Below are 144,179 nucleotides of genomic sequence, written 5' to 3'. Positions count from 1 at the left end.
CGTAGGCGGAGCGCGCAGCGAGACGATTGCAAGAAGTCGCGCATGTACGATTGGCGACATGGCTTGCTAACCGCAGTTCTGGTGCTCGGTAGGTAATTTCTTGGTTATTTTAGCGCATTTTAAGCGCACACAGCCACAGTAACCTACGTATTTGTACTTCCTCGATCCTCAAAGCGATCAGCTCGCTAGGCCTTTCTCGCATGACAAGCCTTGATCGGGTGACGCTGCCAGGGGAGGAACGCTCCTCCATTAGCTCACGAAAGGGGGAAATCTTCCTCCACTCCTAGGGAGAGAAACGCACTCCTCCCTCTTAAAAGGAGAATCTTTCTACCTCTTAGGGAGCAATATGTGATACATTCCTGTTTCACCCTTAAGGGAGAAACTACCACACCCTTTTTTCTTTGAGTGTTCGGTCACAGACCGGAGGACCAACCGAGTGACCGGTTGACGGGGCTGCTCAGGTTGGTTGACCCCAAAAGAGTGTGCAGGGTTCAGTCACGCCGAAAAGCGTCATGTGGCTTTCATTAAAATTTCTCTTCATTACACAAAGATTTTCATTTCGGAATTAAGTAGAAAATTTTAATGGGCCTCAGTTATTCCTTTCCCAGAGTGATATTTTCATTCGGAGCGGGATTTACACCAACCACCGGGTTTGGCTCAAATTTCTCGTGTTGCGGAACAGAATTTCACCGCGTCTGTCGTTACTTCGTTCGATAACTGAAAAAGATCACGTCAAAGAGGTTACCATCGGGGAACGAGAATTCACCCTGACCTGCATGTGGTGTAATAACTACGTTTGCGGCGCGCCGCAGGGTGCTAGCCACGCAAGCGCCCTAGTCGACCACCATAATGCCTTTCTCTTAGATATGTAAATATAAAGACTGCAAATTTTACAAGCGTGTACACCACAGCTGGAATATGTAGTTGGGCAGGAGCGGTATCGGATTTTTTTTTTTCGACGGACAACGTAAAAAGATGGGACTACAGTTACACGAAGTAACTAATCAGCTAAACTAGATTGGGCTCTATGTTATAAAACTGTTTTTCCTTGTTTTTCATATTACGAGGAGTAATACTTCGCCCAGAGGCGGAAATGTAGATAATTTGTATAAAAAACCCCAATAATTTTTAAAAAGAATGAAGCCATATTGGTTTCACCATTATCACCATTATCAGCAATTATCACCATTCAAGAAGTGACTTTGCAGTGAAGCTGTTAGCTTCTCGTTGGTCGTAAAATTTTGTGTCGTTGTTGTAAGCAAAAAAAACCCAAGCTAACACTTGAAGGCAAACGGCATATATTTTTTTGCAATCAGGCATACAGCATAGAGCTCAGTATTCGCTTTAAAAAATCACAAAAAAAGCATCGAAACCGCATGATGGATGATAAGGTGCCTTGTTATGATAAGGTTCGTTGTGCGTAAAGCCGTTTTGTTTTCTGGGACAGTATGCTTCCCGAAGCTTCATGCCAGTACCTTTTATGATTTTTCTTTGTTTAAGAAAAAAAACCTTATATCACCGTGCTTCAAGCGCAGGCGTTGGAAGGTGCAGAAAGACGGCGGTACAAATAAAGTTGTTTCGGTCGGAACGAGCGCGAGCAAAAGATCGCCGGCCGGGAAAGGAAAACAGCAGGGCGGGCAGAGTGCCGGAGAGGGGCTCTGAAAAAAAGCGACGCAGCCAGCGCCAGGAAAGGGAAACAGCAGCGCGCAAGGAGGGAAGGCCCCTCAGGGGCTGGGGCTGTTGGCGTCTCATGTCGTCGTCGTAATCGTCGTCTCATGTAGTCACGGTACTAAAACACCGGGAAACTCGTTTACGCCTCGCGCTGGAACGTAAGGCGTACTAAAAAAAACACCGCGACACTCGCTTACGCCTCGCGCTAGAGAGCCTCGTGCTTCAAAGACAAGAGAATTTTAAAGCAAAGCTCTTTACCTCTACCCCCAACGGTTTCACTTCCGTTGGCAAAAACGCCAAGGCGCCAAGAATACACTTATGCACTGCATGCTTCGTCCTCCCGAGGTTTCACGTTAGTGGAGATGGCCCGGGAGTTTTTCCGGTTCGATTGGATAATACCGTTGTCTGCTTTAAAACACCATGGTTATGTAGTACTGTCCTAGCACAATGCTCAGATAGGGGAGCCCGTCTCGCCTTTTCAGGGATCGCCGTCAAGGGAGACCATGATCGATGACCTGTCCTCATGTGATGAAATCATCATTGTAGGACATGATGAAGTAGCCGTGATTTGGAGACAAATGACAGGTAAAAACATTTGTCCGTATGTTTTCACTGATAAAATGTATTTTGACTTAAAACTATTACCCTAATAACGCGTAATGCGGCAGTATTCCTGATAATTTACAAGCTAGAGCACCACTGTATTAGTGACAACTTTGAGCGTCCGTTCTTTACTGTCCAAAGCCGTATCTATTATTTTACCATTCACCGCCAGCAGTACAGTTAAAGGCGTCTTCGTACTTGAGAACGAAATTTACGACAGACAAAGTGGCCGAAATTAGTGGCATTCGGCAGCCGGATCTGTTTTGTACGCCGCATTGTTCTTATATCGGAGTGCTGCTTGTGCCTTATCAAACCTGAGGGAAGGAGGCGAATCGGGAAAGGAGGCATGTCTAAGCGAGCGAGTCCCTCTATTCCTCGAGTGCCGCGTCCGAGCCCTCTGTCCCGCATTACGGCGCGGCGCGCAATCATGCGGGCCGAGATGACGGCGCTTCTCGAGCGCCGGTGGCCCCGGGCTCCGCCGCGGCTCGTCCCGTATGCCCAAGACGCACGGCCGGCAAAGCTCATTCCGCGGTGCGCAGCGCTTGGGCGCAAGAGAATCATCTTAACGCATGAATACCGGGACAACCACTGCCAAGCCTGCAACTCGATTGAGTCCTGCCGCGGGCCCACGCCTGGCTCTGCGCTTTTATATTCATACGTACCCGCCGTAGCTCCCATGGGTGCGGGGAGGTCCCCGCGATTTCTGCGGCGAATTTTCAAAGTACGCAGCGCCAAAGGTGCTCCGCCCGCAGCCCAACGATGGGAGTAACAGGGGGGAGAAAAAAAAAAAAAAGGAGTATCGCACAGGCAGGGCGCGCAGAAGCGCAGCGCGGCGGGAAAAGAAGGCGTCCGGGAAGAGGAGTTCCGAGTTGGCCGCCGGAAGAATGCCCGGGAGACCGGGAACAGCGAGTCGATGCTGCGGGCGTTACACCAATTTACTGCCTTTGACGGATCGAATCAGGGGCTCACGCGTGCCAATAACAGCATCGCGCTCTAAAACCGAACGACCACGGCAAGGAAACGGGATGGCAAACGGACCAGGGCGACAGAACGGCGCAGCTTCCAAGGGGTGGCGGCGGTCTTGTGCGCTGAATTCGGGACGCCCAGTTTGGAAACCGAACCTCACTCGTGGCCCCAAGACTAACCCTCTTGCAGTTCTTTTTCTTCTGACCCTTATAGCTCAACGTCCTTCTTTTTTCTTCCTTTTTCACCGTATCAGGTTCTCCTATTCGTTGTGGCCCCAGTGCGCAACGAGCCCGTTGTGCGGCACTCTCAACTTGCGCGAAATTGGTCCCAGTGTGTGTGTTATAGGGAACGCAACAAGAAAGATACGCGCATCTGGGGACATTTTCTCCCCTGTTCCGGGAGCCGTTTCTGTTGCGCCCGCTGGCCAAGAGACAGCAATGATAGGGGAAAAAAAGTCAAGGCTTCCTGTGCCTTCGTTTCATCTTAAAGCACATAAATTGCTACGCATATAAAGGAGACGGTTACAGAGAATTTCTCAAGAGCGCGTACGCCATGCGACGGAACAAAAAGCTGCGCCTCGAAATACCGCTCAAATAAAGCTTTGTTTTGATGTGTATCAAGCCTACAACAGGCTTCAGGTAAAAACAGTCAAGGCAAAAAACGATCCCGGGGTTCTTAACTCGCACTATTTTTGTAGCTCGCTTCAGAATAGGACAGCTTCGCTTTAATACAAGAAAAAAGTGAAACATGAACAGGGAGTATGGGTTTTAAAAAACGTAAACAGAAGCTTGGACAAAAGAGAGAAAGCCGGGATAATCGAGAAGGGAAACAGCGTTACCAATAAGAGACACTCAGTCGACACTTTTGAAGAGAACCCCTGGGTGTTCTGTAAAGCTTGTTGAGTGCATCAGAGTCGTATCGAAACAAAACGAGAAAAAAAACTCCACTTCACATTCGAGCGAGCCGAAAAAAAGGGCAGCTCATTGCGAGAAAACGACCTTCGCTTGCACGTTGGTTGAGCGCCTTTCGCGTACTATACCGGGAGAAGGCTGGTGCGTGGAGTCGCTTGCTCCTTAGATTGATCGACTCGCGGCACTTGGCAGGGCTTTTTCCGAGCTCTTCTGAAAGGCGCAGGGTCAGCTATCGCGCACGGGCTCATCAGCGCGCAGTGGAAACTGGTCCTGGAAACTGTTGCTTCGGCGTTACAAAGTGCGCGGTCCTCGCCGGGAAACTGCCGAGCAGAGCAGGCGGTTAAAGCAAACACTCCAAGTAGCAGTAAATTTAATCAAAATGAACTTTCACAACTTATCTAAGCTTTTCAAGTGCATGGTGCATCAGCCGTTCAATATGTCAGCTGAGACACGTGCCCATGTGTACTTAAGTCGTGTGTGTGTTCCGATGCAGCCTAATCTCCCTCCCTCCCTCCCTCCCTCCCTCCCTCCCTCCCTCCCTCCCTCCCTCCCTCCCCTCCCCCCCTCTCTCTCTCTGTCTCTCTCTCTCTCTCTCTCTCTCTCTCTCTCTCTCTCTCTCTCTCTCTCTCTCTCTCTCTCTCTCTCTCTCTCTCTCTCTCTCTCTCTCTCTCTCTTACTGAGATGTTAGTGAGACATTCGCTGTCGATTCTCCATCAGTCCTCAACAACCCTCTAACCTTTTCGCCCACAGCTCGACCACCATCCCAGTATGTATTTAGGGATTAAAAGTTTTTATTGGTTTTGATAGGCCCGAATTAGAATACAATGCTTTTCACTAGCGAAGCGAACGCTCCGCCACTGAGCTATGCCCCGCTAAACTTAAACGAGACGGTGCAGGCAAAAAAGTCCGATATATTCTTTCGGGGCAACGACATCGTGCGTAACGAGTATCAGTGAGCGTAACGAGTGGCTATGAGCGTAACGAGTATCAGCCCCAAATTAACTAATATGTGCGCTGAACATCGCCAGTTAATATTAATGTAACATTTGGTGCCGTTTGAGTGCGATATCCGGCCGGTTCATTTACTCTCACTGTGGTGACGTGGCGCTGTGATGTGTTGCGTCAACATTATGTTGCGTGCGCGTCAGATTATTCGCACATTGAGGGTGAAAAGTCAGCCAGTTTTTAAGCTCCAGACAAGTTCATTAGAGAATTTCCAATCAAGAATAAATGTTCAACTGCAAAGCCGCGTTAAAGCAATTTGCGAAGCTATTTTGACACCTGTAACCCTGGTAATGCGCCGTTAACACATGTGGGTTCGACTTGAAATAGGGGTATAGGTCCTTGCCCGTAGAACTGCAATGGCCAGTTACCGGTTCGATTTCTTCCACAGCCTCACACCGCAGTCGATTCAAGTCATTCGGAATGCGGGCCTTATGTTCAATAGTGCCCAGATCTGTTCCACATGTTCAGGTACACAATAAGTTAGACTTGCGGCCATACTGGGCGCACAGAAACCTTGATGTTTTGTAACTTCGCCCTGTATTCTTATCAGCTTGTGCTTTAGGAAGGCAACCAAAAAAGTGCGGCTGTCCTCTCCTATGACATAAGCATTCCAGTGAGGAGTGTATACCTCCTCCTACGGTATATTGGATGATAGGATTGAGGAAGCTAAGAGGAGTGTAGAATTCATTCGCGTTCGTGCAGCGCAAAATTAGAACGCTGCTACGAGGGTGCGAACCTCACGCTGGAATGGACGTCCGGGCTGGTGATAGATAGATAGATAGATAGATAGATAGATAGATAGATAGATAGATAGATAGATAGATAGATAGATAGATAGATAGATAGATAGATAGATAGATAGATAGATAGATAGATAGATAGATAGATAGATAGATAGATAGATAGGCAGGCAGGCAGGCAGGCAGGCAGGCAGGCAGGCGGGCGGGCAGGCAGGCGAGCGGGCGGGCAGGCAGGCAGGCGGGCGGGTGGACGGACGGACGGACGGACGGACGGACAGACGGACGGATGGACGGACGGACGGACGGACGGACGGACGGACGGACGGACGGACGGATGGATAAGCGGGCGGGCGGGCGGGCGGCCAGGCAGGCAGGCAGGCAGGCATGCCGGCAGGTAGGGAGAAAGAGAGAGTGAGAGAGAGAGAGGGAGAGAGTTTAATGTAAACGGCGATGTTAGGCGAGCAGTTGCGCTGACTTACTACGCGAGATGATAAGAAAAAAATAAGAAAAAAATTATATGAAATGAGAAGATGGGCAATGCGCACAAAATTGCAAGTCACATACACAAAGAATTTTTTACAATACTCTGTTCAGTCCTGTGCTCAAAAAAAAAATTACACCATCATCCCACGTGGGAACCCTGAGGGGATGCAAAGCCGTGGAGTAGTAGTGTGTTAATTGGTTGTTAGAGTTAAGACACGTGTAGTAGCGTATTAAATGTCTTCTTTATTTATCTAGTAGTGGGGAACGTTTTGCGGCTTCTCGTTCTCGAAGCGAGGAATCCGCTGTTCGACGCTGGCGTTTCGAAGCGTTGTCACGTTGCCGAACGCCATCTGGATCAGCTACTCGCCGCTGGCGTTTCAAAGCGTCTTCTCGTTCTCGAAGCGAGGAATCCGCTGCTCGACGCTGCCGTTTACGTTCGGCGTCGCGAGCTGTCCTCTGTGCAGCCTTGTCTTCGGAGGCACGAGACGAGCCGAGCGGCGAGGAGAAGCGGTGAGGAGGAGAGCGACATTATCACAGCTGGTTAGGGCTCCTGGAGGGACAGTGTTGCCGGTGTCTTCCTGAGCCGTACGAGACGAGCCGAGCGGCGAGGAGGAGAGCGGCGTTATCACAGCTGGCGTGGAGAGGGGGCGAGCAGGAGAGGTGCGGAAGCCGGACGCCAAGGGACGACGGAGGGTCTACTAAGAGATGCTTTGCATCTAAAACCCCAAAAGAGCTTTGGTTGCGTGTGCAGCCTGACTGGGACCCGGTCAATGAGCCAAAACAGCCCTCAACTCCAATCCCGCATCAGGCGGCCTGCCCAAAGATAATATCAGTATCTGCCTGTGCACGACGGGCTTTGAACACACGCATATGACATAATAGATGTCTTCACGTGTATTCATGGGGATCAAAGCGGTGGAGATACCTGCTTGATCTTGCAGAGTTAATGTCCTCTGTAAGCCACATTCAACCGCAGCCGATGTAGAACGCCTTCCTCGTGCTTGCTGAGCCCTGGTGGCATCCTGAAGGCGCACTTGGGGGGTCGATTAGGTGCAGAAGTGCGCATTGATGCCTTGCGTCAGCCCAGATCGACATCTGCGTCTTCAATGTCATCGAGAATGCGAGTGCATACACGTCGATACATACACGCACCGGAAATGCTAATCTAATGAGTTTAAAGACGGAATACTGCTTCAACACATCATTTTTAATACGGAGAAATGATATCGGACTGAGAAGAAAACGAGAATAGGGATGTGAACCAAACGGCCAGGTATGCTCATGCTTACATCCCATAATTACTACACTAAAACAACATTGTGTGCTGCTTTCTGCGGCTCACAACTTGGTAGTTGCCGGCGTCAAAATTATTAGCGTTACTACACTGGAGTAAGTAGGTGGCCTACGGAGAAAATAGGAGGGAGCGAGACTTGTTCCGTGCCCTACGTCAAGTCTACTGGTGGTATCTTCGATTTACCAGTTTTCTGTAGCCCCTGAACAATCTTCAGCCACTAGGAGAGCTCCCCTCACAGGGAAAGTGGCATGACAACAGACGGGAAAAATTCCTGATCGCACCTCGGGCAATCGGCGGGCAGTCCAAGACTGCAAACTGAGGCGAGCTCAGAGCACTTAAGGAGACCATGAAGGCACAATGCCATTTTGTTCACAAGTCTTGCGCGTGAGTGCCAGATTCCCTGAATTCTTCAATAGAAAAAAAATCTTGAACATCCCGAGACCCTATTTGGGAGAGGTCATCGCCGCCACCATTTTCTCTAGAAGCCATTATGGATAATTGGAGGCATGGCTACGAGTGTGCGCATCTTTCCCGAGACGACCTGCAGATCCCGCCACCGCTGCCTCGAGTTGATGACGAAGAGCGGCTGGAAATCTACAGTACAGAGGATGGCTTTGCATCCACCACTCGCCGCGAAGAAGACGACGGCCTCTTCGATGCATATGACGACGATTACTAGCACCGCGAAGGAAGAGAGGAAGGCTGTAGAAGGAAGGCAAGAAGCCTAGTTTGCTATCCTGCGCGTGGGCAAGGGAAAATAGGCAAAATGAGAAAGGAAAGAATGAAGAAAAGTTCGAGCAGACACGTATGCCCATTGCTGAAGCACTAACGTTCAAGTTCAATGATTGGCACTGGGGGCTTTCTGTTGATAGTTTGGTGTTTAAGTTCGTCGCCCGTAGAAAGCATAAGAGTTCCTTAGTCGCCTTCTGAGCGGATTACAGAGAAGGCCAGTGACACATAATCTTCGCCTCCGAAAATGGCCGCCGAGAGTCCATGTCCCTCAGTGCTGACGACAGCTTCTTTCTTTCAGGCGAGTAGCGTGGGCACTCGCATTAAACGGGGCGTATCGTTTCCGGCGTGCCGCACGTTTCGCAGTCTTGACTTGCTGCCATTCCTATCGAATATGAGTAAGCATTTGTGAATACCACCTCCAGCCAGAGGCGGCGAAGAGTTGCGTCAGACCGTGGAAGGCTTAGTGGAAGGGGACGTTGCAGGTGCGGGTCAAGGGCACCAATGTGGGCACATGTGAATTTTTGTGTAGACCATTCAGAGCTTCTTTTTTTTTCCTGGGCAAGTATGCGGAGGGCCCTAGCTGAATCCGTCCTAGCCAATGGAATGAGTACACTCGTCGCTGTTTGATGCGCCAACCGGGCGGCAGCGTGCGCAGTTTTGTTGCCGACAATGCCGCAGTGGCTCGGAAGCCACTACAAGGTGATATGACGCGCGTGGGAAGCACGGTCGTACACCATTCTTAGTTCTGTCAGGAGCTGTTCGTGAGGTCCCCGGCACAGGGCTGACTGGAGTGACTGAAGTGCAGGCTTCGAATCACAGAAAATAGCCCATCTGAGGCCCGAATTTAAATTTGCTCGATGGTGTGAAGAGCGCTGCGGATGGCCATAAGTTATGCAGCCGTGGAGGTTGTGAGAATTGGCTATCTGGAATTTGCTGGACAGTGACATTCGTGGTATAATAACAGCGCCGGCAGAACCAGACGATGTTACCGATTCATCGGTGTATACATGGGTTCGGTCACTATGTCTGGTGCAGGTACGTCAAAGTTAGCTGTTGCAGGGCCGGTGTTGGAAGATCACGTTTTTTCTTTACTCCTGGAATATCCAGGCACACTCGGGGCTGCATCAGACACTACAGCGGAAGGAGCCGTCGCATCGCCAGCGTATAGTTCGACGGAATGCTGGTGTTGTGGGCAGCTACCACCCTTGGGAACGACGCCCGGGGACGGGTCGCTGGTATTCCCCCGAGGTGATGATCAGGTAGGCGGGCGAAGTGCCTGATATGTGTCCTGATTATTTCAACTTCCACAAAGGTTTCCAAAGGGGGATTCCGAGCCAAGGCAATGGTCGGTGCTGTGGACGTACATCGTTGTAAGCCATGTTGTGACGCTGATTCCCCGAAAACCTGCTTTTCACCCTCGGTCATCGACTTGCCACGAACCGGCGTATTCACAGTGGCGAACTTTGCGCCTACTTGAAGTATGCGCCTTTCAGCGACCTCGTGGCTTCTCAAAGCGCCAACCGGCCAGCGGCGGTGCTAACAAAAGCAATGCTGGGCGCCCTGCACAACAAGCCTCGGCGGCGTGCCCGCGCCTCATTGTCATGCCCTCATGTGGCGTGTTGTCTTCAATAGGCCACTCGAAGAATATTGCCACCGAGGGATGCAAGGCGTCTTCGTGGTAGTGCAACATCGCCAGGACAAAAGAAGGCTGTGACCACGGCGGATTGCCACGGCGGGAGCAACCTGGCGCTCACCTGCCCCGGAGAGGAGGGGCCTCTCGTGCGTGTGCGCGTGTGTTTTGCGTGGTGGCGCTCCTATCAGTGCCATGACCTCCGTGATTGGTGCCTCCTGACGTCAGCCGGAGAAAAAGGGTGAAGGGGAAGGGACCCAACGTGCCTATTTAATCTCGCGCGCGCAGGAGCGCACTGCCCGCTCTCATACCAAGATGTAAATACTTGTATATAAAGTTTTCTTCTTCGTCAACTTGCCCGTCATGACTGCCCCGGCACTTCACCAACCTCGGCCCACATCGACCACGCTACCATGGTTCGCAATAGTGGAGTCAGCGGTGAAATTCCCAACTGTGGAGTCAGCCCCTGGCTTCCCGATAGTGGTGGCAGCGGTGGGATTCCCAACTGTGGAGACAGCCCTGGCTTCCCATTAGTGGTGGCGGCGGTGGAATTTGGCTTCCCAATAGTGGATGGCAGCTCGGCGGGATCGGCCAGCGTCAGCACCTTGGTGGGGTGAGTGCCTGAAGTTTTACCTCTCGTTTTGCCAGACCTTGCTAGCGCAGCGTCGTGCGTTCTAGGTTTTGACTTTGCTTTCTACTTCGTTGTAGCGAGTAGGCGAGGGTAAACATTCGGGGAGCAGTATCACGATGGACAAGTTCAGAGTGCGGGACCTCCTCGAAATTTGCGAGGAGTTGGGTCTTTCTGTTGGCCCCGCAAAGCGAAAAAAACAGGTCCTCGAGCTCATGGAGGCAGATGAGGTAACTCTAGAGGAGGCCCAGGAAGCTCATGAGGAGATTCAGCGGCGGGCTGAAAAAGACAGCCAGGCGCGGAGGGAGCATGAGGAAAAGGAGGCCAGGGAAGAAAAAGCTGCCGAGAGAGCGCAGGAACTCAAGATGAAGGAGTTGGAGTTTCGGATGTCCGCCGAACACTCTGCTCCATCCTTACGGGAGTCCGCGAGCCTAAGAATCCAAGACCTTCTGCAGCCGTTCACGGTTGGCGAGGACATCGCTGGTTTTCTGGTGGATTTTGAGTGCGCTTGCGAGAAGGCAGGTTTCTCTTGCGATGTTTGGCCCCAAAAACTTTTGGCGCTACTGCCGTGTTGTGTCGCCAATGTAATCGGGTGGTTGAGCAAAAAGGATGCCAAGGTGTATGACAGGGTCAAAGCAGCTCTCCTGCGGAGTGGGTACCGCCTGTCGGCAGATCCCGCAGCGCGAGCTAAACCCGCACCCGCGCAAGAAAGTAGCGAGTCGACCGCAACGGCAGATCGCGAAACGCGAACTAGATCCGTAGCCCCGCACCGAAGTAGCGAGCCGATTGCGTCGGCAGGTCGCGAAGCGCGAGCTAACCCCGTATCCGCTCAACAACGTAGTGAGTCGACCGTCTCGGCAGATCGCGAAGCGCGAGCTGAACCGGTAGCCGCGCAGGATAGTAGCGAGCTGATTGGGTCGGAAGATCGCGATGCCCCAGCTGTATGCGATGCCGCTCGAGATAGAAGCGGTTTGATCGCGTTGGGAGATCGTGAAGAGAGGGCTGAGCCCGTAGTCGCTCAGACTAGAAGCGAGCCGTTTGCGTCGACAGATCGCGAAGCGCGAGCTAACTCCGTAGCCGCGCCGGAGAGAAGCGAGTCGGCCGCATCGGCGGATCGCGAAACGCGAGCTAACTTCGCAGCCGCGTCGGAAAGTTGCGAGTCGGCGGCGTCGACAGATCGCGAAGCGCGCGCTAACTGCGTAGCTGCGCCAGAAAGTAGCGAGTCGGCCGCGTCGGCAGATCGCGAAGCGCGACCTAAGTCCGTAGGCGCGCAGAGAAGTAACGAGTCCACTGCGTCGGCGGATCGCCGAGCGCGAGCCGAACCAGTAGCCGCGCAGGTGGGCCCGGGCAGCCAGAACATGCCACACACGTTTGACTGCAAGTCGCCTGGGATCGGGGCATTGCCGCTCGAACGCGCCGCGATACCCAAAAGAAGAAAAAGGAGGCGGCCGAAAAACAGTCAGCGTAAAAAGGCAAAGAAAGTAGGCAAGCCTTTTCACTTTGCAGCGTTCAAGGCTAAGATGGCCAGAAGCAGCCGAGCTAAGCGGAAACTCAGACGTCCGAGGGAAACAAAGAGGCCGCTCCCTAGCCGTGACAAAGGCCGAGGGGCACTATGCCAGAAAGGGCAGAAGGGGGTGACTGGGTTCCGCGGGAATTCTCGGAGAGCTGGGGGGAGGACGTTTCGGGGAGACTGCGTCCCCCGCCGACGCGTTCGTCATGGTCGGGCGTCCCATTCTCCTCTGGGTTCCCTTCACTTCCGTACTTTCCGCACGCGTTGCGCTGATTTTCCCCCTCAGTGTCAAAGACCTCCCCCGTACACTGTGAGGTGTACTTTGCAAAAGATGAGCACAGGCGGTCGGCCTAAGTGGCAGCACCGTTTCGGCAGGCCACACCCGGAAATGTTTGTTTTGACGAGGGCCTAGGATGTTTTCAAGGATTCAGACGAATCCGCGTGCGCGTGCATAAACTGCGTACTTTACTGATTCTGTATTGCCAGTCAAGTGTTTATTGAGTTTTCGTAAGACAGATGAAGTTAAGCGTCTGTTTTTTTGGTTGGCAGTGTGTCAATCGTCGTGCTTTAAAGCCGTGTAGTTAGAATTTTGCTTGGCGTTGTAGAAATTGTTATTGTTTGTGATCGAACTCACGAGAAGTAAGCGTGACTTGTGTTTTGTTCGAGAAGTGGTTCATGTGCGTGATCTAACACCGCGTAGTTAGACCTTTCGTTAGACGTTAGAGGAGAAGTTATTGTTCGCCATCGAACACGGCGTGAGGTAAGCGTAACTTTTGTGTTTTTCAATTGAAGAAGTGGTTCATGTGCGTGATCTAACACCACGTAGTTAGAACTTTTGCTCGGTTTTGGAAAAGTAGTTATTGTTCGAGGTCGAACACAGCGTGAGGTAAGCGTAAGTTTTGTGTCGATCCTTGGAGAAGGGGTTAGTGTTTAACGCCACGTAAGGTAGGCGGAATCTTCGTGTCAGTGTTCATTTCGTCTCACCCTGATGGAGTGTACGAAATTGTTGTATATAAACACCGGAAGTAGTTACGTTTAGTACTACGTGTTTATGGTCAGTTTGTATATTGAGGCATTTGTACGTGCCAGTTTGGTTCTCTTGCGTATGGTGAGCCCAACGCAATTTTATGGTTCAGTATAAAGAAGGAAGCTACAGATTATTGTTGATTGACGTAGCCGAGCTCTGTGAGCTAGCTATCTGTAGGTTATCTTTCAGATAAGTGTTCATGTACCTGTGGGTTTTCATGTTATTACAAGTTTCATTTTCGTAAATGTATGTGCGAAATGTTAGGTTTTTCAAAGAGTCGTGTAAAGTCATACTTTGTTTTGCTGTACCGTCGTATCGGTCTCGTAGTTTTGACTTTTGTGCTGTAGACTGTGGCGAAAGGCATGCGTTGCCTCGGTTGCCTCGAAGTACGGTAGTTGCAGCTGAGTAGTTTTGACAAATGGTCATGGGCAAAAAGGGGAATGCCTTTAGAGCTCCTGTTGGCTTCTTCGCTCGTTTGCGTCATCTGCCTCGTAGAAGTCCTATAGCCCATTCATGATTCTTTGGTACTGTTGTAGTTGTTGTTTTAACAACACCCAAAATCGAGGTCTGATTCTGAACTTGTGCCACGAGATGAGCGCTTCGAATCGTTTCAAGGGGTGTAATGTTTTAGCAGTCAGGTTGGTTTTGTTTTGTTATCATGGTCTGGCATTTCGAGTGGTGTTCAGAGGGCGCTTTCCGCATCGAGTGTGGTTCGACAATGGTTGTCCTGCCGAGTTAGTCATTTCTGCAGGAGCCTTGTGTTCGTGCCTTCTGTGGGTTCACGGAGGAGACCAGAAGAAAGCAGCAGTTCGGAGAACTGCGCCTCAAGCCCGGGATGGACCTGCTGACCATCCGCATCAATTCAGCCGAGCCGCGATGAGCCGCTCGTCATCCTGATGCATTGTCTGGCGGCGGGGGTGCTGTTGTGACGCTGATTCCCCGAAAACCTGCTTTTCACCCTCGGTCATCGACTTGCCACGAACCGGCGTATTCACAGTGGCGAACTTTGCGCCTACTTGAAGTATGCGCCTTTCAGCGACCTCGTGGCTTCTCAAAGCGCCAACCGGCCAGCGGCGGTGCTAACAAAAGCAATGCTGGGCGCCCTGCACAACAAGCCTCGGCGGCGTGCCCGCGCCTCATTGTCATGCCCTCATGTGGCGTGTTGTCTTCAATAGGCCACTCGAAGAATATTGCCACCGAGGGATGCAAGGCGTCTTCGTGGTAGTGCAACATCGCCAGGACAAAAGAAGGCTGTGACCACGGCGGATTGCCACGGCGGGAGCAACCTGGCGCTCACCTGCCCCGGAGAGGAGGGGCCTCTCGTGCGTGTGCGCGTGTGTTTTGCGTGGTGGCGCTCCTATCAGTGCCATGACCTCCGTGATTGGTGCCTCCTGACGTCAGCCGGAGAAAAAGGGTGAAGGGGAAGGGACCCAACGTGCCTATTTAATCTCGCGCGCGCAGGAGCGCACTGCCCGCTCTCATACCAAGATGTAAATACTTGTATATAAAGTTTTCTTCTTCGTCAACTTGCCCGTCATGACTGCCCCGGCACTTCACCAACCTCGGCCCACATCGACCACGCTACCATGGTTCGCAATAGTGGAGTCAGCGGTGAAATTCCCAACTGTGGAGTCAGCCCCTGGCTTCCCGATAGTGGTGGCAGCGGTGGGATTCCCAACTGTGGAGACAGCCCTGGCTTCCCAACAGCCAAGACAGGTTCGCATGGCCTGGGTTTGTATACCCTGAAGTGACTGAGTAGTTGTGCGGCACGCTCCAGAAAGGACAGGAGCATTGTACCGCAGAGAGCCCAAGAACAATGCGTTGTAGAGCTGTAACATCGACTTCATTCCGTTCCCCACGTCTTGCCGCCGATAAGTGTGAGTACATGTACCACTGCAGAGAGCCCCTTTATAACATGTACTTGAGCGCTCCAAGAAAGGCCTCTGTCGATAACTATGCCGAGAAACTTGTGATTTCTCCCCTAAGACACCCTTTCGCATTAATATACAAAGGGTATGCATACATAGGCTTTCGTGTAAACGGAAGCACGGCGCATTTGCTGCTCTATATTTCGAACACTTGTCGGTGTGGATAGGAGATCGTCAAGTCTGCGGAATTTCGCAGTATATAGGGCGCGCACATGCCTACGAGTCACGCCATCTGCCCAAACACATATATCGCCGGCGTATATCGATACGTGAACCCTCCTTGGAAGGCAAGAAGTCAGGCCAATGAGTGTAAGGTTGAACAGTGTAGGGCTCAGGACGCCTTCTTGGGGAACACCACGGTGAGTACAGTGAGCTGATGTCGGTGCATCTGCAGTCATAACAAAGAATGACCTCTCTGTTAGGCAGTTCCGTATCCACTGGTAGAGCCGGCCACCGAGCCCCACAGCCTGCAGTACTTTGAGAATCGCATCGTGCTCCACGTTATCATAGGCCCCTTTAACGTCGAGGTACAACGCAGCGCATATAGGCTTCGCACTTTTCCGCTGCTGCACAAAAGTCACCAAATCAATAACACAGACAATGGATGAACGCCCACGACGGAATCCAGCCATGATATCAGGGTAGACATTGTAATGCTCCAGGAACCACTCAAGACCATATTGGATCCAGCATAGACTTTTGGGCTTCAGTAACGGAACGAGGCGGCTAGACTTCCATTTTTGAAGAACGGAACCATCACACTTAGGTCGTTGAAATTTTCAAACAAGGCTTGTCGGACATATGCTTCTCTGTCACTAGCACCGCGACTATGCAAATAAACAATGGTACTGAAACTTAAATATGTGTCAGGCAATGGTCACCTACAACAACAGATCCGCCATTCAAGTCTTGCGCGTGAGTGCCAGGATCCCTGAGTTATTTAATAGAAAAAAAAAACTTGCAAATTTCAAGACTTTCAAATTTTGTGCTACACGACGTTACCGGTGCTTTCGTTATCAGTCATCAGCGTGTTAACTGCACGTTAGCATTCCAGTGATACTTCCGAACGTAACTAGTGGCACTAATACAACCGCAGGGATGTTTTTTTCGGCGCTGGCCTTGGTCGGCAGCCACCAATCGCACAAACAAATGCCTGTGACGTCATGAAGACCCCGCGAGAACGTGGCAGGTGTGTCACCCCTGCTTCGTCTGTCGTCCTAAATATCTACCTTAGTTGCTGGAAGTTTGCGTTAACATTGGCACCATTGTTATTTGTAAAAAACAGTCTTACGGGTTAACCAAGCTTGTATTCTATGTTTATGGCCGCCTTAACTTGGACGGTCTGTGGATTAGGGGATGAGGCCCGGGCACAGAAGCCCTTTTATAAAACACTCGCTCCCCCGCTGACACTGTGCGAAAGGATGGCTCCAAAGAATGCGCAGCCAGAGCTACTGTTCGCTGCGGATATACAGGGCACCATTTTGCGGAGCAGACATGTTCGGCTCTTGTCGAGGCTGTCCCATCACGGCGGAAAGAAAGCCTTCCTCCATGCCATTCTATATTAATATGTGGAACTCATCGTTTCATGATGTGGCAGTATCTGGTATATAAACCATAATGTACCGTATTCGTATTCATGTATCCGCAGCATTATAATATATTTCAATATATGAGGCAATAAAACGTTACGGACAATGCCATAAAATATTCTGCACTGGCCTGCATTACTCGCTGGGATAGATGAAGCTCACCGCTGGTGCTCACTGCTAAGGGCACCAGCGAATACACCAGGCTGACCAAGCCAAGTTTATTTCGATTTGAGCTTAACAATTTCTTCTCAGAATCTGTGGGTGCCATACGGACCAAAAAGTAACTCGAATCTTACCGGTCATCAGACTGAAAATCGTCGTGTTCTGGGCAATAGCGGTTAACCACGCCATAGGGGAAAGAAATCACGTCCAAGCAATTGTGGCTCCATAATCTGGCAGCTGTCCTTCTTCATCCTTCTTGAAGCATCGAAGCTGTCCACATAAGGGATCATTCAAGAGAAGATTAGGGCGCAATGCCAGCAGTCACCTAATAGAGAGAAAAAATGGAGATCGTATTTTTTTCTCAATGAGGCGAGATAAAAATTAACGATCAATGGATGTCTTTTGGTACGATGGCTATGCATTGTGGTGCGCCCGATGAAAGTGGCGAACTCACCGACGATAAAGCCGCTAAAAGGCGGCAGCACAACAGGAACGGTGACAATTCAAACAAAAGAAATTATCTCAGCTCCAACAGCGATTGACAAAACGCTGCGGCAATTAAGGGGAAATGATCAGTCACAAAACTACTCCAACACATGCGACAAAACTGCGAGCGCCCGCGCCACCAATTACTAGTGTAGTTCTTGTTTCTATTCGACACTATCCGGCCTTTTGCGGGGGAAGCGCTATAAGGCTCTAATGTTTTAAATTTGCATATGCGCAAGATAAATATTTCTACGAAGCCTTCACTCGGACCATGCCACTTCCATGTATTTTTTTTTTCTGCGACTAGAGTGGCGCTCGGGTACCTTTTAGGTCTCTTCAGGCACGGACCGGAGTCAACCTCTGGGTTTAACTTCGGCTAGAACTCCCGGCGCTGAGCGCCTTGAACGATGCGGAAGCAAGTAGTCGTTGCGAATCACGGCCGTAGTACACCTACAAGAAATAATAAGAATAACGTGCTGCAAACACAAATGCCAATTCCGAAAGTAATGGCGCTGCTGAATCCAACGCCCGTGCTCCGCGGTCGGGCATATGGCAAGCCGGAAAAAGCTACACGGGTGACAACAAGAAAGAGAAATAGGGGCTCCTTTTCGTGTTCGGCGAAGGAAGAGCGAAAACCGAGCCATTAAAAACTAGAATCCGGAATAGGCGCGCCATTGTTTCCGAAGGGAGTTCCGAAACAGTCCTTTTCTATCAATGGCCATTTGAGATCTCCCAAGGCGGCTGTGCAGGGTAGCGAAAATCGTAACAGCCCGCTTCTTCTCGAGTCACGTCATCAGACTGTGAAGAAGGTAAAGACTATCAAACAAAGAAGGCGCTGGCGGCGTACACCCAGCCAGAGACTGCCATGCATAAAAAATGATCTTGGCACAGACGCACGCGTGATCCTAACGGCGTTTCGCGCAGCACAAACACGCAATAACCACATAAAACTGCCTTTACAGCGCTACAAGGCGCGCATAAAGCGTTTTATGAGTAAGAGGAGCGCGGGAAAGCGCATCAAATTAAAGCCGCTCAGGAAGCAAACGCAGGAGCTACCACGTGCAAACCCATTCCGCCGACAAGGGAAACACAGAGAACGAAAACACTAACACTTCTCCAACACCATAGCAGCCAACCCCACAGGACCGCCAAAAATGAAAACAGTCCGGGGAGGCAGGCACGGCGAGCTATGAAGTCGGAACGACCATTAAAACGGGGAACGCGACGCTTTGCCAAAGCGAGCCCGTAATTCCTGGTACGCGCCGGAATTGGAAATAGTGGCGCGGCTCGAGCCCGGCCAGCGGGCCGTTTAATAAGAGCGACCTGAACTGCCGCTACCTTTTATCTGCCCTTTGGCACTTTTCTTGGCCGCTTATTTCCTTCGTTTTGCCTTTTTTTTTTTTTTTTTGCCTCCTCGGCGCAACCACCGGCGTGCCTGCCCGCCCGTGCGGCCGCCGTCGGTGCTCGATCAGGGCTTTGTCGCGCCGCCGAGCGTTGCTGCTTTAATTAAAATCGATTTAGCGAGATCGACGCAATTAAACCCAAACTCTAAGCGACTACACAAGTCAACTCGCTGCTGCCTGCGTGCGTGTTTTCTCAGGCAAAATATTGCTACAGCCCAAACGGCTTACGAGTGCGCTCCGCACATTGGGCCCCGTGCAGAGGCTTCTTTCTCCCTGTTAGCGCCTACCAAGCAGAGTATGGGACTACTTTCTAAGTTTCATACAGAATTTACGTTTAGGGGTTAGCGTTGCGAAGTAACACCGAGACTACAAGACGCACCGCAGCGTAGTAGAAGGTCTCGATGAATACTACGTGGCGTTCGTCAACGCAAGGATCAGCCTTTGCACACGCGTCTCTGTGCGAGGACAACTGGTGCGGCCTCCTCGATCTGAGCGAATAAAACACCCCACCCGCGGTTCCCCGCGGCTTTTGAAATGGCGCTAATCAGACCGAGAAGCTTTTTATCCAGCACTAGTTGTGTTACTCTTACGTTCCTTGGTGTAGTTTTGCGCGGCTGCATTTAGCTATAGTCTAGTTAGCAGTGTCGTTGGCGTTCTCGCTATAGCGCTATGAAAACGTGTGAAGTTTCAATGCAGAAGATGTGTTAACCGCTGGTGCAGCCGGAGGAAAGAGACCCTCGGGATCTCGTGTTAAATCAGCTCGTTTACTATGTGTGCTCCACGGATTATGCGCGGGCACGCCGCTCGGTCCCGCTGGCAGCCTTCCCAGCAATTTCTATTTATTGTGAACTCCGCGCTCAATGTCAGCGTATTAAAGCGACGCTTTCTTGGTCTCACTGGTGGCGGTGTCCTTCCCTAAAACGGAAAGCCAACTTCCCGTAATGGAGGGCACAAGGGGAGGATGATGATGATGGAAAAAAACGCCTCCCGTTGTTGGGATCGAACCTGGGCCCGTCGCGTTATGAGGTCGACGTCCATCCGATTGCGCCATTACAAACACAGTTGAAGCAGTGTGGAGTTTAAAGCGAGGTTGAACGCTTCCCTATGGACGCCGACGATGAAGGGGGGGGGGGGGGGGGGGGGCGTTCAGATTTTTCGTGAGGGATTCATTTGCTGTAGTCTGAGTTTGGACCTTGACTCGCAGGCAGTTTGCACTTTGATCGCTGACGCTTGGACTTTGCCACTTAGGCGGTTTGCACTTTGACCTTTGATGCTTTGACTTTGGCGCTTCCCCATTTGATTTTCGCACGCAAGAATGATCCTCGTTTCAGCCATCGACGTCGTTAGACGGAGGGGATTCGAAGTTTTATGTCTACAGTATGTTGGTAATAGAGTGGTGAAGAACAGCCCGCAACATTATTTATTTTCCGCACAAATTGTACATATACTCTAAAAACTGTGACTCATCACTAGAGAAACACCATGCGCGCTGTGTGGCAAGAAAGGTCTAAGAGCGTACGTGTCAAATTTTCCCATTTTTTTAATGAATATTGAATGATTGATTATGAGGGTTAACGGGCCGAAGCTACGTCTGGGCTATGAGGAATGCCGTAGTGGAGGGCTCCGGATTCATTTTGGCCACCTGGGGGTCTTTAACGTGCGCCGAAATCTCAACACACGGGCGTTTTACTTTTTCGCCTCCGTCTGAAAAAGAGCCACCGCGGCAGGGGTAATTTTTTTATTGAATAACGTTATAGTTGGAAGGGCCCACAACACCTTTTAAGGTAGGCAGCATCACGTATCAGGTATTAGAATGAATTCTGTGGGGAGCACCCGCAGCTTTGGCAACACCCTTGGAACTGATTCCAGTTATGTGCCACGAAGAATTCTCGCAAACCTCTCGTTCAGGTGCAACCGCTATAGCTACTATTCTGACGCCTGCGTTATTCATCGGTGTGCTGGAATAAACAGCAAGGAGAAAAAGTACTAATGTTCAGGCAATTGGCTCTGCAGGAAATGTTTGTCAGGAGGATGGTTAGAAGGACATTTAACAAACAAAGGAAGCGTGAATGAGCCTGTCACGAGAAAGGATAAACTTGTATTGGCTTTGGATTCCCTAGTGGATCGCCAAAACCGTGCACATGTATACGCTGGCAAAAGGTCGTATGCGCCAATAACAAGCTTGAAAAATATTCTGAGGGGAAACCTGAGGCCAACATCTACACTTAACTTGTGCTGTGCAATGTCACAACATATGGGCTGTCTTTATATTTTTTCCACGTGTCGCGTTAAGAGTGAGAATTGGGGTCACATTCTAAGCAATTTTAGTCACCTAAATAAGCTTTTCGCGATGCTACCTTACAGCAAATCTCCTGCTATACTAAACATCTTGTTCGGTACCAAATATTTTGCTATATCACGAGGTTTTACTGCATTACATGCAACATCAAGGATGATGCTTCAAGGATTGTAACAGCACAGTGTGAGGGGAAGGACATGTATAGGGCAAGACGCTCTTTGGGTGCATCCATTGCTTCGCTTTCAAAATGGTAAACCTTCACAGCCCTGAATGGCGCAGAAGGTGCCTCTTCTGGTTAAGTATCTACCGGTTAGTAGCACGTTTCACTGGAGACATATCTGAAGTTCAAAAACCACTCGAATGAACGTTTAGGACTTCCGCGAAAGAAATTTGACATCCACCTCAATGCAGCTGTACGGCTGCATTGAGGTGGATGTGCTTTTGTGCTTTGACGTGCTTTTTGAGGTGGATGCGCCTTTGTCCTTTTTGAAATCGGCCACAGAAAGTCTAAAGAACGCGTAGACAGGACTGCAAATTATATCGACACTTCCGAACCCGTGAATGGGTTCATGGGAGTTAAATAAAATAAAATGAACGCGCAAAAACTACTTGATCAACTGGAAAATTTCGATTTTGTCGATGGCGAATGACGACCGCCAAGAAAACCCATGAAATCGGTTATAAATAAGTTTCACTGTAAAAAAAATGGCGCAGCTTGCACTAATGGTGCAAGGCTGGAGAAACAGCAGAGCTGGCCGACCTTCTCCCTTCGTCGGAGGCCCGGCTGTTGCCCCTCAAATTTATTTCCGAACTTGCCGCTTAACGTTCTCCATGACTGGCAGGCCGGGATCTTTTTGTCCGCAGCCTTTAACATCTCTGCAAAAGTGGAACGCGTTAGCACGCGCTGGAACCCGCGGCAACCGGCTTCACGAACTCGGCGTCTGTAGCAAGAACTCAGCGTCTGTGCTCCCCACTTCAGGTGCGATCACATGTGAACTGGTGAGAGAACAGCACGCGAGAGATCACGCCACGAACGCAATCGCATAGAATCCGGTTTCATGACACGATGGACCCAGGCTAGATTCCGACCACAAGAAAGTTTTTTCCTCTGGTTCGTCCCTTCTTGTTTCATGCGGCAGTGGTCTTTTAATTGCTCTCTGTTCTGCTTAATTTCTGTGGTTAGGTTATCGCTTCTTTCGTTCTGTCATTAATTGTTTTTCCAACCTCCCAAACACACGCGTGCATTTGCCTTCCCGCTTCATAATGAGGCAGCCTGGGAAGGCAAGATGGAACGGCTTTTGCACGCTATGGGCGGCTAAATTCGTTTTTAGGTTTATTTTTTTCCGCTTCGAAATTAACCAATCCATCCCAAATACTTGCGAAAATTCCTATCTAGCCTTTTATCTATGCAGGTGTTGCGCACTGCGTGCCAACACAACCTTTTTCTCTTCCCGATTGGCTGGGCATGTTATTGTTTCCCGCCGCTGCTAACCCCTTCCCCACGGGCCTTCGGGCTGGCCCAGTGGTTAGGCTGCCAGTTTCACGGCGGTAAGTTCCCGAGTTCGATTCCCGGGACTTCCCTAACCACATTTTTTACACCAAAGCTTTCTACCTCTATCAGCCAACGGTTCCTTCATGGCTTGCGGGAGAACAAACTTCCAACGCGGCTGGAGAGGGGAGGGCGGTTTTCCACTCACGGAGCAGAGTCTAGATGGCGCGGCGAATGGTTACCCAGCGTTCCCCGCGCGCTGCTCACACCGGCGGGCGCGTCGGCGGGACGACTTTGTCATCTGCTTTAGCGGTGGTTGTTTTGGACCTGTTTTGGCGCAGCTTCGCGTCTATTGCGCGCTTCCTTTGCACGGCTTGATTAATTTGTTCAACAGCACCTCCTGGTTAACCCTGACCCGACGGAATTAAGTGGTCGTACGGCAAAGACGCGTTAAGGATTGGTTTGCAGGGCGGGAAAACAAAATGTCGAAGCAACATACAGACATCTGGCCGCTAGAGAATACCTCGTGCGCACTGCTTGCCACGAACGGGACTTTCTTACTTGCGCAACGAAAGCAGGGAACTGAGAACTGTCAGAGCTCCAGCGTGATGCTGTAGAAAATTTGGGCTTTAAATTTCTGGCCCATGCGGCATGAATTTTTTGTGCTTTTTTGTTGATTTTTGCGGTCATTGTCGCTTTTAACGATGCTTGTAAATAAAGTACCACATTCCCAGCCTTTAGAGGAACACCTGTAGTCGACTTGTTTATAGCGTCTGATTGTCCATAAAGGGACACGCACACACACAAGGTGTTGCAGGGAAGACTTTAAGTAATTTTTAAAAATAGGCTATAAAAGTAAAATTCTTTTTCTTCCGCGAAGTGGTCAGAGGCCGTGGCGGACGCAATAACACGGGTTTTAAGTGCTGTTTACCGAAATAATAACTATAATTTGTTAATTACCTTTTTAATTATTATAGTTAGGTGTTTGATTGTAATGAGGAAATTGTAGAAGATCATCAGACAAACCGATAACCATCATTTTATTTGATAAATTCTGATTGCATGCAGAGCTACAGCGAGCAAAACCTCAGGTCTCCAGATGAGCGCAACGGGCTCCGTCGGGCAGCTGAGCGCCGCAAAGCCACGCCCACGCGCTCATGTCACTCAAAGCTGTACACGTCACACGCCCACCACTCTTTATCTTCGGATTTATCTTCGCACGCACACGGCAATCACGGCGGCACACTGTCCGCTCGAGCCAAAGATAAAGCGTGCACGGCGTGTGATGTGTGCAGCTCCGAGTGACATGAGCGCGTGGGCGTGGCTTTGCGGCGCTCAGCTGCCCGACGGAGCCCGTTGCGCTCATCTGGCGACCTGAGGTTCTGCTCGCTGTAGCTCTGCACGCTATCAGAAATTTCGCAAATCTAATGATGGTTATCGGTTTGTTTGATCATCCTCTACATTTTACTTATTACAATCAAGCACCTAACTAGAATCATTAAAAAGGTAATTTAGAAATTATAGTTAATTATTTCGCTAAATATAACTTGAAACCCGTTCTATTACGTCCGCCACGGCCTGTTACCACTTCGCGTAACAAAAACAATTTTACATCCGCAAGCCTATTTTTTTTAATTTCTTTGTCTTCCCTGTAACACCCTGTGTACATACGCTACATAAATAAGGGTTGGCAGTCAAGAATACCTCGGAAAGCAAATGGGAGAATGCAGTAATTCATTGAAACAGATGAAGAATTTTGAAAGATAGAAAGAAAGTGGAGAAAAAAATGCCCGCTGGGTGGGATCCGAACCCGCGACTACCAGAATACGCGTCTGGTGCGATGACCACTGCGCCGTCGGCGAGGCTGTTTCCCCTTAACTTTCTCGGGTATTTATGTGAAGGTATTTTGTTCCCTGCCCTTGGGGGTGTTAGCCAGCGCCACTCGGACTATTCGGGGTTAAAGGGACCTTCTTATTTTTATTTATTTATTTATTTATTTATTTATTTATTTATTTATTTATTTATTTATTTATTTATTTATTTATTTATTTATTTATTTTTTTATTTGTTTGTTTGTTTGTTTGTTTGTCTGTTTGTTTGTTTGTTTGTTTGTTTATTTATTTATTTATTTATTTATTTATTTATTTATTTATTTATTTATTTATTTCACATACCCTCAAGTGCTTACGCATTGTAGAGGGGAGTGGGGTACAGAAAAAAACTGAAAATGTAAGTGAACATAACTGCGGCACAAAAAAGAACACTCACACAAAAGCACGTGGGCTGACAGGTTACACTGGTAATAGAAAACTTATCAAAACAGCAGCGCTGAAAAAGCAACCCAAAAAATAGCATAAGCCATGCTAATCCGCACACGTAATATAACAGTATGAAAATTAGTCATGCCGCATCGTCGCCCAAGAAAAAAGCACATAAATTCTGACGAAAAAGAGAAAAGTCCGATATCTGCGCAATGTCGCGGGGTAGACGATTCTAGTCATATGCCGTATTTGGAAGAATTGAATAAAAGTAGGTATTCGTGCGACATTGTGTTATCGCGACTTTATGTTGGTGATCGATACGAGCAGAGCGGTACGTAGGCAGCGAGATATGATTGTTTTTAAGTGAGGCATGATTATATATCTTGAAAAAGAGACTAAGGCGAAAAACTTTCCGACGAAGCGATAGACAAGGTAAAGGCAGTGTAGATTTCATAGATGAGACACTGGCAGTGCAGTTATAATTTGATAGGATGAAACGACATGCGTTGTTTTGTATATGTTCAATGGTTTGGTGAAGATTAGCGTGACCGGGATCCCATACGGCGGCGGCATACTCAAGTTTGGTTCGAACTAACGTTTGATACAAAAGTAGTTTTAATGAAACGGGGGCTCTGCTAAAATTCCTTCGCAGGTAACCTAGCATGCGGTTCGCACTGGTTGTTATAGTCTTGATATGTGGTTTCCCCGATAATGTGGAAGTTGGGTGCACGCCAAGATAACGGTAAGACTTTACACTTTCTAAGTGAATATTGTTTAGCTTATATATTGCAGGATCCTCATTCATACGTGAGACGCACATAATTTTCATTAATCTGAATTTTGTTCCATTTTCCAATTTTCGCACCAAGACATAATGTTGTCTAAATCTTGGTGTAGATTCAACTTGTCATGGTCATTATGCCATGTTGAGCGGAAGAAAAAAAGCCGTTTGATTCCAAAAAGTTGAAAATTTGAGTGTACAGTACGTGTTCCATAATTTTACATGGTATACAGGTCAACGAAATTGGTCTATAGTTGTGTGGCGAGTGTCGATTGCCACATTTATATTGCGGGACTACTTTGCCTATTTTCCATTGGCGTGGAAAGATGCCATGGTGAAGTGATTGTTCAAATAGCTTACTTGAAAAGAGAAAGTACAATTTAGTCTGCTTCAGAAATTTAGAATTTATGTTATCAATACCGCAGGACGATGATATTTTGAGGGACTCGATTATCTTCATAATACCACAGGGCTCAATAACAACAGGAAACATAAGACGAAATTCACACTCAAAAGCATCACAAACTACAGGGACATTCGATGGCAGGCAAAATGCACGGCAGAAAACTTCATTTAACAACAAAGCGCCCTGTGCGGGCAGAACAGGCACACCAGCGTCGTTCAGCAATGAAATTATGTTGTCTTTTTTCGGGTTAACAGCATTCCAGAAGTCCTTGGGGTCATTTGACAACAAGTTTGGTAAAGTAGCAGTTATAAAATGCTTTTTAGATTCACAAACGGCCTTGTTATATTCCAGTTCCGCTTTGCGGTATATCTCCCAGCGATCGGTCGTGTTACATAGCTTTGCGGAGCGGAACAGCCGCTTCTTTTTATTGCATAGGTGCTTCAACGTGCTCCAAGGTGCTCCTGGAGCACGTTGAAACCAAGGTGCTCCCGGATTCGAGCGAATAAATTTTATAGGGACATGCGCATCCGTTAATTCGTTCACCTTGTTCTGAAAGAGGTCCGAATTCTCCTGTACACTGCGCTGTTCGAATTCTATTAAATATGCATCAAAATCACTACACATCTTTTGGTTTATTTTCTCGAAATCTGCCTTACTGTAACCGCGGATTTTTTTTATGGCGTCAACACTACGCCCGATGGTGACGTCAAGAAAAAATTGCAACACTTAGTGATCGCTCTACCCGAGCAGGTATGAAAGACTATAGTTACAAGTTCTGGGTGTGTTGATAGAATTAAATCTAATGTGTTAGAGCAGGTGCCAGTACATCGTGTGGGTTGCTTAACTACTTGAGTAAAGTTAAAACACGGGCATAAATTTAGGAAGTTTTGGCCGGCGGATGGAAACGGATCAAGCACAGGGTATAAACCGGATCAGCAGATGTTCGGAAAATTGAAATCTCCCATCAAAACAATCGGAAAAGAATTATAACGGCATACAATACTATTAATAAGGTCATGAAGATCATCAACAAGGCCACAGAAGCACCAGGAGGACGGTAACAGGCACCTAAAATAATTTTTTTGCTTTCAAATGTAGCACAGACCCGTACGCTTTCCAGGTTAGAAGTCACGCTTATATGAGTAGGCGGAATGCTCTTAGATACGGCTATCAACGTACCGCCACCGGCCCTACCTCCCCTGTCGCAGCGGTAGACTTCATATTCTTTATTTCCCTGAAAAATCTCGCTGCTGCACACTTTTGCGCTGAGCCATGTCTCAGTTAAAAAGATTTGGTTGGTGTCGCATGAACTCACAGCAGTATTAAATTGATCCTACTTGCGCATGACACTTCTTACATTACCAAACAGGACTGAAATCGGCGAAGAAAGGGGGCACTTCGCCCCACTGCCCCTGGGTAATTGTTACGTCGGAGTATTTTACAGCTGCGACCCAGAGAATCTTATCTGTTGGTTGGCACGTGCCCGAGTATTGGACGCCGGCCCTGTTCCCTTGTCGCGTTCCCTTGAGTGAAAGTACGTGGCATGGTGTTCTGAGATGCCTCCTTCACGCTATCGCTCTGCTTGTCATAAACGTACGTTGTGCTGCCTACGCTAAGCTTTGTGTATCGTAGCTTAAATTCTGGCGATTGTGGCAGTGCTTTCCCAAATGCTATTAGTTTTTTTCAAGTGTGCCTGGTACCAGGTGAAAAGTCTTCCGCAACTGATATGTTGCAGTCCTTAAGTTTTGTTTTGAGCCACCTATGACACCAAGACTGCCAGAACAGAGGACCTCGCTACGCATGTAGTGAATCAGAATGGGAAATGAGGGGCTCGTAGAATTAAGACAGAAATAAGGGTTGACAGCCAAGAATGCCTCGGAAAGCAAAGGGGAGAGTGCGGTAGGTCACTGAAACAGATGAAGAATTTTAAAAGATAGAATGGAAGTGGAGAAAAAAAATGCCCACCGGGGGTAAAAAAGAAGCTCCCCTTGACCCCGAATAGTCTGAGTGGCGCTGACTACCACCCCCAAGCGCAAGAAACAAAATACCTTCGCCGAAATACCCGAGAAAGTGGAGGGGAAGCAGCCCCGGCGGTAGCGTAGCGGTCATCGCACCAGACGCGTATTCTGGAGGTCGTGGGTTCCGATCCCACCCGACTAGCATTTTTTCTGCACTTTCTTTCTATCTTTCAAAATTCTCCCTCTGTTTCAATGACCTACCGCATTCTCCCCTTTGCTTTCCGAGGCATTCTTGACTGCCAACCCGTATTTCTGTCTTAATTCAACGAGCCCCTCATTTCCCATTCTGATTCGCCACGCATACATGCATGCATACACGCAAACACACATAAACACACTCGTGCGTGCACCCACAAACGCACGCACGCATGCACACACCCTCTCTCACACATGAATTTGACTTTGACTCTGAGTAGGTTGACACTATTGAAACGAAAAAAATGGCTCACACAGTGATTTTGTTCTAAGAGGCACTAATATTGCTCACTGTCTTCTTGTTTACAATTCACGAAATGGTTCTCCTTTCCGGCCACGGCAAACAGTCCAATAATAACGCAACCACAACGCTTACACGCCGGTAGAGTAGCTTATGGCCATATTTTTTATAAGGTACCCCTACTCGCTGTTCGTCGGCACTGCTGAGAAAGCTTGCTCGGGGAGCCGATTTTCAAAAGCAGTTGTTGCAATTTTTAGATGATTCCTCAGAACCTCAGGAAGACCAAATATTTCTTATGAATTACAAAAACAGAAGCTAGCCAGTCACAAGTTTATTTGCCGATGCCTCGATCGAGTAACGGAGCCCTGGCAACGCTGCAGGCAGCATGGACCATCACTGAACGTTTATGGTACATGGGGCACGAGGACGGCGCTCCCCGTTCTGATCGGAGTGACGCGAGTTTGCGTGATCGTGACCGCCTCCACTGAGTGTGATTGCAAACGCTGTCTCGGCAAGCTCACGCGACCTTCGTCGGCAGCGTTTGGGTCCGGTAATTCTTGCGAGAACCTGGTCCTTCACGATTCCTTCCTGCCTCCGATTCTTCAGCCCGAACCATTGGACAGGTGGCAGTGCTCACGCTATGCCGCCAGCGGTGCGGGTTTATGGACTGTTTATCATAATAACTGAAGGAATACAAAATAACTAATTTTCTTTGCCCATGGAACAGATCTGACCAGTAAGACTGACTCATTTGGCAAATAATAAATATCAGATAAAAAGCAGTGGTTTACCCATTTCCACAGACATCAGCAAGTTTGGGTTCTGTAAAATGTGGCCTAAAAGCATGCTATGACGCAAGAGGGAAATAGTGGGACAAATCAAGTGAGCAGGGAATGCTAGACCTACTGATATTAGAACCCAATGCAAGAATTTGAGGCCAGGGCCAGGTAACGTGGCTCGGAGAGGTTGTTTCCCTTTTGACACCTCCCTCCCGTTCTTACAGTATTATCAAGGTGTCTTCGCCTCACCTTCCACCAAACCCGAAATTTAGGTGGTTCAACGCATCAAGCGAAATTTAGGTGCCGCAATCTTCCCCCTCGAAGGTCGCCCGTTGAAAAAAGAGAAGTTAGGGGCCCTTTAATATGGTAGCGATGACGACAATGACGATGACGATAGGGATATCCCAATGTATGAACAGCTAAATATTTGCTTAGATTATTGCATATACAACACACTGCAATGAAGCTAGATAGTGAAGGTTTGCGTGTGGCTCCATTGGCCAACAGCGGGCCCTGAAACATTTTTACATGGAGACTGATGCTAACGTAATTCTTACGTATTTTTACCATTAGGGAGCTGGCTCGCTGGGCGTTGAGCGCACAAAGCCATTCAGGTTTTTCTTTAAATCTCTCTGGGCAGTTTACGCCCACGATGCCCAGTAGTCTTTCGGGCAAGTATAAGCCCCAGTGACACAGGGGACGACGTCCTCATTGCTGCGCACCACGCCCACGTACAGCTTTCTGTTATCTCCATCACCCCACCCCCTCGCGACATATGCAGGCATGGCTAGAGGATCAAACGGGGAGACCTTGGAACGCGACGCCTTCCCACGCTCCGCACCTGCAAAGTGCGAGCATATAAGCCAGAGTCTCCGTTCATCCCCGAGTGGCAAGGCAAAAAATGAAAGAGAGAGAACTCCTTAAAAGTTGAATTCTTTCAGCCTTTGCACCTTGAGCACCGCGCGCGAGAGTCTATATGAAGCCTGTGCAGCTACAAGCTTGTTTTAATTAGCGCCCGGGGCAACAAAAAAAGTTGTCATTGATTTCTGGCAGTTCCTCACTTCTTTTGGCTCTTTCTTTTTGTCTTTACCCCCTAATTTCCGCAGGGTCCCGCACTTGGCCGCCAAGGCCAGGGAATTATGAAAAGCGGGTTCCTTTTTGCTTTCATTTTGTGCCGGCGCTGCGGGGCTGCCCGGGAAACGCGCGCACTCTCACTTGCAGCCGCTGAATAGGACGGGCCAAAGGAAAAAGGGGCCCGCCGCTGTGGGGCGTCAAAACCTGTAATTAATACCTGAGGCGATTTATCGATTTTATATCCAATTCAGGCCGAGTGCGGAGTACACGGCAACAGATTGCGCTTCTTATACACACTCCTCGCACGCACACACATACTTGGTCGTTCTTCCTCGGGCTCCTCTTCTAATAGCCGCCCGCGTCTGTTCCTTGGGCAGGCGGCGTGCCGGAGTCAGACGCTGTAGGGTGTGGCTGCAGCAGCCAACATTGGCTGGGCTGCATTGTTGGCGAGGCAGAAGGAGCCCCGTCCAACATCTGAAACATTGCTCTCCATCTTGTGCCACCCCCGTAGACCAATGCCAGAGGTTTTTCTAATGTACACATTTTGAACCCCACAGATCGCGTCCAAACGAATCGAGTTGGGGGAAACGTTTTTCCTAAGATCCTACAGGTGTTCGTTTATCGTTTATACACCATCCTTGTATTATTCGGTTGAATGAATTCATTGATACATAGTGCAACTGACGCTGTTCCGAGAGGTCATCTCGCTTAATGGGGTAAGGGTAGAGTTAAGAAAAATTAGTGGAACAAGCCTAAATCAACCAAGAAAGATCGGATTTCTGGATAGGGCCAGGGCTCACTAACGCATTATCTCACGTTGTGGGGGCCACGTAGGTAGACTCATTCTTAATACATCACACCATGGATAAATGGCTAGCGATAAGGAATCGAACTGTTGGAAGGCGCTATACAGCCATCGGCGTTAACACCTTCCGCTCTGCGCGATAAAAGTTTTCATCATCATAATTAGTGGGATTAGGACGTGTGTACGTCCCGTACATGATACTCCTCCTGGTGCTACAATTACCCAGCTACTATTTTGTGACCGATTAGAAAAAAAATCCTAAACGTGTATTTAGGTGTTGTAGGGAAAATCTTTGCTGCCAGAAGCCAATGCGATAAATTTGCGGTGCTGAAAGATATCGAAGACTGAAGACACTTATGTTAGACGCTGTGAAATATCCTAAAATTTCATTTATTTCTCCTATAGTTGTCTTAAAAATATGGTGACGCACTTTTATACACAATATATATATATATATATATATATATATATATATATATATATATATATATATATATATATATATATATATATATATATATATATATATATATATATATATATATATATATATATATATATATATATATATATATATATATATATATATATATATATATATATATATAAGGTTAGTAGAGACAGAGACACACGAAAAAAAACGTAGAAAATAGAACTAAGTTTACTGACGTTTCAGGGAGAGGACTCCCTTTCTTGAGGTACTCTGAAGAAAGGGAGTCCTCTCCCTGAACCGTGAGTAAACTTATGTCTATTTTCTCCGTCTTTCGCGTGTGTCTCTGTCTCTACTAACCTTATTTTTTCGCGCTCTGTGTGAGTTTTTATCTTTCCAGACTATATATATATATATATATATATATATATGGTTTGGAAATGAGGGGCTCGTTAGGAAATACAGAAAGAAAGGCCGGCAGTCTACAACGCCAAAGAAGGCATAGGGGAGTGGTTAGATTTTTTTTACCGTTATTGACGTTACATTATTTTTTTATTAATTACGTAAGAAAGAAAGAAAGAAAAACACGCGTCCAGAGGGGGGACCGAACCCACGCCTTTCGATTAGATCTCGACTGCCTTACCAATTCGGCTATCTGGGCGACTGTGTTCTGCTTCACTTTCTGGGGTATTTATATTTACTGCAACTGTATCTGACGCTTGAGGGTGGTAGCCAGCGCCACTCAGACTACACGGGGAGAAGGGGACCTTCTTTTTCAACCCCCGGGGCGTGACGCGAACGTCTACAGCCTGTCATGAGCGGTTAACTGGCGGGAAACCCTCTTATGCTACCTTGGCATCAAGGCTGCCAGAACCGAGGCCCTCGCTAAGCTTTCACACGATAATAGGGTTTGGAAATGAGGGGCTCGTTAGGAAATACAGAAAGAAATGCCGGCAGTCTACAACGCCAAAGAAGGCATAGGGGAGTGGTTAGATTTTTTTTTACCGTTATTGACGTTACATTATTTTTTTATTAATTACGTAAGAAAGAAAGAAAGAAAAACACGCGTCCAGAGTGGGGACCGAACCCACGCCTTTCGATTAGATCTCGACTGCCTTACCAATTCGGCTATCTGGGCGACTGTGTTCTGCTTCACTTTCTGGGGTATTTATATTTACTGCAACTGTATCTGACGCTTGAGGGTGGTAGCCAGCGCCACTCAGACTACACGGGCAGAAGGGGACCTTCTTTTTCAACCCCCGGGGCGTGACGCGAACGTCTACAGCCTGTCATGAGCGGTTAACTGGCGGGAAACCCTCTTATGCTACCTTGGCATCAAGGCTGCCAGAACCGAGGCCCTCGCTAAGCTTTCACACGATAATAGGGTTTGGAAATGAGGGGCTAGTTAAGAAATACAGAAAGAAATGCCGGCAGTCTACAACGCCAAAGAAGGCATAGGGGAGTGGTTAGATTTTTTTTACCGTTATTGACGTTACATTATTTTTTTATTAATTACGTAAGAAAGAAAGAAAGAAAAACACGCGTCCAGAGTGGGGACCGAACCCACGCCTTTCGATTAGATCTCGACTGCCTTACCAATTCGGCTATCTGGGCGACTGTGTTCTGCTTCACTTTCTGGGGTATTTATATTTACTGCAACTGTATCTGACGCTTGAGGGTGGTAGCCAGCGCCACTCAGACTACACGGGGAGAAGGGGACCTTCTTTTTCAACCCCCGGGGCGTGACGCGAACGTCTACAGCCTGTCATGAGCGGTTAACTGGCGGGAAACCCTCTTATGCTACCTTGGCATCAAGGCTGCCAGAACCGAGGCCCTCGCTAAGCTTTCACACGATAATAGGGTTTGGAAATGAGGGGCTCGTTAGGAAATACAGAAAGAAATGCCGGCAGTCTACAACGCCAAAGAAGGCATAGGGGAGTGGTTAAATTTTTTTACCGTTATTGACGTAATCTCTTTCTATGACCCACCACAACCTCCCCTTTGCTTTCCGAGGTTTTCTTAACTGCCAACCCTTATTTTCTGTCTTATTTCACGGAGCCCCTCATTTCCAATTTTCTGATTCGCTGCATGCTTAGCGAGGGCCTCTGTTCTGGCAGTCTTGGTGCCAAAGGGAGCTTAAGAGGGTTCCACGCTGGTCGACCACTCTCGACATGTCGTAGACACTCGAGTCACGGCCCAGGGGTTAAAAAGAAGGTCCCCTTCACCCCGAGTTGTCCGAGTGGCGCTGGCTACCACCCCCAAGTGCAGGAAACAAAAATACCTTAACATAAATACCCGAGAAAGTGCTGGGGAAACAGCCCCGCCGGTAGCGTAGTGGTTATCGCACCAGACCGGTATTCTGGAGGTCGTGGGTTCGGATCCCACCCGGCGGGCATTTTTTCACCACTTTCTTTTCGACTCAAACTATTCTTCATCTCTTTCTATGACCCACCACAACCTCCCCTTTGCTTTCCGAGGTTTTCTTGACTGCCAACCCTTATTTTCTGTCTTATTTCACTCGACCGGTATTCTGGAGGTCGTGGGTTCGGATCCCACCCGGCGGGCATTTTTTCACCACTTTCTTTTCGACTCAAAATATTCTTCATCTCTTTCTATGACCCACCACAACCTCCCCTTTGCTTTCCGAGGTTTTCTTGACTGCCAACCCTTATTTTCTGTCTTATTTCACGGAGCCCCTCATTTCCCATTTTCTGATTCGCTACATGCTTAGCGAGGGCCTCTGTTCTGGCAGTCTTGGTGCCAAAGGGAGCTTAAGAGGGTTCCACGCTGGTCGACCACTCTCGACATGTCGTAGACACTCGAGTCACGGCCCAGGGGTTAAAAAGAAGGTCCCCTTCACCCCGAGTTGTCCGAGTGGCGCTGGCTACCACCCCCAAGTGCAGGAAACAAAAATACCTTAACATAAATACCCGAGAAAGTGCTGGGGAAACAGCCCCGCCGGTAGCGTAGTGGTTATCGCACCAGACCGGTATTCTGGAGGTCGTGGGTTCGGATCCCACCCGGCGGGCATTTTTTCACCGCTTTCTTTTCGACTCAAAATATTCTTCATCTCTTTCTATGACCCACCACAACCTCCCCTTTGCTTTCCGAGGTTTTCTTGACTGCCAACCCTTATTTTCTGTCTTATTTCACGGAGCCCCTCATTTCCCATTTTCTGATTCGCTACATGCTTAGCGAGGGCCTCTGTTCTGGCAGTCTTGGTGCCAAAGGGAGCTTAAGAGGGTTCCACGCTGGTCGACCACTCTCGACATGTCGTAAACACTCGAGTCACGGCCCAGGGGTTAAAAAGAAGGTCCCCTTCACCCCGAGTTGTCCGAGTGGCGCTGGCTACCACCCCCAAGCGCAAGAAATAAGCACCTTAACATAAATACTCCAGAAAGTGGAGGGGAAAATAGCCCCGCCGGTAGCGTAGTGGTCATCGCACCAGATGCGTAATCTGGAGGTCGTGGGTTCGGTTCCCACCCGGCGGGCATTTTTTCGCTTTGTGTTAAAGGCTCGATTTTCGGGTCGTCATTAATTCCTTTAGGGCCTCAACTGAGCCGGCGAAATCCATCAACCTTTTGCCTCGCACAGACTGGGCTAGTTCTTGCATAGCCCGTTAACTTCTTGAGTGCGCAGAGTGTGGCCTGCAGCTCAAGTGCCTTCATAGGTTGCCCTTCGCGATATTGAAGCACACGCGTGATCCGCTGTGGCCATCTGATAGCTGTAACCGCTCCCCAGAAGGTGCCTTATTTTCAGGCGGTGTCCGTGAAAGGGATGTTGTCCTAAAAGGCAGGTCTACGTATTTTGCTGCTTTTCCGGGCACCAAGGAAGAAGAGACGGGAATGACGGCGACGAAACTACGATACTGGTGGGTAGAAAGGGCAGCGCCGGGTAACCAATTCCGCTGCTAAAGCGAGCAAACGTGACCACTGAGATGGTTAGAGCTATAAGTACGGATAGCACGGTGTACGAGAGATGTGCAGGAAAATGCCGTGTTTGGGACTTCTGAAGTCGGAGCAAGGCGTGCACATCGGGCCGAGCCTCAATTTGGCCAGGGAGAGGACTGACATGCTCAGGCATCCTTAAATATCCACCAGTGGATCTTCCGTTATTATTTCTGGAAAGATCTGCATGTTGGAAACTTTTTATGTGTCCTCAGATGCCCATGCCCAAAGAACCGCATTGAGAACGCACGCGCTTTTCTTTTGGGCACACATCCTGCTCGCGGCCGGGTCGGTGACAGAAAAAACGCACCATCGATCAAACTCAGTTTGATCAGATGTGGGTTTTCTAAACTAGTACAAACTCACTACTTTAGGAAAACACCAGTAGTTTACATGCGGGGAAGGATGGCGCGACGCAAATCTGATTTACATGATCCCCTTCTTTAATGGGGTGTTTAGGAACCTCTGGGCGCTCTCGCAGCCCAAGACTCTGGGCGGCGACTATAAAGCTTCATCTCGAGTTTGGTCATATATTATACCCCACGACATGCCTTCGCTATGGACCTCATGTACAGTTAAGGGCAGAGGAGGGTGCGACTGAATGTCTAACGCCTTTAGTCTCAGTACTCTACAGGGGGTGTTAGACACCTTGTTAAAGCGCAGAAGTTTGTGTGTGTTGTGTGAGATGGCCCTGGTGGCCCATTTCGCATCCTGGGATTCTAGCGATGGGATGATGCTACGTTGCTCCTTCGGGCGTATGGCCAATTCGAGTTCGGTTCACTCGGTAGCCTTTACCGATTTCGTGGCCGTCCCCATGTGGTGTGGAATGGCCTTGCGTTTGGCGCGAGTGTAGCGAAGCCCCCACTCACCCCCCCCCCCCCCCCAAAAAAAAAAAAAAAATCTAAGCGTATCAGCAGGACCAGACGTTTGGGTCATCTTTAGTTTGAGCGTGTGCACTAACATAAAATAACAATAACCAGCGAAAGTTTTCTCACTTGAGCGGAAAGTCAGCTTTCACGATCGTCGAAAATACCGTCGATATCAACCCGGCGATGCCCGGGTCGGCCACTATACTAATGACACTATCCGGTATAACACGTGTTCAGCCATTTTTTACTCGTCATAAGTAAGTGGTTCACCGTGAAGGAAGCTGTGCACAATTAGAAGCTCCCTGCTGCTGTCAACACATGGGCTCCCACCGGAGGCGTGCGGTAATGGGGAACGGCCGGAACTCGTGTTTTATTGGAACTCTCCCGAAACCAAGATGGTGCGCTCAAACGTCTTTTTCTATATACTTACCCATGGGAAGTGTTATCTCAGTTGGTATGCTGCTACGGGGAGGCGGGGGTTGAAGAAAGTCCCAGCAGTAGGCGAGTACTATGCGAACGCGGGAAAATTGAACGGAATTCCACGTTCAGAGGGGTGGAAGGTAAACATCCCGCTGACCCCTTTATACTCATCTTAGGACACAACCTTGAAACCGGTTTTTGGACAATTGTATGGGCAGCATTTGCAAGCAAAAACGAAGTGTACATATCAACGGGCTGTATAGTTATTGAGGAATCTGGAAAAACACACAGTTATTCCGAACTACTGATTGCCCTTATCAGGTGGGCGCTATGGAAAAATCTTCTTGAGCAGTCTTTGGGTACCTGCATACGCTACTTTTACCAACGAAAAGTAGTTCAATATGTGAACTGGCATGCGATAAAAAAATAAATATCTGAAAAATTGTTTCAAAGCGTTTCACTCCCTCCCTAGTATAATTTTAAAAATCCGCAATATTAAGCTCCGGCACCATAATCACAAGGTGCTCATGAAATCTGAAGCCGTTTGAAACAGCAGTTTGGCTAGGCGTTGACATCACTTGTTAGGCCTTTTAGGTTCGAAAGACGTGTGGTTTACCAAAAAAATCGCAATTTTACCGTCGTCGCAGGGCCAAATCTTTAAAATTGGTTCTGTGGATTTCTATGAAGAAAACTGTCAGCAAAAACCAATTGGATAAATCAATTAGTGAAACCTTTTTTGGAGAATCTTTAAGAACACCCATTTTGTTCCGAAATGCAGAATCGCCCAAATATTGTTGGCTAGGGCGAAACCGTAAAACTACTTTTTAGATATTCTTAAAGGGCTACTGAAGCGCTTTTAAAACCGGTCAAAACTCTACTTTTTACAATTATTACATTCGTCAGTTTATGCCTGTAAAGTTTTTTTGTCATTTTTAGCTTGGGGACAGCGGTATTCGTCGTTAAAGTTGACCCAACGCCCCGCCCACTACTCCCTGCCGCATCGCCGGAAGAGCGAGAAACTGAGCGGCAGCGACCGGAAGTAGCGTCATATTCGGAAGACGGCCAGTGACGTGCGCCACCGCTTCGCTGTGTCCCAGTTTTCTGGGCGAAGTTCCGAATTAAGCAGGCGTGTAATCTGCACTTTATTAATCATCATTGTCTAGAGTTGCTTCCGCGTCGATTTTTAACCGTAATGCTACTGTGTGATTCCCTAAACCGACTCCTAGATATCAGAGATTTCCCACCCGAGCGCCCGTGGCAACTACATTGCCTTCACGAGTAGTCGAGGGGCCGGCCGTGTCGTCGGGTGCTCTGTACTTCAAACGCGAAGTGACGGGCTTAAACAAATACGGAGGTACCCCAAGTTCCTGATCCATTATTATAAGGGAATTAGAAAATTTGTGGGACCACAGCGCTCTGGGCTTCCCGAACTTCTTGCTCGTTTTCCCGATCAACGTTGTTGGCTGTGACGACAGCTTAGCTGATTTGCTAGATTTTAAGAAGAAATCAAGCAAGCTGAAAGCATGAAGCATTTTCTGCGCGCGGAAGCGCACTGCACACTCGCCGGTCGTGCATGCCCGTACGGCGCACGAAACGGCTCGCACCACACATGCCGCGGCAGCGACCGCTCTTCGCTGCCGTCCAGAGTCAAGGCTGTCCCGAAAAGCAAGGTAAACATGCAAGAGAGGATGATAGTGTGGTGAAAAATTGTGCTAGGGATTGTCATCCAAGGTGATTTCGAAAGAGGTGATCGAATTTGTATCGCGATGCGGAGCGCCGACCGGTCGCGGAGGCTCGTCGACGGCAGCAAACGAACCTGCCCGAGCACGAGATGCGGCGAGAGGCCGATGGATGGCATTACCCGTGCGCAAGAATGAGCACAGCACCGATCGCTAGAGTGACTATCAACGTAGGAATAAGGTTCCACATGCCAGAAAGGGGATGACAGTGTGGTGAAAAACTGTGTTAAGGATAGTCATTCGCAATTGTAGAGTTGGCAGCGATCTCCCTTGGTGCTAAGCTTAAAGTTCCCAACATCAGCAGCGATCCGTGCAACCTGAGCCGGCTGGAGCTGTTGGGGAAGGCGTTCTAAAGCTCGTCGGGGTCCAGCGTGCTGCGCTTGGGTTCCTCTACCTTTTGGGGGGCGACCAACGTTCGGCTTCCCTATTCTAAAACATGCGTATGTGCAACAATGCCACGTTCCGCTGACCGGCCGAGCAGCGACCCGGCACCAGCACCTCTGCGCGACGCGGCGACCGGCGGCGGCCGCGCTGCCTGTGCGCATTGCAGGCCGCTGCACAGAGCTTGTTGCCGCCTGTCCAAATGTAAAAACAAAGTTCCACATTCGAGGATGGGGATGATGGTGGGCTGAAAAATTGTGCTAAGAATTGTGACTAGCGCTGGTACTGAAAGCGGCGAGCCCATATCTGCGCAACTTCCCTGCACCCGAGAAACAAGTCGGCCATGAGTCGTCGGGGGAGAACCCCTTTCTAAAGCTCGCCGCGAGCGAACCTGTTGCGTTTATACTTCCCTCAGGCGCTCCTATTCTAAGAGAAGATTGTGTGAGCCCTCCATTTACCAGAGGACCTTCTGGCCTGTATCTGAACGAGAACAGAATGAGATCTTCAGGCCGAGCGGCCCCCGCAGCGCTGGCACTTCCTAATATGACGTCATCTGCCGCCAGCCAATCGCGAAAGGCAGGCAGGGCTCTCACCACGCCCGCGGGCAAGGGTCGTTTGTTTTGACGAAAAAAGATGGTTTGGGTGTATTTACAGACAAAATAAACATGTTTTTCGAATTCAGCGTCAGGAAAACCATAATGTAATGCCCCCAACAATTTTTTTTTTGAAAAGCTCTTCACCAGCCCTTTAAGGACTACACATATCAGCAAAAAGCACTTCGATATGTGAACGGGTGCGCAAGATAATCGCGAATGTACGAAAACACAATTTCCTCCTTTTCCTCGGCCAGGATTGCAATTTCCAAAACTCTCGCCCTAGTGAGCCCCTATGCCATGAGACATATGTACTCCCGAAATCTCAAGTCTTTAGGTGTAGAAGATTTGGCTAGGCGTTGATGAATCAGTGAGTGAGTGAGTGAGTGAGTGAGTGAGTGAGTGAGTGAGTGAGTGAGTGAGTGAGTGAGTGAGTGAGTGAGTGAGTGAGTGAGTCAGTCAGTCAGTCAGTCAGTCAGTCAGTCAGTCAGTCAGTCAGTCAGTCAGTCAGTCGGTCAGCCAGTGAGGCATGGTCTCTTTATAGGTATACATTGAGATATTAGCACCGTTTTTGAAAGGCTCGGAAAGTTTTGGCATTGTAATGATCATAACTATATTGATCATCAAGTTGGTGTACACTTAAAGTTTTCGTGAAGGAACTTCCCAGCCAGCCTCAACCCCTCTATCCACTGTTAGTTGAATCCAATTTCAGTTCTTCAGTTTTCTTTCCTCATCATTTCTATGTGTCTCTAGCTTCCTTTGCATCTTCCTGTGGTATTCATTCGGTAACTTGGGTGGTTCATCTGTCATCCGTCGACAACATCACAAGTGCGCCTCAAATAAACTTCTCTCTTGACTCCAGCTGTAGCATCTACCACCCACGTTTGTTCTCTAACCCATGGCGCTCGCTTCCTTACCCTTAAACACAACACGCACCATCTTTTTTCAATGATTATTTGGCTTCACCAATAATTCCTCTCGAATTGACTCGTATCCAAAATTTATGAGGAATAAGCATTCCTCACAAAATTTATGCGCCAAAAGTGAACACTGTGGGGTGCCTTGACTGTATGCCTTTTTTTTTATTTCTTTAGTGGCTAACATAAGCACGTTTTATTACCTGAGAGGCCTGCGACACCATGCCCCACTTCGCGCAAAATGTTCAGCTAATGCATTTGTCGTGATTTGATTAATATTAACCTATACTTCCCAGGCTAATCTATACTTACCCTGCGTAGCACATTCATGCTGGTACCGCAATCGAGGTATGATTAGAAATCAAAACGTCGATGTAGTAAGTCATGCGGGCAGATTTATTTACTATACGAGCCTCAATTTGATTTCTTTAAACAGTGCTTACGACTGTAGACCACCTCCTAGGAATATAATGCTCCCTCGAGCAACAGTGGGGCACCCGATCGTAGTTCTTTCTTAAATCAATATTCACTCTAAATACTACGTTGTGCCTCTGCTTCAATCGTAAATGATAAGAACGCACTACCATGTTGCGCAATGCCCACTTTTTTCGTCCGGTAAGCCTCGTCTGCTTGCCTGAGGAGATAGCGAACACTTCTGCTTCAGTGATCACGGATGTCTTTGTTGTTTCTACACACAAAGACCTTGCGATATGGTTATATTTATATGAATATGCGTGACACCTTTCCACAGAATATGATATAGGGTAGACAATAGTGTGCATTATATAAGGCGATATTAGGTTTTCGTGAAATACAGGACACCACAACTATGTTCAAAGACTTTATTTTATCTTTCTTGCAGCAATGTGGATACTTTCCTCCAGACCAATGTTACAAACAATATCTACTACATAATTCCGACAAACAACTCTCATTTTTTGCCGCAAAATATTGTTACAATAGGAACCAGACGGAACGAAAAATTCACCTTCTTTTTTGGCATTTTAAAGACAACTCCATAAAATAAACTGTTTGTTGAAGTGTGCGAACATTTGTCCGAAAAAATACACAAATCGTAGTCGGGCAAACACAGTGTATTAAACAAAAGTAAACCGGGCGAAAAAGAAATGAACGTACTTAACAACATGGTACCAGACAGCAGGAAGTCACTTCAAGTCTACAACTTTGACAAAAGACAAAAATCTTATAGTGATCTTCAATTAGGCCCGTACCGTGTTAAACAAAAAGCAGGTCGCAGAAAAATTATTAGCCGAGAGACAAATACGCTCTTCTCGACAATCGGACATATTGATACTCCAGTAAAAAAAAAAAAGATGCACATTTTTTTTGTCGGGCACATCCGCACGCAAGGAGAACCCGCAGTGGCGTAGCCAGTCACGAGAAGGGTCTAGAAATGAATTTCTTGTTGAAAAAACAGGCACATTTTTCGAAACATGCTAATCATTTTTCAGTCTTTCTGAGTTCTTACCACCCACATTCTGGGTACGATGCCTTACGGTTTACGCTCCCACAGAACATCGCTGTCCACCAACCCTTCCATACCACTCTGTCGTCCCAAACTCCAATCAATGAGTCTGAATCTAAGTACAAACCTCAATACCTGAAAACTCCAAGTTCTGGCTACGCCCCTGCTCCTGAGTACAGCCGTAAGAAACATTTTCGGTAGAGGTAGGTGACGTTCAAACCTCGGGTTAAACATTGACGTTCGATTTGCTAGTCACCCCCATCTGCCCGCCAGCGATGCCTGAGGTTGGAAAAAGTGTGAGTGACCTCAGAAACTTTACTTCCCGTTTCGAAACTCACTTGAAAACAACACTTTCAACACGCTAACACCAACTTCTTTTATTAGCACTTCATTTAATACTAGCATGGATATAGACACAGTACAGCCGAAAGCTCGAGACAGTGTTCAGCCGACGGCGTGTGTCTATATACCACGCGAAGGGTTTTCGTTGATGTCAAACCTGAAGCGAAGGTCGAAAACACTGCGACCCGGTCATTACTGTTAATTATAGACATGCACCTACAATAAAAACTATGCGAATTTAGTTTTTATACAGTGCAATGCTATACATGCAATAGTCTTTTACAGCAGAAGTACGGTTAAATATCATGCAGCGTCGAAGAGACAGGTACACTACAAGAAGATCGACCGACGCTTATAAAGACAGAAAATTCGCTGATTTGGCAGGCTTTATTGCTGCTGCTTATTGCTTAGTTTTATTTCGCGTTGTCTAAAATACATTTTGCCGAAGCAAGAAGGAAGTAGTGATTGTGAACTGCATTTGCGTCCATATACTTGTCGATGTATAGTCAGCTTTCTGTTCTCAACAAGAAAACGTGTCGCTTAGCGCAGGTTCGAAGTTACGGAAGCGAGAAAATTATTGCTCTCATATATTGAGGCAGAAGTAGTGTCAGTAGACTATTGTATTATTGCTGTAAAATACTTGCATCATTAAGTATCACTACTTTGAGCCGAACACAAGAAAGAGTTCACGTGGAGATATTAGGGTGTGGCAAATTGCTTCGTGGCATGCACTCCAAGTGATACGGATACGAACATATATTGATGCGAACAGGAAATAAAGACGAAACGATGGATAACAATTTAAGTGCAATCAAATTCGCATTAGGGGGCTTACGCGCGCTACGATGACCCTACTTTACTGAGCGCACATATTCGCACCTGCATCAGCAAGGGGCTGGCGCCAGACGTTGAACCTAATCGGTTATGTACGCAAGATACAGAGGGCAGCCGAATGCACCCGCGAGTATCGCTTTCGCGTATGAATTCTACTGCTAAGGCATTGTTTTTTTTTTATATATAGACAATGTATCGAAAAGGGGAACATGTACAGAGCAGAAAGCACTGTGAACTACAGCGCAGCAGTCTCCGTGTTCTTGCGCAGCTTTAAAAAATTCCTCAAGCTAGACTAAAGGAATGAATAACCCCTTGCCTATCCTGGAACGTTTCCTGCAAATGTGTAGGAAATTTTCTGCAGGCTTATTAAACCATCAGATTTTCAGGCGTAGTAGTTTTTTTATTATTATTATCAGGATATTTCTTCGTAATGCGGAAGTTTATTTCTTGGCCTGGGTGTAAACAAAATAGGGGTATATTTCCAGGATTTAAGCAACGTTAATTCATTCGTACGGCGTCTTGCTTGCGTAAAATACAAAGGTATGAAATAGGTCAGAGCTCTAGTATTGCTTCTGCAAAACTTCAGCGAAATAGTGTGTTGAAGAAACGAACGAGGCCGCAAAGTACCTTTTTTATCTGATTCTTCAAGCTTGTTACCACAGGCAAAATTTTTTTCTGTGCTGTTGCAATTTCCACACTGTACGCAGAAAACAAGTTTATCGCAGGAAACGATACGGATGACAACACTGATTCAATGTTTAAATGCATTATTAGCTTGCTCTTGTGTTAAGGACAAATGGAGTTCATTCAAAGCTCATGAATAATTCGACGGGTGCATAATTATTATGCTTATGGACGCGAAATCAATTATTAGTTGCTTAGGTAACTTATGATCGTATAAAGTCGGAAACGCGAAGACATTTCAGTAGTTTTATGAGCGCTTTATTGCCGAGTGTTATTTTAACTGCAATTTCTACAGCTATCCGCATACTTATACATGGCTCAAATGAGTGTTACCTTTTGAGTTTCACAAAGCTTCGAAGTGTTGTTGCTTGACCTCAACAGTACATCCATTCATCTCTAGAAAACTGCGAAGAAAGAGTTCACATAGCACAAGATTAAGCAGCCCTATGTAACACTCACAAACACGCTCTTTAACTACCGTTAAAACATGTACGCATGTAAAATATATAACAGTAAGAACAATATTAGAGATATTGCGGCGGAACGCCCTGAATAGTCAGTTCACTTTTAAGCGCGCTAGTGACTTGGCTCATGCTCCGCCCCTTGCTTCCTACGTCATTCAAGAACCCAACGCTGGTCAGTCCTTCGAACTATAATTGTTGCCTAGCCCGCATTATTTTTCCCTGCTGATGCCTGCTGACCTCCATGAATGAACCTACTTGCGAATATTTTTGGTCAACAGAGCCCTACTACGCAATACCAGTCCGGACATCAGTGAACCGGAGGAAAAACTTCCCTGTATAAGTATTGTCACGTTGGTGTAGTTGATTCTGATCTTCTCACTTTAATAATCTTTTCTCAGCTATCAAAACGGTTAAATGACACAAGCTGATAGCGGACGGGGATTTGTTTCTGCGCTCCGTTTAATTGCTTCAGTGCAACGCGTTTGTATTCAGGATAATCTGTCTGATGACGGGTTAGGACCCCATCCGTACCTGTAAAATATGGCCTTCTGTGGCCTTATGGACTGTAATGGGATTTTGTGCATATTAATTTTCGCTACCCAGTGCTCACGCACGCTTATCTTTCAAGGAGGAACGGGCTTTGAGTAGCGGTGTGGCACTTGGTAACTAAGGCCTATCCCTACGCTCCTCGGCGCTAATGGCTAAAGCGTGAGTGTGTTCCATATGCCATAAGAAAGCCACACTTCCGAGTGCTCCCCCTCACTCTGTGCCTTAGCTTCTGTTTCCCTCTCCGCTTTTAAAGGCACCTCTTCAATCCACTCACTACTTTGCCTTCCAACGTGCACACTGTCGGTCCACCAGCTACGTTACCGAACCACGGACTTCTCGAACCAACTTCGAGCGAAGGAATTTTGAATGGCGAAGTAAGCGCAGGACGTGCCAGCGGAGTCAGTTCAGCAGTACGGTATTATGAATGCACTTAAAGCTATCACTTTTGACAGCTATGTATCAGAAAGCTGTCTTAAGCGATCGCCATTAGCAAGTCGATACATGCAAACACGAAAGCACACCGGCCACGGGCACAAAACAAGCAGCACTCGCATTCCCGCGCATATTTACAAACACAGACGAATAGGAGCTCTGTACAAAGCGGAAACGAGACGGTACATTCTCACGTGCACTGAACACAATGCTATTTCGATTGTCTCTACTTTGAAGTATAAAGTAGTATTTGTATAACCATATTAACCATATGTACAGTGGCGAAGGAAGCAAAGCATTTCCTATCACTCCGCTTGCTGTCTTGGCCTCTCGAAGAACAAGCACGCGGAAAGCGGCGCCGCAGTCGCCGCACCTCCCGCGCTCCACTAACGTCTACTGCGCACGCACAAGGGTGCGCGCGCATCTGTACAGTGCATTATTGCTGGTCGAATGTGTCGATTGCTTTCTGGCAAGACGACAGTAGCTGGGAAGCTGTCTAGCGCCGTAGGATCCGGTCCGCCGGCGTGTAGAAAGAAAACTATGTCTTGCGACTTTCTATTGCTGAAGGATGCCTAGCACAGTAATACGCCTTAGGTACTCTACAAAGGGGCGTTCGAGAATGACTAGGGGAGAGCGAAGTTGGAGTACTCTTCGCGTGGCTACAAAGTCAGATGCAGCATCAGTAACACCCAAAACTAGACACCAGTCGTTGTAGAATGAAACGAGAACACGGCTCCTGGCCGGACCGAAGAAGCCGCCGTTCGTACGGGCCCCGCAAAACTCGGGACTCTCCAGTGAGGAACAGCTTGTCATCTCTTTCGGGATTGCATAGGAGACTACGTGATGTCTGTATAGAGCGCCATTAAAGCACTTCGCTTAGTAACAGTGCATGTTTTAGCGGATTATTGCTACGCGACTAGACGACAGATGGCACACTGGGTTCAAAAAGGTGCGCGAATGCTGATGCACTACTGGTCAACAGGAACTGGTTGCGTTCGCGTGCAGACATTCGTGTGTTTTTGGAGGGGCTTTACGACCGAGCTGAGCGCGCTCTCTCATTCGCTACGCCAGGACAGGGTAAGGATCGACACTATGGTAGCCCCCACCCGCTATTCATTCAATCTTACACTTCAAGTTTATGCCTACATTTTGGTTGTAAGCCTGTTTGTGTCCCCACCCGTGAACGTCGTTCTTGAAATATAGCGACCGTTAGCGGAGGGGGAAAGCGGTTACTGCAACTCATTTCGTGGTCTGCGCGCTTGTAGCCCCTATTGGTACACTCTCCATATCACACAAGCCATTTTGCCAGTGTCCATATTTCATAAAAACGTTGAGTTGCGTTTATTCCTCCACATTGATCGCATACTAAGGCGGCGTTTGTAGCGCGCGTGTAATCATCAGCTAGATGTAATAAGTTTTAGCAGCCACAACGAACGCCCTGGAGGTGGTACTCTAGTCGAATGTTTCATAATCGGCCAATATTGCCCCATTTTACACCTGGGGAGAGCGAAAATGACAATGGGTTATGAATGCAGTTCTTAACAAACACCTCGAATATATGTAAATTAAAGCGAGATTATTATGCACCGTCTCTCTGCCACACAGACAGTGGTAAACGTAAGACGCACTTACATGTTAAACAGTTATACGAGTTGCGGTTGTTATGGCTATTTTCACCCATGCGTGCAATTTTAATGGCCTCGTAATTCAGGCATTCGCGCACCTTTGGCAACCACAACACTGAGACTCTACAGAACACCACACAGTTTGCGTTGCACCAGATTCGGAGTCGTAGATAGCTGACGCAATGTAGTTCGTTTGAAACGTGGGGTCTTGGCGTATGACCAAGGTTCATTGAGCGCATTAACGACGTCAACATTACAAATGTTTATGTGACTCAAAAAATATTCGAACCTGTGTTGACGCAAGATTTTATCATGGGGTATTTGCACTTTTATACAAGAAAAATAAATGAACGAACATTCTGATAAAGCTGTAGATGGAGAGCTCAAGGCGATACACTGAAAGATATACTCACATAGGTTCACTGACTACTCACCTTTATCCTATTTATATTGCACGCTTAAGCCAATTCTCGCATACCGTGTTGCCGACGAAGCGGCTACAGGCTGGCGGCAATTAAGAACGCCTACATGGACTAAACGGGCTCAGTAAACACGAGAAACGTGCCCGAATGGGCGGAACCAGGAGAGGAGAGGAGCACGACGGTAGCTATCAGTTTCGCCGCGACAGAAGTGCAGCCGAAGAGGACGCTCACACTGCTACGGTATGGACGGCACAAGGGAGCACAGCGCGTTCGAAGACCGGTAAGAGGGAGGAATTAACTACTAGGCGACAACGTCGTTGTTCCATGTCAACCACGCCCTGGTTCCCCCATTCGCCGAGTCTTGCGGGGGGAAGCGATCGCTCGTCAGCGAAGGACAGCGTGGAAATTTCAGAGCAGCGTGTCCTAACTCCTCTTAAACTCTGAGAAAGGGGAACACTAAAGCAGCATAGGATTTCTTTCACGCCCGAAAATGGAACGGTGTAAGCGCCACCCACACAACTTTTACTCCGTTCGATGGATATGCGGAACTGCATGCTTTTCTACCTGCTCGCCCACACTTTCTTCAGCACGACGGCGGCTTTGCGCGCCATTTCGTAGATTCATACTTCCTCCACGAGTAACAAAACGATTCCCACTGAGCACGAGGCTTAGCGTCTAGCCCGGCGTAGTGAAGTCACGTGATTATTCTCTACATACAAAAAAAAATTTCTGCGCATGTTTTTCGTTCTGACTAGCACCAGTAGCGCACCGGCTCTTTTCAATGGCTCTTGTCGATCATTTATTGAAGCTCAAACACCGCTAGTTGATCTGAATATGACTAGCGAAAGATTAATATCTCCTCTAGGTCTGCGAGTATTCAAACCTCCCGAGGCGACAGAGTTAGAGCGAACTAAAATGTCTCCTTGTGGAAACGAGTGCACCTTTTGAATGTTACTCATGATAGATCTCACTGGGTTTCTAGTCCTATGAGTGGATCTAACTAGGACCCTATGTACAAATGTATACATGACTGCGACGCCTCACGAAACGAGAATTATGCTTGTGCTCCGGACTAGTTCGTACTCAGGAGTAGCATGTTTCCCGTGTGCACCGCCAACGGAGGGCCTGAAAGTCGGTAGACTCAGTTCCCTGATTAGCAATTTGTTGCAGTTGAATTACTTCGGGCTCGAGTTTGCTTGCCTCAAACTGGGCTTTATCGCTACCCTGCCCAATATTTTAAGAAACGCGTGCTTTGTTCTTACAGACCGATAGCGTTACTAGATGTCGCGGCTCTTCCCAATGGATCGAGTTTATTACTTTTAAAACGGAATACAATTAACTTTAGACCGTGAGGTGCTCCCTGCCAGATTATTTTTTTTTTTTTAGATTTTAGCTAGCAAAAACTATAAGGCTGCACTGCCTAGCAATGCAAATGCTTCGAATGCAACAACGTTTGCCAAATTCCGGAATTAGTGCTCTGTAAAGGAGCAACGGTACATGGTACACCCTTCGTCAAAATTTTCTCGGCCAATCCTAAGTCTTTTGTACCACACATAATTCAAAGAATAAGCTTTATCTTTAAATGTTACAAAATTATTTCATGGCAGTATTAAAGAAAGGTGTTTTCTCTAGCTTCCCAGCAAAAAACGTTTAAGCCCCGCTCGGGACGTAGGCTTGTACATTGAATTTCTTGCGGCCTGTGCACTTTCTGGTTGGCCTAGAAAATTTTGACAAAGACTGTAGATTTTGTTCCTCACAGACATCTTCATCACGTGCGGTATCAACGTGATTCCCTCCTGATAATCAGCTTCAAAGTTCTTCGGTTTCGAAACCTCGGCTTCAGATTTACGGCTTCGAACATCAAAACATGGGTGTGGGGTTATCGTATAATAGGCTAATGGATTTAAAAGCTAAACTGCTACGCAACGAATAGGCGCCAGGCGTGGCCCGGGTTATTCAGAAGTTTAACGCTTTGCTTGACCTTCACAAACACTTCAATAATACAACAATTTCCTGGAAAATATGCAAGAGGAAACACTAGGCCGGCGTGGCTAGTTAAGGTCGCATTTTCTTTTTCCATGACAAAAGAAAGAAATCAAGTCGCACTGTCAATTCTCTCTAGTAGGGATAAATAATTACAGTTATTTCCCGTAAGACGCGCCAATATCTTACCCGTAATGTACAGACACGTGTAAGGCGTTTAGCATGAGCTGAATGTACAACCGCGTGGTCCGGTTCTTTTCAGGGATTGGGGTTTCCCAGTTACCTGCTAGGGGTAACTGCAGATTGCCGCTTCATCGTTTATTGTTCAAGAGTGGTCCGCTCTCAGCGTAAGACACCACGTACTACCATTTCACATTATGTACAATCGCTTTCTCTCTCTCTCTTTCTGTCTCCGTGCTCTCTAGGCTGAGCATGGAGAGCAAACGCGGAAGCAAGGACGCCACGCTGTCATGGCATTCCAAGTTGCTTGTTCTTTGTGTATTCAAAATAGACTTGAGGAGCACGTCCCCGTCTCGTGCTTGTATCGTGTATCAAAGCGGGGCAACTACTCACTGGTCAGTGTCGCTGCTGAGGAAAGCAAAAGCGGTCCCTTGCGGGCGAAGTACGCCTAGGGTACCAGTTTACTGCTGATCTTACACTTCGAAAATGCGGGAAACTTTGCTGAACAGTATGGCGGAGGTTACGCGGAGCCGGCGAAGGAGTAACAGGATGTACGCAGTGCCGATTAACGCAGCTACTTCCTGCATTGCACGCGAAGTGTGTGAAGCCAGAGGGCCCTGAGGGGAGTCTACAGGTCTACAGGGGGAGGGAAACGACACCCAACTAACGTAAAGAAATCAAAGTGTCCGCTTTACGGCTCAGCGGGCTAGTACGGTACGGACGGATAGTGCATTAAAAAAACTACGCCATGCTGCCTCCATCGATTGTCGCTGAACACCTGTGCGGAAACATGTGGGTAGACATACGGGCGTCTTCCGACCCACACCCCCCCCCCTCCCCCCCCAAAAAAAATGCTCCTGGCTATCACGCGACGTATTACGTGGAATTGGGTTTGGGATATCTGACTGCCTAGTGTGGTTTGCAAGTAAAAGCTTCATTTTGACTCGGGCAATATTGACTCACAGATGTAAAGCTAACACGAAAGGCCACTTGAACGATAAAGTTGAAACGAAGAGGTGACAACTGAGAAAGCCGCAGCGAATGATTTCCTGGAAGCAATCAACGTCCCGCTAGTGCGCCTGACGGCTGTGGGTTGTAGAAAAGAAACAAACAATCAATACGGAAACCTAACCACCATTCTAGGTTATTGGGTAGCATCTTGGTTCGTATAGCCGCATTACCTAGTGCGCTGGCGCAGTTCAGGCTTTCAGTATTGTATTAACGCTGTGAGTTTCTGATCCCCTACAGTATTTCATCAAAATATAACCTTTTCTTTGCATTTTACGCCTATTCTAATGAATGTAGTCTTCAGGTGGCGCTAGAAAACGAAGCTGTATAAGCCGGGAAGTCCTAGACGCTATAAAAGCTACCGCAGCTCGCGCAAGATAAGATTTCCTCACGCCCACAGAAATTTCTCTACGTAGCAAATGAAGGATTCACTGTGTACACGTTTGCATAGCAGCAAAAGTGAATGAAATGCCTGAGCACGTCTAACCAGTTTACAGGAGAAACGCCAGGTATTTGTCGTTGTTTTGTGAACGAGTAGTTGTTAGTCACAAAGACACGTCTAATTCGCGAGCATGCATTGCGGGTTTGGGTCTCGAGATGTACTAACGACCCTGTTCAAGAATGAACGCTTTGTGTGAGCTTAACTCTGACAAAAATGTTGCAGTGGCTTAGAGCGCACTTTGCATGTCCTTTAACCGCAAGTGCCCATTTGTTTGACATTTTCCCAGGTGTTAGCGAATGCACAAAGGAGGCCAAAAGAGTGAATTTCTTGCCTGCCCAATATTTTTTACGTCAGTGTGGCTGCGCTTTCACGCGCAGATGCGTGAGCGCTGCTGCCTCAGTTTCACGTGATTGCCTTTTGTTTTCGCTTTGTTTCTAGCGTTAGTTTCCCGATGGGCGGCCAGTGGAACAGAAAGCAGCGGGGTCGGCAAAAGCCCCACGGACGTCACGGGCGAGGGGTAACCAAGGAGGCGAGCGCACCCGGGGCGGCGGGCCTAGGCAGCCAGGCCCAGAGCCGCCAGGGCGGGTCCCAGGTGGTGTTCGGCCGGGGGTAGCGACAGCGCCGGAGAAGGCGGCGAGGGCGTGGTGCCGTCCTTGAAGCAGGCCGACTCGAGGTGCTTGTTGAGGTAGGACTTGAGCGCGAACGACTTGTGGCACCGGGTGCAGGTGAAGTGCTTGAGACCCGAGTGGGTCTGCATGTGGGCGCGCAGGTTGGAGCGGTCGGCGAACGCCTTGCCGCAGTGGGCGCAGCCGAACGGCTTCTCTCCCGTGTGCGAGCGCATGTGGCCCTGCAGCAGCCAGGGCCGGGAGAAGGCCTTGCCGCACACGGGGCACTTGTGGCTCAGGTTGTGCGTCAGCACGTGCATGGCCAGCGCCGGCATGGACACGTACACCTTGGCGCACGTGGGGCACTTCTTCGCAAGCTGCGAGTCCGGGCTGCGGTGCGTCTGCTTGTGGCGCGACAGGTTGGACGAGGTCGCGTAGTGCTTGCCGCACTCGCCGCACGTGTACCGGGGCCGGTCCTCGGTGGCCGGGCGCCGCGTGGGGCCCGACAGTGCCGGGACGGCCGAGCGGCGCCGGGACCGGCCATCGCTGATGAAGAAGGCGTCGTACGTGTAGCTCACGGTCACGGCCGAGCTCCGGGCGCCGAACGAGGTGGACGAGCAGGACGAGGCCGGGCTGCTGCTGCGCGCGCCCTCGCTCGACGGGCAGCGCGGCTCGGCTGCTGCCTGCACTGCGGACAGCGGCGCCAGTGGGCCGGCCCCGAGCGGGGCACGAGAGTAGAACTCGGGCCCACTCAGGTCCAGCACTCGCGGCTCATCGCACAGCGGGCTGTACGCAACTGTCGCCCGCTCGGGTGTCACCAGGCTCTCCGCCCCCAGGGCCAGCTGACCTGTCGTGTAGTCGTGGATGAAACCTGCAGCGGAAAAGATGACGTCACACTGCGGCAAGTCGGAGGATACCGCGGGCGTGCAGACCGTTCACCCACACCTTCGGTATCGTGATTGACTGGACGTATCGGCCTCACAGCAGCGTCTCGGCCGCAATACAAAACAGTCAGAACTTTAGTGTTTTAGTTGAGCGTACGCAGATTTGCGCGCGCACGTAGTGGCAGCGCAGCGCGGGCGGCAAAGTTCTCGTGAAGAACCAGTTTTAGTTGACCGCACCGACTGCCCTGTTCTGTGACTGCACCGACCGCACGCAGAAGTTGATGCGTGGATATACCAGTAGCGCAGGAATGCGCGCTTTGTGTGTCATGCAGCGCCACTGAACGCCAGATTGGCGAACGAAACATCTGGTTGCGTGGCCTCCGCGACCGGCTAGCGGTGGCGCGCCGGCACGCCGCCGGCAGCTGATCGCGGAGGCCACAGTGGTGTCGCCCAACGCCAGACGTAAACCTAACCAGAAGAAGCTGTAAACCAATTTGTGGGGAGATGCCGTTCCTTTGTTCCTTTCGTTCACGGGCGAGATAAACCGGAAAGAGGACGGGAGGGGCCTCGCGCACGGCCCGCAAAGCCCGCAAAACCAGCAACGCAAGAATCCCAAACTTGCGTGCGCACGCAAAGCACGCGGCTGCCGCTTACGTACTGCGCATGCGCTCTCACGCCTCCGCAAGTTCTTAGCGTGCGCAGAGCTGCTGCGTGCGCTCAACTAAGGCTGTCTTTTGTTGTTGCAAACGTGCGGAGCAAAAGCATTGGGAATAGAAGCGCAAAACGAAAATGCCAGTGTTTACGTAACTTTGGCACATGTTGAAGATCCCTGAGTGGTTTGAATCGATCCGCAGGCCCCTACTAACTTGTGACTTGTAACCAAGCCTCCCACCACGTAAACCCTGAATTGCAACCCTTGAAGAAACAACAGGATTGCTGATGTCCACGGCTTCTGTACCCTTTGTTCCTTCTGTCCAGGCCATTTTTCTCCTATATGAGATGTAATGCCTGCCTGCACTGGCTGCTTTGTTTTCCTGACAAACGCGCGCTTAGAGTCTTTCCACAAAAGTCACTGCACACCCCAGGAGCATTTGCAGCAGTTTGAACCAATGCATCTGCCCTAGGCACCAGTGAAGCACGAGCAGTTGCCACCGTTAAAATACATGCCACGGTAAGCCTGTCTGTTAAGCTATTCGCACTCTTCTATGCCACCAGCACAATACTGAAGCTTGGATAGACACCATAACAAGCGTTCAGAAGCAGTAAAAAGGAACTACTAACCAGGATTTGTCCTAGTAATAATATGGGCTAGTCCTCTTTCTTAGCCAAAAGAGAGCAACGGGGGAGTGCCATTGCTCCTTTGAGGCGCTAACTGTGGTGCCACAACCATTGATCCCCTATACGAGAGTAAATGCGAGGGGACGAACAGTTACTCTCCCAGCCGTTCATCTGTAACAGTTGAATGGTTGCTCTGTTCCGATACTCCCCGGAGGGATCTTGGAGCGGCAAAAAAAAAAAAAAAAACACCACGCTGGGCGGGAATCGAACCACTGCACCCCGCAACAAAAACCCGGCGCGCTACCCGCAAGACCAGAAGGTCGGATTTTCGTTTTTGTAGCTGTAACTTCATTTACAGATATACATACAGGGCCACATGGAATGATTGCAGAGGTTTCATGGTACAGAATAAGATAACTATGCCCACACCGAAATATAAACGCGTTCGGGGACTGGGCAAGCCAATACAAGCGCCAGCATGCTTCGCCAGGAAAGTGAAAACCAGCCGAAGGCAATGGCAGCAAAGCCGCATAGTGCTGGCGAAATTTACTTTAGAAAGATTTCCAAATCGACAATGGTGCCATTTGTTCACAGCTGAAGGGAACGGGGTAGGGGAAAGGGGGCGGTTATAGAGTTTCTGGAGAAAAGTCGTTAATGGGCAGAAGTGGCCTATTGTTCTTTCCCGCTTCCATACCTCAGATCAAGTCCCATCTTGATCCTCTGCTGCTCTACCTTACATTACATGAGAGTTCGCGAGCCCCGCGCCAGTGAGTCACGAAGCTCATAGTCTGAATTAGGCCCGTCAAGGGCGGCCACTGGCCACTGCATCTTTTGTACAAAGTGCCTCCACGCCGGCCGCTGGCGTTCAGCACATTGAACCACGTCAACTCTCGCCCTCCATAGCGAGTGGAGACCTGTAACATGGACGCAGTGACGGGGGAGCGGGCATTCCGAGGCCCCTTCCAGGAATCTCAAGTCCATCCAGGGGAGTTTCCAGTGCGTGTTAAAGGAGCACTCGAGCTCGTCCCATAAATACAACACCGTGTTGCACTCCACAAAAACATCCTTGTGGGGTCTCCCGCCTTCCACACAACAGACAGTTGGCCCCTCCAGACAGGAAGAAATCCCGCTTCTCCGATCTAGCCTTAGTAGGTAGAACCCCTGCATGCAAGCGGAAGAAGAAATCCTTCGAACCAGTAGGAATGGGAAGCTTCCGCGCACGCCGGAGGTCGTCACGACGTCACTTTTCAGGCGCCCTAGCGGTGGATAGCGATACATGAAGAGGGGGGGAAGGGGGGGTTGGAAAGATGTGTTCTACCAAGTTCCAGTAGAGCTTCATCGATTTCGCTGCGGACAGGTACTCCGAAGACGAGAGTCCCCCGCAAGAAAGACACCGCTCCAGCCACTTCTCTGTGAAAGCCCATTGCACGGGCACAATGTGTAAGCTCCGCTGTTGTGGCGATCCAAAGGGCCAAATGTAAGGAGCCTATGTTTTGGAGAGCCGCCTGGAGGAAACCGTCGTGACGATCACGGAAGAACATAAACCGCTGCACTGCCAGCTCTAGGTCCACGTTAAAAAGCCCAAGACCACCCGCTTCTGGACTCCAGAAAATGTTAGTGGCGCGAATAGGCTCGCATGCGGATCGTCAGAGAAATACCGCGAACAACCTGTGAAACTTGGCAACTGAGCCTGCGTCCATGGTCGATATCGACTCGGGCCACGTACAAGATGGCTGGGTATAACACGGCATTGCAAACATGTGTTCTTGAGAAACAGTTGATGTGCTGCGCTCTCCAGGGCTCCAACTTCCGACCAGCGGCTGCCAACTTCGACTGCCAGCGGGGGGCAATGGCTGTGTCGCAGTCCAGATTGACTCCGAGGTAGGAGGTGATGGTGTCCCACCATTGAACTCCGTAGAGTTCTGGTAGTTTGGTGAGCCATTCCAGTAGCCACGCTTCCTCTGACTTGGGAAGATTGAGCGGAGCACACAAAAAGCGACAGAATAATTGCACCAGCACAATGACATCCCTCGCGTGCTCTTTCGCCGAGCACACAAACGCAACAATATCCACGATAACCAATATCCTCCGTTCTTCGTCGCCGAGAACTAAGCCTTTGATTGACTTCGATACCATTGCTATCCTGCAAAGTGGCTTTGTATATAATGCGAAGAGAACCGGTGACATCGGGAAGTCTTGTCGGAGCCACCTTCCCACGCCGATAGGGTTCCCCACCTCCCCATCCATGATGACGCTGGTGGTGATATCGGTGCAGCAGATCTTTATCCACTCCACCATTTCGTTACCTATCCCACACCGACAGAGGTGCATCAGCAGAAAGGCGTGATCTACTTGGTCGAAGGCCTTTCTGAGATCGAGTTGAAAGATAGCAAGGGGGAGAATGCCTGACTCTGCCACCTCACAAACGGTCATCATGCGGTGTCGGTTGGTGTTGATGAAGCTACCCTTAAATCCGCATGTTTGATGTGGGCCCACCACACTGCTGAGGACCATCTCGAGCCGTCTGGAAAGGCTTCAGGCTAGGATTTTGTAGTCTGTTGATAGCAGACTGATATAGGCCTGAAGTCTCCGACACTAGGTGCCGTATCATGAAACGTTTTTTTTTTGTATAAGGACCAAATTACCGCAACGCATTGAAGGTGACAACAGTTATATGTATTTGATGTTTTCGAAAACCGACACCAAAGCAGGGTTTATCTCCTCACGGAATAGTTACTAGAATTCTGAGACGATCCCATCCGGCCCCGGTGACTTATTCTTTGGCAGTTTCTTTATCACGCGTTTGACCTCCTCGACCGTGATGGGGTTGTTTATTACGGCCTTAACGTGCTCATCGAGGACATCAAGCGGACGATCATTGAGGTTAGCGCGCAAGGAAAACACCTTCCTGTAGTACTCGCTGAAGGCAGCCGCCACCTCCCCGCTCTCACGAGCAATACCGCCAGGGTGGTTCACCTCGGAAATCGCTTTAGTGGCAGGCTGGCAGCCCTCGCTCGCTCGAAAGCACCAAAACGTTTCGACGGCTGTGCCTCGGACCCAATTCACTGCTCCCTGCTCCGCCCAAGAGCCCCCCAATAACGCTTTTCAAGCTCAGATCGGATCCCCTCTTTCACGTTACGAATGTCCTCCGAGAAGTCAGCTGCTACGAGAGCGTAGGCAGCCTACCAGTCGACTTAATTTCGCTTTTCTGTCTCTCGCCTACTGTAGCCCGATTGTGATTGCTGCATTTTTTGACCCGTTGTTTGAAACGCTCCCACGCGACTCCATCGATGGGTGCATCGTTATTGTTTCAATTTCTCTTCTTGCACGATCGACGAAGGCCGCGTTATCGAAGACCATAGTGTTCATCAGCCAACGGCTGCCGACCCTTCTCTTGATTTCGGGCTCAATTCTAATGGCACATGTCACCAATCGGTAGTCCGAGAAAGCAGCAGGAGTGAGGGCGTAGTCAATCCCTAGTAGCAGCGCATCCACCATCAAGTACACCAGGCCTAAGGGAGCCTGTGACGTGCCACGCCATCTAGTGTAGCGGGTAGTTGGCCACCCACGCTGAAGGGCCACATCGATCAGGTCACCCTCTCGAAGGACCGCTTTCAAAACACGTGCCGAAGTCCACCACTCTCTTAGCACCTGCTCTCTCGCTGGCATTTATAACGCCGCAGTTAGAGTCACCCGTTAGGACGAGTCGACCCGGAACCACCAGAATGCCCCGAATGGAAGAGAAGTCGGCACACGCCGCTTGATCATTCGGCGCATAAACACACAAAAAGCGCGTAAGCTCCCCTCCTACCAGGACGTCGACGGTGCAAAAACGCCCGTCCTTCGCCAGCTCGCAGTCGATTACAGTTAATGAATCATGTTTCCGGATTAGAATTGTACTTCCGCCCGCTCGGGTGGGTGTGAGGGTGTAAAAACACCAAAATTGGTGGCCAGAAAAACGTACAAAATTTTGAGCGCCCTCTCGAGAAGCAATTTTGGTTTCTTGTAAAAAAGCCACCTCGATCTCCTCCGCGTCCATGAAATCGTCCATCGTTTGCAGGGCAGCCCGGTGCTTGGTTTTGGAAGCGTAGGTTTGTATGCAGTCAGCCCCGAGGTGGCCGAAAGAACGGCATTTACGGCACTGAGGGGCGCTGCATTGCCTGCGAATGAGGCCTAGTTGCCTGGAGCGTGGGCAAAGGGGAGGTCGTCCCGATATGGCGATCAGGATCGGCACGCCGTCGATCTTCGCTTGGTGGGGCCCCACGCTGAGCGCATCTGCATCGCCAGGTGCCAGCTCCACGACTATGGTGCTCGTTTCGGCCTCCTCTAGGCCCGGGATCCTCCATTTTTCTCGGACTACCAGCTTCCCTTACCCGAAGCGGCCTAGTTGTTGGGCGATGAGGGCTTCCGGGACGTCATGTGGCACCCAGTGTACCTTGATCGCCTTCTCCTCCTCGTTCGGGTCAATTACGACGCACTCTCTCCCTTTGACTGTGGTTTCGGACTTAGATGCCAGGAGAGCCATGTCCTCGCCAAGCATGGTTGAATTTGAAAACCTCCAAGGCTGGCGATGCCTTTCAGTTGGATGACAGTTTACAGGCCCGCTACGGTATCTTGGATTCCATATGGTCGTGCTACCAAATCGCAGTGCAGAAAAGGCGAATTCTCCGTCACCTTTCCTGTGGGCAAGGTGGGGAGAAGCATCCTGTACTCCGACGAGCCGGGGACGGTCGCCGATGGGCCAAGGAAGGACCGGTTTGACGCGGGTGCGCCTGACGAACGCGAGGAGCTCGCTTGACCGCTTTCTCCGCCAACGAGGTAGAGGCTGGATGGTCAAATGGGCAGAACATGGGTAGTCAAGTGCAAAAAGTTTGGTGCTCTGCACTCGGAGTCATTGCGTTTCTTGCTGGCGTCGGAGTTCCTAGCGATGCAACTGCTTGGAATTCACGCTCTGTGAACTCTAGGTATTATTGCTGAGCTTCGACTGTAAGTAGGTGCTCAGAAGCATAGTTTTTTCTTGTAAAAAACAAAAGACAAATCGCCCTCGTCGTGACAGGAGGCTGAGTGGTCTAAGGACGATCCCGCTTCGGCAAAAATTAACAGGCCCTAGCCAGTTTCTGATCGCAAGCTATCCCAAATGTCTTTGGTATCATATGTGCGAGCTCATGGTCGTCTGTATCAGAGAAATAACACGGAAACAGGGCATATGCTCCTGCTTAGATGGAACGATGTTCGGCGCTGCTGACTTCTTCAACTTAGCGTTGGTAGATGGTAAATCGCGTGGAGCGTTGGCATGTATCAGTGTGGGGAGAACAGCGTGGGGATAAAATTTTTCTTGAGAAAACATTTTTCTAGCCAGTCCAATGTATTGCATCACTTACGGGTTGCATCTGTAAACGGTGGTAGAAAAGTGTCGCCCACAAAGCTACCAGTGAATTCTCTCTCGTCCCGCGCTGAGCTGCAGCGTGCGCTTCCTGCAACTCGCGAACTGGTGGTGCGACGCGATGGTAAAATTTCCCATCCTCTCCACTGGCTTTGCAGCTGCAGACGGCTGAGCGAAGTTTTTGGGTACGCATTCAAAACGACAGTTGAAAAAAGCGTGGCAAATCTGTGATCACGAAACGTGTCGATTTCCACTGCGCTGTTCGTTAAGATAGTCACATGGCCTTCTCAGCCGCGACAGGAGGCTGCATATAGGGACGACGCAGGACAAGCGAGCGCCGGGCTGAATAAGGAAACACGGTTGTTTTCACAACCAGTGGGCCCGTGTCTATGACGAAGAGTATGACAAGACAGTTTCTAAAAAGCCGGGAGAGGGGCGTGGGGACCTAGACGAATACAATAGCGAATCATGTGCAGCTTTCCCGCTCATGGCAGCCTTTCAACAGTGATTGCTCTGTAGTTTTTTAGCGAAACGTAAAGTTTTTTTTGTTTTTTTTTTTGCGCAGCTAGTATTTGGGGTGAAAACTTGATTTGTGCACAGTTTCAAGTCTTGCACGTTGCGCGACTAAGTTCCAGAGCCATGGAAACTATCCCAAACAAATGCATGGGGAGTAAGATTTGACAGCGAACTACACAAAAAAATATGCAGAATTCTGGAAAATATTTTTGAGTTTTCATCTCCACGTTGACTTACTTCTTGCTTTATGCTAAATATCACTTTCCTGAAGTGGTTTTACTAGGTTCCTGAGAGGACGGAATTTTGAGCAAGAAAGCTGGGCATGAAAAGTGCCGCTCGCAGTGCTAAATAACCAAAGGCGGTGGCGTTGATGGACCGCATGGACGGGTAGGAGACAACGCGAGGACGACGCGTGCTCTCGAGCTCTCCCGAAAAGCATGAACAGGCGTCCCATTGTAGGAATATCTGCTCGTTCTCGTGTAAGCGCGCTGGCGACGTGTAAACGTGCAGGATGGTGGCGGTTATTTGCAATAAGTAAAATAAAGGAATAAAAAGTTTGTTTTGAATCTGTGGCTTTTTTACTGCGCCCCAAAAACACTGTACATAAGGCCACGTAGCCTAGCAGCCGGTTTATTGATTTTAATATGTTAAAAACTTATTTTAGCCCCCGTTTAAGGTAGACCTCTCTGTTAAATGAATTAGAACCTGCCCAAAAATGAGAAGACTGAGAACTGGTCAATTTTACAGCAACGTTTGCAATTGACGGCGGGAAACATAAGCACATTGTGTAAAAAATGTTACGAAAAGGCTCACTAGCGTAGCATTCCCACATTCGTACACGGCATTCAGCAACGCGGAATGGCTTTTCAGTGACCATTATCAAGCGAGCTTCAAGGCACACTTCGATTCCTGGGACTGGCTAAGAAATCTGGCAATGTAAATCGTTGCTTGACACATTTGAAGGGTCTCTGGCATCAGGACAAAACTGAGCCTCAACGTCTTAGGCGAACAAGATTTCCATACTCCAAGTTATTATTGTCGTGTGGTTGTGCGATTATTAGGATCCTCCACGAACAATATATTACACCGTCTAAACCGGTCAATTTGAGACGAGAACGAAATATCCCGAGTGTGGATATACCGCATGGGAATATGTGGGTATTGGCGTGGGGCAAATGGCCCTCCAGGTATGCTAGTTAGGCATTGCTGTTTCCGTCTTTGCTCGGTCCCCCGTGTTGATAAGCCATTATGTCGTGCGTGCGTAGGTATGAATCAGGAGCACCAACGGCAGGCATTTTTGGTGTCGCTGTTTCTAACTGCGCAGAAATCTACAACCATTGTTGGTGAATTCTTCTTCCGTCTCCCGGGCATTTGAACAGTGCGTTGTGTGTGTTCTCCTCTTTGGTCCGGGGTTTTGTGCACAGTGAGTCATGAACCATTTTCAACTAGCCCGGCATTCCACTGTGCTTCAGTCCACAAGGTTGAACGCACAACTCACTATTATAACTTCTTTTCGGGGAAACATTGTAAGTGAGTTGTATATACGTACAGAAGTACTAATACGATCACATTAGTTGGTCCTTAACTGTTTTAACGCGTGTTTGGGAAAACACTTTTTATTTTCATGTCTTCAAAAACAAAGAAAACTCATGGCTGGCTAGTTACGATTCCCGCATCTGAGGAAGAGGGGCTCGATGCTCAAAACTTCCTACTGGAGAGGCATTTTGCTTTTCAGATGCGGACTCGGCCGCGAGGGCATCGCGATACTAGCGACAGACGCAAGGCGATGGACACACAGCTGACAGACACATGCACGCCGAGAAAAAGTACCGCTTATCAAAAGTGTTGCTGTCGCTGCAAAAAATAAAACTACTGCGCACTGATATCTATGCGCGGTATCGGGAAATAAGTAATAAAGGTTTCGTAAGGTCTGGCTTCCTGTCCTACTTCTTTGGTCGGTTACTTGCTTACTGCCTTGCTCAGGCCGACAGTTCGTATTCGCTGTTTATGCAGTGGATGGCTTTCTCGTGGATAGGTCAACTTCCAGTGTTTTCGCCTACGGCTTCCTGGCAGCGCAAGCAGCATTAAGCATTAAGGAGAGTTTGAAGATAATCGGCGCACCAGCATTTCCACATAAAGGGAGAAATTTCAGCTCGTGTTCGGCATATGTCTCATTATTTCTGTTGGAAGACTCCAAAGATGGCAAATGTAACTGGCATTAACCTTAGCCGTGGCATAGAACGAACACTGACTCAAGTATGACAACGCCTGCAGCTGCAGTGGGCTTCTCTTTGAGAATTTTAAACATACCTGCCCCTGCATTTTTCTGGAATGCTTACGGAACTAACGGTGCGCTAGCATATTCTGTGTTTCACAAATAAACGCACACTTTGCCTTCGGTGTTCTGAACATGTTCTCGCTGTTTGTATCCGTCCTTGTTTGTCCCTATCACTAATGCGCACCTGCGACCAACGGGAGATCACGCAGGTTAATAGAGGGAAAAAAAAAAATCTGCTCAAAATTTAAGTGGGGTTTTAAGTACGAAGAGGCACTCCCACTGCCATCGAGGACATTTATCTCTTACCAGTTTCCGCAGGCTGATCGAACCATCTGTTGTGCTATAAAAGCGGCTTTTGCGGCGCTGTCAGCTGCTGCGTACACCTGTAGAGTTCCTGCCGGGACAGCTACACAAATGGAGTTGGCAGAGCAATTTTTCGCTCTACGGACGCCCCCGCCGGTTTGAACGCGGGGAAATAATGACGACAACAGGGAGCCGTGCTTCCCCCGGGTTGAGATGAAGCTCCGGCTCGGCTCTCGCGGACGGGCGCTTTTGATGCGGTGCGGGATTAAAAGGGCTCTGGGGGCGCGCTTCAATTCTGCTTGTTATCAAGTGGAGAAGAAGGCGCCTCTTTGACGGCACCGATAGTTGCCGCAGGAAGGCGGCCAGGGATGAGCGTGCCGGGCGCTTTTGTGTTGTTGCATCCTCGGTGCGGCTGCCGTCCTGAGCGCGCGATAAAGTAGAAAGAGGCGCCTCTCCCGAGAACGGAGGCCCCCGCGGCGCCCTTTTGTCCTTGGCGTGCTCCCGCGCCTCCGGCGAAGGCGAAGTTGAAGCTTTCAGGTCGCGAAATTGGATTGGAGAAGCCCGTCGTCCCGTGGAGGCCGGCAGGTAGCCGGTGTTGCGCGCATCCTGAGTGGCTAGCGGCAGGAGCTCGGCTTACCAGCACCGCAACAGTGGCATAACGCCTACAATTTCCACCCGAAATATGCGTAAATCCGGCAAGCACCGAAGACGGAAGACAATACCATGAATGAATATTACGGAAGGCAAAATCGAAAGTAACGAGGACAGAGCGACGGGCTTTGTGTCTGTAGCCTTTTCAAACGTGAAATTCGCCGGTCTATCAGTATAGAACTGTATACCCGCCGATATTGCCTGTACACCCCCCCCCCCCTCCCCCCCGATATATCGATATTAGACATATGTCTAAGATCAAACTTCCAAAACTTTGAGAAATTTACCGAAGTACAATAGATGAATAATGTCTTCATCAAATCCCTTTTCACAGCTCCTACAAGATGTCCTAGGCCCATGAAATTATCTGATTGTTTTTTGTGTCCCAAGATTTTTCTACAGACACCTAAAGACGAAATCAGAACATCTCAAATTTCCCTCCTAACAGGGTTATAATATGAGGGCTGGTTGAAAGGTTTATTTCGAACCTCCACAGTATTTATTTGGCCATTAAAGTTATTTGCATTGAGTTTATTCGTCGAAAGATTTCTTGTACAAATATATAAAAATAAATGAAACGATTTTCAGAAACTTCCCCTCTAACAAAATTAAATGAGTATGATCTGGCTCAAACGTGTATTTTTATAGTACTTAGCATCTGTTAGGCTAGCCATGAATTGTAATCAGTTTTCGCGTCATATAATTACTCATACAAATATCTACAAAGCAATGTCGTGATTTTTAATATTTACCGCATTAACAAATTAAAGCTGTTAAGCTGTTCTTGTAAATATATCAAAATCGCTTAGACCGGTAAATTTATCTAATTTATTTCTGTGTGAATGGATACAACTTCCCGTAAGCACAGTTCAGTATTTTTAGAAATTTTATCTTTACGAAGGTAAATCAATACAACCTCACTTGAATGTGTGTACATGAACTTCTCAACATATTTTAAGACAGGCAAGTCATCGAAATATTTTTGCGTCGAAGCTTTTTCCATACCAGTGTGAATAAAAAATTTAATGGTTTATATACTTGCTTTGGAGGCAGAAAATTACTTATACCACTAACCTGAATTTTAAAATTTTAGCAATTTTCAGAAATATTCACCTTCAGCAAGGCAAAATAATTAAACGTGTTCTCACACGTGCCTCAATCGACTATGCCCTTAAATTTATCGAATTGTTTATTTTAAATAAATTCAGGGAATAACAGATTTTCCCCCTAACGAGGTTGAATGAACCCTCGTGGAGCGCGAAACTGCAACGTCTAGACTTTAAATTTTGAAAGTGCGTTTCTTTTTTACGTAGAGAATCACTCAGACACGCGTAAGCGTTACTCGTGCAATCGGCTCAGCGTGCTAAAAAAAAAAAAAAGCGGCGTCCCCAGATTCCCATGGACACAAACTGTCATCAAAAATCCAGTTTGCTGCGTGTAGCCGCAAACCTCCGAACAAAATTCCTTATTGGCTCCGAACTGAGGTATGCGCTCGCCTGAATCCTTTTTGGTTGCGAGGAAGTATCTGGCTGCGATCGGGGGCGACTACGACTGCAGATGAGTACGGCGCCCTGACAACCCCAAAAGCGTAACGTTAGCCCTAACGCTAAGGCGCGTTTATACTGCGGCGTAGCGTAGGCGCGGTTACGCTACGTCGGCGAATGCGGGGACCCCTATACTACAACGTCCTGTAACGCCGGCGCGTTCAGCAGAGCTCGGCGCACTTCGGAGGCACCGGCGCCGATATAAAACATGTCTCTCGGCCCGCCGTGCGCGCCGGTGCCGTATCCCGCGGGCACCTCGCCAGACCGCTGCAGCCTGCAGGCGCGTGCGCGGCCGCTCGCTCGCTCGCTTCGTAGCTGTTTCGTGAATTTTACTACAGTCGGCGCGCTAGTCGCAAAACCCTCTGCAAATGCGCCAGCCTGGCGACCATCTGGTTACGCATAGCTGCATAGCTATAGTGCCTGGAATATACTATTCTAGGCACTGTAGCATAGCTACGCTGCGCCGGCCGTGTTGGACTGCTGGCGGTGAGATCTTTGAGTGGCGCCCCCTGGCTCTGACGTCGGCTTAGGGATTCGCGCCGCTGTCGTCTGCTACACTCCGCTTGTGAGGGGCAACAGTGCCTGGGCTAGAAATCGCCCGCTTCGTTGCTGTAGTGCGTTAAAAAGCGTATTTCTAGCGACTCAGTTATTTTGCCAGCTTCTGACGCATCTGAATAATTTGAAGCTGTATCCCCCACAAGTTTGCAACACACGAAGAGACAGAGAACAACTTTCTTCAGAGTATCGGTCAGAAGATCGTGTGTAACTCGTCCTTTCTTGCTTATTCGCGAGGATCAGCGATCAGAGCTTCCCGATAAGTATTCAAAATGCGTAGGCTTCCCTGCAGTGTTTTTGAGATGCTCCTATGAAGACTCAACAGTCTAATACTACGTACCAAGCAGCGGCCTCTACACGCTCATCGCACAGCAGGAAATAAAGCGGCTTTCTTCTGTTTCTTTCGTTGTTGTCTTGCATCGGATTAATGTTTCTTGCTTTTTTTTTCTGCCCAACGCATTAATTTTGCTGCGCCGTCACCAACTTCTTATTAGGAGGTTTCGGGATGTTTGGGAGCCTCACAAAGGTCGTGTGGATATTTCCTTCATTTTGTATGGCATACATTCCCTTCTTCACAAATTGGCTTTCATTACGGCTGCGTGCAAGAAGGTGCATATCCGCAGCGTGCTTTGTTTATTCACATGCAAATACAATGAGAAGGTTTGTGCTACGCCACCGCGATCGCGCCCTAAACAACGTGGTCCACAGTACTCGAAGGCGGCTTTTGTGCTCCGAATTTCTATCGTAATTATATCGTTATCATAACGAACTGACTCTCAACTCGAACAATGATGACATGATTACGATGTTGAATGCATGATATACTCGCTAACTAACGTAATAAATAGTATACCTGCATATATTACAAGACTCGAAACCGAAGAAGAATTCCAAGTAGCTCTTTATTGCTTTTCAACCCTCCCAGGCGCGAAGAACAAATCCTATTCTACTCGAGATGGCGTTCTATGATTTGAAGAAAATTACTTTTGGACTGTGCCGGGTCCTGGACTGAGGACCCGGCCCACAACCAGATCGATTTAATTGTTAAACAAAGTTTTCCCCTCCTCCCCTTACTCATCCTTCTCCTCTTGAGTGCAGTTTTCCTATAACGCATATCCGAATATCGGGAAGATATGGCTGTGCAAAATGTTCCGAGATATCCCTCCAGGTCTTAACAAACATATATGTGTTACTGTAAATTTAACGAAGACGTGACTCGTTTTGCTCAATAAACCTCCATACTGGTTAGATGCCTGGTATAGAATCAGCACGCGCGTATATACACACTGGGTTATTTGGAACTCAACCTACAGTTTTTGCAGTCTATAGTGCATGTCGGCAAACTTTCATGCCTTGACAACGTAAAGTGATGTGACAAAACGCGTTCGAGCGTTCGGCAAGGTTGCAAAAATGTTTTAACTTACATATGATTACCGGGAATCGTGATGCCTTCTGCCAAAGCCGACAGCCCTGAAGGCCTAGAATTTGTTTTGGTCTTCCATTTTCGCTATTGTCAGTTATTAGCAGCTGACTGTTCCTTTTGTTCGAATGCTTACATGAGAAGCTGACGCCTAGCTCCGACTCTTCGCGCTCCGCACAAGACCGGCTTCGCAAGAAATGGGGTGGCGCCGGCAATGTTTCTCTCGTAGCGGTATCCGAAACTATACTTTAATTGGCACCATGAGCTAGTGTATGCGATTGTAAGCCTATTATTATGATAAAAAGTTACCCACATGACAATTCTGGTGCGGACAAGCATCAGACGTTGACCGAGAGCAAAGAAACAGCAGGGAGAGCGATCCTGAGTGAAGCAGACGACAAATGCGAGAATCCCTAAGCTGACGTCACGAAGGCGTGCTTCGCAGCGCCGCCTGTGTTCGCGCTCACCGCCGGCGCAGTCTCACACGCGTTATCGCCGCCGGCGAGGTCGCGCGCCCGTGCGCCGGAAAAGTTGTTTCTACGCGCCTTTACGCCTTTGTTGTAATGGGGTCTACCGGCACGCGGGGCTTCGCGTGCAATGAGTTTGACGTTTCTTGGCACGTCGGGAGGCTCATATAGGCCTAACAACCCAAACATGGTAAGAAATGAACTGAGGGAGGACTATTGCTCACATGACCCGCTCGACGTCAACTTCTACGGTGCTTACCCACAAGCATGGTGATTAAAGCACGACATCGAACGTGTAAGATGCGTGTGAATACGATATGGTGGCCAACATATTACGCCAATTTCCTACATGCATTTTGGATGTGTTGTGACATGTCCCTTAATTATCTGTATTTCATTGAGCCAATTGAATAACATGTGCACATGCTTCTAACGCATTTGTATTTAAAATCCTGTGGTTGTGTACGGTCAGAATTGTAGACTTAAATGTAAACATAAGTAGCTTTTTACGAAAGTACTTTTCCGCTTGAGTGAAAAGCAAAATTATCAAACCACATATTAAAAAAAAAAAACAGAACGTAGCGATAAAAAACAGGAAACTTGAGGTGGTTTTTTGCTTACTGTTACCCACCTTTTCAGCACCAATAGAGTGACTAATCGCATTTGAACTAAGCGACAGCCCCGATAACTTTCGGCGCCGCAAAGACGGTCCTCTAGTTAGGAAAACGCTCGGTTGAGTTGCGCGTGAGCAGAGCTTGCCACATCGAGTCGACCGGTCGGGGAGATTGCGCAAGAGGTCGCCCTTGAAAACGGTGGCTGCGGAGAAGCCTGATGGTGTCCCGAGGCAACAGCGCCCGAGAGGAGCAGAACGCAATATATGCAACCTAAGCGCGGCGAGTGGCCCGCAGTGGGTGCTCGGCGCAACGTTGTCGAAAGCCCGATTCGGCGTCGGCAACGAGAGCGGAGCCGAGTCGAGAGCACATCGGGACGACATCGGGAACAGGCCCCCACCCCCCACTTAGCGCGACCCGCTAAGTCTTCTTGTGCCGCGGCGGAGCCAGCGGCCCGCAACGAATCGACACGTTCGGCGCGGCCGCAGCGCGCTCCTGCGTTCGCGCTAACAAGGTGACCGGCAGCTAATAAGCGAAACCTGCCAACAACAGCCAAACGAGAGCGAAGCAAACGAAAAGCGAGATTGTTATTTGCTCGCTGCTTGCGGGCCCGTCTGGGCCCGCACGGCGTTCTTGGTTTTCCAACGGGGCCTAAGAGCTTTTCCAGGTCTGGTGCCTCTCCGTCCCGGCCGTTGGGGGCGTTAGCTGCGGATATCCTGGGTGCCAATTTGGGGATAAGGAAAGGCTTTCGCCCCGGGCGCGTTGGTGCCTCCTCGCTAGGCCCTCCTCGTGACGAGATTTGCTGCTGCCGGCCGCCGCCAGGGAAACCTGCTTCCGCGCTGCTGGGGAAGCGCCGCTCTTTGTCCCCCAAGAAGTGGTTATTGTTCCGCTCGCCCAGGGAGGCCCGACACGTCCCAGCTCCTTCCGGGAGGGACTCCGGGGCCAGATTACCTCTCGCCGACCACCGCCGGAATTATCGCATCCTGACGCCACTGGCCTCGCCAAGCTTGGCCGGCCAGGGACGCGAAAATTTGCTCCCCAGTCTCCGCGCGTTGCCACTTCGGAGAGCGCGGTATTTGTGCGACTATTGTTCGCGAGTCACTCACGGTTAAGAGGACAAGCACTCTTTACCATAACTACCCAGAAATCATTGCAATCATAAAAGGATATTTCTCCTTCTTTTCCTTATTTTTTTTTCAAATAAACCTAGGTACAATTGTTACTACACGCTCCGGTGAACGCGCATTTTTTCCCCTTCTTATTCCAGGAACGCGCACAGGTGACAAAATATAATAGAACACTGAATGATAGTACGTGTACTACGGTACACACAGAAATACTTGCCACGGTGGCCCCACCTGCATATGTTACAATCTCCAAGGAAGCATTGCTTTTGCAACGCTTAAAGTACACAGCACATCCCACCACTCGTGATGTCTTGGTTTGTATACCCCATCTTTCTAACTAGACACTGAATCTGAAATGGGTAAGACTTTTAGAGAGACGCTCATTAGACTAAATCGAGGGGATACTGGAGGTAATGAACGTGATGTGAAAGGGCCAGACACCATCTTGATCACGTAGCGTTGAGTTGAGCGCCTAAGTGAATAGGAATGAGAGAAGGCGAAACGAAAATACAAAACACGCTCTTTTTTAGATACTTTCAATAGCAAGGTTATATTAGCACAGACGCAAAAGAAAATGCAGAACCTGTTTTTGGGAAGTCCCTAAGTATTCTGGATTTTTCTAGATGACTAGATGCCTGCCACGAACTTTTAAAATTTGAAAGCAGAGCGCCAAGTAGATCGTTCCGTAGTCGGCAAACTAGACTCAGCGGTGCAGTCGCAGTCGAAGTCCAGCTGCCAGTTTTCAAGATGTCGACGTGTGGCCGTTGCTTTGGTTGGAGGTAGTCGCTTAGCTAAGATGTGGCGGAATCGCGTTTTTCAAAAATGGACCCTTTTCCTTCGATGCTTTCAGAGCGGGCGAGTGTAGGCGGAAGTTTCCCGTCAGCCTGGATAGCGTTGCTAACTTTGCGGAGCTGCTATGTGGAGTGGCCGTCTGACGCCCCACAGCAGCTCCTCGAGCCTTGCGCCACTAATTGTTTTCCTCAGAATGCGTCGCTGTAATCAAACATGATAGATGCGATATGCATGTTTGCCTGTAAGTCTGTAACGTAAACACGGCAGTGCTTATAAAAAAGTACAAATTCTTAATGTACACGCGAAAGAACTCATAAAGGGTTTTGTATGCGCAAGAGCACTGGATTGGCTCGCTGCTGCGTGATTTACAAAAGTGGCTCGGCTAAGGCTCGGTTGTGCTCACCAGTGAGCTTGACCTGAACTACCTGCGTATAATTTGGGTCATTTCTGCTCCCGATGCTTCGTTTCAGTGAAAACTGAATTTGGTTCGTTCAACACTAATCATTTTATCCTCTTATCTTCACCTTGCGTTGAACGTTTTGCGGGCTGTCTCAGGCTAAACAGCCATTTAACAAGTTTCAGGGTGAATAGACAAACAGACACACAAGAAGAGAAAAACAAGACATACCCAGAGAGAGAGAGAGAGAGAGAGAATAAACTTCTTTATTAGCAAAAAAAAAAAAAAATGCGGAGTGGTGTCCTCATTTCAGGACCCCATTCGTGGTGCCAGCTGCGACAGCCCTTTCAACCAACCGAAGCTGGTCTTCCGGACTGGAACTGGACAACACGCTCTCCCACTGCTCATAAGACGGACGAGAAATTCTGTCCAAGAAATTAATCCGGAGCCGTCCACTACGGCGTGCCTCATAGACCACGTGCAGCTTCGGCCATCAATTTCTTTTTATGCATCTACATTTCCTTGCCACCCACACTTTCCCATCTAAGAATTGATCGCTAAGGCATTTTTATCTCCCTGTCATGTGTAACAGCAGAGTGCCGGCTTGTGCGCATTACCAAAAGTGGAGGCGTCGGCGCTGCCTTCATTCTAGCGAATGGTATACCTTGATTCGCTTAGGATTGGTTTATTGCGCAATAAATTCAACCAGCAATCTACCCGTACACTTTCCTCCCAATAAAATAATTAAGCCTGCTGTCAACTCCTTACCTTAAGGATTCGCTTCCTTTCTTGCGACAACTGAGAGAGAACATGGACGCCATGACTCGATACATCGCGTAACAAAGAGGCCCGGTGAAGTAACGAGTGAGAGCGACTATTTATATATAGCTGGTCACAATATTCACCTGCTTGTTCCTCTGCCGACAAATACCAACAGAAAATTCAAGCACTCGAGTGACAACACCTGCTGCAAGTACGAGAAGATGAGAGAAGCAAAGGGAATCCCGGGAGGACAACGAGAAGCGGAGTCCACGCCGCGGTCGTGCGAACGGAAATCGAAGCGAATCAGAGGCATCTGAAACATCCGCAATCTCGCGCCGGGGCGTGAGGTGGGAGCCTTAATCCATGGATCAACATGTCTACGTGCTTCATACCCAACGATATGCGTGCGTTGATGCGTATACGCCCGCCTTCTCTCTCAAGCGAGCCGACACTCGTATAGGTGTTGTCGGTATACCCTCCGAATACACCGTGTAGGCGTTTCAGAGCCTCGAAACAGCTTTTAGCATTTTTTTTTTTCATCAGCACCAGAAGCTTGCTTAATTGCCTGAAAAAAGGGCGATTTTAGAGAAATTGGCCGGAGGAAAAACTCCCGCAACACATCGCTGCAGCGAATTTTTCAAATCCAAACGAGTACAAATCCAAACTCAACGGAGCTAATGAACTTGAGCTTCTTAGCGGTATCGTGCCCCGGTGCTCAAGTGCAGCTATATATAACCTAATGTTTTTTTTTTTGTATAGATGGTAAAAATCTAACTTCGACACCTTTTATTGGTAACAAGATTACTTATGAACACAGCCGTCCATTTACGACGACGCACTCCGCCTGCCGAGCTTCCATTTTCTTGATCGCATCACAAAAGTAAAAGCTATTGACGGTAGTGATGGCCCTTTCACTGGTTAAAATTTCTGTCAGCCGAGCCAGATGTTATGTTTGCGAACAAGAAGAAATCCGATGGAGCCAAATTCGGAGTATACGGCTATGACCAGGACCCAGTTATAAGCAGAATTAACCCAATTTCGCCATTGCTACTGGTGGGCTGCCCTAATGAGGAAATACTTCTTTGAGCGCTAGTCTAGGCAGTATTTTTTTAAGAACGTCTTTCAAACAGTACAATAACTTTGTATCATGCTCTCCTGTTACTGTTTCGTGATTCTAGAAGCAGTCGATAAGCATTATATACTTTGTCTGAAAAAACGGTGGCCATCACCTTCCAAGCCCACAAAATGGTATTTGCTTTCTTTGCAGGATGTTGACCCGGCGCTGTCCACCACTTCGGCTGATGCGTCGAATAGGGGGTCTAGTTGTGAATCCATGAGACGTCCTTTCGCATGTGATTTTGGTCCGCAGTCAACAATCGCGATGCCCATCGCGGCCACAATTTTTCAATGCGCGTAATTCTTCATGCCGGATTATGTGTATTTCTTCAGCTGAGATTTCTATGGCAGTCTTGCGTGCTGTCATTCGGCGGTCCTGTATAACAATGCAATTATTTCTGTCTCCGACGCTAACCGGAGTGATGACCTCAACGTAATCGCCGCCTGTGCCTGTCACACCCGGCATGCCTCAAGGTTCTGTTTAGGGTTCGCTCTAGTTTTTGGTGCATGTAAACGCCATTCCTGATTTTTTTCATCTTGGATTAGTTTTTTGATGATCATGGTTACGAAATGTATTGCGACATTTAAAACTATGATGATTCTCTATTTCTTCAAAACGACTTCAAATGCCTCTCATTGTGTTACAGCAAGTGGTTATGACTATTTATTTGAAGTACATAGCTCAGACTAGAGGCAAGAAATCTGATCACCGCCAGAGCCACGAAGCAGGTCGGTATACATGTGGCAGCAATGAAACATTAATCGCTATGGAACAATATTCAGGCAGAAGTCATCTCTAATGAGCTGGCGTCTGCCTGAATAATCTCAGCTGGTAAAAAGTGAAATGTGCCAGGCCTAAGACAAATCAGCAACAAAAAAATGGCTGCGGCTTAGCTGAGCTAACCTTGGATATGCAAAGCAAAGGCTGGCTTAGTCTGGTTGAGTCTTGTTTTAGCTTAGTTAAACCTTTGATTTGGCTGTATTGCCGACCACGTATGAAATCCATTCGGTTCCGTGCAACGCTCACAGAAGAAGGCCGGGCGAACGCGGCGTTCATTCATGGCGGACGCAACGTTCCCTTCGCCGGGCGCTAGACGGGTCACGTTGCCCGAAACGACCCAGCGCCGCATACATGGGAGGCTGCGGGGGTTGTTGGCTGCCTCGGCCACAGCGGCGGTGGCGACCGCTGTCGGCGCCCGCAGGCGCCAACAGCGGGCCCGGCGAATCACACGATGCGCTTCGAGGCGTGTGTCGCCGGGGGTGTGTCTCCGGTCAAAAGATCACCATGCGCATCTGCTGCGAAATCGCCGGACGAAAGTAGTAAAGCTTTGCTTTAAAAATTACAAGAGGCCTGAAGTGGTTCCGTTCCTTCGCAAGATTTCGCATAACTTCAGAAAAGTTGCGGAGAGGTACGCCGCCCCTTTTGTCTCTTCAGCCGCGAGCAAGCTCGGTCAGCTCTGCCCTCGCTTTGCTGGTGAAAGCAGAAAGAGAGCGTGCTAAAAAAGACCTGCTAAACCCATCGTTGACAGAGAAGTTTGAATAGAGTCGGAAATTCCCCTCACCTGTAGAAAGTCCTAAGGTAAACACCTTACCTCCTCAAACCTTACCGAACACCTTACCGAATGACCACCTCAGGGAACATGGGCAAAACATAAAGACCAATGACGGTGCACATTTGGCCATGTATTGTAAGTCTTGCAATTGTAATACACGATTTTACGATGTCATAATACTGGGAAGAAACAAAAATGAGAAGGCCAGAGAACTTTTCGAAGCACATCGCATAAAATTGACGCGCGACGTGTAGAAGTGAAACGTCGCTCAACATCGAGGCGCGGGTTTTAGATATATTCCTTCGACAAAGCATGTTGGTACCCGTATGATACTGTTTCATTGGGAATGTCTGGAGTGAGTGAGTGAGTGAAAAACATTTTATTTAGCCGGTGAAGTGGCAGTGGTTCCTGATGTCTGGATATAGGTATAAATGTACGACGCTAGGGTTTTCGAATAAACAGTTGGAAGCGCCTGACTGTGTCCACTTTCTTGTGTTCTGTAAATTTGTGCTAATAACCGTTTTTAGACATCTCTGATGAGTGTAGATGTGACACTTTATTTATTCATTTATTCATATTACCTGCAGCGCCAATAAGGCATTACAGCAGGGGGGTATATGCAAATACATGAATACGATTCATCACATGGGGAAAAAAAAGAGAAAAAAAAAAGAAAACTGACATGAGAATAAGTGGTACAAATCTGCACAATAGCGCGTCAAATGTACAAGCAGTGTCACAATGAAAAATTTATATGTGCGACAGAAACGTGTGGAACAGAGCATCAGATGTACAATTAACAATACTACTTGGTAGTTTATTCCATTCCCCAATGGAATGGGGAAAGAAAGAACCCTTGTACACATCAGTACGGCAATCAATTTCACGAATTTTCCACTCATGGTCGCGTCGCTTAGATACAAAGTGCGGGGGTAGTAAGAAAATTTTAGGATCAATACCAGTCTTATTGAAATAAATACGATATAGTAGTTCAAGTTTGTGATGCAACCGACGTTTACTTAATGTTTCCCAGCCCAACTCTGCTTTAAGTGATGTAATGCTAGTGCGAAAACTATAATTTTTAGTTACAAATCGGGCGGCGCGGTTCTGGACGCGTTCTAGTAGTGCACATAAATTTTCAAATTGTGGGTCCCACACGGCGCAGGCGTACTCCGCAATGGATCTTACGTTGGTGAAATATAAAAGTTCTTTAACTTTTGGAGGAGCATCACTGAAGTTGCGTTTTAGAAAGTTGAGCATGCAGGAGGCAGAAAAGGACACGTGTTCAATCTGACGTTTCCAGGTTAGGTTAGATGAAAAATAGACGCCAAGATATTTATAATCTAGCACTGTATCAAGATGCGTACTTCCCAGAGTGCATTTTGATAAAACAGGGCTGCGACTGCGTGTGAAGGAAACGTGCTTACATTTCGCAATATTCAGTCATTTTCCATTTTGCACACCACGTTTGGATATGGTCGAGATCGCTTTGAAGATAGTCCGTGTCAATTGGGCTTTTGATACTGCGATAAACAACGCAATCGTATGCGTAAAGGCGTACTTTGCAGGACAAATTACTTACAATATCATTAATATATACAAGGAAAAGCAGGGGCCCTAAAACAGACCCCTGCGGAACACCAGAACTAACACTCACAGCCCCTGATTTACAGCAGTTTATGAGGACACATTGGGTACGATTATGCAAATAACCTGTTATCCACTGGACAACATCATGACGTAGGCCAAGAAAAGACAACTTATGGAGCAGCAACGAGTGCGGGACAGAATCAAATGCTTTTTTAAAATGCAAAAATACACAGTCTGTCTGTTCTTTCACGTCAAATGATGAGAAGAGATCATGGCTAAATTCTGTTAATTGCGTTGTGCAGGAAAAACCTGCCCGAAAGCCGTGTTGGCAGTTCGTGAAATATCTATTAGATTCCAGGTGTTTTATTATGGCGCTATATATTATATGCTCTAGGATTTTACTACAGACACTTGTGAGGGATATGGGCCTATAGTTTTCAGGATTGCTTTTCGGGCCACTTTTGTGAATGGGCGCAACGTTAGCGATTTTCCAATCCTCAGGCAGGTCACCAGAAGCGACACTATTAGCATTCTCCCGATTGTGTGACGAATTTGGGTTGAGGAATGATCAGGTGCTCAATACGTACAACGGTGCGTCTTCTGATCCATGCATCAGTAAATGTCTTTGATTAATTTGATTTATTATGAGGTTTAATGCGCCGACGCTACGCAGGCGATGAGGCGCGCCGTAGCGGAGGGCTTCGGATCAGTTTTGACCACCTGGGGATCTTTAACTTGGGTTGAAATCTCGAACATACGGGCGTTTTCCCTTTTCGCCTCCATCAGAAAAGCGACTGCCGCGGCCGGGAATTGAATTCGCGTCCTTGGGCTCAGCAGCACAGCGCCTTAGCCACTGAGCCACCGCGGCGGGTCAGTGTCTTTCTGAGTGTTTGATTTTTTTGGCGTGTATATGAACGCAGCCATCGCATCTCATCATAGTTTTAAGCGGGAGGCGCACGAGAGTGACGTAATGTATACCTCCCACCAACTAGGTTTGTGAGTCCGCGGCAAGCCTTGATGAGTTACGCGAGGAAAACCAGCATCCCGGTGTCTTTCTTTAATCGCGGCGCGCGGACACCATCGAAGTTGTCGGCCGTGCGAAACGTAATGCACACCTGTCGAAGCTATTGGGAACCAAGAAAAAGAGCCGAGGGAGCCGGAGCAGGTGGGGGAGACCTTCCTCCTCCTATTCGCAGTCCATCCCCTAAAAAAACCCAAATTAGTATCCATTCCACACTATGGAGGTAGATGGCCGGTGAAGCTGTATAAAATAGCTCACAATTACTTGGAGAATGTCCATGTATTTATTTTAATGCGGAAGCGTCAGTTGACTACGGTATAAAATACGGCGTCCAGGGCAGACAAAATGACCGACAGGTGGTACACAAAACGTCCTACTGCTCGAAGGATAAGACGCAGGGCAATGAGTGCTCCGAACGCCGACACTCATTTCTCAAGGAATCGCCTGCAAACAAAGTAGCTAATTTAGCGGAAAAGAGAATTGGTCATGTTTTGTGCTGTGCGGGATTAGAATCAGGGGCCTCCGTAATACGAGTCGAGCGCGGAACCCCTAACCACTACAGCGCAACAACTCTAGCTGAGTAAAGGTGAACCAAGCGACTGGGTTGGGGCTTTTGACTCAAAAACATGGGTTAGAGACGTGCTCTGCGTACTTCAAGAGAAATCTGAGCACGGTAATTACAAAAAGCACTAGTTAGGTGGGTAGCAAAGCACTTCCCCATGAATAGCGTAGATTTGGGGCTAACAAGGTGGGCAACTAGACGAGCCTCTGAGTCATAGTAAACGACAGAGGAAGAAAACACGCCAAAGAGAAAAGGAGGAGGAAGATAATCAAAGGACACGTGGGTAGGGGTAGACACGCGCCACTGTGCGCACCGCACCATTACTATGCACAACTTACCATTTCTAGGCAACCTGTGCCCCAGTAGTCACCAGTGAGTCAATGGCTTACTTGTTTGAATTGTTTCTGTGTCTTTGATTTCTAAGTCGGCGCTTCAATTTCTAAGACGCGCTTTTGTAGTGATAGAACCTTTGATCATGCCGAACGCGTTGTGTTCGCATGTAATAAGGAGGATTAGAAATAATTTATTCATATTCGCCTGCTGTCGCTGCCGTGTTTTGAAGCATCCGCCCGCTTTGCCATTCAAAAATTCAACTTCTCAGGAACTTAGTAAAACCATTGCAGGAAAGTGATATTTCACATAGAGCAAGTAGTTGACTTGGACATGAACACTGCAAAGATATTTTCCAAGAATCTGAATAGTTTTTTATAATTCATTGTCAAAATTTACTCTCTGTACATTTCAACGGGATAGTTTCCATGACTCTGGAGCTTTTGTCACGTGACGTGCTCAACGTGAAACTGCGCGTAAAGCAAGCTTTCGCTCCCCAATATTAGCTGCGCGAAAATATTTTGCATTCCGCTGAATATCTACACAGTAATAACCATTGAGAGAACTGCGACGAGCCGGAAAGCTGTACCTAATAAAATTTTGCGTTTCGGAATAACTGCCCGGAGAGGTGGGCATTCTTTCTTAAATTCCTTACGAAATTAGTAATATGGGAAGAGTTGACACAGGTAAGCGCATATTATTGCTGACGCCCTGCTAATTTTTAACATCGCACAGGTGGAATCTTAAGAAAATGGTCTGTTGGATTAAAGGCGGCTCTATTGAAAAGTTGAATATGGTGCGAAATGTTCGGATATGCTGAATACAAATGAGTTTGTCCGTCGCGTCGAAGTGTTTGCAGCGGTCTGACGCAAATTCGATTTCTTTTTTTAAATTCTGCGAACCAAAGAAAAATAAACAGCTTGTTCTCGTTCTTCTCACGTCGTTCTAGGCAGCTTATTCCCTCTGAAGCACGAACTGCACGCTTTAGAGAACGTTTCGAGGAATCCCGGAGCTGAGCCATCACACAGGAAATGCCGAAAATTATCGTCTCAAAATAAATCTTCAGGTGTCACGTCTGCGAAACCCCGCAGGAAATAATAAGGCCGCCTCATCTGGCATGCCGATCGCACCTGCATTTTTGACCCCCATCCGCACAGACTGCCATGCGTGCCTGGGATGTCGCCGCGCTGCCTTTTCTAAAACATATTCTGCGCTCCTCCGGCAACATAGCACGTGCATACCTGAAATATTCACATCACCGACCAACGTCGAATATTTCCATTCAAGGAGCAGCACCTGGCCACGCGCAGGATTTCCCTCCCCATCTACCAAGGGGACAACGGCTCGGCACCCTTTGCCGGGGGTTCCAAGCACTTCTCTGCCTTCTCGTAGCGCCACCGGTTACCTCAAGTACGCTCTGATTGTCCCTTTGGCCATGCGTTCCGTAAAGGATTCCCGACGTATTGGAAACATCAAAGTGAACGAAAATCATCCCGTTGCTCCGACTGAATCAGTGCTGTGTGGCTGAGGCTAATCTGAATCAGCGCGCAGCCATACAGCAGCAGGCGGAGGGGATCGCGCGCGGGCCGTCGGGACCGCCAAGACGCCTGCTCGCGAATCCGACGGCTGGGTTTCTGAAAGATTTATTCTCGAAACGTGATCTGTTTAGCTGAAGGTGCGCTTTGTTCGAGCTCCTTTTTGTTTCCAACACGTAGACGCGCGCCGAATATCTAAGGAAGGCTTCGTTCTCCCGCCGCCGCACCCGTTGCGGCGGTTTTCGTGCGCCCTGCAGGCGGCGTCTGTGCGTGCGCCTGCGTGAAGATTTTTAGCCTCCCACTGGTGTGGCGCTTTCCCTTGGCAGGTCGAAAAGGATACGCTGTCGTATAAACTGGCCCGCTTTCCGGCCGCTCTCTCGGCGCGCCCTTCGCAACACTTTCACCGGCCGGCTGTGTGTGTATACGTGGGGCTCCGGCCCGGTATGCCGCTCCTGTTTCCACGTTTTCCGACTTGATAATGCTTCTGTTTATTTCCACCCATCGTCCCGGCCTATTTTTGCCCCTCGTGGCTGATTTTGACTTTTATATCCGTGCAGCTCCTGTTACCACCCGCCTATAAAAAGAGCACCTGGCCGGACTTCTCGCTTTTATGCTCTCACTTGAAGTCGCAGAAGTGCGCAGCAAGGTTGTAAGCAACAGCAAGAGAGAATCTCGAAGAAGTTCCGCCGCGCTTGAGTATTTTTGGGCGCATTGTTTTTGTTTTTGTTTTGTTTTTTTGAAAAAATTTTTGGAACAAAGCAGTTTTTTTTTTAGTCAAAGAAAGTTGTATTTTGTCTACATGGTTCCTTCAAGTGAGGATGCACCTCAAGACATTGCTAAATACTGGAACCTGAGCTTTGATGACTGCTTTTTTTTATGATTGTTTGATGAAATTTGTATACGAAGACGTCGTAACCCACGCCCAAAGTGTCAGTTTGTGAAAGATGTGTCACGCAGTCGTGAGAATACTGAATGCTCTCTCACTGCTCGTAGCCAGTACATCCGTTGATTATTTCGTTGTAGATCCCACGGAGAGAGTAACACCAAACAAACACCGCGAGCAGACATTTGGGAGCACGTGAAACTACATCGCGTGCATCTTCAGCACTTAAATTCAAAATTTGTTCTTTTATACCGCTTAAATTGACATGGATTCGCGTTGTGTTTGTCCTTCGTTATTGTTAACTGTAATTCCACTATTAACGTAGCGTTGACCCAGCCTCCCGATAACCATCACCGAACTACGCCACCAATCGTTTCACCAGGAGATCTAACAGCGGGGCAGGAAAAGTTTTCCGTAACACGAAGCTTGTGCTCTTGTACACCATGCTAATGAGTTCGTCTTGCGTGCTTTCCTAATGTAAAGCACCACGACAGGATGTCGTCCATGCGATACATCACGATAATTATCGCGAGCGTGGGGCCCTTTCGAAAGCGCACTATTATACTGATGAAGTAGGTAGAATGAGATTAAAGTACACGCATTAGAATGGAGAAACAAATCCGCGGGAAGGGGGGTGTCTTGACGGATTCAGTGGAAAATGAAGCACATATACAAAGCGAAGCTTTGCCAGGGGTTATCTGTAAGCGTTTGATTCAAGGTTCAAGCCCCATATTTATTTCTCCGTAAAAATGCGAAATAGTTCTATCAAACAGAAATTTCAACAAACATTGCCCGGCTCTTCCAGATATTTGCCCAAGGTCCTGCATTTTTCTCTTTCGTCAGAAGTAAATCAAAGTTAAGGGGATGCCTTGAAGAAACGCTTCGACATTCTATTACTCTGTGGGCGCACATCATCAATTTAAGTTGTGACATTGGACGCAATTTCGGTTGTATTCTCCGGCAATGCTGCGTGCACCCAAAAAAGCGGTCGCCCTCTGCCTGAGCTGTCATTTTGAACTCGCGCGATGCAATGCCACGCGTGAGGCGTAGTGCTGCGACTGAGAAGCAGCAAAGGAAAAAAAAAAAAGAAAGGAAGAATCACGCACGTCGTTAAAAATCGATTTTCGCTGAGCGTATATCAGGAGGTGGGGAGAAGAGAACGGCTGCAGAAAATAAAAACAAGACCGTATCGCGCAATGATTTATGTGCATTTTCATAAATTATATTGGCAGAGGCAGAAGAAGAGGAAAAAGGAAGAGGGAAGAAAGGGAGACGTGGGGGACTGGGGGAGAGGGTAGCGAGACGGAAGGCGCCCGAATTCGAGCACACGCTGAATGTTGGCGCAGTGTGAGTGACTGGGCGGCCGGCAGCAGCCTGGCGATGTGGTGTCATGCGCGCTATGATAGCGGCGTGCATTTTTGGGGGGCGCACTTCCCGCCTGCATCCTTTGATGAAGGGGAGACTGAGCGTGCCTCACGTGCGACGGCGCTGACATAGAACGACGGCAGGCGAACGGCAAAGAAAAGACGGCAAAGACACCCAGTTTCGCGGAAAGAAAGAGATGCGGGGGTAGGGGCGACGGGGGGCGAGTTGACATTTCAGCGCTTGTGAAAATCAAATTTGGGCTTGCCGGCGATTCGCCGGGATCGTCTGCAGGGAAATGCGTCTCGTCAGGAGGAAGAAGGATGCGCGGGCTGCGCAGAAATCGTGTATAACCAGATTCTGGCGACTTTCACCGTCTCACTTTCAGAGTCGGGGGAACTGCGCCGCGTGCCTGGCTCCCCCGGGTGGTCGGGCCGCGCCACAAGACCGGCGCTTAGCGCTTAGCGCGTGCTGGGCCTCCTCGCGCAGCTAATCTGCTTGTAGTGCGCACACTCACTTGCCAAGCCAACGTCGGCCCTTTCGCCGCCTCTCCTTGCGGGGCCGTGGAAACACACCTGCGTTTTTCTCACTCGGGGCGCTCGAGAGGGGCTTATTCTGACGCGGCGTGTTTACTTCGTGCGCGGCCACGAACGTCTAGCCCTAATGAGGTGCTTCTTCGTCTTAGCGACGAAACATGTCACTTTTTTTTCTATTTTTCGCCCCTGTGCAACTTACACATGCTCACAAATATGACCAATATATATATATATGACAAATATATATATATATATATATATATATATATATATATATATATATATATATATATACACATATATATATATATATATATATATATATATATATATATATATATATATATATATATATATATATATATATATATATATATATATATATATATATATATATATATATATATATATATATCCCACTGACTCCCCGCCCCTACTGTGAGCTCTCCGAGAGTTCAACTCTTATCCCCGAATTTTCTGATGTCATCCCTCCATCGAGCTGTTTATCTTCCTTGTTTCGACTGTCATCCATTAGTAACCATTCCTTTGAATGGGCCAGCCACCTGTTGTCCGTCATCCGCATCAGCCGACCGGCTCCACCTCAATCCTTTCGCCAAATTTGAACTCGGTTGCCTTCCACCCGAGTTTGTTCTGTAATCCACTCCACTGTTTTCTGGTCCCTAAGTGTCCCCCCTATCAGTCTTCTCTCCGTGGCTCGTTGGGCTGACCTAAGTTCTCTTCAAGGTGCTTGGTGAAACTTCCAGTGTATGCCCCATTAATCGTCCCCGGCAAGGCATGTTCACACTGGTCTAAACCATTTTTTTAATGACGAAGGTAGCCCACTGTTCATTCTTTTAGAACCATTTCCGAACGCAGTCCAGCTCATACTAACTCTCTGTTCAACTTCTTCCCCATGCTTTCAATCCGCTCTCACAATTTTCGCGGGATAGTTATAATCCTCTACTTGTTCTGCCATTTTGCCTACACTGAAGCGGACATCCTCGGAATTTCTGTTAAATATCAAGTTTGGTTTTTTTATATATTGATGTTCATAACGCTACAACTGAGCTCTCTAAGAAGAGTTCTTGAAGCATGTGCTGTAGGTCCTGTCAACAGCCACTCACTAAGGCTATGCCATCCTCAAATTGCGTGTGGCTTGAATGCGCCATTTATTTGTATCCCTGACTTTGCCCACTCAAGCTTTCTAAATACTCTGTCTTGACAGGCTGTAAATATTTTCGGAGAGGTTGTGTCTTTTTGTCTAACACCCTTGCTTGCTCTTGTACAGGGCTATCGCGGCCGGTTCTTTGGATTTCTGACGGACGCCTACCGTACGCTCCGATTATTAAGCCTCGATCGCAAAGGGGGTGCGCAAAGGTTGAAATACAATTAGCCGAACTGTTGGCGCAACTTAGGGGGCGGGGGGTTGGGGAGGATTTCGAGTATGCCACGGCCCGTCGTTACGCCTAGCGAGTCACGCTTTGAGGACTAACGTCGACACCCGGTATCCTTGGTCTGACGTGCGATAACTTTGTTTGCCAGGAATGTCCCTATACTCAACGTTAAAAGCACTCAACGTTAAGCCTGAATATAGGACTAATTAGGGTGATTGCCCAAGTATTTTAGTCATAAAAACGCAGAGAGGAAGGAAGATACGTATAGAAAAAAGGGTAAAGGGTGACGATGAAGAAGTAGCAAAACTCAGCGACATAACGAAGCGAGAAGTGAACACATAGCGCAGAGTCGCAAACTCTCTAAAGAGCCCCTGCTCGCAGAGGTGTATTGTAGGACAACTCTATATATGGAGTTACAATGTGTGCTGCTTCCGCACAGTATTCCGTGATTGGCGCAGCCAAACCGCTTGTCATGTTTTTTTTAAAGCGAAAGCTTTCTTAGTGGGACAGATGGCGGCCTGTCAGAAAGCTAATGCATTTCCCCATAGACCGGTTGGTCGACCTAAAAGCTATGATAAGATCTCTGGACAGACGGCGCGTGCGTGAAACGGGTTTCCATTGTGTCAAAACGTTACTTGAAAATGGCGAAGAAGGAATGCTTCTAGATAAGACAATACAACCTTCGATCACGAAAAAGGAGTACAATAGTATCCCTTTATCTCATAAAACAGGTATCCGTATACAATTAGATCGGTCGCTGGAGCGCGAACAATTGTCGTATGGGTTCCTTCGTCGTTTGCGCTTTGAGTCTCGACAGAGCGCACTTTCAGCAAAGGTTGGACGCACTTTTGAGCGCAGGTTTGGACGCACTGTTGACTCAGTTTTGGTGCGAGAAAGCCGTCGTGCTTCTCGCAACCTTCTTTAGGAAGGTGTGGTAAATTTCTTTGCTTGTTGGTGCAATTATCTGGCTCTCTCCCGCCAGTTTTTTTAGCCTGTGTGCTGTGATTTTCATTCCTTTTCTTGCAAGAATGAATGCACCGTGTTTTTTTTAAAGGAAGTAATGCGCGTTTTTAAATGTGCGTTTTTAATGTGCGTTTCTAATGTGGGTTTAAATGTGCGTTTTTAATGAGTGTTTTTAATGTGCGTTTTTAAAGTAAGTTTAAAGGAAGTAACACTGCTGTTACAGTTATGCGCTTACGATTGGTTTAGAATGGGCCGGAGGTTTCTTTTGATCTAAAGAACCATAATGACATAGATTAACATTGTCACCAGTGCCAAGGAATGTGGTTTGCTTAAATATACCACTGGTTCGCGCACACTGTTATACCAGAAGGGTTTCTTTTTTTTTTTTTTTGCAATGGAATGGTCCTCGTTATCTGCAAATAGGCAAAAAAAAAAGGACTCCCAAAATACACTCCAGAGAACCTGCAAGTGTCTCTTATGATAAAATACGCGTATAAAAGTTCCGGCGGTCAAACAAAAGCTACGCCACACAGTAAAATGTATAATCTGATGCATACATTACATTTGGTGCGTATCCCCTTGTGTGTAATTTTGCGTACCCATGGTTAAGAAATCTCAATGAGGGGTCAGATACTTGAACTTCAGAAAAGACTTTTGCTGCGGGCGGATTGTAAACACGCCCCAAAATTTATGCAATGCGCGGAAGTACGCACAATTCAGAGAGCAAGCCGACCATCTGTAGTGTCTTAAAAGCTGTTCGTAATCTAATTACGCCGCAATCATCGCCCCTGAATCCATTACGTTTCCAGTGTGCCGAATGAGGCAGCTGCATTGAGCAGCGCTAAAACCAAATTTATCTTGTGCACGCCGAAGCAGCAGCAGCAGCGAAACTAGTGGGGCGCAATGAGACGACGGCGGACGCAAAGCGAAAACGAAAGCGGCCAGCGCATTTTGAGGGCCCTTACTTCCCGCATTTCCGCTGCCAGAGAGGAACAAAATTTGCCCAGTTCCAGGCAGACGCGAAATTATCCAAGTACAAAGAATACGACTGCGCTATAAGCGTCCCACCTTGTTCTCGCCTCGAATGAAGCAAAAGTAGAGTAGAAAGCGGCGGAGGGGTACGAGTGGGGGTGGGCTGAACGCTTGTCGTTATAATTTTATCTGTGTCGAGATTTTAATCGTGAATTATTCATCACCTGTTACCTGAACGTAATCCGCTTGGAAGCGCACACTGCCGGTGGGCCGCCGGTATAGCGGGGCTGAACATGCTCGGAATGTTCGCCTCGCAAGCGCGGCGCTTTTTAAGGGAAAACGCGTTTGAGGCCGCCGCGCTGTGGTAGCCGCGGAGATCGATTACGCTGATCATCAGAGGCGCGGCCCTTGACGATTCCGCCTCTTCTGCTCTCCCGCTAAGCGGCCGCTGTACGCGCGCTCTTTATGGATGAATGCTCAGTCGTTATCATTTTTGACCACGGCAGGCGGGGGCGGCCATGCCGGCCGTTGCTGCTGCAGCCAAGGGCAGCAAGGCAGGAACTCATTAGGGCAAAAGGGCTCTTTTTCTTCTCTCTCCCCTGGCCACCCTTTTCCCAGCCAGCGCACGGAGCCACTCAAGCGCATTCAAGTTTTTAGAGTTTGAATATAAATTGGGATCACGTATCCGGGCATCGGCTGCGAATACAACCGAACGTACGGCGACGTGTCCAGTGTTGCGCATCTCTGCGCTCAGCCCTTTGCGCTCGGCCGCCGTGAGTCGGGCGTGCGGTGCTTTAGGAGCCGTTAATGAATATTCAATGAGCTTAGTACTGTAATAAAATTGAGCGCTGCCCTTTTTTGCACGCGTTCAATTACAAGGGTGCCAACACAGGCGGGAGCACGCGATTACCCAAATTGTTCGCCCTGCACTTTCGCCTGCCGCCAGTAGGACAATTAATTTGGCCTGGCTCGCTCTGCTGCTGTGCATGTGTACGGCCTGCGAGGGAACAAAGATTTAAGGCCGCGCAATAAGCCACGCTCGTCCCACGTTAACGAGTAGCGCAGCGCTTACGACCGCTTTTTTATCATATGATGCGACGCATATGTTTGGCTCAGAGCAGAAATCTCTCTACACGCACGCACGCACGTGCGTACGTCACGTCACAACGCATTGCCGTCAGCTGCTCCTGTCTAACCGCTGTTTGCTAACGTGAACAGCGTATTGAGAAGTAGGATCACCAACCCCCCTCCTTATGACCGACAAAGACAATACACCATTTTTACCCTAGATGTATACCAGATTCCAATGTATAATGATCGTCATGTGATATCGTGTGATACATGACAGCATGCAATGTAAGTAAAAGCTCGTTAATTCAAACTTCCATAATTCGAATTTATGGTTAATTCGAACTGTATGGTCTGGTCCGGCAAGCTTTCATGGAAGTTTATATATATAAAACGCCCGTTAATTCGAATGCGAGTGGGTTCTACCACGGATAATTCAAACTACGTGACCCCACGCTGGTGGCTTAGTGCCTGGTGTACACCCACAGAAACGCAACCGCCGCATACACACGACTCTGCGTTGCCTGCGGAAGGTGGAGAAAAATGAGAAAGTAAGTAAACTTGGGTAAAATCAATTGAAACCCCTATGGCGGACGTCTTCGAAGACGTCTTTTTTGCGGGCAACGTCGGTGTGAACACGAGTGCTGTGTGGCGCGCTGACAGGTGAGGATATAATTCCTTAGGTCATAAACGCCAAACCTGCCTCTTCCGGTGACGACGAAGAGGAGGAGGACGCAGCACAAGTACGGCCGTACGCGTGGGCATCGTGGTCGGATGGAATACCCCCTGTCTCTTATTCAGTTCTGAAAAAGGCGAAGAGGAGGCCTTCCGCCAGATTCGCCCATCAGAGCAAAATATGCTGGCTGTTGCCTTTAGTACAACAGGCAGAGTGGAATCCCAGATTTCGTCAAATTTCAAGTTGTTGAGATGCCGTACAGCTTCCCAATCGCACTGTACTATTGTTATTGTTCACTTTCATTAGTTCGAACTTCCATCCCTTCGAACTGCGATACGCATCCCCTTGTGGTTCGAATTTACGAGCTTTTGCTGTATACTGCTATTCGGTCATGAGTATATTATTATGTGCCTAATCTGTACATAATTTCTGCCATGATTAAACTCTCATTCCTCACTGCAGCCATTGAGACACGGTGGGAGATTCCACGGTAATAAAGAACACGAACTTACTGTCGCCTAAAATGAAACCAGTGGAATTTCAAATATTTTTAACCTTTCAAATGACTCTAGCAATTATGTCAGACGAATATAACAATAAACTCCGTTATTTTCTCACCACTGTGCCTCACTTCCCATTGGCACCACCTCCTTCGAGATCGTTTATGCAGCTTGAACACAGTAATGTTGACACGAAATAACTTTTTTTGCTCCATTTAATGTTTTATTTCTCGTTACAGCGTTCCCTTCATATCAGTGTGTCTAACCGAAAAAATACCGGTTCGGTTACGGTTCGGGTTCAGGAGAAATCATTTTGCTCCGGTTCACTCACGGTTCGACTAAATCACAACCCGAACCGGTTCGTGAACCGGTTCGCGAACCGGGTCGCGAACCGGATCTCAAGCTTGAATCGGTTCACGAACCGGTTCGGTGGGTTAGAACATTAGCAAAGTGCAAAATTTTTCTTTCTGGTTTAAAGCGACCATGGCAACTAAATACAATTCTGGTGCATTTAAAATACTGCTTTTTTCCTGTAAAAGTTCCGCATTATTTTAGATCAGCAGTGAGCAATTAGGCCAGAAATTAGAAAAGCAAATAAAGTACTGGCGATTAACAGCTACCCTCTCGCCCAGCTCACCTAAAAACAACACGGGTCACAACTGTGCGTATGATACGCGTTCTTCCGCTTCTTTTGTTGTTGCTGTAATCGCAATCTCCTCTCTGGAATCATCCATCCCACTGAACGTTAAATAGAGTTAGGCCCGTGTACCATCGAGACCCCTCCGTACATTAGCAGGGGACACGTCTAAATACCAGTGGTGTACTTTTTTTCATCCGTTGTAGCGTAAGAAAAATAATCCTACAGCGGCCAGGTAAATGCTACCTATGAATTCTATTGTTTCTCCACCTAGGGTAATTGTTAGCAGTCACCTACTCGAGGTTGGGAGCCAACATTTTGTTAAAAGTGAGCTTTAGTAAACGCCCAGTCACTCATTATCACTCTGATCACTGGAATGCATTTTGAGATAGCTATACTGATGTGTGCGTCACTATGAGCGTCTCCGTAACGCCTGACAACCACCCCCGTTCCGTCCACTAAGCTACGGAATCTTACAACAGATTATGCGATTACGAACTGGAAGGGGATTGGACTGTCGTTGTTGTGGTTTGAGGGAAAGAAAAGGAAAGGTAGTGCAAAGGGGATATTATAGAGCTCAGCAAGGATCTCACCAGCATACAGCCCATGGCGGGGGAGGGGGAGTGGAGGCTAGATGAAGAGGGGGAGTAGGGGTAGAAACTCGTAAAGTACAAGGTGGAACTCTTTTGACGACCCCCCCCCCCCCAGAAACAGTAGCAGTAGCAGCAGATCAGGGAGTTAGACTAGTCAGTGAAGCGCATATACGAAAACAAAGCCTCTCTGATAAGACAAAACAGCAGAAAAAGCACAAAGTAGTAGCGCTCGGCACATGGAGTAATGCGAACCGGCCTGCCTTTCTGCATGCGTCATTTACTTCTTCGGGGCGTTTTTTATCTAAGTCGAAATACGTAGCACCTGCAAGGTCGTGGGATAAAGTTTCTTGCAAAAGGATGAAGTGCGTGCCATACGCTAACAGCTTTCTCTGCTATATTTATTATCCATGTCTGGATCCGTTAATAAACGCGAAGTTGTCCGCACTACGCGCCCTGCAAACTGACTATATGCACCAGGCACCACGGCGCTCGCTGCATTGGTCGTGATGACACTTTTGGATATGTTAAAGGTTGGGCAAAGGAAGGGATGTCTAGAGCAAAATGTACCTTTTGGTGTTTCGCTTATTCAATTCCTGGACGCAGCAAAAAAGAGCATAAATATTTGTGCGGGAACACGACGCGGAATAATTTAAAACCACGAGATGGGCCCATGAAAACACACTCGTCAAATAATATTGGTGCATTTTAATTTCCGAAGCTATTACGCACACCCTATATTGAGCACCGGCAGAGGAATTTAGACCACCTGGGTACCTTTACGTATGTCGAAATCTCTACACGTGGACGTTTTCGTTTTTTATTCACATCAGAAAAACGACAGCCGTGGGCGATGACCGAACCCGCATCCTTGGGGTAAGCAGTCAACGGCTCACCCACCGAGCAGCTCACTTGAGCTCACTTTTGAGCTCACTTGAGCACACTTCTCAAGTATTTACACTGTCCAGGTGGGCTACCTTTTTTAAAGAAAAGAATGCAGTGCAACACGCATGCACATTTCGGGTGTTGACCTTCACCGTTGCGCAGTGCAGCAGTCTTGCGGCTCGATTTTCATTACACAGTCGCAGGGAGGGAATGGCAAAGTCGATGCTTCGTATCGCCTGCAGGCTGCCGAGAGTGTCACATCGTTTGCTCAGCCTTGCACTCTGCTCGCCCTACCAGAGGTAGCAGTACACCTTTGCAACATTGGTGCGCGTACCTTTCCTCGTGTTGTGACGACGAAGAGAGCGTTGATAGCGTTGTGACTGATCTGAAGCGGAAAGTGCGTGAGAAGTTGCGAAGTTGATGGTGATGCAAGACAAAAGCCCCGAATGGCGTTGACCGCGCGTTATCAACACTGGATAAGGTTCAACTGTTTCGTCGTGAACCAGTAACCGTCATTTCTCTTTTCGGTTCAGCTCCAGTTCGGGTCCAGCGTGGTAAAAAAATAACGGTTCGGGTTCGGTTCAGGCAAAAATATCGGTTCGGTTCCGGTTTTCGGTTCGGTTCCGGTTCGACACCCTGCTTTATATAAGTACACTTTATTTCATTTCCCTGCGGTAGCACAATCTGTCTTCTTTTCTTTATTTCTTAAGTTGAGAATCTTTGGTATCCCACAATACCAATTATTACTTCGTTGCACAACTTACTTTTCAAAAACAAACGCGAGCGTTTGTGCGCGTGCCATTTGATAATAGTCCGGCATATTCGGCACCCACGCACTTAACGAGGCAATTTCCGGGCGGGAAAGAAACGTTCTCCCGAAGCGCGGGGATCACGGGCGGGTAATTCGGCGGCCGTTCAAGTACGAGCCGGGTCCTTTCGTGGCGAAGACGCAACGCGCTTTGTCTCCATGGTGCGGCGTTTATCACGGCGCCCGATTCATTCATCGGCCTTATAGACTGCCGCGGCCCCCGGGACCCTAATCGGGAGGAGGCCTACTGGAGCTTTTAACACCGGCGCCGCTCCTCGTTACCCAGGTGCCGCCCGTGAATCGCGGCTCCCGCGAGCGGGCCACCTTCATCATTAAAGCAGGAGAGAAGGCCACAAAGCCGCCCTATTAGGTGCACGCGTTGCGAACGGAGGCCGCAGGCAGACCGCTTCAAGAGCTTAGAGGCCGCCCCGAATGGCCCAGAAATGAGCCCCCCTCCCCCCGTGGTGAGCGTTTTTATTTATTTGGCCCCTGCTTTGAGCGCGCTTCCTTCGCTTGCTGCAATTTGAGGGCAATGATGCGGCAAGTGCACCGAGCACGGGCTCTGATTCTTTGCTGTAGCAGGGACACTTTGGACCCGTGGCTCAGGCCCTTTCTTTCCTCTCCTGCGGTCGGTTGTAGGTAATCGGCTTACCGGGGCTATCGTGCCGAGCGCTATCTCGTCGAATCTCTTGAATTGTCCACGTGAACCCACTCCGCCGCGTACGCCAATCGTGGTGCGTCAGCTCGCCCACGCTTGGCTATATATATTGAGAGACAAGGGCCAGGAACGGCGTTTATTGAGGCGTTCGAGCAGCAAGCACTCCAAACACACGATGATGATGATCATGTCCATGGAAAATGATGAAACAGTGCCGCATGGGCTGGTGCTTGTGAGAATGCACAGATGAAGACGAAGGGCAGGAACTGTCCTCTGGAATTCTCCACCGCCGGGAGTGTGGTCAAGAATGCTCACACTAATTTCCCCCCTCCGGTGGAAGCGGCCTCCGGGCCGCAAGTCATTGTGGGGAACGGCACTGGAACGGTTTCAGTCGTGAGACGCGAACAATTTCCGTGCCACGACGGCGGCGATCTGGGGAAGGGTCCACTGGAGTGACTCGGTAATTCACCGGGGAGGTTTCTTCGACGATTAGGTAGGGACCCATAAAGCGGTGCAGAAATTTTCCGCAAAGGCCAGGAATTCGAACAGGAGTCCAAAGAAGCACCTCTTCTCCCGGTCGAAAGTGAACAGGGCGATGGGAGGAGTCGTACAGAACATTGCGGAGTTCCTGATGAGCTTCAGTGCGGGGCCGAGCCAGCTGGCGGCAATGGGCGAGCTTTGAAATATACTGCTCGTGAAGTGGTGTATCAGAAGAAACAGGTGCAGAGAGGAAAGTTGAGTCGAATATAGAGGAAGGTGAGCAGCCAAATACGAGAAAGAACGGGGTGAATCCAGTTGTTCGTTGTACTGCAGGCAAAGGTGACAAATGGGAGGATTAGGTCCCAATTTCGATGGTCAGGGCTGATGTACATAAAATCATGTCCGAGAGGGCTCTATGAAATCTTTCGGTTAAACCGTTCGTCTGGGGATGATAGCCAGAGGTCGTTTTGTGAACGGTGTCGGGAGCACGTAGAAGCTCTCGGAGTACGCTGAAGAGGAAAGTCCTGCTGCGATCGCTGAGGAGGACGCGTGGTGCTCCATGGCGCAAAATTATGTGACGCAAGACAAAGTCGGCCACTTCTATAGCTGTACCCGAGCGTACTGGTGCCGTTTCGGCGTATCTAGTCAAGTGGTCCACAGCCGTAACAATCCACCGGTATACCGACTGTGTCCAAGGCAGAGGCCCGTACAAGTCGATCCCAATAGTCTCGAAGGGCGCAACCGGGCATGGCAGAGGCTGCAGCAAGCCGGCAGGTGGAGTTGTCAGTCGCTTACGGGGCTGACAAGAAGAGCAGGATCCGACGTATTTAGCCACACTCGCCGAGAGGCCAGACCAGAAGTAGCGACCACGAATGCGGTCGTACGTCTTTTCGAAGCCAAGATGCCCAGCGGTCGCTGCGTCGTGACACGCTTCCAAAATTGATTGGCGGAGAGAACGAGGGACGACAGGCACCCACTTGGGTCCAGTAGGATGGTAACTGCGCCGGTAAAGCACGCTTTGGTGTAGCTGAAAATTTTGAAGTTGACGGCGGGCACCTGCTGTTTGGAGGTGGGACGCGGCCGGTCAACCGATCAATGATGGGGCCACAATACGGGGCCGCACGTTGCAGAGATGGCAAATCGGGAAACGAAAACGCTCGTGTGTCGAGATTTCGGCGCACGTTAAGGGGGACTCACCCGTTAACATTCCTATGGGACTTACTACTTCGTGGCCGACGGGCTTAAAAACCTTCGTGCACCTGTACGAAAAATTTCGCCGATCCTTGAAGAGGATCCAAACGGTCTAGTTTTCTCATTTCGGAAATATGTCAGTTCTGTACTGAAATAAAAAAAAATAAAACTCTCGCTTGCTTGACAGCTAGCGCCATCTAGTGAAAACTAAAAGAGCTAAAGCGCATTTCTTGTTTATTTTTTAATTCAGTATTGAATTCATATCTTTCTAAACAAAGCAAACTAGGCCATTAGGAACATTTTCATGTATATGTAAAACTTTTTCCTTCGGTACACGATGATTTTAAGCCAGTGGGTCATGAATTTTTAAGTCCCATAGTAACGCGACCAGGTGAGTCCTGCAGGTGGTCGAAATTAATCCGGAGCCCTCCACTACTGCGCGCCTCATAGCCCAGGTCTAGCTTCGGCGCGTTAAATACGAGTTAGCGATATATATATATATATATATATATATATATATATATATATATATATACATATATATATATATATATATATATATATATATATATATATATATATATATATATATATATATATATATATATATATATATATATATATATATATATACATATATATATATATATATATATATATATATATATATATATATATATATATATATATATCAAGGTTGCAGTCGTCAATGCCAGTGCGGTTCGGCTGTTTCCGAAATATTTAATAGTGCCGAATGACGTGTGTTTGTCATGTTTATTTGATACAGTGATAAATAAGCGAAAATAAAAGTCGAGAAAAAATCCGCCGCTTTTTCCGGGAGCGGGAGTCGAACCCACATCTCCGCATAACGCGTGCGGTGCAATAGCCATTATGCTATCTCGCAGCGGCTTCTCTCTCGACTTAACAGCGGGGTTTATATTTACAAGTGCTCTGAGGACGGTCAACTAGCGCCGCCCCTCGACCACCGCGGGAGACGTAGAACGTCTTTTTTCCCAGCGGCCGCCACGTAAGACGTGGTCGGAGGTCGGGGTTAGCAGTTGGCATATCCGAACTGCTGGAGCCAGAGCCCTCGAAATGCATGTAGCAGAACAGAGAGATACGGGACGAGGGACTCGATAAGGACACATATCAAGGTTGCAGTCGTCATTGCCAGTGCTATTCGGCTGTTTCCGAAATATTTAATAGTGCCGAATGACGTGTGTTTGTCATGTTTCTTTGATACAGTGATAAATAATCGAAAATATAAGTCGAGAAAAAATCCGCCGGTTTTTCCGAGAGCGGGAGTCGAGCCCACATCGCCGCATAACGCGTGCGGTGCACTAGCCATTATGCTATCCCGCAGCGGCTTCTCTCTCGACTTAACAGCGGGGGTTTATATTTACAAGTGCTCTGAGGACGGTCAACTAGCACCGCCCCTCGACCAGAGCGGGAGACGTAGAACGTCTTTTTTCCCAGCGGCTGCCGCACTGGCAATAGCACTGGCAATGACGACTGCAACCTTGATATGTGTCCTTACCGAGTCCCTCGTCCCGTATGTTTCTGTTCTGCTACATTCATTTCGAGGGCTCTGGCTCCAGCAGTTCGGATATGCCAACTGCTAACCCCGACCTCCGACCACGTCTTCCGTGGCGGCCGCTGGGAATAAAGACGTTCTACGTCTCCCGCGGTGGTCGAGGGGCAGCGCAAGTTGACCGTCCTCAGAGCACCTGTAAATATAAACCCCCGCAGTTAAGTCGAGAGAGAAGCCGCTGCGGGATGGCTATAGTGCACCGCACGCGTTATGCGGAGATGTGGGTTCGACTCCCGCTCCCGGAAAAAACGGCGGATTTGTTCTCGACTTCTATTTTCGCTTATTTATCACTGTATCAAAGAAACATGACAAATACACGTCATTCGGCACTATTAAATATTTTGGAAGGAGCCGAATAGCACTGGCAATGACGACTGCAACCTTTATATGTGTCCTTACCGAGTCCCTCATCCCGTATCTATCTATATATATATATATATATATATATATATATATATATATATATATATATATAGTAAAAAATGGGTATACGGCAACCAAAGACAGCCCTTCTCGCAATCTATATATATATATATATATATATATATATATATATATATATATATAGTCTATACTCCGCGGCTACAATCACGCTTTCTGGTGCCACTTCGAGTGACAAAATTTATTCGACAGCTTCTTTTCAAAAGACGAACAGATCAGCTTTGTCAAATTTTGTTTTGCTTCATAAAAACGTAGCAAACGAAAACAAAAAATATCAGCACTTACACTTTGAAGTATTGAATGGCACGAACGTCTGGAAAACCATCGCATACAGAAAAAAGTTCATCCAGCCTTACTTCTTTAGTTCATAGATGCCCACCTTTGTCCGCTGATTGTCAAGGCTCCGAACCGCAGCTTGACAGCTTTTTCGTCGTCGAAATCGTTTTTCAACAGGAGCAAGTGTGGAAAGGCCCCGGGGCCCATAGAGACCTCTCAAGTTCGACTTAGCCTGTCTTACTCTCACGAAGACAGACAGTGCAGCAGTGCGTCTGAGGGCGCACAATGCCGGTCATCATTCGTTATTACATTCTTTGTCACATAAAAAGCCAACACTGAAGCCGACCCTTCTGTTTACGGTTTGCTTTCCGCTTTTCTCATGTCACGCACTGCAGTAGAAAGAGCTTACTTTAACCCGCCCTTAAGCCAAGGTGGTTATATAAATCACATTAGCCATTCTACACTAGGTGGTCATGACTTAGTTAGGCTAAAGAAGTCGTAAAGAACAGAGTATTCCTTCCTTTCTGTAGAACCGGTGTTTTCCCGCTGGGTATCTGCTGCAGTAATTACCTTAGAAAACTGTAATATTGTCAAAAACACCTTTGTGTACGTGAAAACTTTCTCAATTCGTTAAATTGTTATTTGGGAAAACTATCAGCCCAAAAACTAAGTTTTTTTTTTCATCTGCATCATTAACTTGTTTTCAAGCATTCTGTTTTCACTGGGGACTAATGTTATGTTAAGATTGAGGCATGGGCGATGTAGTAGCCCAGCATGAAAAACGTATTTTGTAGACACAAAGTAACGTAGGATCAGGCGCCAACATAAACCGCTCCGTATACTCATGACAACTGTGCATGCGCGTTGTGACGTTAGCTTAATTTCTTTTTCTTCAGCCTCTTTAGTTAGGTTACAGTATTTCGTCGCGGCAAATGTGTGATTTTACATTTGCGTCTGCGTTTCCGCTCCTATTCTACATAAAGTAGAAAAGTTCGCACCAAAATAAACTTGGGGGAGATCTTTTCTGCTTTCCTTTAAAAAATGTATTAAATTTAACGATTGATTGATTGATTGATTGATTGATTGATTGATTGATTGATTGATTGATTGATTGATTGATTGATTGATTGATTGATTGTAGGCTTTAACGCGCCGACACAACGCAGGCGATGAGGCGCGCCGTAGTGGAGGACTACGGATTAATTTTGACCACCTGGGGATCTTTGACGTGCGCCGAAATCTCGTACATAGAGGCGTTTTTGCTCTTCTCCTCCATCAGAAAAGCGGCCGGCGCGGCCGGGAATCAAACTCGCGTCCTCGTGCTCGGCAGCGCAACGGCTTAGCCACTGAGCCACCGATGGCGGGTTATCAAATTTAACGAAAACTGTACTGAAAGTTCCCCGGTGCTGGCTTTACTTGTACAGAGTATAGAATATTTTACGTCCCGTTAGGCAAACACGAGAGACTGAGAAGTATCCGACTCGAATGACAGGGCTACGCTATTCTCAATTAACGAAAATCCCCCTACAGCAAACATTCTTTCTTACTTTTTTGCACACTAAGATAATATTCCTCTCAATTAAACAGACTTGTTTGAACCGTGGAGTAGCATTTGAACACTATGGCATTCTTTTTTGATGGCGAATAACTCCGGTAAATTTGCGTGCCGCGTGAAAAATTCTTGCGTAGGCCCACCATTTACTACCTAAAGTGTGTGTACGCGAACGCTGAAAAAAATGCATAATTACTATTATCGCAGCAGTCAGGACGGTACTTCCTAGACACAACTTATTTATATGACTGAGCGCTGCTATAGTTACCGGTTGGAAATGCTCACGTCTTTTTAATATTTGTAGCGCTCATAACAAACCACAAAAGCCAGTTTCAACTACCCGCGGTTTAAATAAGACCTCGAGGTCGCCTAAGAATTCTTTGGGAGTTGTGAATGCGAAGGCATTAATGTACAATTGAACGCCGATGAGTGCTTCTTGAAGTTTTCCGCTGCAAATAATGTTTTCAGTTTTTTTTTTTTGTACGGTACGTCACGCAGTTTTGGATTTCAACTAGTGCGGGTTACTTTTCAAAGTTTCTGTGGTAGCACGCGTGCTGCAGAACGGAATCATTTGGACGGTATTGCCTAGAATAAAAGCGAATTTATTAGATGTGAAGCATCTCATGCTCGGGGCTGTGTCCCTCCCTCCCTTGTTGTCGGTGTTGTCCGCCGTCGGCACTCCACTGCGCATGCGCGTCTCTTCAGCCCCATCATCGTTTGGCCTGACGTTAGCGCAGTCCACTATAAAAAGAAATAGTTAGGCGGCGGCCGGTTTCAAACCCACGACTATCTGGCCGCAACGGGAGGTACGTGGCGCTCTTCCCGCTGCGCTACAAACCGAGACGGGAGCATGTGCTACGAACGCGCCTTATGTCCTTCACTCATTCAAACTACGTCAAGAAGCTACTGATAGAACGAAGGCACGCGAAGCTGAAAGTCAACGGAAACGACGAACTGAAAACTTTAGAGGAGGATGTTGAATTTCCCGTGGGAAAGCTGTGGCGGGAAGCGCCACGCGCCGTGCAGCTCAACCAGAGAAGAGGACGAAGAGGGCGGGCAGCGGGGTAGGAGCGTGAGCACGCAACAAAGAAAGACGAGAACCAGGAGGTGTTCGATCAGGTAACGCGGGTGTCGGTCTCTTTGCTGTCTCTTCATTTCTCTGCATTTCTCTGTCTCTACATGGGGGTTCACACTACGTTCCCATTCGTGCTACGATAAATGAAACAACATAACGGCAACACAATGGAACCTACACGGAACTCCCATGATGTTTCGCATCATCCTCATGGTTCCCCACGGGAAGATGGTGTAATTTTTCTCACGCTGTGCGTTCGGCGACTGCTAGAGGGATCCATTCGTACCATGTCTTCCTTTGTTGCCGCCATGTCTTCATCGTCGACAGGTAGAGGCTTAGACCCTATTGGTAGGACACTTACATGGTTCGCTGGTGACTCCTGATAGTAGAATGCAGGGCGTGCGCTATAACACGCGTTGGTGCCAATGCGCACAGCCAGAGTCTGCCCAGCACTGCGTGGTCCTTTGTGTTGCGTGCTGGAGTTGGGCGTTGGCCAAGACACCTGTGCGGGTATGTGCTCCGCCTCGTGGCTTATCGGTGATTTACGTATGTGATAAGTTTTGTTGGTTATCTTGACGTCGAAGCTAAATAGAAATTGATGAATAGGCCGTGAGCTTCTGGCGGATGTTGTCATCGCCATTGGCGAATCCCCGTGAGTGGGTAATCGAACATTTTGGGTAGGTATGTGTACGTCGCGACTAAACAGGAGTTGGGGAGGCGGACACTTTCTTCTGACGGCATAAGTCATCATCACCGGCCGAGCCACCCGAGAGCGCATCTGGATTGTAGCTTTAACGTGCGGTTAGCTTAATTTTTACCCCACTGACGTGCTGCCAAGAAAAGGGAAACCCGTTGTGCGTCGAGCCGCGTGCACCATTTACCTACGTTCTCAAAGTCCGAAACGCATGCACTAGGTACACGTTATGTGAGCTACGGTCATCAAGGGTCACTGGTGTGTTGCGTACTGCAGTCCAATTTTGGAGATCTGGGCCAAATTCGAATCGAAACCCAGGTTTACTTAATTTGATTTCACACTCAATTTATTTCTTTTTATCTTTGCACCATCGGCCATTTTAGGAGCCGTTTGGCCGTTACAGACGCCCGACGTCGGCTTTTCCGCTCAAGAGGCCATTTAAGGCTTTCGCGTTAAGAACGGAAGTGGCGAAGTGAGGAGCAGCGTTCTATGGTCGCTGTCATTAGCTTGAGAAATACGGACTGGTTAGTCGACATGTGTGCAAACTACGCTCCCTAAAACACTGGGTGCTGCGCCCTAAGGCGACTCAGACGCTTATCTGATGACATGTATTGGCGACGATACTGTAATGTCGATGGTTATCTGATGCTTTCGCGGATCAGTTTTTTACACCTGGTTCTGAAAAATCGAACAGCAACCATGCATGGACCCACCGCTGACTCGCCATGCGAAGAAATCCCTCAACTTTCTATGCGCTTTAGGATGAGCGGTGACTTTAAGATCAATTTATGCGGATTTTCTGATATTTCTGAACCATAGAGTAATATTTGCTTGCAGAAGCAGCGCAACCACGGCAGCGTCGATATTGCTGAGCGCATGCACCTTGGCTCCAGACGTGCGTAGCTCGGATCTGGCACGGTAGCAATGACGAATGCATAAGGTAACATAAGACCAGTCGTGGACACGTCGCCCGCAACTAGTCGACTCGACAGTACCTGTTCGCCACCATCTTCTTCAAACACAAGTGGGTTTAACCTAAATTTATGCAGGCTGCCCGTGAATTTTTAAACGTAGCCCGAGGTGGGTAACATAGCTCTAAGAAGCTACCCATTTCTGTTCTTTACCCTGAACACTGTGCAAACTAGATAATAAAGCAGAATGCATGCTCCATAACACACTTCCCCCATGTGGTTTGTTGGGAAACCTCTATAGAGGATAGACACAGGTTCATTCTTTTTCATGACCGGTTTATGCCGGCGGCATGTCCCGGTAAAGTCTTGAGCCAAGTACACCTTGTTTCTTTAAGCGAAACCGCCTTGGTTGCGTATTGAGTTCGCAGACTGGTGACTGCCGAGAATAGGCCGCAAAATTGTGGCATGCATTCAATTGATGCGCCCTGTGCAAAGTTCAGAGAGACAAAGTACAGCAATTTTTAACTGCACCAAGCGGTGTTTTTTAATTTACATCTCTTTCGAAGATAGCAATGCTATGGTTTGTTGGTTTGCCAAGCAATGGTTTGTAGTAAATGCTTTGGGTTTGCTTTAGTTACACCGGAGCTTGACTACACAATCTCGGGCGTTTGACGATGAGTACTAGGCATAGCTCAGTCAACTCAATGTTATGAAATTGTCTGTTTGTGTTAAGTTGTACAGACTTGGCGTGGTCGCTTTGCGATAACTGAAGGATACTTTCAGATGATATGCGCGCAATACATTGCCATATATTTTTAAAAATACTGCATCAATCCACGTACAATATGCACATGTACGAGCCGCCAGTGTTTGTCGACGAATCCTGACGGCTTCCTCACAAGCCCGCTTAATGTATCCCACACTTTAGGCGTTTAATGAACTACTTCTGGCGTGGCTACCAAAGCTGATAAACTGAGCTCAGAAACCTGTTCTCTGAACGGTCACAGGAGTGCACAGTTGATTTGTGGGGCCACTTCGCGTTCATGTGTGTGTGTTGGCTCACGCGCGCTCTGTGGGTATCACATAAATGCAACTAGAATCCAACTTTGAATCCAACTTTTCAAGGCATCGCATTATCTTGATGATCAATTGCCCGTAAGGTATTCCGTGTAGCGTAAATTTATTTCACGCAGATAGCATTGATGGTAAAACATTGTTTTGGGTTCAAAAACCGCGCTTAAGATTTGTTTCCACCATGTCCCAGAGAGATGCAAACCATCAAGCGTAACCCTATAGGCAGCGACTTTTGTCGACTAATTGAGTAAATACAAGGTTACTACAAAGATTTCAGGCTAACTATTTAAGCGAAAAGCTTGCTTCGTTAAAAATTAAAAAAAGACATATTGTGTTTATAAAGCAATTTGACTATTTTAGAAAGTAGCACCCGATCTCCTAAAAAGCTCAGTATGCAGGCGATTAAGCTGATGTCCTCAAAAGGGAGCGGTTAGCGAACCTGACTGGCGTTCATTCAGGAAAAATTCTAATCCCAGCAGTTATGGGAAGCATTTTATATGATGTTTTATTTTGATTGCACAAGTTATGCTAACAGCGGTCGCCTAACTGGCGGACCCTAGCCATACGCACTCTAGCTGTAAAAAAAGGTGCCAGCTGGCCACAGTCTGCGGCCGTGAGTTCGGGGCAAGAATTATTGTCTCCCTTTGCCGTGGTGCATGTTACCTAATTAGTTTAAAGGGTTTTTTTTTGCTTGATTGCTTCTCGCCTCCTTGTCTTTAGAATCTTTCATTAAGCTTTAGCTGTTGTGATATAACAGGGAGATACAGAGGAATTTCAGTTTGTGGAAAGGTTAGCTGCAGGCAAGGAGGAGCTGGCTTCTCGAAAAGACTGGACTACCGAAACGTTACAGGTGCAATTCTCAAAAACCCACAGGTAAAAAATAATTTGGAAAAGCTGCAAACACTAAGATGCTGTCTGCGCCCAGTGTATGAATTGCTACATACAGTGTATACATGTAGACTAAATGCAGTAGTAATACGGCCATATAAGGTAAACATTCCCTTACAAGACATGTATACAGTACACCGCATCTAATGCACCTGTGTGAAACAACAGTATATCCTTATACATAAGCACAAATTCTTTCATTGGAAAATGTAATACAGTAAAAATAATATATCTATATGCAAACAATACAAAATTCCCCCAGCAGAGCACACGTAGATTTACACACATTCACCAATACAATTGCATAACGAGGATGCCTGTCACCACACTCTTTTACAGTCAACGTGCATACAGAAATTACATGCACGTAGTAGAAGTCGCAGATATTAGCAGCATAAAACTACTGTCTTAGGCGCACGAAGACTTTATTTAGGCATCCCGTATCGTCCCACGGACTAAAACGTATTCGCAAAGATAAGGGAGCGCTAAATATCAGGTCAATCTCGTTACTTAACCTTCGCCGCTCGCTCCCATAAACTGGGCAATGAAGCAGTAGGTTCCGCACATCTACGGTTTCATGTCCACAAGTGTAGCAAGTGTCTCCAGCGAATTCACTGCGGTGACGTAATTTTGGGGGAGGGCGAAGTCAGGAAAAAAAAAAAATTCCGGGCCATCTCCACTAACGTGAAACCTGGGGAGGGGCGAAGCATGCAGTGTATAAGTGTATTCTTGGCGCCTTGGTGTTTTTGCCCCCGAGATGAAACCGCAACGTGAAACTTTGGGAGGGGTGAAGCATACAGTGTATAAGTGCATTGTTGGCGCCTTGGTATTTTCGACCACGGAAATGAAACCGTTGGGGGTAGAGGTATACAGCTTTGCTGTACGTCTTGTGTCTTTGTAGCACGAAGTGTTCTAGCGCGAGGCGTTGGAAAGCGAGTGTGCCGGTGCTTTGATTCAGTACGCGTTTTTCCCACGGAGATGAAACTTCCCAGCACGAGGCGTTGGAAAACGAGTATCCCGATGTTTTTTAGCACTGTGTCTTCATCATACTACGACGACATGAGACGCCGACAGCCCGAGCCCCTAAGGGGCTTCGCCCCTAAAAGGTGGTGCACTAATGTGTCAACCGAAAGACCAAAATGAGCTGTAGATGGATATGTAAGGAACCGGTACGCTTAGTACAATCTCTATGCATGATATTCTCCTGCCGGCTTACTTTTTTGAGTAGTGGGCTTCTTCAGTTGCCGCAAAATGCCTTCTTCCCAAAACCTCTCGCAAAAAGCATGGTGTTACATGTTGAGTTTGAAAGAGCTGTAGTAAAAGTTGGCGGCGAGTACAGGCCCGCGCAGAAGTAAAGGAGCACGGGAGCGGTGACCGAATTGCATCGCTGCGCCGCGTAGGACCGTCAACGACAACCAAGGAGCGGCGTACAGCGGGTACGCCCGCACTACCCCTGCCACCCTATCTGATATGCTTAATGGCCGCTGTGCTGGCGCGTCAGACTGGGCGTGACAGTCTTCAAAGGGCAGCGCTGGGCAATCCCGTGGCGCTGGTTACGTTGCCGCTCGCAGCCGGCAGCAGTGGCCGAATCCCCCGTTTCGGGGTTCGCACAAACTACGCGCGCTCGGAAACGTGGATCGTTGCGCCATGCACAGTGCAAAATGAAAGTCTCATTCAGACGCGGCATAGTATGGCCTTTTTTTCTGGTTTCTACATCGGTGTGCCTATGCGATGCAAGACATTATAAGGCGACAGCAAAATGTGCCTCGAGAATATAGAAAGCACCCATCGCATAGGCACACCGCTAGAAACCAGGAAAACAGGCAATACTATGCCACCTCCGAACAAGACTTTCATAATTGCACTTTGCAGAGCGCAACGAGCCACGTCTCCGTTTGCGGGTAGTAGGGGCATACCAAGAAGCGGCGGATCCGGTCACTGCTGCCGGCTGCGAGCGGCAACGTAACCAGCGCCACGGGATTGCCCAGCGCTGCCCTTTGAAGACTGTCACGCCCGGTCCGACACGCCAGCACAGCGGCCATTAAGCATATCAGATAGGGTGGCAGGGGTAGTGCGGGCGTACCCGCTGTACGCCGCTCCTTGGTTGTTGTTGACGGTCCTACGCGGCGCAGCGATGCAATTCGGTCACCGCTCCCGTGCTCCGTTTACTTCTGCGCGGACTTGTACATTGATTCCCAGGTATAGCATCGGCGCGTAAAACACCCAAAATTTGAAGTATAAATTTCCGTGTATTTTAATGGGCCACAGAATTCATTGAAATATTGTTACCTAATCAACCAACAGCCGAGTGTTCGCTACCTACGTTGCTTGTAAGTATGCGCCGCGATTGGATCGAAGAATGCAAAAGCCGCTGTTAAATTGGTAAATATGGTCCATTCAGCCAGATAAGTTCTGACAGCGATGATTGTCACAAGGTACTTTCTTTCTTGGCACACTGCACACACGGTGCAGACATACTGACTATTTGGGAGAAAAGGTGTCGCGTCTAGTTCATGCTTCGCACTTCCTTTCTTAGATGGCAGGCTCCGCTGGGGTAGTTCATACAGTTCTATGCTTCGACTGCATGCTGCGCTTGTCCGTCAAGACGTAGCATGTTTCATTCCTATTATTCTTGGTCAGCGGCTGTAAGTATCGGTGGTGAGTTGTTTCCGGCCTCGGTGTGTTTTGGCCTCACGGAAGCAAGAGAGATGGTAGTACGTGCCTTGGAATTGCAGGATGTGCGCCGCCATTACCTACAATTTAGATATACGGTGTCACAAGTCAAATTTGGTCAGCGATCTCCGGCTACCGTAACTTACTTGCGAGGACCCCAGGACGGAGCAAACATAAACGAGCTTCACGGAATTGACCTAATTAAATTCCCTTGCCCCAGCCTACCACTTTTACCACGAGTACGAATTCCGACTAAAATAGGCTTGATTATGTCCACTGACCTTCTTGCTAGAAGTATACGGCTGCATTCAGCCCTTGTTTCAAACTTCACCGGTACTTATGGTTGAAGTTTTTAACAGCGTGGCGCCGGATGTCAAGAGTCAGCTTTTGTCTACGTCGGTTACTTTTCGTTTATTTCGGGGCACCAATGCGGAAATGTCTATTTTAGTTTTAGTTACAAATTTTGAATAAAAGCGTGAATAGCCACCATCTGTTAATAAAAAAGCTATTAGAGCAAAGACTAAGCATGCTGATTACAATGTGGCATCTCAACTTTCCGAAGTTTACTTCGCAGACATCCAAGTTAAAAAAAAAAAAAAAACGTCACCCCGAGAAAACCATAACTGCTACTCCGCCTAACCCTGACTGCAGAAAATATTTCCGAATATCGATATTCGGTTTTATATAAATAAAATTTTAATGATGTCAAAGTTTTAATGTGCTTTACTGCTCCGGTAACCAACTGGCCCACATTAATGCGTTTGTAAATATTCCCAAAATGTACTTTCTGTAGTAGGGTGCGTGCAAAGTACTAGAATCCTATTACGTTGGTTATGAGAAGCCTCACTGCAATCATAACCATGACCATCTATCTGAAAACGTGATTAATTAGGCTTTCTGGAACCGAATGCAATGACGTCGTGTTGGCGTGAAAAATGGATGTTGGCGTTGGTTCGGGAGTCCTTCACAGCCGATAAACAACAGAGATTTTCACCTTTGCTGTGACGTGCGGAAGTGAGCGACGCTAGAAACGACGCGACGGAATGACGCCATCTGTGGTCACGTGCGACTGGGGCATATGTACGTGGAATTAGGTCTGTAGTATCGACGATGCGCTTTTTTGTTCGCGCCGCTGAATCCAGCTGCGGTGAAATCGACAAGCCATGGTGAATTTCTCTAATGACGTCTTGATCTTAAGACAAGCACAAAACTTGCGGAGAAAACCTGCGTTTACAGCAGGTTAACGGCGGGAATTCTGGGCCGAGTGGTTATGATTTCCGCATCGGAAGCCAGGGGGCATGGGTTTGGTACTCATAATTCCAAGCTGCAAAATCATTTTTTTTCAGCGCACCGCCGTAGTACCAGCGACGAACACACACCAACCTACCGGCGATCGAAACACGGTGGCAGACACACAATTATCGCACCCCGCACTTATGATAAGGTAATGACCCTCAGGCTGTCGCTGTGGAATATTAAAAAATAAAGAACCCAGCAAATTAGGCAGGCTGATTTTTTTGCCTTGTATAACTTACCAGCCCCAAGAAAACAATAGTTTATGTTTTTCTCAGTTCCTGTTCTATTATTCTAGTTTCTATTCTTCGCCTACGCTATACCTGCTAGCGGAAGGGGCGAGTACGAGAGCTACCGCTACGTACTTGTGTTATCAAAAGTGAAGCCCTTGGGACTGCCGATCAACGTCAATACGTTTAACCTAGAAACGGGTGAATCCGCAAATGTACGCTCCGAAGACAAAATATTTAATTTTCCTGTTCCTAATGCAATGTATAAACCCAATAAAGGTCGTGGGAGTCTTGCGCTACCCACAACTGTTTATGCTGTCTCAAAGACAGCAGCAGCAGCAGCAGCACGGCGCACTTCGGGTGGTAGGTTCTGTAAAGCGTGCTTCACCGCACATACAGTAGTAGAGAGGAAAAGCCACATCAAGGGCCGAACTTCCAACCATGAATAATGCTACAATATAATGACGTGATCATTAAATCTGGCATGGTGTTTTGATGGCAGCTTGAACTAAATTTACAGGAAGTTAGTTAGTGGGAGATGCATAAATATTGCAGTTGACCTTCTACTGAGACAGCCGTCGAGCGCACGAAGTGCGACAGTGAACCTTCTGAGTGCGCAGGGCCGCAAGCAAGGCAGCGAACAAGCAATAAAGCAAGATGGTGCTCGTGGCAATGTGCACGCACCTCTCATCTATTCTTGGCCAGTGCCCTGCATGCGCCATGCTTTGCTATTCAGACAACTGCCTGTTCACTTGTTAGATGGAGGGGATGTAATGCATTGCAGGCGCGCTAGCTTTGGCGAAATTCCTACTTTTACGTCACCAACACCGAGATAGCCTAATGTTGTTCTGCTAAACTAAGACTCTTGCACTGCACCTTGCTTTGTATTCCTGCTCAAGTTCTAATGAGAGGTAAAAAATATTCGCTTTTTTTACCCCTTTAGGTTTTCAGCTCAATAAACCTTTATTACAGCTACTTGGCGCTGCCACTTAACAGGAAATTTACTAAACAAAACAAAGTGCAGGTGGATTATTACTTCAATTAGGAACCCTTTGGGCCGCTTTACATCGAGAAGTCAACGTATCACCGTCTCCAATTGAATCAAAACACACCAACACGTCAGAACTCATGAAAGCGTGCTAATACGTAATATAGCTTTGTTTTCTTCCCAGAATATAACTCACTCCCCCCCTGCAGGATTTGTTATGCAACAGGTTGGCCCGTACACTCTTCGCCTTTTCTTTGTGACATATGGCAATCTAAGCGTACCCAGCAATCCCCTGTATTTCCACAATTTCTGGCTACGGTTAAAGGTTATTCTTCAACCCGTGATGAATTGTTCTTCCACCTGCTGGTATTCATGCACACTCATTGCGCGTATTGCTAAACTTGACAGTGAAACTGGCATATAAAATAGCAACTACAGTGGCCTCGTTGTGATTTCTACTTCGAAACCAGTGGGTCCTGCGTTCGATTTGCAGTGCGTTTTGTTTCTCATGTTTGTGCTGAAAGTTACCGGACATGCATGCACAAACATTTGTAGTATGGCTGGGTGCTACTAAATATGTCTGACACACTGAATATTATGCACGTTCATTGCAATAACCAGTATTATCGACCAGTTTAGGGCATGGATTGATTTTCCATGGTGTCAACTGCTATGTTATAAATGACGGAGTTTTGTTTAGTGGTAATATTCTAAAATATTTTCCCAGCGGCCAAGGTAGGCTTTTCAATACATGCCATAAATGAACTTGACACAATCAACCCAATCAACCGGAAGATTCCTGCGAGAATAGTTTAAAACCTAAGCGAACGATTAAGAGCCTCCTCTCAAGACTTCTTGATCGGTAGCATTCTTTACTCTCTCTCTCTCTCTTTTTTTTTTTTGCGCACAACCAGCGAAATTATGTTCATAAGTAGTTATCTCGCAAAGTGTGACGTTTTAAACCCTAGGAAGTACTATATCGCAAAACGGGTAGAGACTCACGTCGAAGGTCATGGTGAGTTATTTTAACATGAGGTTACGATGTATTTGCTTATAAATATTTTCTATATCCTGTGTAGACAAGGGTGACCATAAAAATGCTGTCTCAATTTTGTAATCGCTTTTTACACCCCCGAAAGAGTTCTACAATATACGCTGTGTAGCTAAATACATGCATGTAAACTTCCGCAAAATACGTAAAAGGAATAAAGGCATAAACAAAATACGTAATATTTGCCTGGTGTGTCATCATTACATACTAGTGTGACAAATAGGCTTGTGAACAACGTTGTCGAGTGCTCTCCTGCCATTATTAGCCTTGATAAAGTAGCACTACACCACGCGTTGAGATTTTCGGGCAGGAGCTTAAATGCACTGGAAATTCTAAGAAGAATAGTATTCACGGATAATATTATTTAATTAACCGCCCAAAATCAATTTCATTTGGCCGAGAGTCTATTTTTTTTCTCTGAGATTTTTAATAGGCGTAGATGGTTGCAAAGCTAGTTCGCATAGGTTCATTCCATGATTTCGTATAAATTCTTGTAAATGCAACAAAATAAGAAGGATAAATGAAGTTTCTTAGGTGATTTTCAGATGAAATGTGCAACATTTTATGCAATGGCTATGCCGTTCATTTGTTGGAGAGTAATCGGGCTGGGTAACCTTGTCCGGTAGCTTTGATTATTTGCCACATTTTACCGTGGTGACACGTGTTCAATTATCAGTTATGCGCCAATAAAAACTCTTGCCTATTTCGCAAGTATTAGGTTTCACTGTTGCGGGAGTTGGCATTGCATATTTGACGTGAGACGTGCGAGACATCGGACAAAGAGGAAACATGCTTAGTAAATCAAGTGGTGGTAGCGAAGATTCCCTCCGCTGGACAAAAGTTACTTGCCTTTACAGGACGACCACACGTAGTTGCGTGTGTTGTCATTAAAAAAGTACGTTGCATTCAAAAAGGTACATGGGAGAACTTTTCGATATAATCATCATGCATTTAAGTAAAGTGTTTAAACTAAAGCGGCATGCCTTCAACCACAACGTGAACACTGCTTCTTTTGGATAAAAGAAACGGTTTTTTGTTTACACTTCCATAGCCTGACAGCGTAAACAGAACCGACATAGTCTAATCCGCCTGCGGGCGTAAACGTTGTCGCAACCTGGGATGCTGACATCGCCAGCAGCGATGTGCTTCGGTCCTCCTTCGTGACCGCATGGGAAACGGCTCATGTCATTCGTCGCGCGAGATTGTAAGCACTTAGCACTCGTTCTGGGGGCTGTTTCTCACTTTTCGCTCCTCTCTGCGTCATGCCACCGACTGTGAGCGGCTCGCGGAACGCTGTATTCGGCCTTGCGGCGTTCGTGAGCTGCTGACAGCTGCGCGGCAGACCGGCACGAGCCCCTTCGGCGTCAGGGGCGAGCCTTGACGCGGAAGCGTCCCGCGCGCGTGGCGGCGCGTGGTGGCGCGTGGTGGGCGGCGTGACATGCGGGCGCGTGGTGTTCTCACCTGGGCTGGTGCGCCCGAAGGCGGCTGAGCTGACGACTGCGGGCCGCTCGTCGGCGGCCTGGTCGCCGAAGAGGGGAGCGCAGGGCGCCGTCTCGGCTTCGGTGGGGCTGAGAGGCTCGCGGTAGGGCCAGCGTCCCGACGAGGCCGGCCCCGCGGGGTGCTTGGTGGCCGCCTTCTTGACGAGGTAGCAGCGCGGCATGGTGCCGGCCCCGGGGCGGCGCGCGGCCCGGCTCAGCTGCGGTGGCCGTGCATGCCGCGGTCCGAGCAGCGTCCGCCAGCGCTGCCGCTCCACTCGCCTCTGGGGGGGTTGCCGTGGGCCTCCGTCGGAGTGTGTGTGGAAAACGGGGAAAAAAATGACCAAACAAACGGTGCGCTCGGTTTTGTCAAACTGGAAAACCTGAGTTTACACCTCGGGCTTTGTTTTATAGCGGGCCCCCGCCGCCACCTCCTCCGCCGGCCGGCCTCCTCTCCACGGAGGTCGGGACGGCGCATGCGCACTGCGCCCCAGTTCCTCCCCAGCGCCTTTCCTCCCCACTAGCGAGGCGCCGCCCTCTCCCGGCACCATCCCGTCCCGAGCGAGGAGGAGGCAGAAGATGGAAGCTACAACTCGGCCGCACAACAGCGCCCGCCGGAGGCCCGCGCGCGCTGCGGTCCGGGCCGCGTCTTCGCGCCGCCGCCGGCACTCAGCCGGCGCGCTCCGGCGATGCGAATGGAGATGAGCTTGCCGCGCTCGCTTTCTCATTCTCCCGTGGACTTTCGATGGGTGTCACGCAAAACTGCCACTCTGCACTCCCATGGAACAGAAAAAATAAAGAGAAAATCCCTCGCCCCTCGCATGTCTAAATGCCCTAGGTGCAGTAATAGCGAACTTGATTTCTGCAAAAGAGTATGAGTTTCCATAAAACACTACGCATAGACATAGTTGGACACAACAGCCGGACCGGCGCCCAACATTCGGTCTTCGTATGTTTGTTTATATAGTTATTTATTTCGTCTAAATCTTTTGTTCTTTTTTCAGTTCACGGGGGAACGTAAAGAGGAGACACACACACAAAAAAATGGCCGCGTATCTGCTCCTTTCGTTGCAAATGTCGTCAAAAGACGATAGTCTTTGTAGACATTGGCCAAGGAAATGCCACCCTTTGCTTTCCCGCTCACCTCTCATGCTGTTCCTGTCCCGTCGCGCTCATCCCAAGGTAAACACACTAAAGGTTTGCGCAAGGCTATTTGAATTTACCGCGTTCCACTGCTACAGGCCGGGTTCCTCGATGCCAGCGCTGCAGTACGGCGGAGACGCGCGTGAATGGAGGCGGCCGACTAGAAGGTTTATAGAGCCGCGTGGCCGTGCTCCACGTGCGTTCCAAGCAGAACGTGCAACCTAGCTAGTGGAACCTTTCGTTGCTGTTGCCACGTGATTTTTCATATGCCGCCAGGAGGCGGTGGTTTTCTGCAGTATATGTAGAATATCATTTGCTATCGAAAAACCAAGCATCCATGATTTTTTTAATAAAGGAACACTGTAAATATCCCTTGTGTACTAATTTCCTGTCTTATATTTGCGTAATCTCTTCTTCTTGTTCAACAAAGTTGACAAATATGAACATATAAACCGGGCTTAGACGTTAACATGTGGCTGTGAGTATATAAGACTATTGCGCTATATAAATTTTACTTTGACCGGGTGGCTGAATCGAGTCACAGACAGACAGACGGACAGACATACAGACAGACCAAAATTTGTGGGTTTAAGTAGCCCAAGAAAGACTATCGTCTTTACAAAAAAAAAAAAAAAAAACAGGCAGACGTACATACGCATGCACGCACACATACACAGATTATGGGAGTCAGGTGTGGGGACCAACTGTAACTTACTTCTGTCGGGCGTCCTGGGAAGAATGCATAAAACGCAGGAGGTGATAAGAGTCTTCGTTGTGCCAGCTGAGCCGTTCAACTAAACAGCTAAAAACCGTTTGAAGATTATGAAGTCCCGGTGACAATAAAATCTACTTTCGGGCAGTGTTTTAATTTTCGTTTAATTTACAAAGTTCTCCCAACGGCATCAATTGAGTATACGTAGCAATGAAAATCTGCTTCGGTGTAACCAAGGGTCGGTGATGAGATTGCGCAGCCAGATGTCATATTCCGGTTGCCTTTTTTATGTGGAGGCCCCACTGCTCTTGGTGGCGATGCCGAACTTGCATTGTGACAGCATATGACCCCACAGGTTGCCCAAATGGAGCTGGAGAAAAGCAATAGTAAAAAGCAATAGTAAAAAGCAATATATATATATATATATATATATATATATATATATATATATATATATAGCGAATCAGAAATGGGAAATGAGGGGCTCGGTGAATTAAGACAGAATAAGGGTTGGCAGTCAAGAAAACCTGGGAAAGCAAAGGGGGGAATGCGGTAGGTCACCGAAACGGATGAAGAATTTTTTTAGTAAGAAAGAAAGTGGTGAAAAAATGCCCGCCGGGTGGGATCCGAACCCACGACCTCCAGAATACCGGTCTGGTGCGATAACCACTACGCTACCGGTGGGGCTGTTTCCCCACCACTTTCTCGGGTATTTATGTTCAGGTATTTTTTGTTTCCTGCACTTGGGGGTGGTAGCCAGTGCCACTCGGACTACTCGGGGTGAAGGGGACTTTCTTTTTAACCCCCGGGCCGTCACTTGAGTGTCTACGGCACGTCGAGAGTGGTCGACCAGCGTTGAACCCTCTTAAGCTACCTTTGGCACCAAGACTGCCAGAAGAGGCCCTCGCTATGCATGTAGCGAATCAGAAATGGGAAATGAGGGGCTCGGTGAATTAAGACAGAATAAGGGTTGGCAGTCAAGAAAACCTGGGAAAGCAAAGGGGGGAATGCGGTAGGTCACCGAAACAGATGAAGAATTTTTTGAGTCAGAAAAAAAGTGGTTTGTTTCACCACTTTCTTTCTGACTAAAAAAATTCCTCATCTGTGTCTATGACCTACCGCGTTGCCCCCTTTGCTTTCCCAGGTTTTCTTGACTGCCAACCCTTATTCTGTCTTTATATCAATCAATATATATATATATATATATATATATATATATACATATATATATATATATATATATATATATATATATATATATATATATATATATATATATATATATATATATATATATATATATATATATATATATATATATATATCGATTTATGTTTTTAAAAAGTTCTATTTAAAATTGAAATATTAAAAACGAGGCATTAAAAATTATAACTGATAAACAATGCATCTTATTCCCTCCAATCGGCTGTTTAAAAATATTTGGGGGTCCGGGGTGCAGTCACTTGCTCAAGAATATATTTCATATTTCGAGTGTTTCGGACCATAGATAAAAGGAGTTCATTTGAAATGCTGAAGGCTATCGCTCGTACCCGAATCGAAAAATTCGGCACAGACACTTAAGTCTGCTGACGTGCGGAATGCGAAAGCAGAGCAACAGTGCCAGAGCACCATCACACTCTTCCGCTGCGCAGTTCCCGCCTCTCAGGTCACGTGACTTTCGGTACCACTCGGGTTGACGCTTACGACAACGACAGTCCCTTTCCACGTTCTATTTAAGTGCTCGGTGAAACATATAGGGTGTGTCGGCTTAAAAATAACACCTATGGTTTGATGCTTATACCTTACTTAGACGTTCAATTTCATGGCAGCGCATTAACCGTGTGAAGCGCACGGTATCGCACAACGATCAGGGGCGTTATTCCAGAAGGCCCGAGTTCTGCCTACTCCCGAGTTTCCAGCTGCTGGGGTTGTGAAAGTTGTGATAGTGGAGCATCCGATACACCTCGAGCGAAACCGGGGCAATCGCGCCCACCCCGCATGGCACATTCAGCGCTCCGTATTGGGGCCGGTTACGTTGATAAAGCATGGTTTGTGATATCATCCGCATGCAGCGCTATGTGAAATCGATCTTTAGTACTCATTCCCTAGCATAAACTAGAAGACCTCACTACTACTTTGAAATTCCCAGCCTGGCTGTTGGCCACGCCCGGCGCGGGGCGGTCGGTTTTTCTCAGTGTTCTGTTCTTCCACTGAAGTATGTTTGCAACGTCGATTGAGGTTAGGCCCATTGCAGCTCTGCGCAAGCACAAACCAAGTAAGCAAATGGGCTCACTGTAGCGAACAGATCGCGCCCTGCGGCCGACCGTCAAATATGGCTTCGGTTTGCGACTTAGTTGAGTGTGCACGGCGGGCGCTAATAAGAAATCGTCCCAATTGAGCGTGTGCAGAGCGTGTGGCACCATTGGCTCACGGTAGCCTGGTGACCTCATTTTTGTTTGTTACTAAGTTTTTGTCGCAGCTAGCGGGCATCAAATGAAGACTTCGTGGCTACGACGCTACGCTTTGAAAAAGTCGACGCCATGGGTGATGGGGCTTTGGTCGCTACGCCACGCCCACGAGTGGGCTGGGTGTGTTTGACTGAAATTTGAACTCGGAGAAAACTCGGGAATGGTTTTGCACGGCCGAGGTAAACTCGTGACGTTTGTGGCGGCCGCTGCTTCAGCGTGCTTTATTTCTCATGGTCGCCGCAGTAGGCATATTTCTACCCTTCGGATCTTTTAAACGGAGGAGGAATTTGAGCCTGTTTTCGTCGGTACAAAAGTACTGTTCATTGGCTGTGCAGTCATCTGGCGACCGAACCCCATATCCGACGACTTCGAGGCAGCTTTCGCTCTATGGCCGTTGAGAAGCAAGTGTTGTGTGCGCTGTGGTTTTATGCGACGGGCAGCTTCCATGGAAGCGTTGGTAGCGACCGCACCATCGACCGCCACCAGTCGACAGTCAGCCGGTGTGTGCGCAATATGATCTCTGGAGACGTGTTTTCCTGATCTCGCCTTTCTTTTAGGTGGTTCAGCGGTAATGGCTTTCGCAGGGTCTAACGCGCGTCTATCCGTCTGCAGCCGGAGTGGGTGCTTCAGTTATCATCTGCTCGCAAAAAAATTTCGAAAGAGGGTTGCATGACCGTGTGTTTCATTTATCGTCAGCGCGGCAGAGGCGTTGCATGTCGCACATTTTTTTGTGAAAATGTAACTGGCAGGATAGCTCATACGTATATACGTACTATACAATCAACGGCGCCTATCTATTATCAGAGGCGATCTCTACAGATTTCAACGGGTTTCTTCCGCGTCAGCGTCGTATGGCTGGAGAGAGAGAGAGAAACATCTTTAATGAACAAGTGAGGTCAGCCAGGCGGGGCGCCCGACTTGCTACACCAAATGGGGGTGAAGGTGTGATGAAGATTAATGAAAACTCTCACTTACACATGAATACTCAAACACACAGACGCGCACAAAAAGCACACACACAATCAGGCGATATAGTCATTTGTCTGAGAGTTCATAGCTCACTGACAAGTCCAGTGCTCCGGAAGAACGTTAGGAGCACTGTTGTTGCGCGACTTGCCATGCCGGTTGTAAGCCAGGGCCCAAGGAGGTGACTCGAAGAGATCTGGGCGGACGCGGGCAGGCCCAGAGAAAACTTTGCCGTGGTACGCTCAAGTTCGTCGCGAGGACATGCGCAGAGAACGTGTTTCAGGTACTCGCGAACTGTACAGGTAGGGTACAGAGGTGAGGAAACTCGACGTAGTTTAAAAAGGAAATGCTTAGTGTACGCCACATTCAGTCGTATTCGATGCAGGACAGCTTCATCTCGCTTGCACAGACCGCTTGGCATCCGAAATCGACACTCTGTGTCTATTGTGTGCAACGGATCTTAGGTATTATTTGGGTCGGTCCACAGCAATCGCTGAGAACTCTTGGCAAGCGATGACGCCAGAGTCGCTCCGTCTCGCCTTGTGAAAGGCACTGGTGTAATAATTGGGCTGGAATGCGCTGATGCAGCAGCTCTGTCGGCTTCGTCGTTGCCAGCCACACCGCAGTGAGTTGGAAGCCACTGCAGAACAACGACGTGGTGGTTGTTTATTGCCTGCGTGTGCAGGCCATTAATTTCTTGAGCAAGCTTCTCTTGTGGCAGCACCATGAGGTGCTGAAGGGCTGCTCGAGAGTCGGTGAAGATTGCCCATGCCTGAACTGGAGCAGTTAAAATGTGTTCCAATGCAGCACGTAGGGCCATGAGTTCAGTAACCATCGACGAAGTTTTGTGACCTAGTTTTGCGGTAATTTTTGTGTGGTTTGATGGGATCCATATTCCGATGGCAGATGACGTATCCATCACTGATCCATCCGTGAAAATGTGGGTGTAATTTTGGTAGGTAGTAGCAATGTGCTCCAATGAAAATAATTTAAGAGCAGGCAGAGGCAACTTAGCTTTGCTCTGGATGCTGGGAATGGCTAATGTTATTTTCCAGGAGGCAAATCTCCATGGTGGCTGGGTATGCTCTGGTGGGCTCTGATACACTGCTGGTAATAAGGCACGTACCTCGGCTTCCGAGTAACAAGCCAGCGGATGGTCGACAGTCCTGGTCACAACCCGCAAGCGTGCACGAAGGAGTTCTTGCTGGCAGAGAACCATTGGAGAGAGGCGCCTACTCTCCCTGAGAGTCCCAAGGGTTGAAGTATTTTTAGGTACCCCAAGGCACACACGAAGCACTTTCGCTTGTAAGCCTTCTAGTAGCCGTGAGTTCGTTTTTGTGAGAGGCTCGAGGGCAGGCAAGCTGTAGCGAAGCAATCCCTCGCAGAGTGCATTGTAGAGCTTGATGAGAGACTCCACCGAGCAACCTCCCGCACTGCTGGAGATCATGCGGAAGATCGATGCGTACGCCTCAAGCTTCTGCCTCAGTTGTCGTATATGTGGGGACCACGTCATGTTCCTGTCAAAAGTCACTCCTAGAAATTTGTGGCTGTCAACGTAAGATATAGGAACGCCTCCGAGTTTAAGAAGATACCGGGAGAGATCACGCCTGGTGAAAGCTAAGCAGAGAATGGAGGAAAGCGAGTAAAGGGGAGAGTTGAGAATTAAAGTAACCGCGTGACGCCTGAGGCCGGGTAAGCAGGAGTGGGAAGGAGGCGAAAGAAGAGAGGGGAGGGAAGAGATTGGAGTCAATGAAAAAAAAAATCCACTATAGAGAGCTTCGTCGAACAAGAGCGGTGAAGAGCAAAAGTAAATAAAACAAACAGATCTGAAAAGTTGTGGTTGTTTCCATTCCTTCCTTCGTAGCACATGCCAACTTGTGGGACTGGCCCTCAATTGGGACCTTTTATGAGGTAATGTGGCCGGTTCGCAAAATTCATCATCATCACACTGTGAATTTGAAAAGTAAAAGTTGCAGAATATTGTGTGCCGCATGACACCTGAACCTGATGGCACAGGAGTAGGACAGGCGCACACCAGCCTCGCAGATCCCCGATTCTAGGGAGACTGTGGCGTGTGCCAGTCTGCTTGCTGACGTGGTTCATTAACTAATGAAAGGGAAGAAACTGACGCAAACACGGTATAGCATATTTGAAAGAAGCCAGTCGAAGTAATTCTTGCCAAAAGACAAAGAAATGAAAGCGAGGAAAAAACGCAAGTGCAATGTACCAGTAAAAACGTTGTTAATAAGTATCGGCAAGCTTCCGACTTCAAAGCAGGGACGGAGACTTCAGCGCCCCAAAGAAATTTTGTATCGAAAAGCAGACGTAGGGCTTCGATAACGAAATACCGAGCAGCCATTATTTTGAATGTTGCGCGTTTCCATCACCAGCTTTCTTTTCTTGCCAGTCGGCCTTAGTCACGTGACTGCATTGTCTGCCCCCGACGGCAGAAATGGGCAGAAACTGCTTCTTTGGGCGAAACATTTCAAACAAAAAGCTCACATGAAAGCCTTAAATAAAAAAATAAATGAACTTTGTAGTGAAATACATATTAATAAAATAAAAGCGCGATAAAGTAAAGTAGTGATTTGCTTGCCCCCAGTAGCCATCAATGCAGCAGTAGAGCGAGAGAACGCACTGAAAAATGCTCCACGCCCTAGTGCCGCCTGCTTGGAGCGCGCTGTCCTTGACCGGCGGGTACGTCACCTCAATAATCAGCAAATATCATCAATCGCATTTTAAATGCAGAGCATTTCTTAGCCTCGCCTGTTCCTGCGTCGGACGGTGTCAACAGTTTCGCGTCCGCAGAAGGTGCGCCTCTCCTTCCCTCCTCTCTCTCAACAGCAGCTGGCGCGCGCATGCGTCGTAGTCAGCCCGTTCGCTCCGTCGCGGTCTCGGCCTAACAGGCGCGTGATAGTAGCGCGGTGGGTCATGGAAGGGCGCGCGCTGCTTGCGCATGCACGCTCTCCCCCCCCGTACTGCTCTCCCTCTACTGCGCGCGCTGCAAATATAGCGGCTAGCGGTCGCTCGTGTTTGTCACTGCGTTGCTCCTTCCTTCCTTGGTTGACGCTCGTGCCCACGTTTACTCGTGTCTGCTACTCCAGCATCACGGAAGAAGCGATGGAAGCAACACTGCCTTCAATCAGTACTGAGGCCCCAATGCTCTGCATTTACTCGTGTTCCCCTCGCGGGAAGGCGCGGGAATTTTTTTAAAGCACTTGGGCTCCGCCTCAAAATATTATCATGTTAGGTGGGCGTCGCTAGAGCTCTTGCCTCCTGAGTTCCGCCCGATCTCGGGCCTTCTGGAATAGCACCAGAGGTGGTCATTGTCGTATTTAAATTAACGAAGCATCGGAACCTTGGTTTCAACAACGGTAAATAAAGCGAAAAAAATAGATTACAGATCTATTATTTGTAAACCCTACGCGAAACCGATAACTTTGGCAGCTCCGGCGACTGTAAAGGGCGAAGCGCTCGTGTTCGATGGTCTGTATGGAAAGAAAATGTTACCAGGAAGGCAAAATCTGTTTGTGGACTCTGTGGGTCCAAGTTGGGGAGGGTACTTATTCCGTGCCCGTGCGATGGGCCGCCCCACGGAAAATGCTAGTCGTGCGGTGGGATTTTCCTTCGTCAGTTCGTACATCCTGGAAAAGAAAGAAAAAGAAGAGAAAGTGTTTGCGTGTGTGTGTGCGTGTGTGCGTGCGTGCGTGCGTGTGCGTGCGTGCGCGCGCGCGTGTGTGTTTGTGTGTGTGTGTGTGTACGTGCGCGTGTGCGTGTGCGTGCGCGCGCGCGCGCGCGCGCGTGTGTGTGTGTGTGTGTGTGTGTGTGTGTGTGTGTGTGTGGGTGTGTGTGTGTGTGTGTGTGTGTGTGTGTGTGTGTGTGTGTGTGTGTGTGTGTGTGTGTGTGTGTGTGTGTGTGTGTGTAGGGGGCATGTTGTAGGCGTATGACTTTCGGGAGGAAGTTCTTGGTGTCACATGAAGCCCAGGGACTAGGATTAGTCAGCGGCCATTAAGCTTTTTTGGTCGATTGTTTGTTTTGGGGTTACCTTGAACACTATCTCTTTCACGTCAAAAGGGCAAGGAGGTATTCTGAATCTTCGTAGTAAGCGCAGTTCACAAAATTGAAAGCTGCACTTTCTGGCACATTATATTTGTTCGAAACAACCACACGGCCCATTCAGCGAAAATACGCCGGCGGCGTGACTCCTATACGGTACCAGAAATCTATAGTACCAAAGAACCCATTGGCTACGACCTAGGATGTGCGCTGGCGTAGTGTTTTTATTGGGATCTACGTGTCATGCAGCCGCGAACGCTGGTATGTGCCTGGATTACGTCCGCATTAGGTATGCAACAGCCCGGCATTAGGCCTAACGTTAGGCTTCGCGGCGTTACCCGGTACCCACAGCTTGACTTACAATGAGTTTCACGATGCTTGGGAGGTCGTCAGGCTCAAAGTCCATGAAGGCAACATGGAGCTTTGTTCCATTGAAGACATTTGGCGTTTTATCATCAGCTCGGCGCTTATCCGGCCGCAAACATTGCTTTATTCACTGAGAAACGTAACCATTAAAGACGGAAATTCCCTTCCCCCGCTAGTAAGCAATGATGTCTTGAAAAAAGGTACCCCAGGCGGGGGGTGAGTATGTTACTTCTACGTACATCAAAGCATTTCACCTCAACATAAACCGGTACACGCTGACAGGCGCGCACGGTTGCTACCGTTGGCCTTCCTGGGTAGCTCGATCGACGATGCCGCTCCGCCTGACGACCCTAAAAGTAAGTCTAGGGGCCTTAGCTCCGCCGGCTACTGTTCCCAGTTCAACTCAGTTTTTTTTTCTAATCAGACCTGTACGCGCCGCAATGCGTTACGGTTAATTGTTATGGTTTCGCCTGCAACATTTGGTGTGGCTTCACAAGAAAGATCACGTAAGTGGCAGTGTCGCTTCTGCCGATTGGCTGGTGTCGTGTCAGACGCAGGGCGGCGCCGTTTCGCGGCCTCGACCGGCGGGGTTGCATACGCGCTGCGTGTATGTTTACGGGTTCGTTCATAACTTATTTTGTTTGCCCCGCTATTCTTACTGTTATCGAAAGAATATAACTAAATTTCAAGCGGGAATAGCTAGTTTTGCGAACTTGAAATCCCTGGCAATCGCACAGGCGGGCGATAATGCGTCATAACTCTAGTGTGGGAAAGTAGCTGGAGAGTGGGTTGCCTATTCTCCGTTTTCTCATTGTGTAGCTTATTTGAGTGAAGTTCTCGTCAAAAGTGGTGTGAGTGTTATTCTAACGAGGCAATTTTTTGAATAAACCAAGCTTGTATTTTCTGTCCATGACCCTTTCAACAGAGACTTTGCATCCGCGTTGTGGATGCCCCTACAAACTTAGGTACCACAGCACGTGCCGCTGGTGGCAGGGTGAGCGCATGATCGCAGTACGGGGCACAGCTATGTGGTATGTTCTCCCATACCTACTGAAGGGGATTGGCCAGTGCGCATGAAAGATGCCGTCAGATGCTCACGGATTAAGAAATTCTGATGGGCTGCGACGTCAACATACCCAACCACACACACACACACACACACAAACTTTCGCACAAGACACACGTAAGGATTCGTAATCATCTCTGTAATTTTTCAAAATTTCGTTCATATATTGATGTTTTTTGTCACTGATGAAGTTTAAAGATATCTGCAAAAGATGCAGCACAACAAGAAAAGGTTTCAGGTTGGTGACATATTCTCTACACTCTTAAAAATCACCGCAGGTAGGCTTCAGCACAAAACTCCAGAACGACCAATCATCGCGATCAAATGCGCAAATTTGGCGAATGACGAGGTCCAGCATGCCATTAGAGCAAAATATAGTATATGCGCTGTGACAACAGCGCATACACTATATTTACTGGCCTTTTTAGTTTATCCTAACCCTGCGCAATTTTCTTTAGCAGCCCCTGCATGCGCAGCCAGTGCCCCTTTTTTTTTCTTGGGATTATTTGTAAATGAAACTGCTCTTTTTGTTGTGATTATTTGTAAATCAAACTGACACTGTTTCGCATATACCACATGCTATGAGAGAAAGCAAGCCTGCAGTCTTCATTTCCTGACTTTTCTTTTCTCTTTTTTTCCCCTTCTCCCACAGGCTGAAAAAAAAAGACACTTCACGTCACTACATGCACAACTCAGTAGCTGCGCTCTGGTTTGTGTGCAGAGGACGGCACCGGTACACGCAGTAGTCTGGGCGTCGTTACCATTTTTTCATACCAATCATCTTTCTTGGCGTCGCTTTCATGGCGCTCTCCCCTTGTTTGTGCATCGCGGATCTCTATGGCTACTTTTTTTCCGGGTCATTAGCGCTCTATTATGCACTTGTCAGTGTCAATTACTTCCTGGCTGTTCTCCTTACGGTTCCTTTCTCGGGCACCACCTATAAGGGCGGCTTAAAAGAGCCCAGGCCTAAGCAAGCAATTAAAGCAAGCTTGACAGGGGCGGGCTTCGTGCAGAGCCGAGGGAAGGTGAGGGGGGAGCTTTGCGGGAACAAAAAGCCGGGTCGCTATTATTTTAAAATTACCGCACTTTTTCTGCCAACATTGTCTCGGCGGGCTGGCGGTGGTGGCGGAAGCGGGACACGCCTGTTTGTTTGGGCAATTCTTGCTTCACGAAGACGAACAAGGCGGGAACGTTGCGGGCTGCTTGCCTTTCCCCCCCATCCCGACGCACACAATGCGCCCTCCCCTGCCCTGGAGTCATGGCTCTGTCTCTGCGGTGGCATGCTGTGCGGCCTGCAACTGCTGCTGCCCGTCTTATTGTTCCCTTTCTTTATTCCTAACCTCTCCGCTTCGGTTTTTCTCCAACTTTCTCTCGACTGCTTTCCCCCCCCCCCCTTTTTTTTCACTGCGCCACGTTTCGCTTTTAATCTTTCACGGAAGAACGTGTCCGTCCGTCTTTGACGCCGCTTTAAGCCCCCACATTGATGTACGTATTTTGTTCGCCGTTTTTCTTTTCTGCTACATCTCCCTCCCCCAGACTTTCTTGTCATCTGTCTTATACCCAGGGGGTAAGTTTCAGACAATCACAAAAGGATAATAGTAAAGAAATTAAAGCCGAAAGCGCATAGAAGAAATGGTAGCCTTTTTTTTTTCGCTTGCTCTCGCTTTTTGTATCTTTGCAGTAGGGAGCATCTAGGAGACTTTTTCTTGCGTAGGCCGTCGTTTAATGTGATGAGGCGGAAGGCAAAACAACGTGCTCCGGTTCCATCTCGGAGATCCGCGGGCTTAATTCATTATTTCCTCGTAACGCGCCCTTCTTTCACCGAGCTCTGCACGGCCGAAACCACATAAGTGGATTACACGCTTCTGCTTGTTTACTAATCATAACAGTTGTATCCATCTTTTTGGCCATTAGTGGATAAACGAGGTATGCGGAAGGAGGAAACATCCAGGTTGAGGTACATCTAGGTTAATCACCGAACACGGTCAAGACGCCATTGATTCACTTTTTTACACTCCTTTGACATTTCTTAATCTCGAGCTCTTTAACCAGCAGAATGGACTGTCTGTCAACAGAATGGCTGTCAACAAATGAATCCCTCCATTCCCCTAAAGTATATGCTCCACCCCTTAGCATGCGTCACAATTTAATCCAGGCGGCCGTCCTCGCTCTTTGTCAGCGGGGTTGTCGTCTTAAGGAAACGAGCGGGAACCATGCCCATTAATTCCTTTCTTTCCGGAGAGGCCAATGCGGTCCCTCGTGGTACATCTCATTCCTTCTGCACTCGCCTTCGCCATCGGCCCTCGCCGTGCACGAGACTGCATGCACGGAGGCTCATTTGCCGGCGAGAACAGGATGTTTACGGGCTCAGCGAATGAGTACAAGCGTCATCAGGATTTCACTGCGTCTTATTGCGAGTGGATGCTCGATTGTTGACTACGCAGCTCCCGCTCCTCGCATTGTTTGTACCATTATTTTCTTTACTTTAAGCAACTGCGTTGCCTCGGAAGATTCACGACGTACGTCGTGCCGCGGCTGCAGCTACGCCTTGAAAGAAAGTGAGAGGGGGCTCGTCAAGCCACTGTGTGACCTAGCCGAGGGCCTGACGCACGGCCCGAAATAGGAACGTCCGCGGAATCACGTGCCATTGACTTCAAACAACGTTCTCACCACCATTCCCCTTCCAGGCTTGCCACGAGCACCATGGCGAAACCGCCTTCACTCATCCTATACTCTCCCCGTAATACAAGCGAGCCCGCTTGAACCCTTGGCGGCAGATGCCCGCAGCGGCCACACGCATGCGTGCACGAGTTAATTAGCAGCCAAGAGTGCTAATCGTGCTCGTAGATTAGCTCGGAAATGAGCGAGCTAAGAAGGCCTGTTCATACATTGACCTTATGCCGGGCTAAATTGTGTAATAAAAAAAGCGAACAGATATCGCTCCAATACGGCGGCCGAGCAAAGGAGAGATATGTCTCTGTGTGTGACGTCAGAGTCATCTGCCGGACGCTGTATATTTTTGACTACATTCTTAAATACATCAGAAACATAATTCGGCTAAGTGTAAGTAGGATGTCTGCTTTTACGAGGCAGAAACCATATCACTCAGTGAAAACCGGTGTTATGCCATGTAAAAGCGATGGTATGTACTATTGGAGTAACTTTCAAAATACTTCATCAGAAGTTCGTTTAATAAAAAGGGGCGAAGGGTGATTGTGATTAATGCCAACGGGAGTGCACGTAATTTCACGTCTCAGCCAACTGAACTGCGTGACATGCCGTTTTTTACGTCCATGGATCACGATATGGCTTTTGCGTCGGTAGTCTGAACATCGCCTTATCGTCTTCAGGTGCGCAGATGTAATTACAAGTTAAATAGCAGTGGCTGTTTTACACTTTATTTCTAATGAGTTAGCCCACCCATGATGCGCTTCAAAAAATTCGAGGACAGCTAAGCGCATCTTATGGTTAGCGAATGCGAAAGTATTAATGTCCAGCTGAACAATGAGCTGCCTTCTTTCGCTTCGCGTTGTGGAAGCGCTTTGCAATATTGCTGCTGCAGACGCCTTGCCTGGACAGTTTTACATACAGCTGAATGAATGCAAGAATGCGTACGGGCAAAAGCAAACTGCCTTAAATAACATCTCAACACTAGTCGTCTGTTTGTTTTCAGCCCAAATCCCTGTACACCCCCCCACCGCTCCCTTCTGGCGGACCCGCATGTCAAGCATGCTTTTCGAACAGGCGCTCCTAACAGAATGCATTTATTTCTCCATTCATGCCCCCTCAGACAATAAAGCTATTCCTCCTCCTCACCTTCAGTGACAAAGTTGAAAAGTCTATTCGGTGCATGAATATTCTGGGTACTCAATTCCGTGATTTTATGGCAAGCCTCTGCCTTAAAGCCATGATAAAGCCAAATGTAGCTGCCACTTAGTGTGCGCGCCATCCCGCATGTCAGCTTTTGTTGGGTTCTATACAAACTATAATGGCATACAAGGAGCCCAGTTGTACAGGATGGTGTAGCAGTTGTGTGAAACGGCAATTAACGTGGGACATAAGTCTACATCTACAGGTGCACTTCAATTTGCACAACCGTACAAAGCTGTATTTATATGCACCTTTTGTTACATGTATAAACATAGGATGACTGTTGTCTCGTGAATATAATCTGTCTCAAGAGCCAAGAGGACCCATAAAGTAAAATCTTCTTTAAAGAAACCTGCCAGCCCTAATTCCGGTCCAACATAGCGGCGCAGGCTTCCAGAGGGCTTCAACCATGTTGTGATCAATTATAAGCTCCACGGTGGGTAGTTTTCGCGTGACTCCACCGTATGCGATGCATCAGGGTCCTACGTAACGAAACTTGCTGACGTAGGGAAAGTGGAACTATATGTGACACTTCATCGTTCGGGTGCGGGGTAACGGTGCGACATAGAGAGAACTCACTGTGTCAACTTCTTCCTGCATGCGGCATTCTTGAAATGTCGGAATCAATTATGCTTCTTACGAAGAACAACATATATGAGTTCAGATTTCATCTATGAGTGCGAGGTCGCCTCGCTCCCGCACAGTGCCGAACACAGTGCTTCCACGCCGATATTCAAATGGCGGCACGGATAGCGCATGGGACGTAGTTGACATGTGCTGACTTCGCATAATCTCATCACCAAGCACTCAGTTATTTCCTTCCCTGGCACATACAATGTCAATGAGACCTCGCAGCTGGCATTTACTGTCTGAGAAGTTCGCGTTAAAACATACGGAGTGGCCTCGATGGCATCTCCGATCAACTATTGGTGTCGTCGCGGGCACTGGACGTCGCGGAGGCCTTATGGACTTCCGCCACCCCTCCTTTTTAATCCCAGAGGCAATCTCTCTCTCTCTCTGTCTGTCTGTCTCTCTCTCTCTCTCTATCTCTCTCTCTCTCTCTCTCTCTCTCTCTCTCTCTCACTCTCTCTCTCTCTCTCTCCCCCCCCTCTCTCTCTCTCTCTCTCTCTCTCTCGCTGTGGCTCAGTTGCCTCCTGCATTGTAACGTCATGGTCAAGTGACGCGTACGGAAAGACACTGCAATCGGCTCACTTCGAACGCTGTCGGTGTACCTGTGGGCGAGAGAGTTATAGGTGCCTTATATGTTTTCTTTTGGCGATTCAGCTTTTCTTTATATTTACTACTGAATACAATGAGTGGTGCAAAAAAAACAGAAAAAAAAAACACCGCGAAAAAGTGGCAGTTGCTCGCCCGTAGTGAGTGCTGAGCGCAGCACTCACGACGGACCCGTAAGTTCCAATTTTTAAGGCGTCAATTCACCGCGAAGAGGATGATAACGTACGCGGCAGTACAAGCTGAACTGACGCACCCGCAATCCAGACATGGGTGCTTTGTGGCGCGCGAGCGACTTGAAGGCAGTCCTGAAGCCGGTAAATGGATCTAAGCCCAAAGTTAGGGCAAAAGCAGCCCCACCTTACACCGTCAAGTGTCAGAGGCACCCACACCGCAGTATCCGACTTTTTTACGTTCATGGGCTCCCAGATGGTGGTACCTTTATTTTTATTAAGCCCATATCATAAGCGCACGCTGCGCAAACGCCCGGCTCGTTCCCACGCCTTCGGTCCAAGCAAACAGGCAGGGGGCGAAGAGTGGCGCAGCACGCCCGGCTCGCGCTGTTGCGCCGGTGGCCGTCGTCGCCGGCGGAGGGAGCGCTCTTCTCGCTTCCCGGGCAGCGGGCGGGATGAAAATGCCGCCGCCCCTATCGGCAGTTATCTCGGCGCGAACAATGCGAGTGGCCAGCGGAAGTCTCCCTAGGTAAAACGGAAATTGGACAGGCGCTTCACTCTATCAGGTCGCTTCCAGCCGGGAAGCCCGCAGGCGGCAGCAGAAAAGGGGATGAGGTGACCGTCTTAATGGTATTGTTTTAGTCGGTTAGCAGCGTAACTTGGCAGCAGCAAAGCCGACGAGTGGATCGATTGGAGCGGGCCTGGAGTTTGTTTAGCGATCGCCTTTTGTTTACTGTCGGCTGTGCCCGCCTCCGATGGCAACAGCTGCCGGGCCGCAAAAGAGCTCCCAGAGAAGCAGCTGCGAAAGTGCCACCCGAGAGCCGTCAGTTTGCCGTCCATTCGCGGCGACGTTCCCTAAAAGCGTTAGCGGGCCCGGCCGCGCTGTCGGTGGCCAGGCCAAGTCGAAAAATGGTTTCTCCCGGCGTTGCTCTGGAGAACACCTCTTTGCTTCGCGCTTCTTTGCTCAAGGTTACGTTTTGCGTTCGCGTTACTTGCCGTTTATTAGGGGCATTTCTTGTGCAAGTGCTCTTTTGGGCAACGCGGCTGAAAGCGAACTGGGAGCCTTATCAGGGTTGGTCACCTCCAAAGTGGCGCACTACGACTCATACCGGCGACCGCGCCCGATTCGGTAGGGGCACCGAAATGAAAACGACCGCGTGGGAGCGTGCATTAGTTTTCAAGTGCATACACACACAGAAAACTGCAATCGCGGTAACGTGCGCCGTGCTTGGTTAAAAAAAAAATCACCGTGGACAAATTCAAGTGTGACTAGCTAATACTAGTGTCAACAGGTTAATTGATGCCTTGTGTTTAACCCTTCCACCGGGAATTCCGCTATTAAGTATAATGCAACCGCCGCGCACAGGATTAGATGCAACTCAAATGAAGTACTGTATACGCAAATTATTAGCAAGAACTGACATCTCAGCTGGACACTATTCGAATGACCAAGGAGCGTGCATTTACCATGATGCCATTTCAGAGTCCAAGCAATTGCAATTGGTTGTGTTAAAACCAAGGAGTCGTTGCTTGGGACCAGTGAGCGAACATTTCTCTAACGCTGTAATAAGAAAACAAAATGGTTATGCATCTATCGAGACTAAACGTGGTCGTTGTCGCACTTCGCTCCTTCGTGGTCGCACACAGACTACAAACGATTTTAACCGTGGTGTTCGCTTGAAATGGGCAGTGGTACAGTTTTAAAGCAAATCTTTACTTAACTCGCCGAGTAGTTTCGCCGTCAAGGGAAACTTGACCTTCATTTGACCGCAGCTGCGCCGTATCTTTGGCAACGCATAACGTGGCTCGCCGGGCCGAGCTCCGCCGACGGTCGCGTTCGCCGCTGCCGCCGCCGCTGCCGGCTTGGCGCCTGCGCTCTCGAGACGCAGATGGTTCGCGCCTCCCCACGTGACTCGCCGCGTGCATGCGAGCTTAGTCATGAATGAGTGCGAGGCCGGGACGTCTTCTCTGAGCGTTGCGTGGGAGCTGGGGGCTTTGAGCCGTCGTCGGCAAGCGGCGTCTGACCACCCCACCGATATCGTCCGGCGAGCCGTTCGTCTCGGAAAACGCCGGAAGCGGGACCACAAGAGTAGACAAAGGCATTCTATGGATGAATAGTGTAATAATTACAGCTAGACCAAACGTTAACCAAATGAAAGTAAGACCTAAACAAGGCTTAGCCAAGCTTTCGCTTCGCATGTCTAGGGTTAGCTGAGCCATCGCCTCCTTTACTACTATGCCGCAGCCATGTTTAACTGCCGATACTGTTGATAGCGATGGATGTAATTCCAATGCTCTTAGTGTCGGCGCTTTCTTCCAAAGACAATTCTCATCGATTCGCCAGCGTAATTATTCGGCACGGGGTGGATTCTTGGGATTGAGCCTTACATCAAAGAGCCGAGGATTGTTCCACGAGGGGGCTCCGAGTGATACCCTCTTGTCGCCCCAAGATGCACATAGATACGGGCAGACAGTACACAAAATGGAAGACGTCGTTTGTAGCGGTTGTAGGGTTCCTCACAGGAATAAACGTATCTTTTGACGAACGGCCCGTATGTGCGACAAGACATAAGCTGTCCGATCAATAGTCTGTATGCGTCATGCTTTTAGCAGAAACACACATATGTGGTGACCTCCTGTAAACGGTTTGACAACATACTGGGTGGGGGTAAGCTTTCTTTTTATTTGAGCTGAAAAACATTTTTACAAAAAAAGCTAGCTAAACACGAGGTTATTATCATTTTTCCGAAGCCTTCCCGTGCGGCTGTTTTTATAGCAATGGTGTATGTCGTGTAGCTTCTAGAAATTACATTAACTGTTTTAAGAAAGCGATGGGGAGGGAGAGGTTAAATGGGCACTAATATGAAAAAAAAAAAAAACAAATTCGCTTGCACCGTCATTTGTCCCAGTGCCGACAATACATATGCACTTCTCTCGGAAAAGTTAATAGTAGCAATTTAATAACGTAGCGGGAAGCCCGCGATATAGTTCACAGCCGCGTGATATGTTCTTCCACACGATGTTCGGTGACGTCCAAAGTCGTGAAAGTTTAAGGAACTGGGCGAAGCTTGTCCAAACATTTTGCTGAAAAGACCATGACGACAGGTACCTAAAAATGTACAAGTAATGATTCTGTAAACTTTTTCTGAACAGGTACTGTTCAAAACTGCAGCTTGTACCGATTACCATACTGCCTCACTTAAGCGCCCGACATGGCCGCTATTCTTTCTGTTTTGCGTTTGGCCTTGGATTAAAAGAAACTGCCCGAGATATTTGCAACAGCAAGGGGCGAGATTTTAATGCGTGAGTATCGCTGGAGCGTTACTTGGCTCATTTGGCGAGATTTCCGCTGTCAAAAAGGAAAGCGTGAATCGGTTGTCAAAATTCAATTGGCTGCGAACGTTATTCTCAGTTAACCTAACATCTGCATTGGCTGCGACGCGTCGTTTCCCCGAAGGAAAAAAAGGGGTTCGAAAAGTAAGCAGCCGAACTGTGTGCGCAACAAAGGAGGGGGCGCGGGTGTGGGACGGCCCGACGTTAGGCGTTAACGTCACGTTTAAAGGGGCCACGAAGACCAAATGAAAGTTGGGTTCATTCGAAAGATTGCCTCGTTGTAATGACATTGATACAACTTTAACTTAAAAAAAATTGGCATGCCACTCACCAGCAACTTTCCCTCACGAGAAATACTACGCATTCCGACCCCCTCGTGCGATTGGCTAAAGCCGACAAAAGTAAGCACAAATGAACAGGGATTATGTTTGCAAAGCGGACTGCTTGCGCTTGAACTTTAGTTAATGTTCCTTTTTATGGCAATCACAATGGTGGAATAAACAATAGAAGCTCAGAACGCGAACGTAAACATGTACGCTGCTGCACTGATACGAATCTACCGCCGGCCGGCGCTGCGGAACCCTGCCGTTCACCGTGCTGAAGCGGTCTGGTATAAGCGACACTGCCACTTGCGTGACCCTGCATGACGAGTCATGCTCAATGTTTTCCGAAATGATTATGATGGACCATAACAAAATACCGCCCGTCCAGGTTCCATCAGAAGTAAACTGAGCGATCGCCGATCGGCATCGCTGAGCCGTCTGGGAAGCCCAACGGTAACCAAGCACGTTTGGCAGGGCCTGCTTCCGGTTCCGGTCGGATTGCAGCGCTTGGGTGCTACGTGGACTCCTCCGTTTTATATACCTGCCTCTAATACTTCACTTCTGACGTCATAAACCAGGTGATGCATCCGAATAATTCGAATTATGTCTGTAATGGTTAAGTTTATCAGTAAATAAAGCATTGTTTGCTGCGGGACAAGCGCCGAGGTAGTGTAAAACAACTGAATATGCTTGTAAAACAAAGCTGTATAGTATGCCCATGGCCCCTTTTAAGCCTAACGCCGTCAGCCGGTACCCGCAGCCGGACGTATACAACAGGTTTGATGTTGCATGGCGTGTCGCTACATTCAGGGTTAAGGTTAACAAACTTTCAACTTGAACATACGTCTACCATCATAGAAAGGGAGAGAGGAAGGAAAATACGCCAAGAAAAAAGGGTATAGGACGACGATGAAAAACTAGAAAAACTCAGCGAAGTAACTGAGTGAGAGGTAATAACTTACACGTTTCGTCAGAGGCAGCTTGAATGCTCCGTGCATTTTTTTTTGTAGATGCGAGAAGGTGACACAGTCGGCCGGTCAGCCTTCCGTTCCCCACGCTGACAAATTATAAGGTAGTTTCTGAGTTTTCTGAAAGTTTTTGCGTAGGACATGCAAAACATTGTGTATGAAGAATCACGACGTCGCTTACAAGGAGAGGTGATATTTTGTTACGGTATCAGATAACCCCATTGCAACTCACGATACCGCTCACAGTGAATACAACGACGCAAACGTTTAGCGGACACCTTATTTGTCCATGCTGTCGATGCTCTTTCTGTGCCACTCATGGTCGATTACTACGGTCGTGATGGACTGTATGATGAGACGTACTTGAAAGTGCGACATTCGACTACCGTAGTTGATGACGCTGCCATCTCTTGCTGTTGAAACTGGGTCTCTTGTGTGGGTATGGTGCTAGGCCCATTTTTAGCGTTGATGGTAGTGACCTTAACATTGAGCTTTACGACGCGCCGGGCAACGTCGCAGTCAATGGAAACTGTTATACAGGTTCCAGCCATGGGTATCTGGGGACGCCGCTTTCTTCGCCACCTGCGCCAAGTAATGGGCCAGGGATGCTCACCACGAAATGTTTTTTAGATGCAAGGCATCTCTTACACTCGGCCTGTCCTTCCATCCGGCGTGCATGCGTCCGCAACCCTCCTCCTTTCCCCTTGCCTGCCAGCTGCGTTAGCGCGTTCTCCTCGCCATGCCAGCTGTGCGTCAGCGCGCCGTTAGCGCGCGTATGCTACACTCTCTCTCTCGTTCTCCTCGCCATGCGTTAGCGCGCATGCGCGTCTCTCTCTCATCACTCTCTCGCGGAGCGGCTATATAACCGCGGTATCTGCGGCGCGCTCCTCAGTCGCTCCGTCAGTCGCTCTATCTGCTACTGCTCCGACTGCTGCTCTACCTGCTGCTCCGATGAGTTGAAATGGACACTAACATGCCTGCTGCCCCGTGAGATGTCTTGCATTACCCCAGGGATCCCCTCGCGGGAAGATGGAGAGAATTTTTTTAGATGCGAAGCATCTCATGGTCGGGGCTGTGTCCCTCCCTCTCTTGTTGTCGTTGTTGTCCGCCGTCCGCACTCTACTGCGCATGCGCGTCTCTTCAGCCCCGTCAGCGTTCGGCCTGACGTCAGCGTAGTCCACTATAAATAAAAGAAATAGTTAGGCGGCGGCCGGTTTCAAACCCACGACTATCTGGCCGCAACGGGAGGTACGTGGCGCTCTTCCCGCTGCGCTACAAACCGAGACGGGAGCTTGTGCTACGAACGCACCTTATGTCCTTCACTCATTCAAACTACGTCAAGAAGCTACTGATACAACGAAGGCACGTGAAGCTGAACGCCAACGGAAATGACGAACTGAAAACTTTAGAGGAGGATGTTGAATTTCCCGTGGGAAAGCTGCGGCGGGAAGCGCCACGCGCCTTGCAGCTCAACCAGAGAAGACGAAGAGGGCGGGCAGCGGGGTAGGAGCGTGAGCACGCAATAAAGAAAGACGAGAACCAGGAGGTGTTCGATCAGGTAACGCGGGTGTCGGTCTCTTCGCTGTGTCTACATTTCTCTGTCTCTACATGGGGGTTCACACTACGTTCTCATTCGTGATCCGATAAATGAAACAACGTAACGGCAACACAATGGAACCTACACAGAACCCCCTTGATGCTTCGCATCCTCCTCATGGTTCCCCACGGGAAGATGGTGTAATTTTTCAGGAAGTTCTACACCGCGACAAAAATCGCAATTGTTTGAAGCGATATTATTACTATCCCTGTATAACAAGTTATAACACCTCTTTGAAATTTTGTTCTTGAAGACCACAATAAAACTCGGAATTGAATAACACGCCAATAGTATTTTATTTTGGGCTCTTTTTATTTCTAAATATTTTTCGCACATCCCGAACGAATTGATTTTAAGCAATACTCGTGTGTAACATGTTCGTTGTGCATTTTCTCACTACATTTTGCTGCAATATTTCTCAGGTTGCCAAGTTTTTTAATTTTTTTTTCTTCTTCAAATATTCCTTTCTACTGCTCGCGATCTTCCTTCAAGCCTCGTAATAAGTGTAACTTCTGCCCACTTATCGGCTTTTCGAACCACTCCCTCGCCTTCGCACTGAGCTGTGCCCTCCTACAGGTGTTTCCGCTTATAAGGAAAAAAGGCGGGCCTTAAATTTCTTAATTTCGGCCTAAATGCCTCGCCCAACGAGCCTCTTATTGTTCTTCAAACGCCGTATCCTCGCTTACCTTATTAAAGTACTCAGCCTTTTATCGCCATCCACGTTAAAAATGAAACTCTCTGATCGTTTCGACTGTTTGTTTGCATACTTTTGTTATTGCAGCCTTCATACACGCGCCAACCGCCTCCACGGCAGCGCCTTTTTTCTCATCCCTTGACTGGCTGCCTGGGAAAGTGTTGATGGCGATTTCTGAGGCCGCCCACTTTAATTACACTCAGGCGACTTAAGCGAATAAGGGAGCGCGTTCTGGCCGTCTCCGCTTTGTAGCTGTTCGCTGACGTCGCATACCGTGGTGGCTACCTTGCGACTCATGTGCGGCCGGAGTACATTTTCCGGGTTGGGGAATTCACATTAATTACCAGCATTAATTAATTCCTGGCTCCCGATTAATTGTGTCAGGTATTCAACGCAGCGCCTCGGCCGCCAGAAGCCGCGGCGGCGCGCACTGCCGCGGCTTCTGGCGGCCGCGGCGGGAAGGAATACAACCGCGGCCCCGGGCGCAACACCCTCCCTGGCTCTCGTTTCTCCTTGGAGCCGCCTTTAAGAATTATGATAACAATTACGGTCACAGGCCCTAATGGAATCATTTCTGGCCCCCGTCCATTAGGTGCGACTTAAATGGGCGGCCGCTGAAAAAGAATCGGCTCATTACTGGGACAAGAATAAAAAGGAGGAACGCGGGAGCTGGAAACAGCCACGCGACACGGCACGGCGGCCGAGGAGGCCGGAAGAAGAAACGGGAGGCCCTCCTTGGCGCGATGGACGACGCTTCATTTGACCGTTTCAATCGCGACACCCGCGAAATACGGGCTGGTTGTCAGAGCGACCGCTTGCAAATGTGTGAGCACCGCCAGACTTTGATGTGGCCATTTTGTGCATTGCTAACCTGCCCCAGCTCTGTGTCCTCGCTGTGACCCTCGCAGAATAATCAGTAAGTGTGACACGGCAGTGGTACGGGATGTGCAACAATCGGAGGAGCGGTCCTTATTAGTCGACCGTCTCTTATCACGCTTCTTATTGAAGATGAGGAGGGAAGAAGAGTAAGGCGTTATGCATTGCGCTCGGGTCGATGTGTGCCCCCACAACGTCGCTTCTGAAACTACAAAAGCAGCTTTTTTAATGTCATTCTGTTTCATCGGATACGGGCCCCGGGTCAGCGTTATAGATTGCACTGCAACGAAATAAAACCAAGGCCAACTTAACACTTTCGTGACCGCAGAAACATCGGTTGTTTTTGAGTGTTCCATGAAATATTTTTTTTCTTCCCACAGGAAATGTAAGATACGAGATGAAAGAGAAAGGATACGGCTTTCTAACAGTAATAATTTCAAACAACATATTTATTACAAATTTTATTAAAAATTATCAAAACAAAAAAGGTAACAAAAAGTAAAAAACGATGAAAACATCAATGCCATTTTTTAACAGGGTGCACATAAAAAATTTTGAAGTACACAATTTTAACATAAGGGCCTTATAAAGTAATACTGCAAAATTACGCTCTGTAAGTACAAAAGGTATTTACATACATGCAATTATACAAACACTAGTGCCTACCGGTTGCTTTTGGGTAGTCCACGAAATATTTTTTTCTTCCCACAGAAAATGATGGATGCTAAAGTGAAAGTTATGAAATGATAGAGGAAGAATGGGGCTTTCCAACAGTAATAATTTCAAACAACAGATGTACAAGAAATTTTATCGAACAATTGTGAAAACAAAAGAAACAAAAAAAGAAAAAAGTGATGATAACCTCAATGTTACTTTGCACCCGCTCCACATAAAAACAAATTGAAATATACACATTGAACATAAAACGCTTATAGAATAATACTGCAAATATGAGCGGTTAAGTACAAAGTTTATTTACATACAAAATTCTATATATAAACACGAAACGCCACGCGCTGCTCCGGAGCGCTACGCCAAGGTCAACTCCGGGCCGTCTTCGTAAAGGGATCTCGACTGTCTGTGCAGTCAGCGCCACATAATCTCGCCCGATCAAACTCGACACCTTGCAGATTAAAGCTGGGGCCCTTTGAAAAGGGCCACAACAACGCGCGCCGGCGATAGAGCGGCCGGAGAAGAAAGCGAAACTCACCGTCGCACACCTGGTGATGGTCCGAGGTGACTTGACGCACTTTCGCTGTCCGTACTAAAGTCTGACGAATCGAAGACGTCTTTCGTGTCTGTGCTGCTACCATCATGCACATATTCAAGCTCAGACACATCGAAATACATCGAAATTCTCCGTTCGCGCTAAGCATCGGCGAGCGGCGGTGACGCCATAACTGAAACCACGTGAAGTCGTCTCCCCACCGGCGAAGGAGACTTAAAAACACCCCCGTGGCGGAAAAATGAAACTTGAAAACGAAACTAATAAAATACTTCCTTCTTTACCATTTGGATGGTGTTAGCGGCCCAGAAGTGCTCGGAGAGCGCCAAAATTTGAATTAGTATTCATCGATAGCATACTATCGATGAGAATAGACGCGCTCACGAAAGTGTTAACGCCGTATAGCATCGAAAATTGTGGTTGCGGAGATCGAAAAAGCCGGGGTTGTCAGTGGTAACGCCAGATCAAGCACAAATTTGCAAAAATACCTGACAGATATTTCATGTGCTTTTAGATGCTCTGGGCCATGGTATATATACAGGGGAGGATTTCCGTACATGTAATCCTCATGTAAGGTATATCCTTCTTACTTTACTTTATGCTATTATTATATATTTTTTTTTACTTTTTGGAGTATACAATGGTTGTGCACGATGCAAGGAAAACAAGGCAAGCGGCCTGTTGACTCAGGTCTTCGCCTCTCTGGGAGTTGTAACATTAAAGATAACACATAAAATGAGAGAGAAAAAAAACTTCGAATTCGAAACCACTCGCAGGCGGATACAAAACTAGAAAGCTTGGCGTTTTAGCCACCGGCACTCAAATTTCTGACAACGTATAAATATTTTCATCTAATAGGGCACATAAAAGCAATGGTTGCTTAAAAACACTCGGCACAAAATAGTAATGAACGAAGCTCAAATGGAGGGTTGCAAGCTGGGCTAGTTGGAAAGAAATTCTTGGATAAAAACCAAGGATAAAAACCGAGTTTCAGTATCATTGTTTATTTGCATAGTTGTGGTGCTAGTAATCGTCGTCATATGCAGCGAAGAGGCAGTCCTCGTCTTCGCGGCGACTGGTGGATGCAAAGTCATCCTCAGCAATGTAGACTTCCACCGGCTATTCGTCATCAGCTCGAGGCAGAGGTGGCGGGATCTGCGAGTCGTATCGGGAAGGATTGGCACGCTCGTAGCCATGTCTCCAATTATTCATAATGGCTTCTAGAGAAATTCAGTTACCCCGGTGAACTCTCCCAAGCAGTTTGATTGATTAATTGTGGGGTTTAACGCGCCGACGCAACGCAGGCGATGAGGTATGCCGTAGTTGAGGGATCCGGATTAATTTTGGCCACCTGGGGATCTTTAACGTGCCCCGAAATCTCGTACACACGGGCGTTTTTGCTGTTCTCCTCCACCAGAAAAGAGGCCTCCGCGGCCGGCAATCGAGCCCGCCTCTCCCAAGCAGGGTGTCTTTTCATCCTTAGCATTAGAACTGGAGTTTCTTTTTTTTTATTGCGCGGTACCTCATAACGACAGCGCTGGAGGATTTTTCTTTTGCTAAAGCCACTGCGCTTGCCGAGGACTCGGCGGTCGCCGCGAGGCACGTGCTCACGAGCGCTAGGCATTTTCTTTGTATTTTTTTCTGCAACAGCGAACGGCGAACTTACGGCTTGTACAACAGCTCCGCTGTTAAAACAACTTTACCCATTGCGGATAGAAAGCCTTTAATTACATCAGGGACTTCCTCTCGCATCGCACGGCAACGGTGGGACTTGGCAAATTACGGAGCGACAAATTCGACGTCACCGCAAAGGGCATTCCGCAAGGCTCCGTCATCTCGCCATTACTATTGAATTTATCAATGATGCACCTACCTGGCCAGCTAAATGCCATCCCAGGTCTCAGGCATGCAACTACGTCGACGACCTGACCTTTTGGGCTACCAAAGGTTCAGCAGGCATACAACAAGACGCCCTGCAGGAAGCCATTAACTGTACGGAAACCTATCTGAAAAGATGTGGGCTCTCCATTGCACCGGAAAAATCTGAAATTCTCACACTCAAGAAGCGAACAAGAGGTAGACCACCCGCCATGACCCCCGACCCAGAAGTGACGCTTCATGGCGCTACCATCCCAAAGGTCGATACACTTCGAGTATTGGGTCTGACGTTGCAAAAAGAGGGGGAGGGGCTGCCACCCTCAAGAAACTACAAAACACTGTCACCCAGTTAACCCATTTAATCAGGCGAGTAACAAGCAAAAAACATGGGTTGAAAGAAGAGGACACAATCAGAATGGTACAGGCCCTGGTAATTGGCAGAATCACCTACGGTACCCCTTCCTTGGGGCTCAAAATTGCTTAAATAAAGAAGCTCGACATTTTAATTCGTCAAATCTACAAGTTAGCACTGGGACTGCCAGCCAAGACCTCCACAGATAATTTTTTTCATTTAGGAATCCACAACACATGGCAAGAACTCACCGAGGCGCATAAAGCCAGCCCAATGGAGCGACTCAAGCTTACCCCGACCGGCCGAGCTACCTTGTACCGCCTCGGTTACGAGCCAAGCGTGGGACCTCAAAACCAAAAACGACGCATCCCACATGCCTTGAGGGAATACATTATGGTTGAAAACGTCCCACGCAGCATGCACCCGGTTTACCACAAGGGGTGAAGGGAAGCCAGGGTCAAGGTCTTGCGAAAAGCCTACAGCAAGGACAGCTCAACAAGATATGTCGACGGTGCGAGGTACCCGGCACGAACCAAGTGGGCGTACGCGGTTAGTGCGACAAACAGTAAAGGAGCTGACTTGTGCTCTACAACGGTCAATACAAATCACACCGGCTCTGCGGAAGAGACAGCTGTCGTGCTTGCCACCACCACAGTACCATATACTCAAAACCGGGTGACCGCCATCACTGACTCGCAAGCGGCCTGCTGTAATTTTCAAAAGGGCCGTATCTCAGCGATGGTACTTGCTCTACTACATAAGGCTTCAAAAGCAGGGAAAACTCCACTAGACATTTATATAATTTGGACACCAGGTCACGAGTCCTTAGAGGGTAATGAAGCGGCAGATACCACAGCCCGAGGCCACTCACACCGGGCTTCAACCTGATAGGCACTCACCACTGTGCCGACAACCACCTGTCCACCCCCAAGCGCAGCAGAGACATATTAGAGCGCTACAGGCTATCAAGAAGACGATACCGGCCACCCCACCCGAAGCTAACCAAAGAAGAAGCCACACAATTCCGGAGACTGCAGACAAGTTCATTTTCGCACGCCACACAGCTGTCCAATATACACCCCACGCTCTTCAGCTACGACTGAAACTTCTGCTCTGGGACGCCCAACACCCTGTACCACATGGTGTGGGAATGTAAAGGGGTCACCGAACTACCTGAAGTCATCGCACCGACACAGGAGTAGTGGAAGGTCCTGCTGACAAGCGATGTCCTGGAAAACCAGCATGGCCTGGTGACCAGGGCCATTCGAGCTGCAGCTGGCCATGGCATCCCGGACTAGGGACGCCACCCACCATGCATGGATGACCGACAACCATCCCGCGCTCCTTTCTTCCCGTTCAATGGCAGCAATAAACGTTTTTTCCTCCTCCTCCCCCGAAACCCTATTTTTTAAAATTACAGTATTTCCTGAAACACCCTGTAAACCATTTACACATAGCCTCCGAAATTTCCACGCGCGCGGGTGGTCTCGGATGCCATGGTTTACAGAGAGCAGTTAGGCGCTCCTTAGCCAGATGGCACTGGCGCCTCAGTCGCCACTACTGGCCTTTTCCAGTTTCGGTTGCTCCGTAGACTGCCATTGTAGGCTCGATGTGCGTCGTTGAGAAAAAGGTGAAAGTACGAATAAAAGCCATAATTCAATATTGTGGATGCAATCGGAGCTCATTCTGGTAGTCGCGAAATGGAACAGGACGTTCGCGAAAGCGCTCCAATATGCGGAAACATGTGAACTCCCTGGTGTGCAACCACCAAGCATGATTCAGTCAGTCGCTCCCAAAAATTCAGATTCCCTTCATGGGCCATGTGTGTCGCGCTTATTACGACAGGTAGTTTACTAGGCTAAGTGTGGAAGAGCATTGAACGCGCCGACACAACGCAGGCGATGAGGCGCGCCGTAGTGAAGGGCTCCGGATTAATTTTGGCCATCTGGGGATCTTCAACCTGCGCCGAAATCTCGAACACACGGGCGTTTTTGCTTGTCGCCTCCAGCAGAAAAGCGGCCGCCACGGCCGGGAATCAAACCCGCGTCGTCGTGCTAATATTAAATATTCCTGAGCATATCTAAGCACTGCTTATGAGTTCTAAATGTGGAAGCATTAATGTGCAATTTAACGCCCGAGCGTCGAATTGAACGCCGCTGAGTGTCGTACAGAGAAGCGTGCATCGCGAGTGACTGCGGCCCAGCTTGGCGAGACGAGCAAAAGCCGCACGCCGTGTGAAGCTCGGTGCGTTGCGAGCGGCAGCCAAAAAGCTGCGACCGGTTCCGCCCTCTTTGTCTTTTGTAGCGAAAGCTGCACTACGCTACCTCTGGTGCTCTTCGCGCGGTTACCAGTTCTGACCTTGAGAGCTAGAGGTCAAACCACACCCCCTTCTGTAAGCGCCGGGCACGGAGCAGCGGCCCGTTGCAGAGGAGAAATAGGAGGCAATGGAGAGATCGGCTTATTTCGAGGTTAAACCAGCGCGAACTTAAAAAAAGACCAAGGAAGTGGAACGGAAAGACAGCCGCTGGTCTAAAATCTGAAGTTTAATATCAAGAAGGGTGAATATAAATACAACACCAAACAATAAATAAACACTGCGCATGAGCAAAACAAGTTTACAAAAGCCACGCTAAGAAGGTAACTAGATAGACACCAGCTACAGCCAAAGCACACGCAGATATGCAATCTCTTTGGGATGAAGACACACGCTTGCTTGGCTGACAAACTTGTCTACTCTATCTGCTATGTGGAACACTTCCATAATTTCGTATGGCGTTTGTTCACGTTACTAAATAAAGTGTCAGTGGCAGGAAAATTACGTTTACATCCGTGGAACTTCCTACAATGTGAAGAAAGATGGGATGATGGGGGCCCTTTAATGGCAATTCACGCTCTCAAACGCACGTTGATACAACTTGTGTTCCACTTCCTTTGTCTTTGCTTAGGTTCGCGCTGGTTTAATCCAAGGATACGTCTTCCAAACTAGCACAGCTTGCAACCCTTCTGGCGAGAGATAGGAGAGGAGGAAACGGAGACGTGCGCGGGACCCGTGTCGCCACCTGGTGGAGCGCCCGGCAGGGAGCATTGGGCAGACGTGGCCTCCGCGATCGGCTACCGGCGCGCCGCCGGTAGCAAATCGCGGAGGCCGCGGGGCAGACGGCAGGGAGCGATAGGCGGCAGGGGAGAGATAGGCGAGGAGGGAACGGAGACGTGCGCGCAACCCGTGTCGCCACCTGGCGGAGGAAGGCGAGGAGGCCGCCGCCGCAGCGATAAACGCGCGCCACAAAGGAAGGCCAGGACGCCATGTGCGGCGCAGAGATGTGGGCGATGGAGCTGTGGACGCTCGTACAGCGGCGAGGCTTAAAAAATGTCGTGAGGCGAAAAAAGAAGATGAATAAACAGTGTATTCATTCCAAACATGTGTGTATATAATTGCCAAACCACACCTCGACAATGAGCCTAGCCAGAGCGGTGAAGCTTTCGCTATCAACTAGGGTTAACCAAACCTAAACCACAGCAATTTTTCTTGCCCGGCGTTGCCTAACTGCGTGCGCTGCTTTTCTGTACGCGTTATTTCTGAGGCACGCGCTGTGGAACGCTTCGCAGTTAATGGGACTTCAGTTGCCGTTTGGCTGCTACAAAGGACATTGTTCTGCTACACAACACGCCGACGTCGGCTTTCCCGCTCAATGAGCCATTTAATTCTTTCGCAATTATTAAAACCACGACCAAATGCGCAAAATTAAATACCGCTCTAATGCATACCAAACACCAAATAAGGTTAACATCAAAGGGTACAACTAAGCATTTAAATTCTCGGGCTCTTTGCTGCCTATGGCGTGGGTTATATCAAGGTAGGTGTCGGTGTAAGAACAATACCTTAGGTTAGAAGGTTTCCCTATCATTTCTAACCCGTGGTTTTCTTTTCTTTTTTGCTCCTCCTGCGACTGATTCCTGAGAAACGCGTTAATCCCATGTTTCTGCTAAGGTAATGGTTTTAAAGAATAGCGCTGTTGTCAGCTACTTGGTGCAGTGTGATCGTACATTGTTTATTAAGGTAGGTATCTCTAATGTGAGAAATCATATGTAGGGTAATGTGCCCGTGAGATCTTCAGTACCGTTTAGACGAATTTAGTATAAAACGTGTTTAGGGATTATGTGAATCATACGGAAAATTTGTGATCACTGGACAAACAGTTCCTGGCATGGTTTGGTTTTCGTCGCTGTGCCGACAAATCTACAACGACTGTAGCAGCCGGCAAGAACCCCGAGAAATAAAGCTCGCAAGAAGGACAGCAAGGGCGTCAAGTCATGCCGCATTTGCTTACCCAATAGGGGTATAAGGACGGCTATTACGTTTTTATTTAACGTATTTAAGGCAGCACACGGCTGTTCAGTGGTGGTATTAACGTCCGCAGGACACCAGGAAAGCTCGAATGCACAGAGAAATACTCAGAATGCACAGAGAATGCACAGAGAGAGACGAAGCAGTTCGGTCCGCGCCCCTATCCATGTTTGTGCGTGCGTGTGCCGGTGCGCGTGCGCGCGTGTGTGTGCGTGCGCGTGTGTGTCTGTGTGTGTGCGTGCGTGTTGTTGCGCGTGCGCACGTTTGTGTGTGTGCGTGCGTGGTTATGTGGGCGCGTGCGTGCGCGCGTGTGGGTGCGTGTGTGCGCGTGTGCACGCGTGCGTGTGTGTTTGTCCCCAGCCAAACGGCGCATTGAAAAGGTCGTTGCAGCATAAATCCCCTGTTTTAAAAGCCTACTTCACGGGTTTACCATGATTTGACAGTAGCTACTCGTCTACTCTAGTGCCTGTCTCGTCCACTCTGTTCGTCCGTGTTTTTTTGTTGCGCTTCAAATCACGCCAACTATTCATCAACTAGCCCAGCAAGAAGTTGTTTTCACGTATTTAGTCTGACGCGAAACACGCTGCCTTCGGTCCAGTGTTCTGAACTTCCTTGATGTCCGCCGCTCACATGGTTCTTCAGTGAAGAAATATACGAACCTGAAAAGCAATGGCGGTTTCAGAAGCGCATCCTCGCCGATGTGTGGCCCGCTAGTCGTCTCTTGTACGTGTCAAGTGTGGAATCCCAACTTGCGAGGCTCGGGCATCGAGCGGCCCGCATCACTCATACGCTCGCCCGCGGGACCTCGGTGTTCGGTCGCTGTCCGGCTTGGCTGGCGCTCCGGTGATGCGTGTCCGCGCAGCGGCGCAACACCCATCTCGGCGGCCCCGCGTGTCTCTAATCTATCGGCCCCGCCCGTCGGCTTGGAGGCGACGCGACGATGTTTCGCGCTGGCCCGCCGACAGTCACGACGGACGTCGGAAACCACTCGTCATTCCCGCTGTCAAGAAAACGAGGCGGCTCGCGGTTGCTTCGTGTTCCGTTTCATTGACCGCCGGTGCCAGTAGCGGCGCTCGCGGACGGACGCTACAATGGGCTGCAATCAAGAAGCTCTGTCTTCACCGCGCCCACCCCGAGCAGCGCGCGCGCTGGGCGCAAGCCACTCGTCGGCTCGCGTGGAGGGGACCGCAATACAGCTCGCCATTGAAGTGAAATAATGCGAAGAAAAGAAAGGGGGCGTAAGGCGGCGGCGGCAGCAGCGTCCTTCCGGCTATCGGACTCATTAGGCCGCCGAGGGCGATTAGCGGGGAAGGGCGAGCCGGCGCGGGAGAGATAGCCGCCTGGGGAATGGGGTGGGTCAGCTTCCTCCCCCGCAGCCGAGCAGAGCCCCGGCGGCTGTTTCCGCCCGACGGCCATTTGTTGCACGCGAGCGCGGAAATAGTCGGCTCGCTGCGAAAGATTTCATTAGGCCTAACTAGGAGCGAAGAGCCTACAGACGCGACCGCGACGGGGGCTCGAGCCAGGCAGGCAGATGACGCAGTTTGCGCGCACGGTGGCGCCCGCCGCGACGCCTTCTGCATTATCCAAATCCGCGATAAGCCGCGCGCCACCGGCGGACCGAGGCTGACGGAGCGCGACGGCGCAGGCTGGGCACGTGCGCACCCGACCGCGATTGTTTCGAGCGCCGCGTGCGTCACGCGCGGCATTGAATTTGTTTAATCCAGACCACGAGATTAAATCTTCCGCTCTACAGCTCCTCGTATCGGCAGCCATTTGAGGCATACGCCGCCACAGTGCCCGCAAGTACGTCAGTGACGAGTAAATTCGAACGTAGTTTCTCTCTCTCTCTCATTGGAACATGAACAACCAACCGCACATCAGTACAACTCGTGACCTTTGACAGCGTGCGCAGGAGAAATATGCATCATATATCAAAACATGAAATGCAGGAGGAGAACAGGGGAACGAGGGGAAATGGTGTGCCGATGTGGGGTAGTGAGACAGGCTTTTCTCGGTTTTCACTCCGTTACATTGGCAATGGCGACCCAGAACCGATCTCCGTGTTGTAGTGGTAGCGGGGTGGGCGAGTGGTTTGCCGGGGAGTTGCCTCCTTTTCGAGCGACGAAGAGCCGAGACCAAACTTTACTGTTTAATGCATGACGATACGAGAGTAGCGATGATACAGTCATAGCAGCCCGCTGGCGAGCTTACAACATGACACTTACAACATGACAACATGGCTGGTTCTCGCAACCGCCGCGGGGTGATTCTCGCCTCGAGGGCTCGCACGATGAAGAGGCTCCGTCGTGTCGACACCTGTCTGATGCGCTGGCTTCACCGCAACACACAGGAAACTTCTTTGCAATACACGCCGGCATATAACGCGCGCACGAAGTAGCGACTAGGTAATTCGCTCCGAATCGTAACATCACGTAAAAAAGAAAATTACAAAAAAAGAAAAGCGGTAGCTAGCCTAAAGCAGCTCCGCTGTAAAAACGCGTGCTCACGGTACACTTTCAGTAGTATTCATCAGTCATGCTCGTTGGCTTCACTAGCACTGTCTACGAACGCAGGCACCAGGGCTGAAACATGAAATTATTCGCTAGGCTTATGAGGCCCTATTCCGGCCATGGGAAGATAACACATTCCTTCGCAGTATTATACATTGGGGACAATTCCAGCTAACGGAAAGGACGTCTATGGGTTTGAAGCAGTTGTGGTATTTGGGTACAAATTGTTTGCATTGGGTGCACCACCAGCTAACCTACAAGTGCGTAGAAGAGGAGGGAACAGGTTTCTATATGCGTGTGCATACACTAGCAACAAAGCCATACGAAACAAGCGCAGATAATTTTAAAGTGACATTTTCAGTCTATGCTTCTTTCGTGCATAATCTCCCGGTTTACGCTATTTGCATAGCACTGCCTGATGGCGCAGATAGTGTCTCAATTGGCGTCATTAAATGTCACTAATTATACCCTCCTTCATCCAAAAGAAAAATGAAAAGAACATAGTACGTTACACCTACGTTAAACACAGAGTGAACATTTTTAAAATTTAGTCATGTCAATGCCAGAACCAATCCGAACGATGGAACAGCTAGATTATAGTGTTAGCTTCTCACTACGCCCTCTATAGTTTCCTCACAATATCAAACGTAACTTTAAATCGCCAATCCACTCAGCTAATTAACATTTCGTTTACTTCCTTAGGATTTCTCTTCCCATCGTACTGCCTGACCGCTAACGGAGGGCGCAGGCTCGGCATGTCCCTTTTGCGTCGGCGATGCAGGCGTGTTGCGTGGCCGCTTCTGTGCAGGCCAAGAATCGCGAACGTGGCGGTGCCTTTCCCCCAACTTCCCGCCGCCGCTGATTAAGAGTGAGTTGGGGCGGCCGAGTTTCCTCGGGGTGCCCAGATAGCTCTCACCGCCGCGGCCTCTCAGCATCGACTGGGTCGCCCACTGCGTGTGGCTGCAATTACTAACGGCAGCGGACGAGGCTCAAACCGCAGGGGAGGACCCAGCGTTTCATTGAGTCTGCAAGCGGCCGAATTATTTCGCGGGTCCGCGCAACAATTTTTCGGTGCAACAGGAAGTGCGATAGCGGAGTAAAGGGATCCCGGTGGAGAGACGGCTGAAGGGGTTCGGGGCCCGCATCGATTGGGCCACGCTGGCTTCGGCCGCATCGGAAATCCATGGTCGAAAAGGCCGCGCGCTCCGGTGGCTGCCTAGCCTCCACGGCCTGCGCCAACTGAAGTGCGAGCCTGCAGTTGAGCGCGGCCGCCGGTTCACAGCGCTCGTATTTCTTTTTTTCTCGCAAATGAAAGCGGCAAGAAGCATTGCAGCACGACGCTTGCTATCCGAATTCGTCTCCCTTCCCCCAGCCCTGAAACTTTTTTTTTCAGTCATAAGCGCCAAGCGGCCTGACGAGAGCGGTAAAAAGAGCTGGGATTTTCTGGTAGGATGGCATATACATGCCTTCTAAGATTTTCACATACACAAGCTTGCAAAGAGCTCGCGTGCTCTTTTGAGAAATTTGTACGCGCTCAAAGGTACGGGAAAAACTCTTTGAAACAACTGCTTCCCTCTCTCTTCATCTTCTTTTTAAAGAAAAATGTGCATAGCTTCAAATCTCTATAGATTCAGTGCGTGCTCATCACTGACAAGTAGTCTGTAATACCCTGAAAGCACCCAAACCTGCAGTTTCTTTAACATACCATTATAAAATTGTGTTCTAAACAAGTTGAAGGAACCTTGAAGATAACATACAGCTTTTGTCTCTCCGAAAGATTGGGCCGCTCATGCCTCGCCACAATTTCGCTCGGCGGTAAGCGTTGCCACTATCATTCGGGGATTAGTGTTCAAAGGGGCCAATGTCCAATTACCCGCTTTCTTCGCCGTACAATGACGGGGCAGAAGTCCAGTAACGTACTTGGGCAACGGCACAAAAGGGGAAGGAGTACACTGACTCGGCGCGGTAATGAAAACATTGGAAGTTGGAACCGTTCATCAAACCAGGCAAAACACATCGGGGCGCTACAGGGTGTAATTACCCTATACAACGTAACGGCGTAGCCAC

At 48.4% G+C, this 144,179-nt stretch overlaps 1 protein-coding gene and 1 non-coding gene across 2 annotated transcripts; one reads left to right on the top strand and one right to left on the bottom strand.

Moving 5' to 3' along the window:
• Positions 1-34,964: 34,964 nt before the first annotated feature.
• Trnat-cgu (transfer RNA threonine (anticodon CGU)) lies at positions 34,965-35,037 on the top strand. Its single transcript has one exon. It is a non-coding gene; the product is annotated as a tRNA-Thr (tRNA).
• Positions 35,038-50,266: 15,229 nt separating this feature from the next.
• On the bottom strand, positions 50,267-108,351 carry LOC144155648 (transcriptional repressor scratch 1-like). Its single transcript, XM_077687226.1, has 2 exons — positions 107,945-108,351; positions 50,267-52,339 (listed from the first exon to the last, which is right to left on the bottom strand). Exons 1-2 carry the CDS (start codon positions 108,141-108,143, stop codon positions 51,417-51,419), a joined length of 1,122 nt encoding a protein of 373 aa, XP_077543352.1. The 5' UTR covers positions 108,144-108,351; the 3' UTR covers positions 50,267-51,416.
• Positions 108,352-144,179: the final 35,828 nt, after the last annotated feature.

This window comes from Haemaphysalis longicornis, unplaced genomic scaffold (assembly GCF_048455015.1).
Source record: "Haemaphysalis longicornis isolate Haplotype H1 unplaced genomic scaffold, Haemaphysalis longicornis Haplotype H1 scaffold_1, whole genome shotgun sequence".
NCBI lineage: Eukaryota > Metazoa > Arthropoda > Arachnida > Ixodida > Ixodidae > Haemaphysalis > Haemaphysalis longicornis.
This window is presented reverse-complemented; position numbering and strand designations above follow the sequence as displayed.

Bases quoted from the DNA above. Each gene is read 5' to 3' on its own strand.
- LOC144155648 (XM_077687226.1), bottom strand. From the start codon at position 108,143: ATGCCGCGCTGCTACCTCGTCAAGAAGGCGGCCACCAAGCACCCCGCG. The intron at 52,340-107,944 runs GTGAGAACACCA...TTTCCGCTGCAG, and splicing joins CTTCGGGCGCACCAGCCCAG to GTTTCATCCACGACTACACG.